This window comes from Numenius arquata, chromosome 2 (assembly GCF_964106895.1).
Source record: "Numenius arquata chromosome 2, bNumArq3.hap1.1, whole genome shotgun sequence".
In the NCBI taxonomy this organism is placed as follows: domain Eukaryota; kingdom Metazoa; phylum Chordata; class Aves; order Charadriiformes; family Scolopacidae; genus Numenius; species Numenius arquata.
Window position 1 is genome coordinate 65,863,246 of NC_133577.1, and position 104,598 is coordinate 65,967,843.

The 104,598-nt window shown below is 47.1% G+C and overlaps 3 protein-coding genes across 3 annotated transcripts; 1 reads left to right on the forward strand and 2 right to left on the reverse strand.

Moving 5' to 3' along the window:
- Window positions 1-4,680: 4,680 nt before the first annotated feature.
- Window positions 4,681-6,421, forward strand: NINJ2 (ninjurin 2). Its single transcript, XM_074169001.1, has 2 exons — window positions 4,681-4,906; window positions 6,258-6,421. Exons 1-2 carry the CDS (start codon window positions 4,708-4,710, stop codon window positions 6,419-6,421), a joined length of 363 nt encoding a protein of 120 aa, XP_074025102.1. The 5' UTR covers window positions 4,681-4,707.
- Window positions 6,422-12,985: 6,564 nt separating this feature from the next.
- On the reverse strand, window positions 12,986-78,746 carry B4GALNT3 (beta-1,4-N-acetyl-galactosaminyltransferase 3). The gene is made up of 20 exons (XM_074167440.1): window positions 78,599-78,746; window positions 36,957-37,060; window positions 36,206-36,283; window positions 28,730-28,825; window positions 28,127-28,217; window positions 27,146-27,246; window positions 26,727-26,794; window positions 26,100-26,178; window positions 25,623-25,689; window positions 24,002-24,145; window positions 23,470-23,579; window positions 22,443-22,543; window positions 20,517-20,593; window positions 18,951-19,962; window positions 17,149-17,447; window positions 16,603-16,756; window positions 15,811-15,883; window positions 15,167-15,320; window positions 14,306-14,432; window positions 12,986-13,500 (listed from the first exon to the last, which is right to left on the reverse strand). The coding sequence occupies exons 1-20, from the start codon at window positions 78,744-78,746 to the stop codon at window positions 13,392-13,394; spliced, it is 3,192 nt and encodes a 1,063-aa protein (XP_074023541.1). The 3' UTR covers window positions 12,986-13,391.
- Window positions 78,747-89,431: 10,685 nt separating this feature from the next.
- CCDC77 (coiled-coil domain containing 77) lies at window positions 89,432-102,167 on the reverse strand. The gene is made up of 11 exons (XM_074169084.1): window positions 102,121-102,167; window positions 100,572-100,788; window positions 99,144-99,286; window positions 96,986-97,082; window positions 95,581-95,647; window positions 94,725-94,819; window positions 93,260-93,408; window positions 92,668-92,911; window positions 91,617-91,742; window positions 91,379-91,531; window positions 89,432-89,578 (listed from the first exon to the last, which is right to left on the reverse strand). Exons 1-11 carry the CDS (start codon window positions 102,165-102,167, stop codon window positions 89,432-89,434), a joined length of 1,485 nt encoding a protein of 494 aa, XP_074025185.1.
- Between the last annotated feature and the right edge of the window lie 2,431 nt (window positions 102,168-104,598).

Consider the following 104,598-nt stretch of genomic DNA (forward strand, 5'->3'; position numbering starts at 1 on the left):
AATTGGCTGCCTTCATCCCAGGTGAAGTGGTCAGGAGCTGCAGGGAGCGAGCTCCTCTGGAAAAGCAGAGTAGCTAGTAACCGTGCACTTAAAAGTGGAAGTATCGATTGAGAGCAGGGCCTTTAATCTCTCCACTTCCCGCCCGTAGAAAGGGAACTATGATCCCCTCCTACCTTGCAAGATGATGACTCTGTGTGCTTTAACCTTCATCAACTGATGTTTTCAAAGTACTTCTAAAGCTGCCAACTGGCAAATACCGTGGAAAAATACCCTGGATTTTCCCTGGTGTCTGATGCTGTGCGTATGTGCGTGCCTGCATGTGCTCTCCTGTGTGGGGCTGGCTGTTTATCAGCCGGAATCCCCGTGGAGGGCATCTCTGCACCTACCCCTCCGAGTGCATGGCCTGCATTCATGTCTCTGCTTTCTTTGGCATCCTCCAGCATTTCCCTCGGAACTAATGGCCAATAATATAGTTTCTCCTCAGACATCCCCCCCTCTGCCAGAGCGCTCCCACGAAGAGGATTATCGTTCTCATACTTGTGAGCCTCATGCTGCCCCACTGTCTCTTTCAGGCTCTTCTCCCCTGGGGATAGGGTCACAAAGCCCACAGATTTGCAATTAGATCTGCTCTGTAATTTATTTTTTTTTTTCCCTGTCCTGAAAGATACGACAAGAGAAACTGTAGGTTTTGTAGAAATTGTCCAAGTAGCTTTATGAAAGCTCTGTGCTGCCCTCAGCCCAAAACCTGCAAGCTTTGGAAAGAAACATTTAGATGAACCCCCTCCAAAAGTTTTCAGAAGAAAGTAGATATTTCTTGTAAAAATAAGTGCATAGTAAAAAGCAAAGAATTTCCCTTGAAAACTAATTTTCAGTGGAAATTTTTCAGGTAGCTTCAGTGAGCCGTGGAGCTCAGCATGCCCTCTGGTGCCAGAGCCAGGTTTCACAGGCCCTGGGACCTGCCAGCTCCCCACAGCAAAACCAGAGATCAAGCTTAAAGAGAGGAGCAAAAAGAAAATATCCCACACTTAACGGTGATATTCATACTTCTTTCTATAAGAATTCATACAGAATTTTAAAATAACGATAGAGGTGATAGTTAAATATTTGGGAGTGGGGTTGTGTGTGCTTATTTCAGAACAAAGCTTCTGACTTCTGAAGTGTAGACGGGTGCCTCACTCAGCCCCTGTAGTGATCTGTGCCGCTGTGCCATGTTTACGCAAAAGGAAGCAGAAAGGGGATTTGCCCAAGGTCAGACTGAAGCCAACAGAGTCTTTGCGGGGAAAGAGGCTGTCTCATACGCAAAGCCAAAACATCCGGAAATGGGACGCTGGAGCCGAGCTCCAGCACCAGTTCAGCCAGGGCTGTTGTGCGACTGGGCTGTACTTTTTCCAAGTCCTAATTTCCCTACCCTTCATAAGTGGGCAATAGTGATACATCCCCACCTTGGGAAAGCGCTGCATACCGGTAGGAGCTGTATTCCAGCAGGCATGCTGGCCCTGCAACAGAGCTTGAAAGATGAATTTGGTGTCTGCCAGATCCAGGTTTCCTCTCTTTGACACAATATGGAGAAGAAAAGGCAGCGAATCTGTCTCGGAAGGGGAACACTTTCAAAGTGACTAGAAAGACATCAGCTCTAGCCTGATGACACAAATCACTTTGATGAGCCTTCAGGTATGTCCTGTACTTGACTCAGGGCTCTGTTTGCCAAAACGGAACTATTTAATCTCCCCACGTAACCCCCCACAGCTGTGTGGGCAATCCTGATGCAGGGAAAGCAGAGTTGCTTGTAAATCAGCTCCCAAGACGCTGCAGTTTACACAATGCAACTTTAAGACAAAGCAAAACCAGAAATGGTCTCGTTTTGAAAACCTGTGCATGCATTGTGGCAGCTCAAAAAAACAAGTCACAGCCATGTGTTCACGCTCCACAGATGTAGTGGTTAGCTGGTGACACCTACGGCACCAGACATCCTAAGCTAAGCCATCCTGCATTAATCAAAATACCAGATCCCTGAAGACTGCTGGTTTGTTTAAGCCTCGTGTTATTTGAGGTTTTAGGCTTGCATTCATAGCTGCTGGACTAGGCAGAAAACTCTAAGGGCCAAATCAATAGAGGAGCTGGATTTCTCTAACTTCAGCTGGCATCACAGGGACTCCTACAGTTTGATTTTTTATTTTTTTTTAGCTGCCTACATGAAAGCTTGGTGTCCAGCTTTCAACATTCAGTAACATTTTGGCTACCTTTGTGGATCTACTAAGCCTGTGCTGACAGAACTTTGAAACAAGAATCACAGTTTTTCATTGCTGAAAAAATTCATTTCATTTTTCATTGCAATTTTCATTGCAAGGTTTTCCCAGATCCTGTGACTCCTCATTGGAGAGTGGTGGCCATCCCTGCCTATGGTATCACATCCCAGACAGGGGAACATGCCATTGCACTCATTCACACGAGAAAAGCCCATGTGAAATTGCCTGATCATCTGGTACGCAGAGCTGAGTAAATCGCAGCTCTGCCCTCCAGGTAAAGGAGCATTCACGCTCCTGGTGGAGGAGGTTGTGTTGTCATTCAACAGGAGGTCCTGACTTGCCTTGTTTGTCTTGTATCAGCAACTGGGAACAGATGTCTCAACCTCCTTGTACCAGTCACTCATTCAATAAAAGCTCTGTCTTGTTTGTACAGCGCCCTTGTTCTGGCACCCTTAACTCATCATTACGCACAGATAAACAATCAATGCCCAGCTTTGTGACGCTGCAGGGAGGAGGGCTGACTCTTTAGGAATAAGGACATAAACACTTGAAAGGGGTCAAATCTCAGACCTTGCACCACTTGGTATGGGTACCACTCTGCTGCAACAGGATCACATGCTTTTAAACCAGCTAAGAAGGAACAGTACCTAAATCTAGGTTGTAAGATATGTTCCCAGAATCAGACCTTTTGCTGGCCTCCTTTCCCAGAGATGCAAGATACCTCTATTCTGCCCCAGACAGTAACATTTAAGAAGTCCTGAACCCCTACGCACTGCCTTAGAGTCCTTACCAGCTCTCTAGTCTTCTACTTTTATCTCTTTCCAGTATCTCTTAATTTCTACCTTCCACAGCAAGAAACACAGGCTTTTTAAAGGAGCCTCTTAACCACAGTGACTTTACTGTTAAAAACCCCAAGAATTACATGCTTTAAGCCTTCTTAGGGATCACAATTCACAATAGTTCAAACTGGACACAGTCCTTCCTGCCTGCTTTTCGCTAGGCATCTTTCTCATATAAGAGTGATTGCTGGCATAGGCCACAACCCCCTTCTGAAATTCAGCCCCAATTTTGGTATCAGGCACACAACCACACGCAGCCAGGATGACTGGCTTTGCTCACTCTCCCACCTCAGCACAGAGAAAGCCACTCTTGCCCAAGGATGCACAAACAGACCAGATACAGCAGAATGAAGCAGTAGCCACAACCCTTCACCTGTGTCATGCCATGCCTGGAGAAAAGGTTACATTTCGTACCTCATCTGGTAAAAAAAAGGACCAAAAATAGGACTTACCCGTTGATGTAGGCACAGTCCTACTTCCCGTATGCGGTATGAAGAAAACTCTTTCACCACTCCGAACAAAGGAAACTACCTCAGGCCCACAGCTGGCCCTTATGTCCAGATTTAAAGGGTTATCCATCAGACAGCGCTAAGGAGAAGGCTGCTGGTCATCACTGCAGCTGACAGGAGGCTGATTACCCAGAGCTGAAGCCTATCTGCTATGTGGAAGTGTTGTTTTTCTTCCTTTTTTAGGAAGAAGATCATAGCTTGCTGCAGATATGTCTGAGTCTTTTGTAATTGTTGCCTTTGGTGGTGGTTTATTACCAGCTGATGACACTCTGAGTGAATTGAGCACTGTCTTTTCTATCTTTCTTTTTTTTCATTATTTGGGTCAAGACAGCTAACAGGGGAACTCACTTACCAAGAAAGATAGAGAAAAGGTGGATGGCTAAAAGCAGCCAAATGACCCACAGCTTGTAATTAGATTAAGGACAACCAGGTGATTTACCTCTTGTAAATACCTCTTTTTTTTTTTTCCCATTGACAAGAACTGTGCCTGAATGATTAGTTAAAGTTAGGTGTGATAGATCCCACCCCTTGTCTTGGGGCATTTCACGTTTTGAAGAAATAGCGCCCCTGGTTTCAGAAACAAAAATGTGGATTGTCCCATCTGCTCTAGCATCTTGTCTAAGACAGTAGACAGCAAAAAGTGTTCAGAGGAGTTACAAAGCCTAGCCACTGACAGTCCTTTGAACACCCGACCCAAAGAGAAGATTTTGCTCTGATGCCCCTTAAGTTTGAGGCTTGTCTGTGCCCTGAAGGAAGAGAATTTAATATTTCTTTCAAAATCCCTAGCTCTGGGTAATCTATATTATCATAACTCTGGACAAGCTTGTTTTTCACAAAAATACCCAGTATTTTTCTAACCTTGCTGAGCTCTTGATCGCTGCAAACATCTCGTGCCTATTAATATCATGAGGTGACCCTGAGGGGAAACTGGGAGCTCTCAACACCTTAAAAACAGGCAACTTTGACTCTTTCCCAGGCTTTCGAGATAAACCCCATGGGGAGGCAGCAGCCCGTTCGACACGGATGGGTCTGTTGGCTTAGCGACTGTACCAGTTCATGTGGTTTCCCCTGTCTCCCCAGGGCGTGAATCCTCATCTCCGGATTAACGGGCCGATGAACATCAACCACTATGCGACGAAGAAGAGCGTTGCGGAGAGCATGCTGGACGTGGCGCTCTTCATGGCGAATGTCACGCAGCTCAAAGCGGTGCTGGAGCAGGGGACTTCCTTCCAGTACTACACCACCCTCATCGTGCTCATCAGCATCTCCCTCTTCTTCCAGGTGATGATTGGGATTCTCCTCATCATCACTGGTAAGGCGGCCGCTGAGGCACGTGCACCCTTGTAGGGTGCTGTTTGGCTGGCACGGGGCTGGGAGGGAGAAACCTCTTCCCCTGAATCATTTCCCTTGGCTCCAACCAGGGCTGTAGGATGGTTGAAGAGAGCTTGACGTGGGCGGTGGAGAGGTGTGTGTTACTGCTTTTCAAAGTGAGGAGTGGGTGTTTTTTTTTCTCGTGCACAAAAGCTCTGACCACCACTCTTCCTTCATTTCCCCACTGCTGAGTCCCTGTTGTAGGGAGAGCTGGGTTTCAGGCCTCTTGCTACCCATCCTGTAACATGCCCCTTCATGCAGCTCCTGCAGATACGACATTTTAGCTGGATCTTTTGCCTCACTCAAGCTGGGGCCTAACAGAACAATTTAGGCAAAGGTATTCCCTGTATTAACCTCACATTCAACCAATCCCACGGTTCTCCTAGTGCCTTACTGACAGTACATTAAGACCAGCATTTCAGACAGGCTTGCCCAGTGCTCCATCTGATACAGGAGCTGCTGTATTTCAGCCTCCAACACATGCCCAGTACTAAAAGTCTGCAGAATGCTGCCTTTTCCTGTATATCCTACCAGGTTTTTTATGTTTGACATGGGATCAGAGGCTACAGGAAATCCTGTGATGTGTTCCTTCCCCTTCCCCACATGGCACGGCCTTTCCCGGTGGCAGCTATGGTGGTTGGAGCCAGCTGTGAGGAGAAGGGGGACAAGGGACCACAGCTGAGGGCAGAGAGCCAAAAGGCTACCATTTGCACAGCTTATTGGCCAGATGGGCCCAGTAACTGGGGCATTCCCATGTCCGAACTGATCAACGCCCATCAGCTAGGGCTGATCCCACTCATATACCCAGATACCTCTTGGTCTGGAGGCAAGGAGGGTGTTGACAGCTTTGTCAGCACATACGTGAGAACTAGGTGTCAAGGAGGAACTGGCCTCCCAACCCGAGTACAACGTTGCTGACTTTGTCCCCCATATCACCTAACCTTCCCTTGCCATGTCCCATGGTCATGCAGTTAGGGGCTCACATGGGACGTGTCTGGCTAGCATGCAGCAGTCATTTGTCTATTTAGGGTTGGTCTGTTGGAGGGCCATGGCACCTCCATGGCAAAACAAAGACATGACAAAAAAGAGATGTTTTTCATCTGCTCTGACCTCCTATGTTGTCCTGGGGCAAGCTGTGGCTCCTGCAAAGTTCCTGGGACTATTCCCCCAGCTCTGTGACCACATCGCCCAGGGGCATCATGGACATTCGCCAGGCAGAGAAGGCTTGCAAGGGCTGGGGGACTTGGGGTCAAGCTACAAACCTCCCCTTCTTTTTGTACTGTATCGCACAGCTCGTTTGAACCTGAATGATGTTGCAAAGCAACCCCGCCTGAATATACTCAACAACGCTGCCACAGCTCTCATCTTCATCACGGTCATCCTCAACATCTTCATCACAGCCTTTGGGGTGCAAAAGACTGGCCTCTACCCTACCAGGAATTTTCGACCTTATTAAGTCATGGGGCAATGGAGTCAGGTAAGAAAGGGGTGAGTTCCCCTCATTGCCAGTGCCTGGAAGGGCTCTCAGCCTCAGAAAACATCATTGCAAGGTGGAGAAGGAGAAGGCAAAGCCGAACAAATTAACAAAGCCTTTCCAGAGGCATGTTGCTGTCCCATGAGCATCTAGGGCCATTGAACAAATTCCCTCAGAGGAAGATGACTTCTCCTTGCTTGGTCTTTGAAGCAAGAACACCAAACATCCCAACTGCTGGGATTTATCAACAGCAAGTGGTTTTCAGAAGGCTGCAGACCTCACGCTAGATGTGGATGGGAGATAAATTTTGGGAATCAAAACTAGGTGCTTTCTGGGAGGTATCCAAAGGTGGCAGCATTATCTGAGCAGAAGAAAAGGAGGGTGCTGGTGAGGCAGGGGTGAAGAAGCTCTTCACAACAGCCAGTGTGGTTTGGCAGGGGCTGTTTTAAGAATCTAACTCATTTTCAAGAAAGAATTTTGTGAGTAAGAGTCCAACCAAATGCTTGGGTTCCCATGTCAGGTCAACAAGGGAATGACATATTCTTAGGTCAAAAGTGCTTTAGGTCAAGAAACAAAGTTCACATCTCTTGCTTACATGACCTACAACATGTAAACATAGTTTAAATGCAATATACTGGGGCAACAGCCAGCAAAAAAGCTCGACAGACACATGATATGATGAGGGAGGATGCAAAGGCCAAAAGCTTCTATAAAAACACTGCTGTCTAGGGATCCAGAAGGGTGTGAGCGTTGAAGAGCAGCACCCCACACCTGTAGGGGTGGCCATGGTGCCGAGTGACCCAGTGACTGCTCCTCTTTGCCCATGCAGCACGGAGGAGCAACCTTACCGGCGTTTCTTGTCTTCCCTGCAGGACCTGAGAAGCACGGCTGGCGGGGAAAGCTCTCCTCCTCTACGTTTTCACTGACCTCAGCAGGAGCCCACCGATGAATCCAGAGAACTGGGTTAAACTTTCAAAACTGTGTGCATGTCATGGTATACCAGCCCCTTACCATAATGCTTTTGCAGTTCTGAAAGGGTGAAAACCTTGCCTTTCAAAGCTAGAGCAAACTTTGCTAGAGAAAGCTGCAGGAACAAGCAGCAGGTACACAATTTCAAAGCACAGTTCTGTAAATCTCATCTCTTCTTTTAGTTGCCTGCTGCACATATTCAATATTGGCTCATTTTGTAGAGAAGCCTGAACGATTTATTTTGTAGGCTAAATAAACAAGAAAAGTCCAGCTTCTTTTGTCTCAAGCACAAGTTTCTATACTTAAAGCAATGCTATGTAATAGTTTACCTCCCGAATGTTGGAATGGATTTGTCAAACCGAAAAAAAAAGTTCTCATGGGAGGATTGGAAAGTGTGTGTATGTCAACGTAGCTAAAACCAGTTCAAATGTTTTCCTAGTTGTTTAAAAACAAAATTAAAGGCGACACAGTTAAGAAAACAATCAGATATTTCCAGCACTGGAAAATTAACAATGACAGAAAATAGATATTTTGGTCTGATGTCATTGCCAGGGACCTATCAGGAATGATGTTAGAATAGCCTGACAATATTTAGTAGAAAATGAAGAAACATTATACATAAGGAAACAGTCAAGGCTTATTGCCACAATGAGAAATGACAGGTGCGTAGTGTATGACTTTATTAAAAAAATCACCATTATAATTTAAGGTCTTTTCACTAACATAAATGTTTTTAAATATATCATTTTTATATTGAAAATTCTGGGAATTCTCTTGTACTAAACAATTTGTTTCCTTAAAAAAAAGTCTTTGAATTAATGATTTTTTGGTTTTTGAAAGAGTAAAATTTTTTTATTCTAAATTTTTCAACTCTGTAGTCATGCTAAAAAAATTGTATTTTAATAGTCTGGTGTAAGCCTATTTAAATAATGACACGCTTTTCTGATTATTAAATGATTTTTTCATTATACGGCAGAATCAGAGTTCAATGTGGATTTCTCATTTTGCCTACTCTTGCCACCGCTGAGAAGCAAATGTCACGAAAGTGTCCACATACTGGTCTTCAGGAGCCACTGGGAGTTTCTGACACCTAAAATACCAGATATGGACAGATTTCATTTGCACTCTATCTTTGACTTTACAGAACTAGATTTCTGCTTAAGTTACAGGTGGTGCTTTTTCCTGGAGAGGGTTTGAATGATCTTGCCCATAAAGGTGGGTGAGGCTATGGGCCAGCATCAGCTAATACTTGCAAATGACAGTGGTGGGTTTTTTTTTCAGCTGAAGGGGAGTTGCATAGAAAAAGTAGGGTGGAAAATGCCAGTTATGTATTTACCAGAATTTAAATCAGCAGAGCTGAGCGCAGCCTGGGATCTGCTTGGTGAAGCGGGTAAAGACTCGTCCTCCACTTTGTCTGGGGGGACACTGAGTTTGCTGCTTATTTTGGTCCTCAGTCTCCGCTGAGACCGACAGCCAACAGGGGTGACTGCTTCTGGGAAGCCTCCGTTATCCTGCTCTCCTCTAGAAAAAGGTTTCACTGTAGAGGCAGCAAACCTAGTTCTAGCCAATGCAAAACCACCAGCAAAGGGCTTTCAGCCACTGCTGGCCAGCTGGGTTCATGAAAAGGTAAAAAATTATGCATCCCGTGTGCAGATCCCAAATCCTGTGACTCATTGCTTCACAGAGCAGGAGGCAAAGCAATTAGCATTGATGACTGAATGTAAAGAGAGGGAAAAAAAAAAAAAAAAAAGGAAAGGAAAGGTTCAGCTAGGGAAAGAAGCAGTGAAGGGAATTTCATTACCAGATCTTAACTTCAACATCATTGTCTCAGAGAGCTGCCAGGTCAGGTACGGCGGTGTGCAAGACCTGCTCGAGCAGGGAGAGCCTCCTGTCACCCAGCCCAGGTGAGCAGGAGACCAGCAGCATGTTGGAATGCTTTTCCCCTCATCACCTTTAATAATCATTTCTCATTACAATGGAATCAGACTCATTAGCAACCTTGGCTGCCTTTTTCCCTCTCCATGTCTTACTCCCATTCCTGCCAAGCTCTTTATACTCAAAGGACGCACAGTTGAAGTGAAAAGGGGTCAAATCTGAACCCAAATAAGCGGTTGCCATGAAAGGGGGTGACCTCCCATTTGTGTAGGCTGTGCCAAGTACTGGGACCAGGTCTAGTCTCTCACCTGTGGTTTTCTCCAGGAATTGTCCCCTGCTTGTAAGAGGGACCACTTCGATCTCCGCATTCTCTCTCTATGATCACACTGCACTTCTGCTTTGCTGGGATGTGTATTTTTCCAGTGGTTCTACCTTGTTTCACATGACAAAGGAGGAAAAACTGTTTTATTGCCATCCCACCTTCTACAGTCCCAGAGGGGACTGAAAGAGGTCTCACTCACGGCTAACTTTGCTCGCTGCATCTCCCACCTGGCTGCAGAGCTCTCGCCGGCTTGGGCAGAGTGACCTGTCTCTCTGGAATTGCCCATGCCTTCAGTTATAAGAAGCCAGAGGAGCAACACCTGGTTTCTAACCCCGGCTGCGCGGTGATGCAGGTGTAAGTAACACACAGACAGAACTGAGCTCTTGTAGAAAGACAAGGTATTTATAAAACGTGAGGGAGAATCAGTATATCCCCCCCAGCTCTAACAGAAAGGTGGCCCAGGAGTCGTCTTGAAGGCACAGAGCCACTTTAAGGCAGATAATTCAAAGGTACAATTCAGATTTTTAACACAAGGCATCAGTATCTAAAAAAAACAATCAACTTCAGACATTTGTAGGCAACGAGAAGAGGCAAGATGTTCATACCAAGCAAACGTTAAAGACAATGACAAAACAAGTCACATTATAATTTTCACACAATACATTTCTCTCAGAATAATAGCCGCAAGTTTTGCTGCTGGCTGGCAAGCCGAGGTGTGTATAGCCCCATCTCTCCCTCTCAGCCCACAGCGGTCTCTGAGCACGTGGGATGCGACACAGCTTTTGTCCCCATGGGCTCTCTCCAAGCTCCTCCAACTTGTGCCAACTAGTATTAATCACGTCTACTGTCGCAAGGCTTAAATACCAACTAAAAATCCCCACTGCGCTAGAAAGGTAAGAACATTTGCAATGGCAACTTTGCCAGTGGGGATACTGGCCATCAGGAAACTGGACTGAAACCCACTAACTCCTTACATCTCCACCAAGGAGTCCTCACGAGATAAAGAGCTCTGCTTGCCACTGGCCCGGGTTACAAGGCATGAAGGAAGGAGAACAGTCACAGCTAAAGCATGGGGGCAAAATCCTCAAATTCTGCTGGCAGTGTTGCGGTGAGGGCTGCACCCTACTTTGCTGTCCACTCTTTGCTGACTGTCCTCTCTGGTGAAGAAGAGGGACTACTAGTATCATTGAAGCCAAGTTACCTTCTGGATGCTCCTAATTTTTGGCAGTGCCTGCAGATGAACGCCAGCTGCCAACTTTAGGTGCTGCAGACCACACCTCAGCCAGATGTGAAAGCACTCGTCCTCCCTGCACACGACATAAGGGCTGCCACCAAATCCATCAGCTCTCCATCTGCAAAATGGGCATCATGCTGTTCTCTGCCTGACGGGCCCAAACAGCCGGGTCCTGCTAATGCCTCGCCGCGTCCCGGCGCTCACCCTCCCCGTCAGCCTCTCCCCATTCCACAGGGATTGCGTGACAGAGCCAGCCCGGACAGGCTGCGGCGGTGCAGCCCTGGAGCTTGGAGAGCAGCTCACCTGCACACTCGTGGGGCTGTGCCTGCGTTTGAGTGAAGCACAGGCTCCGACACGCACCGGGGGCATGACTGACGCTGCACATTCCAGGCAGAAACAGAGCTTATTGCCACATTGCATCACAGGGCTCTGGCCTCCTAAACTCCTACAATATTTTTTTTTTTTTAAAATAGTAACTGTTGACTGTTGCCAGCCTCTTCCCTCTCGCCCCAACGGCAGCGTTTCATTTCTTGGTCTCTACATGGGTAAAGTACCTTCCCTCAATAAAAAGGCTGCTCTGGCTTGGGCAGAAGGCTAAGGCTGCCTCTTCTGAGATACTCAGTGTCTGCATTCTGGCAAAGGCTCCATGGACTCAGAGACACAGCCATCACTCCTCCACTTCTCACCATCGCTGCACACTCCACAGCCAAACTTTCTGAAATCTGGTTGACTTTTTTTGACTCCACCAGTCACAAAACCCAGACTCGGGCAAACAGATGATGTGACAAGATTTTTATCTCACGTGCCAGGACTTGCATGTTCAGTTTTTTTACTGCAATAGCGGAACTTGATGGACTTGTCAAGCAGCACAGAATTAATAATAAATTAATGCCTACTCTGAATTGGCATCCACTCTATCAGTGTAAAAAGCAAAAGAACTCTAGAACCGTGTCAGCATTGCTTGTGTCCCGGATACCTCTGTTACTTACTTTTCAACAACTCCCCCCAGAGCTGGGCGCCACGAGCTGCATCCTATGGCACGCTCTCCCCTGAAGCTTGAGACCAGTAGCAGCCTTTCCAGCATGGAACGAGGACACTGAAGCCCCAGTGCAAAGCCACTGACTGTGCTGGGGTCTCTATATTCCTGTAAAATGGTTAAAGGGGTAAAAAAATCTTGCCTTACATCAAATGGGATTTTTAGGGGCTGAGAATTCCCTGTAGCATCAGGCTAGCTGTGGACAGGGCCTCTTTCCACAGTTCTTGGATCAACGCTGGCATGGGTCTGCCCATCATCCTTTTATTCACTCAACCGTCTTCTCTCCTCGCTGTTCCCTGTGCTCAGTGCAAGTGCCAAGGCCTGAGGCCACCTCCTCCGTACCGGGCTGGAGGTCCTAGGGCTGTTCCAGAGATGAAGCACCAACAGCTGTGCTGGGTCTTCAACCAAGAAGCCTGCTCTTTACATAAAAGTCAAACATATGACAAGACATAACTGTGAGGCCATAACTTATTAAATTAACCTTTAGATGCTGCATAAATGTACAGGATTTAGAGAGCAGAATACTCTGTCTCCTCTTTTTCTGAAAAAATCACAATATTTCAACTAATAAAATATTGCCACTTCTTCCCTGTTAGGGTTTCCCTGATATCGTTAGGACAAACACACATGTCTGTCAGATAAGGCTGCAAAGTTCCTCCTGAGATGCCCTCCTAGCTTCTCTATATAACGCCTCCACTATCCCCAGGCAGTGGATCAATAATGTAAGTGGAGCTGTAACATCAACCCCGGCCACCTTGCCCAGTTGCAGGCAAATGTGGCTCTCATAAGGGAAGAGTCCTCGAGTCTCCAACCATGGCCCATGATTTGCTGAATATGAACATGGTTTTTCATAATGACTAAAGTGAAAAGCACAGAGAAACGTCTAAGCACCAGCAGCCTAAAGTGCCTATCAGCTCCTCCACATCCAGATTTCCTTGGGTCAGCACATGGGCATGTGAACACAATACAGTTCAGAGAACTTATTTTGGTCCCCTGTCCAAAAGCATGGATATCGGAGAGATGAGGAAGGAGGGGAAATGGGGAGGGTTGGTTGTTTTTTTCTTTTTTTTTTTTTCTTTTCTTTTCTTTTTTTTTTTTCTTTTTTTTTTTCCCCTTCAAGTATTGAAAGAAAAGCTGTGTTACTGTAAATAAACCATTCTGGGATTAGCTGGGATTTGTTTGTTTGGTTTGCACCACGCAAGACTCAACGGGAAATATGGCACCTGTCCCACTGTACCATCCGCCAGACTGCATGGCAGGAAATACGAGTCCTTCACTTGTCAACATCTCCCCCGCACGCCTTCCCAGCAAGACACGGATCCCACGTCTTGGATACAACAGCTCACAAGAGAAGCTCCCGCTCCCCCAGTCTGATCGTCCCTTCCTCGGCTGTGCCATCCCATCAGAGGGCTCTGGAGGCGGAGGAAGAGTTTGTGCACTCGGCTGTGTGCCTTGATAAAGTGCACGTCGAGACGAGACAATGGACGGCGCTGCCAGGCAGCTTTGGGGTTGAAGGCTACAGTGTCTTCAGCTGGCGGCGGTTCCACATGCCCCTCTTTGAGTGAAACCAGTGGAAAAAGTTTCTCAGGGAGAGACGCTCCACTTCCAGCCCAGCCTGCAAAATCCTGGCAGAAAGGAGAAGGGGAAACTTGATGACAAAGACATCGGGGGGCTCAGCCCTAGGAAATTTCTTTTAAAAGTTGTCCTGTTATGAAGAGACTGCAATCAAGCTGAAGAGTCCAGAATAGCTCAGAGGTATCTCATATCCATCAGCAGGTGTCTAATGACACTCGCTGAGTGTCTGTGCACCCCTGAGAGCAGGACTGGTCAGGAGTGGGCTGCACATGCCAGGCTAGGAGGAAAGACAGCTGGCGACATGGGATTGCTCAGGATGTCATCTGACATCTGACAGAAAAGACAGGAGAGGCCCCAAAACCTAGAACTACAAACCCAGAGGCCTAGGATTTGTACAGCAGGCACCCCTCATTATAAACTTCTCAGAAATTGTAACTGTACCCCATGATATTTAAATGTCTCTCTAACAGTTGCTTGTCTGAGCAATTGCTATGCATAGCATGGGAAGCCTGAGGGTCCCAAACCAGCCCCACTGTGCACTGCACTGCTTGAAGAGGACAAAGTCTTCACAGTCACCAGTGCCTGATCTGCTCGGGCCCAACCAGCAGTGTGGCTGGAAGGCATCAGGACATGGTGCCTCTATTCTTTTATCAGTGGCTATGGTAGTGTATTTTGGGTCCGTTCACCTACTAGGTTTGAGGTCAGAACATGCTCAAAGATTCTCCCTCACCAACCAAGCTTATGGTGACATTAGTCGCTTAGTCTCCTCAGGTCCCCACTCCCATGGTTCTTGGTCCTCCAGGATCTAATGGGTCTCCCCTCCTGAGCACATGAATGATGACAACGAATGCCTACCTGTCCAGGAGTTCCCAGTCCTCTCCTCCCCAGCGGTCCCGAAACTCTTTTGTGTTCATGCCTCCAATCTTGTCCAGGTCAGACTTGTATATGCCCAGGAGACCAAACCCATTCACCTCCCAGTAACCTGAGGACAGCATAAAAGAAGCACAGGCATGTTGGTGCTTTGAACCATTGATGACTCCAGTAGGGCTGCTGGAGCGAGACTCAAGCTACTTCTAGCATGACGTTGACATCAGAGAGCCAACTCAGAACTAAGGCAGAGCCAACCATATTTAAGCTTCGGGAAGCATGAAAGGCTGGTAGACAGATGGCATGGGCTGCACTGTGAACTTGCCAGCAGAGACTCTAACATCTGTCTGGCAGCATAGTACCTAATGTACATGGACTGTCCCAGCTTCAAGGGGTTGTCCCTGTTCCTGCATGGCTCAGGATGGCCACCTTTGTCTAAAGGAAATCCTACGCTCAGATGATCTGTGTTACTTTTCTCCCTCTGACTTGGGTTGGTTTCCCTCACCCCTAGGCTACCAGCTCTCCCCAGGACAGGCTTGCCCTCTAAGCAAAGAGAGAAACGGACAGAAAGGAGTAAAGGAGGGGTTTTCCAAGGTCCTCAGATCCATAGAGACCCCTAGGAGACAACCAGGAGAAACGTCATATAAAGGGCTCTGCTGGCTCTTTGATCTCAAATTCCAAGTACCTGACACCATCAAACCCCATCCTATGTCTAATGCAATCTCACCTAGGGGCCCTGGTAAGCTCCAGACTTTGATAGCACTGGAGAACAAATCTAGAGGTGGCAAGCACCCTTCTCCTTTTCCCACTCCCCGAGGTCTAAGCCACGGAGATTCCACTCCCTCTTACCGTCAGGCCACTGTGGGGACATGCCACAGTGCAGCCTCATGACCATGGGTGCAAAGGCCATCTTGCCTTCCACACAGTGCTTCCGGATAGAATCAATGACTCCAGCTGGGAAGTGGATGTGGAGGTCACACAGGAAAATGATGCTATGCGGGTCCTGGCACCGGTTGGGGAAAAAAATACATTAACTTTAAGTAAGTCCTGAAAGGCAGGAAAACAAAAGATATGGGAGTGAATTAAAGAGCCATCTGTTGCTAAATCAGAAATGGAAGTCCTAGGGGATGCCAAAACAGCCTTGTTCATTGAACTTGCTGTTCAATGGTGGGTATGAAATACTATGACTAAAAATGACTATGGCACGAAATACTATGACCTGGCAAAGCCAGTGTCATAAAGCTGCTACTGCTGATTTCCCTCCTCTCTGATAGTCCCAGCAGGTGGGCCAAGAAATGAATGGACCACAGGCTTTGTAGAGTAAGGGAAGAAGAGACCCTTACTCTGAAGGGACAGGAAACACATCTATGTTTGATCTGGTTTGCTAGGCTATTTCCTTCCCTAAAACCCAGCGTGTTCAGTATGAACAGCAAGAAGTAGCACTGGCAGCATACTAGAAACTTTCCTGTTGACCCCACAGCCCCCAGGCTTACCGTCACGAGGTCTATCCCCGCCTGCAGCCCAGCAGAACGCTCAAAATTCCCCGTCAGCTTCAAGTACCGATAGCTGTGGGTCAGATGGGAAGGAGAAATTCAGTGTGTGCATGCTGGTGGGTGGGTGGGCATCACACTGCGGAGCCGCCCCCCACCCTCACACACCCTCGCAATAAGGAGGAAAGCCTTTGCTGTATGACTGTGCAAGCTCAGTGCTGCTCTAGGGCCCAGTGTGCCCTGAGGGCCTTCGCACTTATGCAGCAAGGACATGGCACTCCCTAGCAAAAGTCTTTTCAGCTCTAGTCCAGCTCTGTCCTAGGACTAGACCTATTATTGGGAACCCCTGGACATAAAGAAAAGGATCAGCCAAGGCTGGTTCAGGTCAGACTAAGGTAAGCCAGAGAGCTGTTCCATCAACTGGAATCCCCAGAGGTCTCCACACTCTGTGTCCCATTTCTCTTGTCTTCTCTGTCCTCCCTGTCCCATCACTTCAAGACTTGCTTTCTGTCCTCTCTTGCAAACTTGAACAAAAGCTAGGAGAAAAGAGATGCATCTGGATGGATGACTACAACAGGTATTGCCTTACAGTTTTGTAACACTATTATATGCAGTATTCATGCATGTACATTATAACAAAAATACATGCACATGTATATGCAAGGTCTGGATGGATGTAGTTTTTGGGTTTCCAGCTGCGGAAGGCTGTGGGAGTTCAACACATAGAGACGGGCAAATGTGCTGTTTGCCGGCGCACGCATGTGAGCAGGTTTTTTGTGACCAAGCAGTACTCACCTGTGCAAGTTAGACCTTTTCAGAGCCTTCTCTACGTCCATGTCATCGCTGCTGTAGTCCGTAATGATGACGTTGAAGTATGGATCCTTAGTGACTCGGAACAGCTCTTCCATGTCAGAGATGAACTGCAGCACCCAGCGTGCCTGGTTTTTCACTGGTTGTATTGCAAAAGGGAGAGAATCAAAGCAAAATTGATTTCACAGATGGCATGGCTTCTCCACAAACAAGGCTTCTTGCCTCCCCTCAAACCCTCCTAACCTTGCAGGGATGCTGAAATAGGCTCAGGCTGAAAACCTGGACCAAAGAGCCCAGGAATGAGTGTGGGTTCTTTCCCAGAGTGCGGCAAGAGTTTTCTCCAAGCTTACAAGCCATGGGAGTTTGAGCCCTCTTATAATTCTGAGGGGGTTTAACTTGGAGAGAACAGAAATTGGAAGTGACCCAAATAAGACAGCTGAGGCTGGCCCAGACCCGCTGTTCAGGACTGCCATCATGGGAACCACCCATCGTGCCTTTCCCTGATGTCCCGGGGAGGCAGGTCCCCCTTACCTGGCACCACGAAGTGAACCATGGCCCGGTGGTTCCAGGAAAAGCCCTGGGGCCAGCACAGCTCTGGCTCGTTTGCCGCAGCCATCAGGTGCCGCCGGCGACCCCACGCCAGGTTCCTCATCTTCCGCTCCTCCTCCTCATCGCCACCAACGCCCTGCCAGCCCCGCGCAAAGACATACTCGGAGAAGCGGACGAGCCGCTGTCCCTGCTCCAGCAGCTCCAGCTCCAGCAGGTAGCGGCTGCCCCGCATGCGGTCCTGGCGCTTCTCCACATTCACGATACGCTGCAGCTGAAACCGCCTGCAGGAGATACAGCTGGGGTGGCCACGGCCCCTGTACCCCAGCCCCTCTCCCACCTCCAGCCCACTCAGCTCTGCCAGGCGCTCTTTCCTCCTGGCTAGCCCAAGCCTTTTTGTCCCCAGCCTCCCCCCGCTTTGCTGCGTCGCTTCCAAAGTCCCATGGGAAGGTTTAGCACCTGTTTCCTACATCCACAAGCGTGTGGGATTAGATCTGGGATTCCAGCCAAGAGAAAATAGTTGGCAAGGGAAACGAAATAAAGGTGACACAGAAAATAACAAATGTGTCTGAATGATTGTAGGGCTGGTAACAGTGAGTGTATTCAACACCTCCTACAACGGTCTTGGCACAAGGAGTATGTTTGGGCTAGTGAAATTGGCTGATGACAGCTTATCAGCCAATAACATGGAGTAGGAGTGAGCAATCATACAGTAAAAACTGGGGTGAGCTGTAGGTTCAGAATGGTCAAAACAGGATGAAATGCCAGGATCCTTTCAGATCATAACAAGAGTTTCTGCTGTAAAATGGAAACTCGTAAGTAAAAAATGCTGAGAAAAACTTGCGGGTACTCATCAATTACACCATGACTGTGACTGATGTGGCCCTGAAAAAACAAGAGATCTTAAGATGCAGAATGAGAGTTACTTCCAGCAGAGATTGGGAACTAGTAACAGCCATTCTATAAAAAAACCAGGATACTAGTCACTTATGTACAGGAATATTATGGAAATAGAGGCTAACTCAACGAAAAGGTCATGCGCTGGATTGTACATCTGTTTGTCATAAAGGCAATCAAGATGGTAAGTCTTGAGAAGAAAAAGAACCATATCAAGACCATGTAGAAACAGAGTACCATCAAGAGCTGATCTCCAGTGGGTCACCAAAGAGGCGAGGAGCAGAAACACCTTCCCAAATCAGTACTAGGATCTAGAAATCTAGCTAGTTTTAAGATGGAGGTGCACACATTCAGATGATTAGTGTAGGGTACTTGGTTGTCTCTGAGGTCAGTGTAGTGATCCACGTTATCTGATAGGTCTCCCTTCTGGTCCTATGTCCTAAGTGATTGACAAGCTGAGACATGGCAGACATCAAACCACAAGCACAAGGAGCTCCAGTCCCACTTCATATCAGCAGAGTTTCTTAATCTTCAGCTGGTAAAATGCTCTTATGTGCTCTCAATACCCACGCTGCTCAAGGAGGAAGCCAGCAAAAGGCCAGCAATGCCAGCTGGATGGAAACCTCCAATCTTTCATGTTTACTGCCACCAGCTCTTGGAGGATGATATTCAGCCCCTAGACAAGGTCTGGCGTCCAACAATTCCCATTTCTCAGCCAAAAGAGGTCTTTAAAACCTAGGTTTTTATGCAGATTCCTTGCCTGAAGTCTTATTTCTCGTATCTAGTTTATCCCCTGATTTCCACTAGCTCCTCACATGACATGTATTCCCTGTGCAGTGTGGTACACCAGCTCTGGGACACTGCCCCTTAGTTTTTACACAGTGCCTTACCCTTTACTCCTCTGGTTGAGCTTCTTCAGGAAGACACGTGTGACTTCCAGGGCCTCCCTTTCTCTTAGCAGCAAGTTTCCTGACGTGTTGCATTTCAGGTCAATCCAGTCTGTGCGCAGCATATGGAAGTCCAGGTTGCTCATGCTGAAGGTCTGCTCCCAGTTCACCGCCTGGTCGAACACTGGTACGTAATCAAAGTCCTCCTCATCTTCTTCCTCTAGCTCCCCATCCACCTCTTCCTCTTCTTCTTCTGCCGCTGCAGGTCCAGACTTGTCCTTTACAGGAGATACCATCTGCGCCTCTCCCTCACCCATGTCCCCTCCATTGGCCGCCTTCTGCTCAGCAATGTAGGTCTCCACTTGATTCAGCCACTGCGGCAGCCCAGGCTGCTGACTGGGGCTGGCAGCGCTCACAGCATGTCTGCCGGCTTTGCTAGAGACTCGGCCTCCTCTCCTGGCTGGCATGGCACTGGCTGGCTGCAGCCCATCTTCACTGGTACTGAGGTCTCTTTGAGGTCTCAACCCTTTGGGAATTGTGACCCCTGAGTTCCTGGGGTTGCTGAGAGGCTGCTGCCTTTGAGACACGGTCCTAGAAGGAGGGTTTGCCTTTTTGACAGGTGCTCTCCCCTGGATGGCCCTGGCGTGCTGTGGAGGGCTCCTGGAGTTGTCTTTGACGCCAGTTTTTAAATGGGATCTCTTCATTATTGGGTTCCCCTCTAGGCCAGCCTGGCTGAGGCTTTGGTTGGCAGAGGCCAGCGTGGCTGATTTGACACCAGACCTCTTCATCCTTCTTCTCTGTAGCCCCTCTCCTGTGTCACCACCCGTCACTGAGAGAAGGAGTCGACGACGCTCCTGGATGGAATAGTCCTTGTGAACTTTATCACTGACCACTACACTGCTGGGAGCGTTGCCTGCCGGCTCTGCCCTCCCCGTGCCAGAGCGTCTGGGAGGGCTGGTAGTCCCTGCGTCCTGCTCCATGTACTGCAGGTCATCCAGGTTCTCCTCCTGGGAGCCTGCAGGAGTAATCACAGTTACACGTCTGGCATCCTCCCGCTGCTTTCCCTGTCCTGACCCAGTCACCCGCTACTTCTCGCCTCATCTCAGCGTTGTCTCTCCTGCTTAGAGGGACAGGGATGCTCTTGCAGATAGGAGCCATGCTCTTGCTGGTACCAACCTCCTCAGCAATTAGCCAGCATTTGGAGGGGTCTGGCTTTGCCTTTAGCTGTCGGTCTGGCCACAGCTTTGCAGGGCAGGCGCGAGCATCGGCTGCCACGCTGCACACCTTTGGCTCTGTCACTTCTGCCCACATTTTGCAACTCAGCTAAGCTGCGGGCCCGAGAGGTAATTGTCACATTGTCAGTTACAGCCCACTGTTTGGTGACCTCCCAACCTGCCTTTAAGAGAAGTGAAAGTGGCAGCAAAAATCTCCCAGCCACGGCAATCTGGCAGGGAAGGACTGTGACTTCCTTGGTACAGAAAGTCAACAGCTTCTTTCAGCTGGTGCTGGAAGATCCCACACAAAAGTGACAGATAAAGGGATCCTCTGGGCTGAAATAAGAGCCCCTACCTGGCAGCTCAGTCTTTTCTCCAGAGTCCAGGCTCTTCTCCGGCCGATCCATTGTCATGTACTTGTAGAACCCAAATCTGCAGAGGGAAGGGCAAAATTCAAGTTTGATGAAAGTTACTTTGCCCTCTCCAAATAAATTATGGCCACTGCTCCAGGGGTGATGGTCCATTACTCTGATTACATCCACCCAGCATCTCTAGATCCTCCTTTCCCAGCAAGTCATAGGCTATCATCATCTCTATCTTTCAAATCTTTGGGCAATCAGATCTTACTCTGCACTGTCAAAGACATCAGCTTTCCTTGCTTATCCTTGTCTCTCAGACACTTTCTCATAAGCACAGGAGGAAATCTCAGTATAAGTACCCTGAAACACTTCTTTAGTCTCCCTTAAGCTGCTCCTTAAAGCTCACTAATGATGTAGTGCTCACAAATGCAAGTCATCATGCTGCAAAAGCAGCTCAGGCAGGTAATTGCAATGATCTCCCTCTCTCTTCTCTCTTACCACCACTGTCTGTGTCCTGTCCTCGTGTCTCATGAGGTCGCGGGAAGCGATTCTACCCCTCTACTCTGCGCTCGTGAGACCCCACCTGGAATACTGTGTCCAGCTTTGGAGTCCTCAACACAGGAAGGACATGGACCTGTTAGAACGGGTCCAGCGGAGGGCCACGAAGATGATCAGAGGGATGGAGCACCTCCCCTATGAAGACAGGCTGAGAGAGCTGGGGTTGTTCAGCCTGGAGAAGAGAAGGCTCCGGGGAGACCTCATAGCAGCCTTCCAATATCTGAAGGGAGCCTACAGGAGAGCCGGAGAGGGACTCTTTGTCAGGAGATGTAGTGACAGGACAAGGGGGTATGGTTTTAAATTGGAAGAGGGGAGATTTAGGTTAGATATTAGGAGGAAATTCTTTCCTGTAAGGGTAGTGAAGCACTGGAACAGGTTGACCCATCCCTGGAAGTGTTTAAGGCCAGGCTGGATGGGGCTTTGAGCAACCTGGTCTAGTGGGAGGTGTCCCTGCCCATGGCAGGGGGGTTGGAACTCAATGATCTTTAAGGTCCCTTCCAACTCTAACCATTCTATGATTCTATGATTCTATCAGGCTTTTGGGAGGGATTTCCAGGACTGTTTCCCTCCATGCATACTTGATGCCAAGCAAAATGGACCCCCAGTTCCCAAATCCTGTCACAATACAAATGATTTGTCAAAGCAATAAACCTGGGTGGCACCTTCCAGCCCATGGCAGCCACCTTCTCTATCTTTCACTATGAACCCCAGTTCCAGGAGTGCCCTCCCAAACCTACAATATGATCTGTTGTTCCAGCCCTCAAAATAGTCCTGTAGGGAGGAAGAAGATGCTGAGCACAGGGAGGCAGGTCAGTTATCTCACTGGGAAAGTGACTCTCCTTATCCTGCAAAAAGAGTCCTCCTGAATGGACGGGGGGGTCCTCACACAAGGTGTCTGCGTGTGGCAGGGGGGATCATGCAAATGGCAGATCCCTCGCAGGGCCACTGCCAGACTCCAGTGAAGATGAACAACATGCATTTCTTCCCCCAGAGAGATGCCTGGTGGTGAGCGTGGTTTGGCTGTCACAGCGAAAGCCATCAGAAGGCTCCAGCTGCTGGCAGGCAAAGCTTGCTGGAAATGCACTCCCTGATGTAGTGGAACAAACACGCTTTGACCCAGCTACTGGGTTAATAGAGCAAGAAAAGCAGCAGCAGTTTCCCCTTGAGACCTAAACATATTTTCACTTAAAGGGAGCATTAAGTTATCGAAAGAAACTAGAAAAGCTTTAATGTTTCACAAGGCTTAGGGGTTCTTTAAGAATTCGGAAAGTCCTACAGAATTGATTATGAAATTCTCCCCCAACTCTAGCCTTCAAACCATCTCCTCCCTCCCTGCTAGTAAACCCATATTTGCAGCATCCTACCTTTCCAAGTAATAAGGGTTTTCCTGATAGAAGCATTTGTTGTCTTTCTCCATGTGGCTCAGGCGGCTGTAATCATTCGGGTAAACAAAGGATAAATGAACCTGGGAAAAGGGAGGAAAATAAAGTAAAACCCTCATAAATGCTTGGTATCAGTCACAAGGTGACCTGGACACCGTTGCAGGGTGACCAGCCCTTTTGAGAACGAGCAATGGCTGCTCACTAACTATTTGCCGCTCCAAGGCACCTGGTAGCAGGCTGTGAGAATGGAAAACAGAGGGAAGCGTGCTGGGATATGTGCATGGGTATGCCTCTTTTTCTCTCTGTCTTGGCATCTGTCTGTCCATCTCTGTAACTGTGCATTTAAGTCCTATAACAGAACGAGAACTAGCTGGGAGAGAGGTGGGCAAGTCCTCCTGAAAAGATGCAGGGGATCACAGGAGCCCAGAAAGCTTGAGGGGAGACCCCCAGGCAAGGCTGAGGGAGCTGGGGCTGCTCAGGATGTGAGTCCCCGGGGGAGTGCAGGTTTGCCCTGGCATCCAGGGAGGGCAAACTGTGCTGGTAACCTGTCTCCAGCAGACCTCAGAGTCTGCTCTGCTATGCAGGGGATTAATCCCTGATATGTTGCCTGCCCCACAAATGTGAGCTCCCCCTCAAGACCAGTTTTAAGCTTGTCAGGGGCTTTAGTAGTCCATACAGACTACAGTTCATCCCATGGAGAATAAAATCCTTGGCCACTGTGAGGTTCCGGGTGAAGGCAAGCTCAGCTCTTTGGTTTGAGGTCTGAGGGGCTCTGTAAGACACACACATACGTGTACCCCAGTGAAATCTGTGAGCAGAGCACAGCACCCATCTCCCTTTTCTTGGTGTTGCCCTTTGGCACGTCCTGGGATACAGAGACCTGAACAGCAGACGGTCAAATCTGCCCCAGAGCTTCAGATCGGTGGAGAAGCCCTCATGGTTAATGGGGTCTCCCTCCTTTCTCCTTGTTTGCCGCTGGGCAAGTACCTGCTTAAGGAGTAAAACTTACAAACTGGAGTCCCTGGTAGCGCTGCAGAGGAAATCCATTCACCAGGTAGCTGGGCTTGTACGGGCAGTCTGGCAAGGCTCGGCGCACACGAGACTTGCTGAGCAGGGGCACTGAGAAGAAGAAACACGGAGGCAAGCGTTGCTGGAGAAGCCCTGCTGTAAACGATGTACCAGCTTAGCTACTGCAGTGCCTGGTTTCTATTTAGCCATGTGAAATACTAACAGATACATGAAGCAAACTATCTTTCACAGCTCATCTCTTTACATTGCTCTACGCTTTACATTGCACCTACACCAAAATATTACGCCCAGAGATGTCGCGTGAGCTGGATGCCAAGAAGAGGAGCTGGGTTTAGTCTGTGCTGTGTCTCCTACAGAGACTGATGCTGGATACTGCCCCTCTCCTCCGCACTGGGAAGAAAAAAGTGTGGCCTTTGATACCTGTAGCGTAGGAGGACAATCTTTCTTGGCTGTGGTACTGCACGTGCTGTGACAGGCTGCAGCTACTTCCCCAAGTGCTTTGCAAGTCTTACCTTTGTAAAGAGTGTCCCGGGGGTCAGGCTTCAACATGTCAGCTGGGTGTGCCTTGCTGCCTGCGTTGTCAGCGGGACGGCTCGTGTGACTGGCCAACGTCTGCGGGATATGCCCAACCTCATCCATCTTTAAGAGCGTCTCGTCTAGAAACCAGAGAGAGAACGGAAGGGGGAGGAAGGGCTAATTTCATCCCTTGTCCCAAAAAATACCCTTCCCCAGTGTCAGCCCTTTCCAAATGGCATTATTAGCATTAAGTTTATTTTAAAAGGAGATAGAAAAGATGAAAGGGAAGAGAAGCTCGAGGAGCGGAGCTTTCTCCTGTGCTGGAAAAGGAGCAAGACCCTCGGGTGAGGCCTTTAGTGGCTGAGGAGGATGATGCTCCAGCTGGAGAATGGAGGTCAGGAGCAATAGGAAGCTTAAATTCAAGACTGGGTATTGGTTATGTTTTTTCTTTGGTGCTGCTGCCAGTGGACGTCATGTCTCCGTGGATCTTACTCTGAGATGAGGGGAACCGAATAAATATCCAGGAGGGAAACGCAACACGCTGCCAAGGGCACTGGGATTACTGCTAGCAACTTTTGGGTATTAAACAACATGGGAACCCAGAAGGAATGGGATGACGTGATACAGCCAAAGGCTGATACGGTAGAGGGAAACACTGTATGGGCAGAAGGTGACAGATAAAGATGAGACTGCAGCACCGTGCCCAGAGATCTTTCAGGATGTGAGTCCTCCCTTCTACAGGGAGTTAATAAGGAGAAAAGACCAGAAGGAAGAAGGATGGGGACAGAATGGAAAGCCTAGTCCTGGCCAAATGGCAGGTTTCAGAAAATACAGAAGCAGGTTGCAATCCAAGACACAACAAACAGATGTCTTGATTACATCAGGGAGTCTTCCATGGGCAAAAGTGTTGGCATGGAAAAATGCTCAGAGACGTTGGAAAGCAACAGTGGTAGATATGGAAAGGGGGAAGCTGGCAGACGAAAGCAATACTGTCAAAGCTAGATAAGAGTAAACAGGACTAAGGAGCTCCTTAACTGATAAAGGCATCACTTGATGTGCTAAGAAGGGTTTACAAAACAGGAGGAACTGGGCTGATGTGCTTGCTGCAATCCAGCAGCAACTTGAAGAGACTTGAGGCTGACATAGAAGAAAGCAGCATCCCCCAATATCGCTAGTGTATCCCATTGTGTTCAGCACACAGAGTGAAATCTCCTGGAAGCACTACAGTGGCCCCTTCTCCCTGGTCAAGTCCAGCTGCCAGCACACTCCCACAGCTCCCATGTTATGAGCCTCATGTTCCTCTGAGCTCTCTGCAGGCAACCTCCATCCCGTGTTACTTCCACATCTGGAGCAGTTCTCACCCTCGCAGACTCTCCTCTCTGCCCCTCCTCACCGCCTCTAGATTTCCCTGAAACAATGTTCCAATCCTACTTCCAACTCTCCTGTATTTAATAATGAGTCCAGAGATCTCTCTCCTGACCTGTCTCCACTTCTTTCTTGTAGTGATCTGTACACATGGTATTTGCCTGGCTAGACTATGATTCACGGTGAAACTCCACTGATATGTTTTGGAAGAATGGGGAGGTGCTCAGGGAAATCTGCGGTGAAGATACTTACTAGCAAAAAGGGAGAGGTACTGGGAGTCAATGACTTTGAACTTCGCTTCTGGGTCATTCAGTCTCCACTGGAACAGAGAAGTGGATTAAAATTAAGTGCTTATGGAGTTAATCAAGCCTGAACAAAAGGAACCGGCACAAGATGTTTTTTTCACCAGATGGGCTCGCAGCTTCCTCTTTCTCCTTACTATGACCGAGTTTATCTAGCAGCAAAAGACTGGGAATGAGCTGAGATCCCCCAGGACACATCCAAAGCACAGACCGGAGAGGGCAGAACTATCCCAAGCAAGCAGAGGAAAGGGTCCTGACATGTGGCCAGGACTATCCCACATAGAAGTAGGTAAGGGCTCTGGAAGGGATTAGATAAATCTCATGCAAAGAGGAGCTGGGGCCTGGGAAAGGAGGGAAATTGTTAACAAACATCATTCCTGAGCACTACGGGGATGCATATACAGCACGGCCATTTGCACAGACTCACTGCTACTTCCACATGGTCTGTTCCTCTGTCATCCTGCTTGTGCAGCACCTCAAAATAGTACCTGCCTGCAGCTGACAACCTGTGAAGAACAACGTGTCTGTCACCAAGAGCATTAAGGAACATTTCTTAGCTTGTCAGCAGACAATGAGTGGAGAGCAACCACACCCATGAAACAACCTAATTCTCAGCTTGAGCAGGGTTAGGACTGCCAAGAAAATCCAGATGCTGACAGCGAGATAGGTAGCTTCCCTTGTGCACCTGGAGCACTCCAGACCCTTCTCAGTTAATTCTGAATAACTCCCTTTCAGTCTTGCCTGCTGGCTTTTGGCCTCTGGAAATCCTGGCCAGTTCCACGGCAGGAAGCTCGGGATACAGTTCATACAGTGGAGTCTGGATCTGCTGGTGGCTGCTTCCTCCAGGGAAGAAAAATTCAGTGTTGCATTCCTGCAGTAAATCAGCAAAGCAACTGGCACAGGTGTGGATGTGTCACTTCAGCTTTGGCGATATCCCAGAGTAATCCCTTTCTCTATATTGCTAAATTCTTCAGAACAAGCCTGGGTTCCTTGTCTTTGTGATTTCCTGGCCATGTGCAGAAGTGGCTGGGAGCGAGGGGCTCTGCTCACTCACCTCACCATCTTTGACTGCTGGCTGTGAAATTTCCCAAACTCCCCTGGTGCGGTCCATTCCTTCCCTGTCTGTGAAGAGACAGAAAATGCTCTAGTTAAGTTGAGTTTCTGCCCGGGTTATTGCGCTGGGAATGATGAAAATTGAGCTACTCCTCCTGGTAAGTTGTCTGTGAGATCCACAACCTGTGGACAGATTTAAGTCCCTTTATCATGAACATGAGGCTCCCAACAGCACTGCCAACATGTAACTGGCTTAAGGTATGTCATATCATACCCATCTGACATCTGTGGTGGAGGTGTCTGCAGTTGGTCAGGAAAAGAACCTTGTGTAGTCCAAGGAAGTATGTGAGACAGGAAGGTCTTCATCCCCACAGAAACATTAAAGCCTTGATGGAAGAAGCCATGCAGCATGCACTGTACCTTGCCTACACTGGCCAGCAGCTGGAGACCAGAGGTTTTTTCATCTGGACTCAGCCAGAACTCAGCATTGTCATCCGCAGCAATGGCAAACTGAAACTCCCCTGTCGAGAGATGGAGGGAGTAAGTAGGGCTCTGGGGTGAGGGATTGTGTACAAAATGGATTCTGCTCCTCTAAAATGCTGTCTTCACCCTTTTTCCTGGTGAGACTATACCTTCACTTTTGATATTACCACCCCCACCCCTTTGACCCTCTCTGAATTCTCTAGCTCTGCTGTGATCGAAAACTTTACAGATGCAACTATCCCTCCCGCATTGGCTTCACCTGACATCTAACCTGGAAAGCTTAGAAGTCAATGCAAAGTCTCCCTGCCTCCCCTTTTGTTTCCAGAGCAAATTCTTGCATGAGAAGCTGCGTTTGGATGGAGGAATGTGCACATGGAGCCACGAAGAGAGACAGAGGTGCTTGACTCTCACTGTTCTGGCTGGGGTTATAGGGATGGCAGTTGAGAGCCAGGGGGACCAGGAAACACGGGTGAGTGCTAGCAGGCTGCTCTGGGCAAAAGCATGCAGCTGGGCGATACAGATGTCAGCTGCTGTCATATGGTATTCATGCACCCAGGGAGCAACAGGAACACAAATGACATCATGTACAGTCCTGCGCATGCGAAGGAGAGAGGAAAAGCTCAGGGAATGCTCGTGCCCACGTACACGCCATGGGGCTGTGTATTCATGACAGCATGGTTTTTCAGCTAGCACTTCCCATCTGTTTTCTTCTGTGCTTTTCATTCCCACCCTACAGGGGAGGCAGATGTATTTCACCCATGCCAAGGCCACAGCCTGTCACACACAGCTAGCTGGGCCCATAAGGGACCCGGTGTCGGGCTTGCTGGGGTGAAGGTACCAGTGTTCATTACCAGGAGGGGAGGGAGGGGCAGGTGAGAAGAGACACGAGTGACGGCAGAGCAGCCTCAGAGCCCTCACCATCAGTGAAAGGATGCAGGTAGCCAAATATCCGGAGACCATAGTTGGTCCATTTTGGGGACACAGCCAGCTTCTTCAGTGTAGTTCGTGTCTGAAGGGGAAGAAGAAAAAAATAATAAAAATAATTAGATGCGACAGGAACAAGAGGGAATGGAAAAATTCCTAGGACAGGTGGGTAGAGGGAAGTATGAGGTTTGCTCTGGGAGGAGGATGGGGCCCAGTGTGTGGGAAAGGCAGCGGGAAAGAGCAGGCCGGGTGAGAGACAAACTGGAGCAAGTGCTGCTGTGGAAGGGACAGCTGTATGGGGGATGCTGGTGAGATGGTGGGGACAGGATGTCGTGTTCACTAACCAGTTGGAGGGACAGCACCAAATACAGGACTCCTTCACCCTCTGTCTGAGGCCTGGCAGACCAGCATGGGTAAAACGAGTCTCCCTCGTGCAGCAGAAGAGCTGCCACCATGGAACCTTTGTGAAAGCTTCCTGCTCCCTCAGCAGGAGGACAGAGGAGGTGATGGAGAGGGACAGGGACAGGATGTGAAGGGAGAAGGGGCAATCCAGCTGGGAAACAGAGCTGTGAGAGATGGTGTCGCGGTCTTACTCACGTGGGGGAAGAGAGGGAAGTGGAGGTTTTTCCTGAGCTGCTCAGTGGAGCTGCCGCACCAGTCCTCGAACACATGCAGATTGGCCTGGCCCTGGAACTGGGGGGCAGAAGTGGGGCACCATGAATTGCTGTGTCCCTCCCCTGCACCCCTCCCCTGTTGTGCTAATCTCAGCCCCAGCTCTGGGATTAGAGCACTTCTGAGAGCAAAGGAAGATGCCACTGCTGCAATGGGTTGGTCTGCAGGAGACACGGGTCCAGACCCCTGTTTCTCATCTGCTGAGGGTTTGGAGTTGGCACAGGTGATAGTCTGAACGGTACCAGGGAACTGCAATAATGCCTGGGACATCTCAGTTAAGTGGCCGGGGTTCACTGCATTTTGCTCCATCAAGAAGGTGTTTAACCAGAGGCTGTGCTCTGAGGCCATGGTGTGGGACATGCTGTATGGTGGCTATAGCTCTCCATGATCCAGCAAAAGAGAGTGTAGGTCTTATGTCCTCCAAGAAGGTGTTTTGGACTCTCTCACCATTTCAGGGCTATTTTTCTGATCCTGTCCTGAGGAAGAGGGGACACCCTAGGAAGGGAAGATGGCAGATGCCCTTCTCAAAGCATGTCTGCGAGTTAAAGCTCATGGAGGATGGTGGGGACAGGGAGAGGGTGGCTCAGCAGGGTGGGGAGCAGCAGTGCAGGCGGGTCAGTGGACAGCATGGCCTCTGTGTGCCCGCAGACCCACAGAAATGCTGGGAGGAGTGGGGGTCCCCTCCTGGACAGTGTGGAAGGGTGTGCAGTGTGGGTACGGGTGGCTGTCCCCGTTACCCAGCCGGCCCTGCCAGGAGAGGCTGTTGGTGCCCAACGGAGACCTGGAGCACAGCTTTGCTGGGAAAAGCTTGCTGGCCACTGTGGGATTTCAGCGACACGCTCCTCAAGGGACAGACTTTCTTTTTGTCAGAGCCGTTCAGAAGGGAGGAGCTGGCTGCCCCCCAGCAAAGTCCAAGCTCTCTGTCTGCAACCACTGGAGCTGGATGCTGAAACTCTCCTCGCAGGATCAGCATCCAACAGCGGAGAATAAATAAGCTCTGGAGACTGCAGAAGTTACCTTAGATGGGGAAACGCTGAAGAAAGGAATAGGTTGCCTTGGGACTGGGGAGGTTTTGCTGTGGCTGCCTTGCCTATATAAGGGCTGTGCGAGCAGAGCTGGGGAAACTGCCTGAACAGCACCCAGATGTCTACAGATGGCAGCAAATTCTTAGTTTTTGCTGGGGAGTGTCTAGTTGGGCTGAAGCTGCATGGTGAAAGAGGCCCAACCCCTCCGTGCACTCCTGGCAGAGAAACTGCTTCATGGAGTTAATTTTCCCAGGATAGTGGGTTGGGGTTTCGTTTTGTTATAAACCGTGGCTCGAAGGAAGGACGCGGAGCAGACTTGGCCTGGCACCAGCTCGTGCAGTAATGCTCCTTGCGAGCTGTGGGCTTTAGTCATGCACGTGAAAACCATCTCTGTGTGCCAGGCAAAACACATTCACAACCACTGCTGTTCTTGAGTGGTCTCTCGTCAGCCCTCTCTCACTGGTGTCTGTGCTGCCAGAACTTGACTGATGTCTGCAAGCCCGTGTCATTCCCCGCTACTACCTCCTCTTCTTTTTTCCTCTGCTGGCATTCCTCAGCCTGGATTCTGCCCATCAGGCAAGAGGAAAAGCAGCAAGACAAAGTGGATGAAATTCCCCAGGGTGATGCTGCACAAAATCAGGGAGGAACTACACAGAGGGCTCGGGGCGATGGATGCAGCCAAGAGAAACCTGGGACTCTGCAAGGAGTTGCAATACAAATAAATCACTGCAAGTGTGACAAACACTGAATTGGAACATAATTGCTGGGCAGTCCCATGCCCCTTGGCCAAATCCAGGTTCACACCCAAGGGTCTTACACTGCTTTTCTCAGCCAAATCAAATAATGACAATTGCTGTTTCTTGTGGAACGTGAAGTGAGGTGAATCCACAGCGAGTCACTGCCAGAAACTGAGTCTTATGGCAGTCTGCTGTATCCACCAGCGATGCCGGTTTTTTGTCTCAGATAATTGTTTGCACACTGCAGACAGCAGGCTCAGATCTCTATCAAATGTAGAACAACACTCCCACACTGTGGAGAGGCTGGTGCTGCAGTCCCCTCCTGGCAAAGACAGACCCAGTGGATGTTCCTGAGGCTCAGGACTGCAATGGAGCTAGGCTGGCTTTGACATGGAGTAGCCCAAATGCCAAACCAGGTCTTTATGGGGGAAGTCCCAAAAGAGTGACTAGACTTGCTCAAATGTTTGCAGAGGAAACTTGGACCAGTCCCATTCTAATACAATACTTTACTGCGGAGTTTGGCAGTATTAGGGAGAGGGCAGCCTAGGAAAAAATATGGCAGACACCACTGTATTAGGTGCTCCATCAGTACTCTAAGAGATGGTCCCTGAGATTTCTAGCCTGACATCTCTCTCTCCAAAGTCTTTACAAAGCCACCTGAGAGAAGATTCTGGAAGGAGCTAATGAGATCGCTTCACTTTCCTGCACTCACAGCTATTAGAAATAATTAACTGGTAAATAATAAGCATTTCTTGCATGTGGTTTCAGAGTCTTTTCTAAAGCAACACATTTTCTTCTGCGCTACAGCAGCCTAAGTTACTCTCTGCCTCCTCTGAAAGGGAAAAGAAGAACATTATTGACAGATAGGTGCTGGCTGCCCAAAAGCGCTACTCTGGGACTGAAAACTGAGCTAGGCTTTAATTTTAGGCCCCCACAAGTCATCGGTGCAGCAGCTGTTTTGAAACCCTATCACCTCTGTCCCTCCGACTCAACTCATGGCTGCCCATCGCAAGCAGCTGAGAAATTCCTCTGTTTCCTATTTGGGCCTCCTCTGGAACATGCAGCAAAAAAACCTTGCTTGGGGCTTTTGCAGATTGCAGCAATGGATAAATGGCACCATCGTTCCCAATTCATGCACACAGCTGAGAAATGTCGACAGACTTTGTAAAACATGGCTACTGAGTTTGACTACCCCTCTTGGAACTACCTGGCCCTGATTTTCAAAGGGCTGCAAACTTAGGACCCAGTATGCAACAAGTTAAGTTCCCCTTCTCCCCTTGGAAACATCTGCTCTTAGAATTTTGGATAGACTGATTTGGCCAGAACCAGGAATAGAAGCCAAGAGTCTGGGCTTTCAGTGGGAGCTGGTATTACGCGGTCTGAGCCTTCCCATTTAGAGGGCTCCTCCTGCCCCTTGGCTTCCTCCCCATCCCAACCCCACCCCCCAGTTGCTTCTCTCCACCCTGCTGAAATAGTAGCACTGCAAGAACCCAGCTCGGATCCAAAATGGGCACAGGTCGTGCACCAAGGGCATGGTCAGCACGGCACGAGCACGAGCTGCTCTTCCCACGGTGCTCTGGGCAGGCTGATACCCTCCTGAGCACACCGCCATGGGCACAAAGCCACAGCGCTGCGAGGGGAGAGCCGAACCCTAACAAGTGCAGGGAGGTGAGGGCTGGGATGGGCCCTTGCTTTGGTGTTGATGCAGCAGCCTCCGTGGCTTCGGAGCCCCAGCACCGACCCTTCCCGCTGAGCGTGTTGAATTAGCACCCGCCTGCAGCCCTGGCTTTGGATTAAGAGACTTTGGTATTTCAGCTTCCTTCTAGCGAGGAATTTTAGATTATCAGCCCCTCCTAGGAAAACGGACCGTAAAGGTGGATCAGACACACAGAGAGCACAGACCTCTCTCCCTAGACCAAACCCCACCACGTCAAAACCGTCCCAGAGGGGTGTCACCACACACCCAGAAGCTCCTGGTGAGAAGGGACCCCCAAGGAAAAAAAGCAAAGCAAGAGGAGAGGCTGGGGCAAAGCAGCAAAGCTGGGAGGATTGCAGCAGCGGAGACACGACCTGCTGCACTGGAACTGGAGCAGGATGGAGAAAAGAGGTCTTTCCTAGTTTAATCCCGGGTGGCTTTGGCATCACGGAGGCAAATCAGCTGCGTAGCTGCGCACAGCCCAGGGAATGCACAGCGCCGGGTATGATAAACAGGGCACAGAGAGGGCCTGAGCCAGGGAAGAAAGGCGACATTGTGCTGCCGACTGGAAACTCCTGAGTTCATAAGACTCTTCTGTCTCCGCAGAGCGGTCGCGGCCCCTCCTCCTGCCTGGCCCAGCTCCCCTGACTGGGTGACATTCAGCAGCTGGGCTTCGCTGCAAGCTCTGCCGCGCCGGGCACTTGTGGGAATCCCTCAAGACAAGTTAGCAACAAAGCCCCCCTGTCCCACCGAGCCTTGACACTTGGTGGGCGCGAGCGGGCGAGGAAGGTACGTGGGCAGGGACACAGCAAGCAGCTGTGCTTTGTCTTTTAGTCCTCTAAGGGAAGGATGCTTCCTCCAAGGGCAGGCTTGGTAGGAGGAGGATGCCCTAGCACAACGCTCTGGTTTCGTGCAGCACCTATGCATCTATACAGGCGCTGCCTGCAAGGGGCTGTGCTCCTGGACGTCCCTCACACCTCCTTCCAGCAAGAAGGAAGTCCTGAGGCTGCGCAGACATGAAGAGGGGGAACACGTTTTATATGCCCCCCAGCGCTGCCCAGACCTTTGTCCTGTCAGAGCTGAGCAGAGGGTTTTGCAGAGGTAAATGAGAACGATCAGCCTAACCAGGCGCATTTCAGGAAATCCTCCCCCCATACCTATGGCAGTGCCAAATGGTGTCACTCACAGTCCCACAGCACAGGTTCAGCCCGGCAATAGCCAAGCACCTTTCTGAACTAATGAAACAAAATGCCTCACATGTCTCCAGCCTGAGGAGGCAGCGGGTGATGCCGGGAGCTGGAAGACTTTGCCCTGATGCCTGGAAGGGACAGTGGTGGTAGGGATCATGTACACGGGCACCTTGAGGAACTCAGGAGTAAGGCTGAACCCTGCCTTCCCCTATATGCATGGTATAACTTCATTAGGGATTTCCTACACACACACTTTTCCACCACATTTATCCAAGGTTGAAGACTTAAACTGCCGATTTCATCTGAAACTGGAAGAGGAAAATTGAAACCTGTCCTTTTTTGGCCGTGTTGGCTGCCAGCTAACCCTGCAACCTTTTCAATTATTTATGTTTGTCAGGTATATACCTCTCTATTCAAACAAAGCCCAGCTCCCTGACCTGTGGGAGCCAACCTGCCGCCTCTCGCCCCAGGAATCAGGCTGCAATTAAGTTCTTAGAGATGCTGCAGGGAGGGCACAATGGGATCATAGACCCTGGGTAATTAATTTGGGCAGAGTTACAGAAAAACTTAATCCCTAGGCCAGGAGAAATTTCAGCTGGTGATTAAGAGGACAGCAAACAGCTCTATACAGAGCTGTGCTCGTGGATCCCTCTCCATCTCCTGCAGCTGGCACTGGTGAACCGCTGGCCTTTGTTTGCAGTCAGGGTAGCTCTGCTGACCCTCTGGGTAAAGACAGTGATGCAGTAAGGGCAGGAAACTTTGCTTTATAGAGGCAAAGAGAAAACTGGTGACGGAATTGGGTGCTTCACAGGAGCATTAGAGAGCACAGCTGATGGGCGAGAATGGCAGGGCATATGAGTGGGGCTCCCCACTGTATCCACACTGTACAGGTATCTGTACGCCCTGGGACTCAAAGTCTTCTCATGGTGCATCTGCCACACATCACGTAACAGAGGGCACGGTGGGGAACTCCGGCACCCACAAACTCCCAACGTAGCCTGTCTGAGGCAACAGCACTCCTACCTGGCAGAGCTCTCCTCCCCAACAGGGAGCAGTGCAGGACAAGGCAGCACTTTGCCAGGTGTGGGGCCATCCCAAAACGCACATCTCAAGTCCTACCCCTTCCCCTTGGCCAGAATACCTCTCCATTCACTCCCCCCTTGGCAGCACCACACTGGGGCAGCAGGTTTGCAGGCTGGTGGGTGCTCTGACCAATGCCAGGGTATGCAAGGGTGAGAAGTCACCCCACCAGCCAAGCAGAGGGCTTTGCAGATCAGCCCTGTGCTAAAGACATACCTTCACCCAAGCCACAGTGCATACCGCCGAGTTGCATTGCTAACCTAGTAAAGGCTCATAGAATCATAGAACAGTTTGGGTTGGACGGGACCTTAAAGATCATCTTGTTCCAACCCCCCTGCCATGGGCAGGGACACCTCTCACTAGACCAGGTTGCTCAAAGCCCCATCCAACCTGGCTTTGAACACTTCCAGGGAAGGAGCATCCGCAACTTCTCTGGGCTTGTTACCCACACAGCAGGTCTCAAAACTAACATGCTTTTCAGAAATCACCAGGGAGGTGATCAGAGACATCGGGCAAAGCCTCAGAGAAGCTGGGGGATGCCATGCAGGGCCTGTATCACCTGGTGCTGTGGGAGAGGGGAGCAGTAAGAGCTCCCTGTGATCCCTGTGCACTGCAGCAGTCCTGGCTCTGATACCCCACTGGCCCTTTGCCAGCAGCTGCTCATCCGGGAGGCAGCCCTGCCTGCCCGCTGCCTGCAAGGCCCTGCAGCCGGAGGAAGCCCCCAGGCTCCAGCTGGGACCGGCACTCGCCAGAGCCGATGCAGCAGAACAGATCAATGGTCTGGTCTGGTTCTGGGCACTGGAAAGCAGCCAGCACCAGGAAAGCTTTAGCTCATGCCGCGGGGACTTGGACCATTCAGTGTGATGGCTGGAGGCACTTTTCCTCCACGGGCAGGTGATCATCTCCTGCCCTGAGCACAGGTGGGCAGGTGATCATCTCCTGCCCTGAGCACAGGTACAGCAGCCTGCTCCCTCCCCAGGGGAGCCACAGAGGCCTTTCTAATTTGTGCAGGTCTCTAATCACCTTGAGGAATTTAGTGAGCTGACTCCATTAGCTAAATGCCCCCTGGCTGGTGTCCCTCTCATTATCAGCAGGCTACATTGCTCCCTTATCTGAAAAGGAATGGTGAGATAAGGGAACAGGGGAGGAAAGAATAAACGAGGCATGAAGGAAACAAAGGGAATGTTTACCCTAGTCTTCAAGGGTCACCAGAGAAGGTCTCTGTTCATCAGAAGTGTCACTGAAGTGGAGAAATCTCTACGTATGACACACAGGGGCTGGATAGCAAGCAAATGCCAGAGCAAGAGTAGAGCATGACACTTCTGCATGCCACAGTCATGTATTTGCTTGTTGAATGCTTGGTCCTACGCGCTCCCAGCCCTGAATAAACTTCACCTTTTGGGAAGGTAGTGGGCTCCTGCTCTCAGGGAACTATGGGTGCATGCTTGGTGCCTTGATGGCTGGTGGAGACAAATTATCAGGAATCTGGACACTCCTGTCTTTCCAGATGATTACCCAGGTCTGTAAGTGTCATTAAGCCAGGAGGAGGTGATAAGGAACGGATTTCCAGTGAAGCAAATGAATTTCCAGGCAGAGGTCCCTGCCTTCCCTTCTCACTGCACAGGTCTCTAGCTACAGCTCCCTCATGCAAAACAATGGAGAAAGGCACTCACCTCTGGCATCCATGGGACAGGGTTGTCCACAGCTGCATAATTTGATTTATTCCTCCCACCTCTTTGCAGCTCTTGGTTCTGAAAAAAAGTAGAGGAAAAGTCAAAATAACCTGATAAATGACCCAGCACTGACACTTACACAAGAGAGCTCAAACCTGGTCACTAGAACATGTGAGAATAAAGCAAGTTGTTTTTTTTCCCAAGCTCCTTTTCAGAAAGACAGGACAATTATCATGGCCATACTGGGGGAAAAATGCTCCCTGGCTTTTCCGACAGGAAATCAGGTGAGCTACTGAGGGGAAAGGATACCAGCACTTTATAACTGTTTGCTAGCACAGAGTTAAAACTTAGGTCATTCTCCCTCTTTATTTTTTTTCCCATCCTTGTTTCAAAAAGGTCCAAGCAATAGTTCTTCCAACACTTCCTTCAGGCAACAGTACTGAGATGTGCTTCACTAGAGAGCTACAGACTCTCTCGTGACCTTTCATTTCTGCTTCCATCTTGCTTAATGCTACCTTCCTGTGCCACATACGCAGCCAGCTTCAGCCCACTGCTGCGGATTAGTACACCTAAAATAACTTAATTGACTACAGTGGAGTCATTGTACATTCATATTGCTGTGAGTCAGCTCAGATTTTGCCCTGTGGCATGCTCTCTTTCCTGCGTGAAGAGAGAGCTGTCTCTTGGGACCAGCATCAGAGGGGAACGTCTGCCCTTCTAAACGTTCAGAATTCATCCTAAGACTCCTCACCTTGTGTCCCAGCTTCTGTGGATAGTGAAACTGAAGGCTTGGGTCCCCACCTGGGACATTTGTGTCTGCCAGAGCCTTAGCCAGCTCCCTCCAGCTTTCATATCCTGTGCAGAGGAAACAGAAAGAGATGTCAGAGTACAGGCTAAAAAAAGAAGCCGCAGCAGTTACCAGAACAAACTGGTCCTTTACAAGGCTGAGAGACCTCTAACACTCTGGAACGGTCCATCAGAGACCAGGAGTTGTTTACGTTACTCGGAGTTGGCAGACTGACACAGAGGGAGAAATTGCCTTTGTCTTCCTTAAAAGCTCTTCCCTCCTCCTTATTAATTTGCTATATTAAAGATTCATCATAGTTCTAAAACACGTCAGAGATTTCATTAATCACCACAGTACTGGGAACCTCTTTGTAGATCCCTCAGATAATCCCATTGGTCAGACTAAAGAACATCAATTTTTTTTTTAATTAGCAATCCCAAAGACAAATAAGACAATAATCAGATTACTAATTAGTTTAGCCATCGAAAGAATATTATCCTGAATATGCACCTATTTGCACAATAAAGCTTTCAATCTTCTTTTCTTGAAGGAAATGATGGCAAAGAATGCATCTGATGGGACATATTAGCCATGATGTGGTTGAGGATGTCACTATTTAAGTGAAATCAGCTTCCAGGTTCAAAGCAACTTCAAGACCCCACCCCTCCCAGTCTGCTCGATCCAGGAGCCAGGATCAATTTTGGTTTCCTTCTACAATTCCGTTGGCCTCCTGGGCTTAGGAGGGACAAAGATGAGCAGATGCAGCATAACCTTGTAGCTCCGCATAACTGCAGTCTGTATCACTAACGAGACAGTGCTGATGAGCAGAGCTCACGCCTCCCAGCAGTGTTACGGTGGCTCACACTATGCGGTTTTCAGATCTGCTAAACATTTTGGGATTGAGTCAGCAACTAACCAAGTCGCCAGCAGCCCAGCGCTGTGCCCACACTGCACGATAGCTTAATTGTGAAGAGTGCAAATGCCAAAATCTCCGCAAGCCACTTGCTTCTCCCAGGCTGGTGGCAGATTAGCTTAATATTCATGGCAGCGGAGCCAGGCTCTCTGCCCATTTTCTTTAACAATGTAAATCATCCCCAAAGCTCTAGGAGGTCCAGAGGAGTTGGCTGCCTTGGTATAAAAAGGGAACCATCCTGCCAGCTTCAAGTCTGAGCATTAAGACAAACCCTCTGCACTGCTCCTGCAGCCAGAATTGGCAGGGATGTGCTCTGAGGGGGAAGCACAGCCCACTGCTGGGAAAACCTCTACTGTTTTGGAGCCAGCACACCCATCCTCACCCTACCCACCCATCTTTACCCTGCCCACCCAACCCAGCAGCATGGTGGGTTGGCATTAAGTAGGAACATGCTCCATCAGTTTGCTTTGGAGGGGGAATTTACAAGCCAAGTGACTCAGATCAGCTCCAAAACATCTCTGAACTACGTAGAGGCCAAGGCAAATCCTAAACAACCCCAAGAACTAGAATTCACAAAAGACCCTTTGACAGATCCCCCGCCCTGGCCATGCTAAGCTCTTGTCCTGTTATTGCACCTACAAACAGGGTTGCAAAACTCTGTCTCTACTTGCTCCTGAATCTGGGTGCTGCAAGGTCTGGCAGAGGTAAGTAGAAAGCGAAGATGTTGAAGCTGCCTCCTATGACGTGGTGAAAGAGGAGGACAATTGATGAAAAAAAAGTGCAAGAAATGTGGAAAATGTGAAAGTAAGTAGTTGGAGATGCAACTGAGAGACAAGACTGAGAGGCAACTAGGGTGTTCTGCTTTCCTGACATGAGTGTTGGCTTAGATGTGTGGGTTTTGTTCAGGCTCTGTTAGATGCTGAACAGCCACAAATTTCCAATCTAGGTCTTCCCACCCCCAGATTCTGATCTGAAGCTACAGGTTTAAGTCTATGGCTAAAAATATCAACATCAATATTTATCTTCTGCAGCAGATTTTTCAGTCAGACACTCTGGGTGAGTAATCTACTGATTAATGCAGCTAAGCACATCTCGTGCTTCAGGGACTGACTGTCATGAGAAAGAAGGAGAAATTCCTGTGTCTTCACATAATATAATGTATAACTGGTGAGCTTCCACCTCATTCAGAGCAATGAGGCAGGAACCACTGCTTCTGAGTGTCCTGCAGCTGGGCACGTGGCCCCACTCCCAATTGGACTTTGTAGTTTGCTTGAAATTCAGCACTCACTGCTTCGAGGGCTCACTGTACTACTGGGAGAGGGGAGCACACTTTTTCAGAGAAGAGATCCAGAAGAGCGGGACTGGCTAAATTAGAGAGGAACCAAATAAAATGGGAATAAAATAAAAAAGCAGCAACAAAAGTTGGTTCACCCATGGAGATTCACCGAGCGAGGACACCAAGAGAAGCAGGTTTTTTTCTTTTACGCAGAGGGGAGAGATTATTTGGTTTCACTGCTCTGTGGAATAAACTCAGGGCGAAGTGTCAGGAACCAGCCTCTCCTGGGAAGAGGATGCTGGCCACCACAGCCGGCTGTTCCACGGCAGTGACTGCCGGGCTCGTCTGCACCTCGGTTCCTGCACATGGTTGGCATGGAGCCCACCTCCCAGCAAAGACAGAAGCCCGGCTGCACACCAGTGCTAACAGCTGACATTTCTCTGACCCTTGGAAAAGAGAAGAAAGCGGGCAATTCTCTGTGTTGTACAAATATTTACCTAACACTTACATCAGCCAAACACGGAAGAGACAAAGCAGCTAGGAATTAATCTGGAGAGTGTGATTTCCTTGCTGGGTAATTTGTACTCTGGCAGGCTAATTCCCCAATGTGGTACGAAATGATTTTCAGAAAATAATGGGATAAACACTCCCCTCAGAGAAAGTTCTTGGTGCTCCAGTTCCTCTCCAAAAGACTGGCTTTTCCCTGGGGACCTTCATGGGGCACCCCTGGAGAAGAACCTGGCTTTGCCCATGCGTTCTTCTCTAGGAGGGAAGGAACTATAGCAAAGAGACAGAGCTCCTCCAGCTTCCTGTAGCCAGAAGACGTGTTGAGGCCAACTGCTGATTGAGGACACAGTGAAGGTTTTCTCCCCAGTACATGCTACAGGATTCAAGACATCTTGCAGTTATCCTCTCCTGCGTGAGAGCCGGAGAAGCAGAGCCCTGTGGCTATGTCCGCTGCTCTGTCTCAAGAGCATAAGAATGAGATGGTCCACCACAGGTTTGATCCATCCTTGAGGTTTCCATCAGCTCTGCACAGCAGCCCTGCTGTTGGAGCACTTTCTTAATGGCTATTTAAAGTCAACAAGAACACGCCTGGAAAAAAGGAGTAGGCAGGAACTAAAATACCTCAGCAAACACTTCAGTATTACTAAGAGGGAATGCCAGAACTATTAGCTTTGATGGTTTTGCTCCAGCCCCTCTACAAACCCGGTTCTGGACAGGATGGGAAAAGCCAAAAAACCGTTAAGGCAGAAATCAAAGGCTTGAGAAGAGCCTGTCCCATAGCCAGTTGAATAGCTGAAGATGTTGCGCCAGGGTTTGTTGCCATTAGTGTGTCAGACAGACGTACCACCCAATGCCTGGCCTTTCTCTCTTCTGGGCATTTACCTCCCATCACTTCCCGAAACATAACAGTTGTTTTCCAAGGCTATATTTTTCATCCCAAACACCTCCAAGGGAGGCAACCCTGGTGCAGGCACAGCTTGCCAGAAGCAGCAGCCAGCCCTGCTGCCACACAGTCCCCCTCCTTGGCATCAGGACCAGCCTCCCCATGGCTGAAACGGGCAGTTCAGGGCTGTGATTCACCCAAAATCCAGCCCAGAGAAAGAAAGGCACATGGCTTTCTGGTGGGCCAGCTTGCCCAACTGAGCTGGCTGGTGGCCACACAAGCACCAGAGCAGATCCCAGTAGCCAGGGTGGAGCAGCACGCATGCTTCCAGTAGCCCATGGTTACATCACACACGGTCCGACATCAAACGCCCTTCACCAACCCTGACTGCAATGGTGTGGCTGGTGCCAGAGCACCGTGGATGAGGTGATTTCTATGATTTTGTGCCAAGAGGGACCTGACGAGCAAGGAGATGTTCTCAAAGGTACTGTGAAGGGGCAGAAGAGCAGCCAGATTCATGGCAATGATTCTCTTTTCTACAAGCAGAGATCAGGAAGATGAGGACGGTTCTTTGGAGAAAAAGGGTCCTTTTTCTCCCTGTTCTCATCAGGCAGGCTGGCAGCTGCCTGCTGAGGACCCAAATGCCCACTGGGGCTAAGCCTTAGCTGCCTTTCTGGATTTTAGACAGGAAGCCCTCACGACTTGAGTTCACTTCTGGAAATAGAGGCAGGAGGACACAAAGAAAAGGAAAAGAGGCTAAAGAGGAGGCCAAGACAGACTCTGCATCCTACAGCACAAACCCTTGTAAGAGGCAGCTGGTCTGAGGCCAGTTGCCCGCAGAGCCAGCAGACCCACCGTTAAGGGGCAGAAAAGCTGTAAGAAGGGGAAATAAGATGAAGATATTTCTTGCCTTGGGTCCAGTGAGGGCCCAGGGGCATGTCTGCTATATCTTTTACTGCTCTCAAGTTAGAAGTCAGCAAAAGAAGCTGCAGGAACAGCAAGTGGCAATGGGGAGATCTCATCCGGCAGTTATGACTCTGCCAGAGCAATGTACTTGAAGCCCAGCTCACGAGAAAAAAAAACAACTAAAAATAAAAATTACAAAAGCAGAAAACCGCAGCCAGAGATAACAGACAGCAGTACCCGGGGAGCTATCAGGCCTTGGGGCAGGAGTGTGACCAGAGCTGCTCTGTGGGTTTGGAGATTAGATCCATCAAGCCACTGCCATGCCCCTGGCCCCAACCGGCACCCGACATTTCAATTAGTCTGTGAAGGTACCTGGCCCTTGTGCAGGGGGGAAATCCCAGACGCGCTCAGGTGATCAGCTTCCCCTCTGAAGGATGAGATTTGATTACTCTGCTGTTGTTACTGCTGCTTACATCGCTGCAAATGCTATTAACGCCCATATGCTATCCAGCCCTTTTGTAACCCTGCTAAATGATCCCACTCAGCAGCCTCAGGAAACAGCAGGTCCACAGGCTGGTTTGCACGAAAAGCATTTTCCTTCTAATCCAACCCCGTCCTCCTCTTTCGTTGTAGGGACAGGGCAAGGAAAAACTGGCAGGCACGAAGCAGAGCTTTGCTCATTACCCGCAGCGTCCACAGACCCCTCAGCATGGCGTGACGTTTGGACAGTCTCATTTCTCCTGTCATCCGGGTTGATTTTTTTCCACTTGCTCTCATCCCAAGGAACTTAAATGGGATTTGAGGTTTCTCCCGATATTATTATTCCTGGCTGAACAGGTATGCAGGTATAGTACCCAATACCCCCAAATATTACCATTAGTTGCCTCGAAAACATACTAGTCCAAAAGATCTTGGGGAAGGTTACTTGAAACTGAACATGACCTAGGAGCAAAACTCAGGGAGCCATGCAGTCTCTTACATGCATACGCATCAAGCCTCCTGCCCTAAACATGCACCTCACCTCTACCTCCTGCCTCAGTTAATCTCATTTAAATTATACGCCACTCACAGAGGCAATGCACTGGGAGTGCCTTCACCCCACCATATGATGTTGGGTGTGCCAGGCAGGGAGGTTGTGGTCCATCAACCAAATATGTGAGATATGGCCAGTGAGATGATGGGGACAAGCTGCACTCCAGGCAGCGTGGTTTTGTGGCTGCAGTCTGGTAGCAGCCATCTCCTTATCACTCAGCCAAGGCATTGCTGCATCATGCTCTGAGGAAAAGGGTAATTAGAGAGTTTGAATTGTCTTTCACACACCCTCACCAGTGCAATCCCCTAGTGTTAAGTGCCACACTGTAGGGGAAGCAACATCCACCACCTGGTCTACCACACACACGTGTATGTAGCCCCACAACACCGAGTGCACAGAGCATAAAGATGAGGTGTAAACTAACCTGAAAACAGAGATGTGGGGGAAGGATAAAGTGAAAAAGAACAGCCAATGGTTTCTGGCCATAGGGGTGAGTGAAGGTTAGGTCAAGCCATGAATCACAGACAAGGGGCCAGAGAAACTACCAAAAAAAAATAAATCGTTCAAGGGTACAGCCAGGCCAAGAGAGTCTCTCTGGTTACTTATTTAAGTCAATAAAAGGCATAGGCAGAAAAGAGTGAACTCCTTGCCCTCAGATCAAGATCAGAACAACACTCTTGGAGTTAAAAGGATTAAAGAAGTTATGAAACTTGGTGTTACAGAGGGGGCCCTGCAAACCTTTCCATTTCTGGTTAGTGCAGAACCCTGCAAATATGATTGCTGACTTTCTCCAGGGATAAATCACAAGTTAGAGACTGTGTGTGCAGACATAAAAGACTCCATTCTTCCTCCAGTTACAACTCTGATTCACTGCTTTGTGAAACTGCATGGCTCTGCTGTCTGTGAGTTTGCAGATGACAATAAGCTGCAGATCATTAAAAGTACACGAAGTATAACAGAAGAAAAGGCGGAGCACTGCACTCGGGACCGAGAAGAAAATGAGCAGATATAACTACCCAGGGCACTCATGCAGTCTGACTTCCAGACTCAGCCACCAAATAAATACTTTGCTGCTGTTGCCCTCTAGGTATAGAAAATTTATTTCATACAGGAAAGGAGGAACTGATAAGCAACGGCTGGGGCATAAACCTGCTTTGTGGAAGATAAAATTCAAATCTTGCTTCTGCCACTAAAATTTTCCATTGCCCTAGTTAAATCAAGAAATCCACCTATGCCAGAAGATTATTTGGCAAATACTGCCTGCCTCCTGAAAGCTCACGGAGATGCACTGCTGGATTTGAGAGAGAAAGCCCATGATGTTGCTGCCAGTTGCACTATGCTTCAAAATTATGGGGCTGAGCTTGTAAGTCAGCTCCAGAAATGCCTTTGTTTCAACCTAGTGTGTGCTAGAGTAAAAAAATTGCCAACTATTGCTTATCTGAACTTGCCAAGCTGAAGGCAGAGGAGGTTCAGGAGCTGATGCCAGTGTAGAAGGGTGGCTATGACCTGCAGCCAGCTGAGGTGCCCAGCCACAGAGACCCAGCTTTGGCTGCACAGCTGGAATCCCCTTCCCCGGGGTGATTGCAGCCAAGAGGGGCCCTGAGCAATGGAGACATGTCCTCTCCTGCCCACCCTCACCTCTCCGACCATGCAACTTATCAATCTCTCCTCACCTTCCTCTCTTCTGCCTCTGCAAAGCTGGCGCTAAGGAGCCCTGAAGGATTAAACTGGGGAAGGGGAAAGAGCAGGGTACTCTGTTTTTCAGGAGATGGAGGCAACATCAACTCAAATAAAGCCTGAGAAGAAGAGCACCTACTGCTCCTTTTAGAAACATAAGATAGAGACCATGATTTCGGCACTGCTAAATTCCACAGCAAAGGGGGCCACAAATGCTTTCTATCCTGCTTCTCTTTCACAGTAGTCCACGGGTCATCTTAACCACACAAAACACATGTAGAAGCTTTTAAATAATAAAGTATGTTTTCAACATTACAGCCATAATAGCTGTGCAGTTAAAGTCATTAACTGCTGGCAAGTTCAACTCTTTTAATTTGCAGAACGTGTGGCAGTTGTCCTGCAATTACGGTGTGTTTGTCTCCGTGACGCTGTGCTGCACACTCGCAGGCGGACTCTGTATCTGCCTCCTTGTAAGATACGGCCATCAAAAGCAAACGGTCTCTTCACTTTTTACATTCTTGATGCACAGCAATGGATTTCTCAGGGCAGCCACAGACGGTGTTAAAAAGAGCTGCTTCCAATCATACCAAGATTAAGGGTATTTGAGTAGTTCACATCACAGATCACACTTACCAAGGCAGGCTTTTGCCAGTCATTGTCTTTAAAACATGGGATTTGCATCAAACCATTTACTGATGGGAGATCAAGATGTTTGGCTTGCTTGAACTACAATACTTGCAGCGTTTGGAACAATTGGCAGGTTGACAGAAGACCACTGAATCAGGTGTCTTGATACAAGTCTAAGTTTTGATTCTTATTCCTGCTTTTAAGATCAAAATAATTTGCTACTTCATGGACTCCAGTTTCATGTTTTTCTTTCCCCCCCCCTTCTTTTTTTCAGTAAACGGTAACATCTGGCATTATTGTTGGAGCAAAAATACCTTTAATCCTGGAACATCTACATGGGTTTCTACTAATTGACTCCCAGTGACCACAACTGCTGACTCACACTCTGCACCTCTGCATACAGCCTGCCTTTTTTTTTTTTTTTTTAATAAAAATAATAATAACAACTTAAAAAAATTCCTATCTGGCCCTTAAGGTGACTAGCATAAAAAGCAGATGTTCCACCTGGCTACGATCACTGAAAGTGGTATTCCTGGCACCCTCCCCTTCGCCTGGAGGCACGGGTGAAGCCATGCCCTTAAAGACACGAGAGGCAATAAAGGCCTGTTCTACTGCAGTAACAAGTTAATTAAAGCTTAAGTTTGCCTCCGTATATCACCAGCTCAGTGTGGTAAATCATACACAGAGACAGACCTGGGAGGCTTCCCGCCCACTTTTATTCATATGTACAGCATCATCACTAACAGCAGTAAGGACCTCTTGCACAAAGAAGCATGTTTCTAAATCCTTTCAACCATGAACCAATCTGTTGCTTTGATGTCCATGGTATCTGAATAAACACAATGACTAAAAAGCAACATATGTATGCGGGTTCCCTCCACTGAGAGCAGGGAGGTACCTGCAAAAATAAATAAAGAAAGAAAATGGCAATTCTATACTCAGCAGTCTTTGCCATCTGTTTTTCTTTTTGCAACAAGACTGTGCCCAAGAAAGTTCAATAAGGTCATACATGCAGCTTTCGGAAAACTTTGGTAAGTGCATTTTTCTCAACTGATCCAAACAGCACATAGACTGCTCAAAGAACTTTCCAAGAGATTTTTTTTTTTTCAGACAGGAGCTGTCTAGGATGTGAAGCTGAACATCAGCTGTGCAATAGACCTCCAAGTCAGGATTTGTTATTGCTTTACCTAACATAGCTAATGCATTATGTCTTTTATCTTGGATGGAGATTTTCCTGAAGACTCAACAGCTTGCCACCTCCATGGAGAAGCAGCATTCCCAAAATATCTGCTTGCAGCTTGATTTTCAGTCAAGTTCTGTGGCACTTTGTGCTGCAGAAAATGTCATCCACTGCCTCCATGAAAAAAAACCCACACCTTATTTATTTCTCTACCTGCTATTTGTCATTCTGCTGCAAGCTGCTGTAGCCATTTTCTTCCCCTGAATTCACCTCAAAAGCAGTAACCCACTCCTGCTGAAATGTATTGTTTCCATAGTCTCTGTGAGCACTGAGACAAAATTATTACCCTATGCTATCAGTTTCAGTGACTGGCGGCAGTCTAGGGATGAGACTAAAGGAAGAGAGGAATTAAGATAAAGAACAGGCTGGACAAACATCTGCCAGAAATGGCGGAGGTAGGGTTGACCTGACCTCGAGGCAAGGAAGCAAGCTAAACCGACACTCTTGAATGCCACTCCAGAAATATCTTACGATTTGTTTAAATTATTTTCATTTGCCTATGTTCTTGAGGGTAGCAGAACAACTGGTCTTCCCAGGGCTCTGCATGGGACGCCCAGCTCTTACACCAAACAAAGCCCTGAAGACAGAAACACCCCTAAATGCGGGACAACACAACAGTTACCTGATACCTATGATGAGGAGGAAACAAATGCAGTCATACTTATGATTATCAAAACCAGAGACATATAACAAGTCTTCTAAATAACAAAGAGGAACTCAGAGTGCAGTGATTGAAGTACTCCTTGGGTATTGCTTTCTAGGTACATCAGATTAGAAACAATTTGATGACTGAATTTTGAGTCAGATGAAGTCCTTCTACTAATGTTAATGGATTTTGGATGAGGCTTTAAAACTACTCCAAGAATTTCAGGAACTTGGATGCAATCCCTGTGTACAAGTTTACTTCCACAATTCTGATTCAAAATTAAAAACTACAGCTTCTGTTTCAGGTTTACATACGATCAGATGTTGATTAAAATGGCAGCAAAAAGCAAAATGGAATTTCAGGATATTCTTCCAGAATGTCTGAAATTTCTCATCAGATGCTAACAAGACAAAATCTAAACTCAAAGCTTCATTCGGCCTCTAGCACTAAATGCCAGCCTTCATCTCTCTTTGACTGTGAGTGTGCCTCTCAACCCAACACCACCATCTCTATTTAGCAAAGCTGTGATTTCTAACACTGATTTCCTCTGAATCATCATCAAATACCCACTGCTAGTCAGGGCAGACAAACATGCAAGATGGACTAACAGCTTGATAGGGAGACAGTTAGGGAAAATCCTATATGCCTTTATCTTACAAAATATATCAAGCCTCGTAGTAGTAAGGGGGCAGGAGTACACTTGAGCTCTTCCACGACATAGGCTCAAAATTGATGTGGACAAAACAGGCCACCGGTCCTCCCTTCGGGCATCCTGCCTCCAAGCAAATGGACACTGTGCAACGGGAAGGGCTGCAAGGCAGAGACGATTCTGGGCTGGCTTTATTTACACAACATGGGTTGCTATGGGGAAGAATCAGGGTTGTGCAAACTCTCTTTACAGAGCTCTTACCCAATGACATAATTCCAAAATACCAACTTCTGAAATATTGTTTCTCCGCTTTCTTGACCAAATCCCATGTCAATGTCCTGCTCTGGGTCTCAAACCAGCCTGCGCAACGCACTTGACAAAAATCACTAAGAAAGTGGGAACCAAGGAGGAATTCACAGAAACCACTCTTTGTCCCAGAGAGAACAAACCTGGAGCCATTCACAAGCTGAGACGCAGCTGAATTTTTCAGAGCCCAGACTGCAGGGGCCAGCCAAACACTGCTGCGGGGCCCCCGTTCTCCGCAAGCAATCCCTGCCACCAGCAGGCATTCCTGAGGGCTTCCAGGAGGTGATCCTTCACCCAGAAGGAGACGGCCGGGTTAGTCGCCTTGGAGCTGGGCCAGCATGCCTTACAGAGCTATCCTGTTTCAGTGGAATATTTAACCCTGCTACAGCTTTTACCAGAGCGTTAAAACCGCCCTGCCAACTGCTTAAGGTGGCTTGCGAGGACTAATCGCAAAATTATTGTTTTCTTTCCACCTCGTTGGAAATTTCCATAAGTCAAGGAAGAGGGGTTCTTATTGCCCAGCACTCGTCCAGCAAGTGCTTAATGAACTTAACGACAACTGAAACCCTAACGACTGTCCAATCCGCCTCTTGTGTAATTCAGTACAGGAAACTCACACAGTAATTCCTGCACTACCTCCAGAATAAATATCCAATGAAAATGACATCTGACGTTGGTTATTTACATGCTGACCTGAGATTTCATCCAAAGTCTGTTCTCAGCCTCTTTGCTAAGTTTTACTGACCTTTTCCACAGGCTCCTGGTGTGATTCCTACTGAGCTCCACTGACTCTGTTCCATTTCATTCCCTTTCCATGATGGTATGAGTGTACCGTCTTATACAATTTAACCACATATGTCAAAATACCCATTTCTAGCATGTTCTGCCAAAACTGAAGGCGAGTGAAAGCAGCTGGCCTCTCTACTGCATTTTGCCAAAGGACTAGTTGTTCATCGTCTGCCCTTTGTGTGCCTCTGACCCCAGTAACTCACAAAGCTCCAGTTTTTACGCAGCTGGGAGAGCATCGGACCTCAGCTCTGGTGCCCTGAAACACTACAGTACAGTTTACATGCTACACACTGTTTTACGGGAAGACCTCTTAACATGGTGTCTCCTGGGATGGAGAGGAGGACTGTGTGTGCCTCTGACTTCCCAGGCTCCTTAAATAGCCCAGGGCAGTCCATTCTCGATTACTCTTTTAATCTGTTTTTTCTGCACGCTAATACAAAATGACAGAATCGCTGAGGTTGGAAGGCACCTCTGGAAATCATCTAGTCTAAACCCCTGCTCAGAGCAGGGTCATTGTCACCTACAGCAGGGCCACATCCAGTCAGGTGTTGAGTATCTCCAAGGACAGCGACTCCACAACTTCTTTGGGCAACCTGTTCCAATGTTTGACCACCCTTACAGTAAAAAAAAAAAAAAAAAAAAAAAAAAAAGTTCTCTTATGTTTAAAAGGAATTTCTTCTGGCTTTCTTTGTGCCCATTGCCTCCTGTCCTTTCCCTAGATGCCACTGAGAAAAGTCTGTCTCCTTATTCCTTACTCCCACCCATCAGGTATTTATACGCATGGATAAGATCTCCCTGAGCCTTCTCCTCTGCAGGATGAACAGCCCCAGCTCTCTCAGCCTCTCCTTTTTTGTCAGATGTTCCAGTCCTGTAATCATCTTCGTGGCACTTGGCAGGACTAACTCCAGCGTATCCATGTCTCTCATCTGGGGAGCCCAGAGCTGGACACAGCACTAGAGATGTCTCATGTGGGCCAAACAGAGTGGAAGGCTTATCTCCCTCAACCTGACCTAATGGAGTTCAGAAGGTTGTCAGTCTTTGCTGCAAGGGCATGTTGGTGGCTCATGTTGAACTTGTTGTCCAACAGGATCCCAAGGTCATTTCCTGCAAAGCTGCCTGTACGGGACACGAGGTTATTTTTCTGCTCCCTAAGACTGTCTGTCTCCCATGCGATTCTTTGAAGCAGGCTCCTGAACATGGCAAAATCCGCATTCCAGAAGACCAGGGCTGTTATTTGCCTTGCTCCAAGCTAACTCCAGTCTGTTCACCACCCAAGGCAAAATAATCTGTGAAAGTAGTTTTAAACCAGACAGTCATCTAAATACATTGATAACTCTGAACGCCAAAAGTTTACAACTCCACTGCTTTTGAAAAATCTGCCTGTAAGTACCTTAGAAGCTGAAGTCCCAAGGGAAAGTGCTGGGATTTAAGCCAAGCCACACGTGTGCCTTTTTAGAGCCCAACCTAAAATGGCAATACAACTAACTACTTTAGAGTTTGCAAAATCACTGTGAGCCTTCCTCGGTCTTTCTGTGTTCTCCACCTCCCCATGAGAAATCCACCTTCTCCACAGTGAGTTTCAAGTCTGCGATCAAACATCTACGTGATCCTGAAAAATGAGAATGGAGGGACAAAAGAGAAGAGAGTGAATGCTACAAGGAACAATGAGAGGTCTTGTAAGCTAAGTTTATTATTCATGTCTCTAATATATTAATGAAATACTGATTTTTTTTTTTCATTCAAATAAAGCAACCATGGAATAATACCCATGCTACCACATCAGCATTTCACAGGATTCAGAAAACTTGAAGCAGAATGTAAATCCTGTTTGCTGCAGGATGTTAGGGCTTTGTCTATTATATTTTATAATACACGTAACTGCCACTGTTATATATGTTGTTCTGCTCGGAGAATTGATGCCAAAATGATGCAATGGGATTGTCAGCAGCCTATTGTCTGGGAACTTATCCATCCAAAAAAGTCCTGCTGTGATGCAATATGCTAACTGGCAAACAAACAAAATGCCAGGTTCATTTCTTTGCTGCTCTGTCCTGGGTCTCGGCAACAGTTAAGGCAGGAGGAAGACCTGCTGCAGTGCATGAAATGGAGACAGCACCAGTTCAGAACAGCCCAAAAAGGCTCTCTTACACTCTCCCTCTTTTAGCAGACACCAAGAGTGACACTCACACAACATATATCACACAGTCGATTTCTACCTGCTTTTAAGGATCTGGGCTGCTTGACTGAATTTTATCATGCCTTTTTCGCAGTGCTGACCGAAATACTAGTGTTCGTTCAGCACTGGTTTTGACATCTCATCACTACGAAGATGGGGCTTTCACCCTATCTGAAAAGCAGCTGTGTTGATGTTTGAAAATGCAGTAATCCTAACAGCAGCACAGATGAATTAACAGGACAAACATTGTGAAGAGTAAATTCGGAATGAATACAAGCCATTACTGCACCAGTGTCAATAGGAACGCAGTAGCCCACTAATGTGACAGCATTCACACGGTGAAATTCGGGCATGTCTTGGATACCTGCATGCTCTCCTTGACTGTTTTTCAGTCACCATTTGATGGTGAGAATAACACAAATCTATTTGCTTCCCAGGAGTACTGGGGGGGGCCTTAATTATCTCACTTTCTAAAGCACCAAAAATGATAAGGATGGAGAGTCTGATTCACAGGGTCTGTGCATTCAGGCTCACATGGACTTGTTAGAGATGCTGCTGGTGCTATCGGCAAAATCAGGCCCCTGGGCACTCTGATCCTCATTAGAAATAAGAAAAAACGCTTTCTAGTGAAAGAAAAAAAATTGTCTCATCTAGGAATCTCTGCATCTCTCCAGTTCTGAAGCTGGCAAAGTAAGCCTCACTGGATTTAACTTTGCATAATTGGGAAATGTCAGAGTAACATTTTTTATGCATCCTTGCATATGATCAAAAGCATGACTGTCACAAAACCAGATGAGACACACAGCGTGTCCCAAACCCTTGGTGAAATCTGGTCGCTAAAGCATCCAGCTGCTCTAAGTGACCCTTGCGGAGGGACGCTTTTTATGAACATCTCTAACTATTTTGGGCAGTCTCAAACGCAGGAAGAGTTTAATTAGCAAGTTTACCCCTGCTACAGACTGTCAAAGAAAGTTACAAAAAACATGCAAAGCATGCATAATTTTCCACCAAATTCTACAGAAATTTTTAGGATGCTTCTAAATTTGAGCTACACAGCTAACCCTAGAAACTCCTACAGGTCTTCATAAAACCTGAGTTCTCTCATACTAGCAATGTGGTAGGGTCTCTGTATAAATAAGCTCTCACCCAGCAACAGCTCAAATGACAAGAAAGACATCCCAAGTATAACACTACCTTAAAATTATTAGCAAACAGGAAACATACAGAAAACAACAAAAAAAATCATGTTTTTTCTACCAACTCTGCAATAACAGGATGACTATCCAGTTTCTCCCATGCCTTCTCAGTTGGCCTCCCCATGCTTTTTATTTAATTTTTCCCCCCCCCGTCATTCCCTTGCCTTCTCAGACCCTTCCAGCCTCTGAGTGTTTTTGGGGAGCACCTAGACCTTCTGATCTCCTGGTGACCCTCCTGAGGCTCCTCCTTCAAGTTCTCTCGTGTTTCCTGGTGAGCTCAGTCTCCTCTTTCATCAGCTGCCTCCAAGTCCTGCCCCAGTAGGACTTAACAGTACTGGAAAGAAATGCAACCCGATAGCATTAATAAATGATAGCTAGTCCTTCCTCTCCCTTTCATCTCCTCTTCTCCAGCCACAAGGAATCTGCCTGCTGAAGAGGCAATGAGCAAGCACCCACCCGGGCCAGGCTGTGGTGCTGCCACGTCAAGCCCCAGGGCTGACTCCAGGCCAGGTCGCCATCTGAGCAGGTTGGTGAGCGAGCCAAGATGTTGCTCTCCTCAGCTACCCCAGCCTCCTGCAGCACCTTGAGTGGAGAAAACCTGATGGGTCCAGCTTGAAGCACAACAAGGACTCCCCATCCAGCCCAGCATCCCCTGGGGGGACAACTCCACCCAGGGGGCTTCCCCAGCAGCCTCCCGCGCCAGCTGAGCTTGAGGCACCACCATATTTCATCTGGAGGCCGTGGACAGGTCGTGCCTCCACCATAGCCCCTGAGAAATCAGATGCCACTCCCTGGTCCTTCCCTGCTCAGTGCCCAAGGCTCTTCTCATGAAAACCCATGAGATTTTGTGACTCATCCCTCACTCCAGGGTAAAGCTAAGAAAACAACCAGTGATGAGATAGAGAAAAGAATAATTGTTGTATGAGAAATGTTTATAAGTTCTTCTTCCCACCCAGGACTTCCCCATCTCAGACATGAGAAAAGCACCAATTAAACCATTCCAGCAAAATCCCAGAGCCCCAGCAAGGGCTGGGTGCAATGGACACCAAACAGACCTGCTGACTCCTGACCTGCGGAAAGGGACCGAGGGAACCGTTAGTGCTAATGTCCTTATGGTCTAGGGTCACATTTCTTACAGCAAAGGAAGTCCTTTCCCCTCCCCGGTCTGACAAGACGTAAGCACTGAACTCAAATGGACTGATAGGAGCAGGAGGACCCAGGTCCTTGTGAATCTGAGATGGAAGACTAAATGCCCAGTGAAATCCCGACTGTTTCAACACCACGAGCATGGGAGGAGCCGCAGCGGAGCACCCGATGTGCAGGCTTTAATCAGGACCCATGAGACACCAAAATGCAGTTACAGGCCAAGAGGTGATACAGGACAGCATCTCGGTATCCCGTATTTTCTCTCTTTTAGTGGCTTGCTCCAGTTCGTTCAGTTGTTAAATCAAAAGGATGTTTTCTAACCGATGGCGCTGCAAACCACAAGCTGAAAAAACAAGCCAGGTTATTTTTTGCTCTTTAAAAAAAAAACACCACCCACCAGGGATCTTGCCCAATGGTCAAAACTGCCCAGCTGCTCATTTGTGTGCACAGCTGTATACAATTTGTACAGAGCTGTAGGGCTACGGGAGCGAAAGGAACAGAGCAAAACCAAGTTGCCACAACCAGCAACATTAAAAAGATTCTTTTTACCACTCATCTTCCCAGTAATTAAGGTAGCTTTTTCCCAGTTTTCTGGGCAATTGAACCACCCTGGAAGAATCAACCCCAACATATTTTCAACCCATGTTTTTGTTTACTCAGAGAGGGCCAATTTTTAGTTCACTTCTTACAAGCATTCACAACAGGCCTCAATTATCAAAGAGCTGGCCTGAACCAAATCAAGAGGGGAAAAAAAAAAAAAGCAATGTCCATGTAATGAACTGTTGCTAAACAACATCAAATACATGTGGGGAGATTTTGATCTGCTCCTGCAAGTTCCACGAGCAAACACACAAAGCGAAATAAATATGGTAGATTATTTATTGCAATTTCTTCACTCAACTCTTAAGAGCTTCTGCCAGAAATACAGTTCCCGTCTATGGAGCAGAAACCGCAGAGGCCCACCTAGGGCTACTTAGCACGCAGATGCGGTCCAATCTTACTGAATACTGCTGGTTTCAATTAGGGACCTGAGCTGGTGCTTTAATTCCGTCTTACAAAAAAAGGTCTCTCTGAAAAGGCACAGCGTATGCACAGTACCTCCCTGTGCAGGAAATAAAGCCTTACGTAGAAATTTAGTAATTAGCAAATCAGACCATTGGTTCATCCCATCAGATAATCTACCTTTGACCAGTGGCCAACATCTAATGTTTAAAAGGCAGAAGAAAACAACCTTCAAAAGTACCTTTAGCTGTATTTACAGAGGAGAAAAAAAAGTCCGCATGACCTATGCAAACAGTCAGCTTATGCCCTGCAGCACAAATTGCGATTACTCTTCTCTTACCATGCATAGTTGCAAGTGTTACTATTAGTCATAAAATCATCCAACCTTTAAAAAAAAAAAAAATTAAAAAAAAATCCAGCCACACCACTTGCATCTTTGGCTCCTGCAGCACGGAATTAACTATGCTGAAATTACCCAGTACACACATGAAAATAATGCTTTTTAATTTAATAGTGTAACTCCCTTATGCTATGGGGCTGAAGGAAACCAAGAGATTTCTAGAGCCACTTTGAATTCTGTTGTAGGACCAGCTTTAACTCTTCTCTCTTCATGGGAAAAAAATAAAAAAGAGGTAGATATAGATACCTTTCACAAGTAAATCCTGTCACAAGTAAATCTCTTCTGCCTTGGCCACCTTTGCTGTTCCTGCACCTTGGTCCTTTTTTTCAGACCTCATGATATCCCTGAGCACTGAAGCACACAGAGCTAGCTGCTTTGCTCCAGACGGAGATGTATCCGGGTTCAAGGGAACGTCAGAGATCAGTCATGCCTCGTTACATTCTCTTCCACTTTTAAAACAAAGCTGCTCTGGACCACACTGGCTGCAACCCAGTGGGAGCCCTTCCACTGGTTTCTGTGGGCTTAGATCCAGCCCTTGGCCCTTACTGTACTAACGTTTTGATTAGCTGCAGCAAGCGAGGCAGACAGCTTTGTTGCTTAGCCAATTTTTACCATGCAGCCCAGTGAGCAACTCCTGGGTCGCTCACCCTCCTGAGCAGCCCCCTGCATGACCATTTTTGAAAGAGGTTTGCTTGGATTTTTCAGTTCTATGTAAATGGTGTCTGGTTTCATGGTGGCCTTTCCAGACAACTCCAGGAACTCAGAGGGATCCAGTTATGCAGATGAAGGATGTATTGGTTTGACCATATCGAATCTCATACTAGCCTGACTTTAATTAGCTCCTTATGGCCTGGTTTTGATCTCAGAAATGCTGTGATAAATCTGGAGTAACTCCCCTGAGAAGCAGAGTTTTGAGAACAGCGTTTGGCCCCTGTGGTGAAGTTCTGACCTTCTTTATGCTCCTGCAAGGGTTGATCAGTCAACAGCCATGAGAGCAGCTTTGGGAAAAAACAGACTTCCAGGGTCCGGCTTTCAAACCCAAGTGCCCCAAAACCAGCGGGGCACTTATGGCAGTTGGGACCTTGCCACAACATCCTGCACTCCCTGCTTCTAAGAACTCTTGGGGATGAGACGGGCTTGCCCAAAGCCAACCTCTTGGGAAACCCATGTACTTCAGCCCAGTTTGACAACAGGGCAAAGGGCAGGAGGGTAACTGATGTCCCCGCTGCAGAGTAGATGAAGCTGAGTGCAGACAAGGGGTGTTACCCCTCCTGGGTTCAGTTCAGTGCTAGTATGTACACGAGGATCCCAGTGGAGGTTCACCTGCTCTCATCAGAGCTGTGCTTGGCCCACAGCCTTGCAGGACACGTGAGCAGCAACCTGCACCTTCTTGCCCTTGCAGCCCACGAGGCTGCCAAATGCTGCCGCAACGCGGACCTCTTCCCACCACTCCAGTGCTGTTTTCATACAGACATCCAAAGAGCGTGGGCTCCTTGACTGGTACCGTGTCCTTGTGCACCACAAATAGCCTGGCTGAGGTACAGGCCTGCTGAAGGTCTGGAAACTACATGAGGTTCTTGGAAGCAACCGATGGCATTTGGCCACTCATATAGGAAATACACTTGTACAAACATGCTTGCAGACAGCTCCTCACCAGCTCCCCATCCCAAAAGGGGTGCCAGGGGTTAGTTCACGCATCTCGGGGACGGCGCTGACCTGCTGCCTCTGACTATCCCCACCCAGCTGCCCCAGTCCCAGTCTTTTCCATTACCCACTAATCCTGACTGGTCTGTGGTTGTTTCCTTGGATGCTTATCTGTAACTCCAACCCTAGCTCGTGTTCTGGCTATTTGCCATTGATCCCTGGCTTCCCTGTGTCTAGCTCCCTTCGCAACCCTTCCAGGAGACCCAGTCCAAGCATGACAGCCTTCTCCTCAGTGCCTTCCCTATCAATGCTGCGAGTGATTTCGCTTTTTTGAGACCTGTATCACCTATAGCTTTTTCCTCCAAACCATGCAACTCCAACAACATCAGACTGAAGCATCTGGATACAGGTCTCATTCAAATTAACCAGCACTGAAAGGTTCCTACTAGGCCTGCACGGTGGACAGTCATGATTTTTGCAGGTTCGATGGCCTGTGCTAGCAGTAGTCAAGCGTACCCTGGGGGAAGGAAAGAGCTCCATTTTGCTTTACCAGCCACCCCTCCTTCACACAAGGCACTGAAGAATCAGCTGCAGTAAGCTGCATCTTGTTCTGCTTGAGGTCAGTAGGATTTTTGCCACCGAGCTCCAGAGGAAAACCATTTGGCTCACGCCTTTTTGCTGAAAGGTAAGCCTAGGTGCCTGGAAATACATAAATATTATGGTTTATGCTGGCACCCAGTCCAGCTGTAACCCTTCCTCATATCACAGTTTAGCTTCTAACTATACTGAGTACTTCTTGATTACCCAATTTCTTACTCCACCGTTACCAGATCCCCAAGAAAAGCATTCAGGATTGTTACCTGAGTCCCTGCAGACCTTTTCCCAGCAACGTTGTGGTACAGGTCACATTTACACAGGCCAGGTACGTGACGGGGTACCTCAGAGCTGCTGCTGCTGACTACCGGCAGCCTGTGGCCACATGAGTAGTTTTCCAGGAGCCACCCACAAAGCAAAGAAGCCCAGATGACCTGATAGAGCTGGCACCAGCTCTTGGACTGAGTAGATGGATAAAAACAACCACGTGCATATCGCCAGGAGGAAGTATCCTAAATTGTGGCACTGCCCGTGGCATTGTTATTTGCAACAGGAGTAGCTCAACTCCACATGCAGCTGGCCTGAGAGCCAGCTCCGTCCAAAACAAGTTGAGTGGGAACAGTGGCAGAACTGAACTGGGGACTGGATAAGAGCAGATGACAGTGGTCTTGTAGGAACAAGGTCTGTCATTCACTTGCACTTCTGTCTTGGTCATTATGAGACCTAGGTAGGACCCCAGAGACCAGCAGCAACCCACTCTGGGACAAAGGGGTGGCTGGGATCTGGATTCAGCCCCCTAATTTCTCCATTTCCACCTATCCTCAGCCAGTATCACCCACTTCACATCCCTTGGCCATGACCTCTCTGCAGCACCTCTAGTACCACAACAAAAGGCAGAGGGGTTCTGACATCGTGCATTTTCATAGATTGACAATCGCCCCTGCTTCTTTTTATCCGCAATTCCTAAAGCTAAATTTCTCAAGCAAGGCAGGGAAGGTCTGTGAGCTACAGCTGGGAGAAGGCAGAAAGGCTCCCTGTGACACCCTGCTCTTGGGAGCCAGTACAGCCTTCCCCAGTGAGTGGAGAGGCAGCACGCAATAGCTGACACCACCTCCCCACACAGACCTTCCCATCAAAGCCTTCCTGCTGGGACAGGAAATCTGGCAAACGCTACAGAGCATGGGGGCTGACAAGGAGGTCCTCTGCATGGGTTCCCTTCAGATGCGGACAAGGCTGACCTTGCCCTCTCACGTGCGTCAATGAGGCAGAAGGACACAATTCAGTTGTGAAGGTTTATATAGAAAAATGGGGAGAGTTTGTTACTGGGTTGAAATTTCAAGATCCCCACAGACTGCCTCGGTGCTGTTTGTGTGCTGCTGTGCCCTGGTAACCTCTACGAAGGTCCTGCAGTGACTGGACAACTAGTAATAATATCTGTTATCTTGGCTAATGGGAACAAAAAGAAGATTTTCAGAAATTAAGAGTGATTTCTCAGAATTTTTAACTTTTTTTTTTCCCAGCAACAATATTCTTTTCATCGTAGTGAGCTAGAAGTGACAACTCTTTGCTCTAAGATCTCTGCTGGCTGAGATATAATAGTTCCTTTGTGTTTTCTTTATGAAGGTGCCCAACACCTTCAGGTACTTGCATACCTGCCAGCATTTGAAAACTAAAGAAACATCTGGGGTGAGAAATAGGAAGATCTTGCAGCTTTGATTAAGCAAGACAAGATTAAGAAAGCCTTTGTAAAACATCTGAGGAACAGGATGCTAAAAAAGAACATGGGTACACTCCCTGATTGACTGCAGGCTCTAAATATACAGGTGTCTCTGGGTATAGTTCTGGTCTGCAGAGATGCATATGTGGTACAGAAACCCCAGGGTGGGAAAAGCAAGGAATGCTGCAGGCCAAGGAGAGGAAAAGCCCCGGGAAAGCCCTGAGCGAGCTGTACCGAGTAGCTGAGGGGGCCATAAAGAAAATGGTAAATGACTGTTTAATGCCAATATGTTGCCCGTGTTCTGCTGTGCTCTCCTCAGGGACAGAGAAGCTCCTGCCCTCTTTGAGTTCCACTACTTCAGCCAAATTAGCTCACTGCAGCCGAAAAACATGGAATCACGGAACTGTTGGAGTTGGAAGGGACCTTCTAGAGATCATCTAGTCCAACTCCCCTGCCGAAGCAGAATTGCCTGGAGCACATTACCCAGGACTGCAGCCAGGCGGGTCTTGAAAACCTCCAGAGAAGGGGACTCCACAACCTCCCTGGGCAGCCTGTTCCAGGGCTCTGTGACCCTCACCATAAAGAAGTTCTTCCTCATATTTGAGTGGAACTTCCTATGTTCCAGCTTGTGCCCGTTGCCCCTCGTCCTGTCACTGGGAACCACTGAAAAGAGTCCGGCTCCATCCTCCCTCAAACCGCCCTTTAGATACTTATAAGCATTAATAAGGTCTCCCCTCAGCCCTCTCTTCTCCAGACTAAAGAGTCCCAGCTCTCTCAGCCTTTCCTCGTAAGTGAGATGCTCCAATCCCTCAATCATCTTTGTTGCCCTATGCTGGACTCTTTCCAGTAGTTCCCTGTCTCTCTTGAACTGGGGGGCCCAGAACTGGACGCAGTATTCCAGTTGTGGCCTCACCAGTGCAGAGTAGAGGGGGAGAATGACCTCCCTCGACTTACTGGTCACGCTCTTCCATATGCAGCCCAGGATCCCACTGGCCCTCTTGGCAACAAGGGCACATTGCTGGCTCATGGATAGTTTACTATCCACCAGGACCCCCAGGTCACACGTTGAGGTGCAAACAGGCACACATGTTGGCAGCCACGGGCAGGAGTAGAGAGAGTGGCCTGAGCAGAGGAGGAGGAGGAGAGGGGGAAGAAAGGGGACGGCTGGTCTGTGTTCAGAGGCAGCGGCAGAACAGGGCTGGGGGAGACTGCGATTCCCCTCTGTGGTGCACGGACCAAGTCGGTGAGGAGCTGGTGTGGGATGGTGTCAGAATTTGAAATGCAAATACAGGGTTGCAACCCTAGAAAGGAAACTGGCAAGGGCCACAGCCATGTCATGTCTTATTTATTCCAGGATCTGACCTACCACATTCGCAAGTATGGCTCTCCACCTTAAAGGACCCCAGAAGGGAAAAACACTGTAATATATAGCAAGCTGTGCAGTCCCAGGAGCTTGGCAGGAGAGAGCAAGGCTTTCACAAGGCCACAAAAACATGCAGGGGAACAGTATGAAAGAGCATTAAGTAGGCGAGGTCATCAACATGCAGGTACTCGCATGCTGGGGTGGACAGGTATGTATGGAGTGAATGGATGGGGAGCACATCTACACGCCCAGAGAGCACAAAGAGGATCGTGAAGCTGTGAGATGAGGAGGGTTGACAGCCTCAGAGATGAAGGGATGGAGCGTTTTGGCAGGAGAGATGTTTTGCAGGGAGAAGCAGAGCGATGCGAGGCTTTGGGCGTTCCTCCACGCTGGTGCGGGTGGGGAAGCCGGGAGGTGAGGAAAACTGGTGCGGCAGCATATAGGATCGAGCATGTGCTGCAAGGATTGACACACATGCTGGGGTGCTGCTGCTTCTCCCGGGCAGGGAGCGGGAACAGAAATTACAGCATACATCTGTGAAGTGCCTACATATGTACAATGACTCCTCAGGACACTTATGTGGGAGACAGCAGCACCTATTAGATAAATATTATTTACTACGCCTCTGGTGCTTTCATTGTGTGAGTATCATAGAATCTGTGAGGACACCTCCCACTAGACCAGGTTGCTCAAAGCCCCATCCAGCCTGGCCTTGAACACTTCCAGGGATGGGGCATCCACAACTTCCCTGGGCAACCTGTTCCAGTGTCTCACCACCCTCACAGTAAAGAATTTCTTCCTGGTATCTAATCTAAATCTCCCCTTTTCAGTTTAAAACCATTACCCCTCCTTCTATCGCTACACTCCCTGATAAACACTCCCTCCCCTAAAGATCCTTGGCTATCACCATGCATGAGGGAAGACGACAAGGGAGACCTTATGTCAACAAGGGACCAACACTATAGAGGAAGCTCATGTAACAGTGCCTGAAACCACTTGCTTCTCTGGCTGGTGTGCAGAATGCAGCCAGTGTCACTCAGGGTGTTTAAATACAGAATCCAAGTCTGTGATCTCATGAACCCCAAGCTGGGTCTTAACATTAATCCTAATGTTAAAACATTAGGATAGAGTGTAATGAAGTGTCCCACACCCTGGCTCTACAGAAAGGAAACGACTGCAGCCTGCAAGGCTTTTATGCAGAATAGTAAAGCTGGTGTGGAAGACATGCCTCAGGTCTATAAAACAATGCACCGAGCATTGTCAGCAGGTCGTTTAAGAGCAGCAGCACACAGCTTAGCTGCTGAAACCCTCACCTCATCTCACCTCCACTTCATGCCGTTGCCTCGTCAGGCTCGGAGTGAAGAGCCGCAACTACGTGTTCATTACAGATCGGCTCCACGCAGGCCACCTTGGGTCAACAAAGTGCATGTCAAATTGCCCTAGCACTAGCCCAGCTGTCTGCCATGCAGCAGAGCTCAGCATCAAATTCCCTGGCCACCTGAAACAACACAAAGTGAAGTGCAGGTGGTGCAGTTCTTCTGCTGGGAAATAATCATTCTTAACCCAGAGCAAACAGGTTTGGTTAGATGAGCTCAGCAACCATGAGGAGCACAGGTGTCTTCAGAGCACAGGACACTTAAAAGGTGCCATCATGAGACTATCTGAGCACACGATGCAAAATTAGGTTAGACCTTTGTTTTCTGGGAGATTCAACTGGTACCTTCTGGACTCTGGGCTGACTTGGTAGTACTTGGAGCACACAGAGACCCTCTATATGTGGAAAATGTTACACGTGGAAATGCCTTGAGAACCTGAAATACACACACCTGCAAAGAGTAAAGTTACAACCATTTCTTTACAAAGCTACAGATCCACACAGTACTATCACATGTATTTTAAATAATAATAATTTAAAATATCAGCATTATTTACAAAGGAATGGAAAGAAATGCACACAGGCATTTGTAGTGTTTCATTTAAGCCATACAGTGAGATGACTAATCCCAAGCACCCACAACAGCCATAGCTGGTAAAAGCTGAAAGCGTGAAAGAAGAATCATAGCCTAGGTTGTACAGTTGCAGGCACGTATCTACTACATTCATGAGAAAAAGCACCAATGCCACATGCCTCTGCCTTGTCCGTGGAGCAGAGCAGCTCTGCTGGAACTGCCAAGGTGGCCAGGGCTGGACAAGGACTGTCCTAAGTGTTTGCTACCAGCACTAGAGGTGGCTCAAATCCTTTCCTTCCTGCATCACCATTTTCGCTTTTTTTTTTTTCTTTTTTTTTTTCTTTTTTTTTTTCCCCACTTGAATATGCCTGCTCTGGGAGACGCCTCTGAGCGCTGCCCAGTTCTAGAACCAGCCCAGTATCGTTCACCCGACCTGTCCTCCCCTCAGGGGCCTCAACCCTGGCCAAGCAATGTGAGAAGCCCTACTCTCCTGGAAAAAAAGCTTTCAAGAATCTAAAGCCTTAAGCTGCCTTTGCACCGTGTCACCCAGCAGTAGAGAAATACACCCAGGTCCAATACCACAGGATATGGGGGTCCTGCTCAGCCATCCTGGGGAAATAGTGGCAGGTCACACCTCACTTGAACCATTCCAGTTTCAGGGTCTGAGACAAGGATTATAAGCAGTCTTCAGACCTGCAGAGCCCAAGAAAGACATCTCTGTGGATTTTAGCAGCTTGACTTTGAGAAGAGATCTCAGCGGATCTTGCAAATGCCCAGCTCTGCAGAGGGGAGGCAGCAGAATATTGCAACGGTGGATTTTAAAGAGACTGGTTGCAGAAGTAAGTAAGTTTAGCACAGGGACATTGGGGCACCCTCCAAGTCATACTCCAGCCCTCCTTCCTTTGCCAAAGTGCTGGCAATGCATGCTGTCCCAGCTTCAGGGGAGCACTAGCCCCTTCCCAATGCCTTCTCTAGGGCGGTGGGAAAAGCTGCATGGCACCTAAAGCACTTACTGTCACGCAGCATCTTCCCAGCATCTCTGGGACCAGGCAGGGATGCTGACAGCCTGCCTAGCATGGACAGAGGAGCCCAGAGCTGCAGCTGGAAAACAGACTCTTCCTGGATAGCCTCAGACAGTGAAGGCAGGCCATTTCAAGTGGCTGTCTGGTTAGAAATTAGTATTTTTGCCAGTAGTCAATGCCAGAACAGAGTTCAGTGACGGGAAGAGAACACGGAGGAACAATTTCCCCCTCTCCTCAGTAAATGATGATTATTAAGAGCAAGGAGGTCCCTCTCATCATTACCAGCAAGTGCAGGAAAAGGCCACTTTTCCATCACAGAACAGCATTCAGCTGGGAAAAGACAAGTCCATCTTCTCAGGCTGGTGAGCTGGAGTGACACAACTGGCTTAAGGCAGTGCCAGTGACCCACAGGGTCACTCCAGCCCCAGCCCTCGTGCGTTCCCAATGCCAGCACAGAGAGCCAGGAGCACGGGGTGCCAGCATCAGGAAGAAATCTTGTACTAGAGGACTTGCCAGATTTGCACGAAGGGGAAATAGCAGGACATGGCTGCCTTCTCCCCCAGCTTCCCAGTAAGTCTGCAGCTGGTGATGCTTTCTTCACCTTGCTGGGTTTCAGGCAAACAAATCCTTCCCAGCAAAAACAGTAGCCCTGAGCTTGTATGATACAGACTGCAATTCCTCTTGCACTACAGGAAGTGTATTTTCCCATATATTTTTTATTTTGCCTTTCTTTCCCGCACTAAAAATACCTTGATGTCCTTCACATAGACACTCCTCATTCCACCTCCGGCAGGGAATAGGAAAGGGAAGCCGGGGACTCACTTGAAAGTTTCATTTCCTTTACTTTACCGGGATGAAAACTGTGGAGCGGTGCTCGCAGGAGGGAGGCACCTATGCCTGGAGCTGAGATGGGAGCAAGGACGGACCCTGCCAGTGCCACATCCCTTCTGGTTCCTGGAGCTCTCTCCTCCCCATATACCTAACGTAATGGAGGCCTGGCAGAGGGCTGGCAAGCATCCTCCCTACACACCTCCACACGCAACCGGAGAGGCCGCTTTCTGAATTAGCTGGTCAAATGCATAAGACACAGCTAGGGCAGCCATCCCAGCTGCCCCTCTGCTGTTTGTAGGAAAAGGGGAATTTCACCTCCCTTTCAGCGCAAACAGTTATCAGGCAGACCATGAACGTGCCGTCCCGGTTTTTTCCTTCTTCCTGCAGTTGGCCCAGCTTTCCCCATGAGCAGTGCCCAACACCCTTGCTGAAAAAAACAAAGATCTTACCGCAAACCTTGTTTATGTTTATTCTGAGCCTCATTAGGCTGCTGGGGGGCAGGGTGTGTGTGTGTGTGCTTGTTCTGCTTCCTGACACCCATGGTGTCCCTCAGACTGCCTCCTCCTGAGCTGTCAGGACCGGTAACGTGCACAAGTCTGCAATTCCCCCTGCAATAGTCATGGTTTGTCATTGTGCTGCTCTTGCACATACTGCAGATGGGTCTTTCCAAAGGACATGGATAAAAGGCAGAATAGGGTTTAGGGACCAAGTCCCCTCCTCTGGTGCTTCCTTCCACCCATTTCTTGCCCTGGGCTGTGCAATTCAGTTGAGTGCAACGAATGGGGAAGGTCAGAGGTGGGACCTCTACGCTGGGGGCCCAGGCGAGTTCCTGCCGCTGCAGTACACACGCTAGCAAAGCAGATTCTCAGGAGACAAGGTAGCGGCATGCCTGGGGCAGCCAAACCAGCAGGACTGTACCAGCAGGGCAGGCTGGGTCTGGCAGAATAGTCAATAATGAAACAACATGCTTTCCCCTTGCACTGAAGTCATTTGGAGCCCAATTAATGCTTTTCCATTCAGGGACATTAAGTATTTCCACAGGATAAATAACAATTATCATCGACATCTTTGCTGTAGAGGCTAATTGAGGCACGGGCTGCCGAAGCAGCTCATTCTGAAGCCTGGGCTGCTCAGCAGCAGGGACAGGGATGGCGTGCATCCCTGTTCCCCCAAATTTGTGCTGTAACCACCAGACCACAGCCCCTCCTGGAGCCCGCCCTTCTGGGAGACCACTCTGTAATAGAGAGCAAACAAGCTTTCTTATGGCAGCCAAACCCCACATCTGCCCAGAAAACCTCCCTAAGCAGGGAGATGCCTGTGGTTCTGAAGACATCCAGGAGCAAAAATTGCCCCCCCGACTGTTTATATGATATTCAAAGGGAGACTGAGCTCTGAGAATCAGGATTTCCTACTGTGTCCCGCAACTGTCCTGGCAATGACCTACTCTCCCCACTGCATCAGCATCCTCACAAGCAACACCCTGGAGGGCATCCCCACCCCTCACAACGAGACCCCCGAGAAGCTGGCAGGAACACGCCGGGTGCTGTGTGTGGAGGGATTTAAGACCGTTTTCTTCTCCTTCTTGCCAGGCTCGGCTGGGTCAGACACTCCATTTGGCAAGAGAAGAGCTCCCTGCTAATTTTAGCCTTCGGCTCTCCACCCAGGCAGCAGCAGCAGCTTAACCGCTATGGAAAGCTGGGCAGCACGGAGGTGAGGGCTGGGAGATGCTGCCTTCAAACAGCCCACATGCTGCCAGCTAAATATAAATGGGTGGCAGGCAGGGGGGAGCCATGCTGGTTCGGGCTGAAACAAATCCTTCTCCCATTGCCCACAGATGGAGCAGGGACAAACTGTGGCTCCTGAGGGGATCTGCTCCTGGACCCGGACAGTGCTTGCAGGACTCACTTTTTACCCAAAGCGATAACTTAGGCTGCAAACTCACAAAAGGATCCTAAGTATTTTACATATTTTTGGACAGATCTGGAGCTGGTGCACCTCAGAGCCCAGCGCGCCATGCTGAGCAAGCACCACTTCGCAAACACCGCTCATACGAGAGTCTGGTCTGGCTCCTTCCCACAATGGTCCCTGCTCTGGTCCCTTCTCCACCATGCTGCCTACTTCAAAATGGTTACCTGGGGGTGGGATGCCCTTGCTGCTGAGGCTGATAGCTGTAGCGCCGCATTCTCTGCCATGGGAAACAGCGTTTGGGGTGGGAGTCAAGTGAGGTGAGTTTTTGTCTATGCCTGGATGTGAACTTGCACTAGTCCCAGCAAACAACATTTGTGCCTCTGTGTAAGGGAAAAACCCCAAAAGAGCACAGAAAGAAAGACAGTAAGGGAGCCCCGAGGATTATGAAAGGAGCAGAGGTAGCATGAACCTCAGAAAATCCAGAGAGTTTCTGGATTAAATCCTGCCTGACCATGGACTATAGGACCATGTACACACCAAGTATCTTTTTTTTGCTTTTCACTGTACCTAGAGAAACAGGACTTTACATCCTTCATAAACAAAGAGGGACACGTGAAAAAATCCTGACTACATCAGCAAATCCTTTTTCTACAGAAACGACTGGCAAAGGGCTGGGCGTTTGCTAGACACCCAGGACAAAACAGGTAATCGCACTTTGCAAATCAAGCGGGAGCAGCTGCAGCACTGAGCACAATGCTCTACACAGGGAAACCAGATGTCTTGGCAGACACTGACTACAGTAAAAGCCACCATGGTACTAATTTTCAAGGCACCAAACAAGCTTATGACACCAAATACATTCTTAACCATCTCAGCAGAGCTGCTTATGGTCCCCACCAGCTTCTGTAATTATTATCCCTGCGTTTTCCTCCACCCCTTTTAAAACTCTGAGTCAGTGGTTTACTCTCTGCCCTCCGACTTCTTTCTACATCTCCTTTATTTTTGATCTCTGCATCTGGGACTGTCGATTCCAGCCTCTCTGCTCCACTGAAATCTCAAGTACTTACTTCTAATTTAGCCTTCAGTTCCTTCCCCCTTACAACTTTTCAGGAGTCACTGGCATTTTCTGAGCACTCTGCTCCGACATTCATCTCACTATGCCCCATTTTTGTCTGTTTCTTACTTCTGTTAAATGATCCCTGTCTGTATTGATCTGTATTCCCAAATGCCGCCTCTTCTCTCCTGCTTATCTTGTCTTTCACTTTTCTTTTTTCTTCTACTTCTGCATTACCTGCAAGGCTTGATAAAATATTTCTTTCCCCTCCTTGATATGCCTATGTCAGATACCTAATTCAAACACAGAGTTACAAGAAAAAGGTGAAAACAGAATTTACAAAAGATCAAAGTTTAGGAAAAAACCCAACTAATCATGCCTTTTGGGAAGCATGGGGTTTTGGGATAAAGCACTCAAGACAGAGTACTGGAAGACCCAGAGTTAATTGGCAAAGCAATTATAATTTGCAAAGCAAAGGAAATCAGCCGCATGGCTAGAGTGGATGGAATGCAGACAGCGATCAGACAGTACAGACAAACTGAAATAATACTAGTCAGACCGAGGCAGGGGGACAGTAGGAGTTGAAAGAGGGAGTGCATCCTCCCCTGCCCCACCAGCATACAGAAAAGACCCTCTTCCCCACTGCAGCAAGCGGTACGAATCAGTGAGACGCACCTGGAAACACCTTGCAAGACCTGCAAGGAACCGCAGCATGTTCAGAGGAATTGCAAGTGCAGAGCATGACTATGGGGTGGCGGCAGCATTGGCATCATCTAGACTTCTTCAGAGGAGTAGCAGGGATGAAGACACCGGCTCAGCAGGAGGCAAAAGGAACATGAAAGGCGGATGCCTTTATTAAGCTGCAGGTGAGCAGCACCATGCCCGCAACAGAGAAACTGCCAGTGAAAGAAAGGCGCTGGCAGGAAAAGCAAATTAAATTCAGGTTGAATGCTGGCGATCTTAGCACCACTACTGGAGCAGGTGAACAACATGGACAAGTAAATACACATGACTGGCTACAACCAGTAACTACGGGGGAAAGGAAAACACTCATTACCAAGGTTAAAGTGTGTCAAACCCTGGTCTCAGAAAGTGCATCCAATTCCCTGAAGAGGCCAGAAACCAAAACAGCAGAGACAGAATTAGAATACATCTATCCAAGGATAAATAAGCTCCCAACATAGCACAGCCCGGAGCAGTACAACTGTCCTTCAACTCACATGCCTTACAAAGCTCTTCCTGCCCTGAGGAAGCGGTTGCAGAAGAGCTGGACTGGGAACAGCCTGAGGAATTTGTGACGGAGCTGGAGCATCCCAGATGCCTCGGCAAAAAGAGGTGATGAAGCAACACCTCCCCATGTTTCTCCCCCCATAAACATGCTTGCTTTGGCTCTGAAGAATTAAACACCTTTATAAAGAGAGTTTTTCCCCTACCTGCGAGGGGAGGGGAGAACAATGGCCAATACCAAACCACTTCTGGTGCTTGAGGTGCTTGCAGCTGGTGGTCTGGCCAGTGCACGGAGACAAACCAAGCGCCAACTTGGTAAAATCTTTCTCCACAGACCACCATTTGGGCTGTGTTTGGCAATGAAGCTCTTTCTAGGACCCATGTGAACTTAGATCCATGCAGATGTTTACTTAGGGCAGAGGGACAGTCCTAGAGGATCATCACCTGGGGCCCAGGAAAAGCTAGACCTGCTGGTTTAAGCAAAAGAGTCTATATAACCTACGTGGCAAAAAGAAAAATAACAATTTAAAGGTGAAGCGGTTGGCAACAGTAAGGCCGAGGTTGCTGTCAGGGTGCCTGTCTCAAAATCAGTGGGAAGGGACTCAATGATTTTTGGAATTGTGAATTTTATCAGACACATTACAGATGCTTGAGAAAATGTCCTTCAGAGCTAAAGTATCCCACAGGCACAGGGCTTGAGTTTCAGACAAGAAACTGAAAAAGATACAAAGCGGGCTTAGTATTTTGAGAATAAGCAGTAATTCAGCGATCCACAGCTGACATTGGTTGGTTTTGCTGTACAAACTGACTATAAGCCATAGAGAGAGATGGTGATTGCAGGCCTTTGCTAGCACAAGCCACAAAAATGCAGGGGAACCAAGTGCAGTGCAGCAGCACATTATACTATTGCCTGTCTCACAGAATGGTTTGGGTTGGAAGGGACCTTTAAAGATCACCTAGTCCAACCCCCCTGCCATGGATGGGGACATCTTTCACTAGATGGTTGCTTAAAGCCCCATCCGGCCTCACCTTGGACACTACCAAGGATGGGGCATCCACAACTTCTCTGGGCAGCCTGTTCCTGCATCTCACCACCCTCATGACCAGAGGCAGCTCCCTCAGCCTGCCCTCGTGTGCTCCAGCCCCTCATCATCCTGAAGGCCCTGGGCTGGGCCCACACCCCAGTGTCCTTCCTGGACTGGGGAGACCAGAAGGGGACAGAGGAGTCCAGATGCAGTCGCCAAAGTACCAAATAAGAGAGGAAGAAAGCATTTTTATTGTTCCTTTTCTTGTGTTATTGTTGGGTTTTTTTAATTGCTTATTGCCCAATCTTGAAAAGAGCTGCATCAGTTGAAGCAGCTAGAAGGGACCTTAATGCAGTACCCTGCTTCTCCACAGAACAGCCATCCCTCTAACTTATTTGCTTGACCTGTTATTCTTTGAGCACTGCCATGGAGGGTCTGGCTTCATCTTCAACCACCCATTGGGCAGCCTTCTCATCCTCTGACTGAAGAAAGCCCACCTCTAGGCCTCAGGGACCTTGGTGGCTCTCTGAGGAATTCCTCCTGTGCCCCTGGCACAATCTAGGTCATCTCATCCCCTTTTCTTGGGACTCAGAGCAGAAAAGATAGCAACCCTTCAGGAGGGATGAGGTGGCAGATGGATGGGAAAGAAGGGCTCACACCACCTATGGCAATCAACAAAATAATTATTAATGCCGGGAGATGGTACAGGTGAGCCCACAGGATGGCCAGATGCAGAGGCTGGGCCGATGGTAGGGCACTGGCTGGATGTTCCTGCAACGCCGCTGCCACAGCATCATGGAGGGGAGCCCTGGCACGGTGTAGTGGTGCCAGGTGAGTCATGCTGGAGGTGAATCCACTTCCATCGGCTCTTCTTGATCTTCGGGTATATCCACCTCCATTGGCTCCTCACCATCAGCCATGTGAGCGATGGCCATCACTACCATGCAGCTGATGGTGCCTCCCCTCCGATGCTGCTTCCTCTTCCTCCACATCTCCTGCAACCGCCTATCTGCCTTCCCATGCAAAAGTGGACAGCCACTCGCCTTGCTGCTGTGGGACCTCTTTTTTCCAATCATCCTTGGAACCCGAGAGCCTCAAAGCTCAGCGAGTTGTGGGCCAGCAGCCAGGGTCCCTGTATTTACAGGGCCCAGAACAGAAGGCAGTGAGGTCGCTTGTGACAGTGATGCACGCGGCCCAAGATGGATGTTCTGGGAGTTGGGAGGCCTGTGGCCTGAAAGATGCCCTACTGTGGGAGAAGGAGGAGGGTCAGGGGAACTAAGGGCCCCTTTCCTAGGGATCGCTCCCCTGCACCATTCTGCTGCCCCTTGGGCACAGGGACTGCCCTCCACCTACCCTGTTGGAGGACACCGAGGGAGGTCCTTGGGGCCTGGAGGCGGCAGGGTTTTTTTCCACTCCAAGGCTCACCCTTGCGCTATTCTCTAGATTTAAGGACAAGTCTTCTCACTACTTCCCCCCCAGTAAGAAAGGGGCAACATATGTATGGGAAAGACTTCTTTAGCATCTTGGCTTGGGTGTTATTTTGGCTTTTTTAATAGATGCAACTACTCCCTTCCATTGGTATGAGAGTACAGACTAGGGGTCATAATTGCCGTTCACAAAATTTCCTCTGAAATAGACATGGATTGATGTCTTCAAGACAAAGCAATTGCAAAATATTTCCTCCTTATGTAAGGCAAACAATTTATTTTCAAGGTATACCTCTGTGGAAATCATAGGAAAACTTGGCTTTGACAGATTATTGGTTTATTTTGCATTTTTGATTGAAAACAAATAAACCCCTCCCAACTGGCCTGCTTAAAACAAAATACAGACTGTGGCAGATAATGTTGAGAGCGAGCTGCCGCAGCAGGTAATTGAGACTATTAGTACAGGGTGGTCTGGACAGGATATTCTCAGCCCATTATAAATTTTGTTCTGCAGCTTAGATGGGGTTAATAGCACCCAGACATGACTACTGCAATTTTATAGAAAATAACATTACAAGATATAAATAAAACTAATTTAGGAAGTGAAGTATTTATGAGAAGGGCTGGAGATATCTTAACTAGACTCAAATGAACAGCAGCGCTGAGGAAGCTGTCGGAGTTGCCAACACCAAATATCACGGGCCAAGTCAAACAGCCCACGCTAATGACATGGAAATAAGTGGCCTCTTGAAGCAAGGCAGAAACAGATTTATTTTGAATGGCAGGAAAAAATACACATAACATTAATGTAGATTATCCTCACTTCAAGAGAGCTCTACTAGGCAATTCTGCAGCCTAACAGGTGATGATGCAGATCAGATATTTTTACTGGTAAATGGGATATAATAGTATCTGACAAAGAACTACTCTTTAGCATGCGTGAATTTACACAATTTCAGTGAAATACAGGCTTCCATATAAGCCTACTAGTTCCTAATACTCACAGTCCAGAGGGCTAGCAGAAAAGAAAGTTAAAAAGATAAAACATGCCTGTTATGGAAAGCCCCACAATCAAGTGTCTGATCTGAATTCAGTGTTTTTACATTACTGAGTAACACTGGCTGTTAATTGCTCATATTTGGCTCAACTGGAAAAACGCCCCTCAAGAATATTTAGACTGTCTGAAATCAACATCAAGGTTACCAAGATGGAAACTAGGAAGGAGGAAAACCCCCATGGATGATGCAAAGGCCTGGGACTTACCATTTGCATCTCTGATGGAAAACAGTGACACAGAAAAGCAAGAATAGCACAAGATGCAATATTTTTGCCACAACGGGGTATCAGATACAGTTTAAAATAATAGGTGACAGCTTTTCCAAATTCTAAAAACAAAGGGGATAAGAAACCACATTGACTTCTTTTGCCCTCAAAAAAATCTCAAATGGGAAATAGTCACAGAAAGTTGAAATAAATAAGCCTTAGGAAATGATAAAATTAGAATTAGTGACCTTTTGAGAAGGGCACTGATGCTTCAGGGGAACTCACAGGTCCACTCGACAATCTTTGGATTGTCTGAAATGATCCAACATCTCAAAGACTAATTGAATCTCATTATTCTGTGCAGTTGATTTAAACTCTTTATTATGCCAACATAAATTATTGTTCTGAGGTGTCTTTGGAGAAAGCTAATTAACCTAACAGCAATGCTGTCCCAGACCATCTTAGCATCTTAAAGTGTAGGGGACTCTCTCCACAACAGGAGTATCAAAGCCTTTGTGCTTTGGCATGGGAAAGTCTTCCCGGGAAAACGTAAGTACAGAGGAGCTCTGGTCAAATCCCAGTGTATTTTGGTTTGGCTGATTATGCACACGACTATGAATTTCTAACATCATGAAAAGACTAAATATCTAAGGACCAAATTCACATCTGTTTCCACCCAAGGCATTACATGGATTTTTTTAAATCTCACACCACATCTAAATAAGACTGGCTTTCCAGAGAAGGAAATAAGCTCTCAGCTATTACTGCAAGCCTGAAAAAAAGCAATTGGATTGGGAAGTGACTGGAAAAGGGAACATCAATGCACAGCAAGAACAAATAGGAAAGGTAAGCGCAAAGTACAACAAAATTTATAGCCCCATGAATTCTTGAAGCTATTGTAAATGCTGGAGGAAGAACCCCATCATCACTTCGGTCCTCAGTGTCACCACCTAGAAGGCAACCTCTGTCTTCAGGAAAACATCCTGCCTTTTACCATATTGCAGACATCAGTAATGTCAAGCTGCCAGATGAAAGACAATGTCCATCATCTCTCCCAGCGACACTCTGTTCGCATCTGCCTGAACCTGCAGGCAAGAGAAGACAGAGCCTTCACATACTACACGCAGAAACACACCTCCAGAAGACAATACCATTCCTCTGCCAACCCCACAGCATGGAGGAGATGCACAGGAGGGCACCGCTCCGTGACATCTGAGTCATCCTAATCCAGCCTGACTCAGGACAGGAAGGTGTGGCGCGGGAATACATGCTGTGCCGGCACACCACGACACAAATCTACCACAGGTAATGTGTACACAAAGGGACGGTGCAAGAGTTTATTTATAATGATAATATGTAATCTTTGCAAACACTTTGGTCTTCTGGGGCCAGACAAATTGCAGGTCAGGTTCCAAGAAAACAAATACTCGCAACTCTCACTCAGTGCACAGGGACCCAGGTACTTGGTGCCGCTCCACAAAAAAAGGTTATTTAAGAGTCAAATCCCTACCAGACTTCAAGTCAAGAGGTGGAAAAAGCCAAGTTCAAAAATTACTTGCTGTACATGCCCCAGCAGCAGTGAAAGGATACACTGGCCCAGGCCAAGTATAGCATAGCTAGCACGAGGTCCAGGCATCCCCTGGCTGCTGTCACTGAACCTCACAAACAAGCTAGAGTATGGTCCAAATACCTCTTTTAGTGGCCCTGGCTTCTCCTCTGGGTCTGTGATAGTGGTCTGTGCTGTGAATATGGGCCTGGGGACATTGACTCACTTTATATACACCAGTGCAGAGCCAGATGTGACAGCATTTTTCATCATACTCCAGGGAGACCCAACTGATCACCTGGAAGTGAAAAATCTGCCCCACCTGCTGTGTCCCTCCTCCCAATGGCTACAGCAGCCCACGATGTGCTTTGGGGAATGGTGTTACTTGGCACAGGTCCCTGTGAATGAAGGTCTCGCTGATGTCTTCAAAAGGACAGAAATGTCACATGCATACTTCATGGTATGGATGTTCCACTTTTCTTCAGTCAGGATGAGGTGCTTTGAGGGTGATATCTAGTTGAACTTTTCCTCTGGGTTAACAGTTTCCACAGAGTGGAAACAGAGATACTTCAGCCACCACTGGAGAGCTACACAGTCCCATCTCTCACCACGGGCACTCGCTAACCTTTGGTGCAATTAGCTATGCAAAAGAGCGATACTGTGCATGTACAGGCAAGTAACCTTGCGTGTGAGCGATTGCAAAAGTCAGCCCGCCCGCACGCGAGTGGAACTGCCTATCTCAGAGTGGCTCACCCTTATGTATCGGTGCTTCTGAGAGAGTCCGGGCAGGAAGGCTGGAGAAGGAAGTTGATGCATTAAATTAAATGAGCAGGTTCAGCTTTCTGCCAGCTCCTTTTCTCATACAGACACACACACGCCTGCCCGTTCATGCCAACACTCAGGTCAGGTTTTAAGCAACTCACGCTGCTTTGTAGTAGCCCGGATGCCTGAAGATCAGAGAGTTCACCATGGTGGGTAAGAAACCAGTTTTCTGGGGGAGGAAAGGGACACTACAGGTGTACGTACTGGGGAGGTGGAAGTCTTGCCATAAGAACTTTTTCATTCGCAACTCTCCATGGTTTCTTCTGGACCCCTTCTATTTCCCCCTTCACAGAGTGGAGCTACACGCTACTGAGTTAGACAAGCAGCAGCCTGTGACACTAGAAGTGAGACAGAAACTGCTCGTCACAACCCGAGACGGGAAGATAACACACTCCAAGTGTTATTTACAAGCAACAATAAATGTGGAGGAATGGAGGTAGGTTGAAGCAGCCAGGAAATGCGGGCTAAAGGGCCCCTGATACCTTGTTCCTACAAGCTGCACCTCCAACAATCTAATCTAATCCTGCACACCCTGCTTGCGCCTGGCTCACTGTGACGCTCACACCTGCAATAAAGGAAATTACTGCAAGTGATTTATAGACTCCTGAGATACCATGGTCTTTGCAGCAGAAAAAAAACAAACCAGAGTCTGCACAGCAAAGGCTGGGAGTTACCTCACCTCCAACTTTCTTCAAGGACCAGGATTCGCTTTTACTATGTTGACACAAGGTTTTAAAGCAAAGGGTGATTGTTGCACATCTTCCTTAACGGCTCGCTGATGCCAGCCTTGCTCCCTCAGAGTCATACCTTTCTGCATTGGGTGGGTGAGATGGGGCACTGCTGGGCACAGATGACAAAAACAGAGGTAGCACGAGGTCCCCAACCCACCAGCCTTTCCATCCAAACAGAGCATTGCAGCAGCTCTGGGAAGAGGCAGTGTCTTGGGGTGGGGGTCTTCCCTGCGGATGGCCTGTCCCTGCCCTTGCCCCTTCCAGCCATGCTGCCAAGCCAAGGACACTAAAGCAGTAAAGACAAGGTAGAGGACTCACTCTCCAGACCTGGCTGCTCTGTGCTTTACTGGTATTTTCTCCCTCCCCAACACCTCATTCACCCTTGCAACAGGAAAATTTCCCTGTCCCCAGCAGTCACTTGTGGGAGCAAAGTGTGCTGTGCAGCAGCTAGCAGAGACGAGAAAAACATTTCAACTGGAGAGCCCACTCCACAGAGGTTAGTGCCTGTCAGCAGCGGGAGTAAACAGACTGTCTCCAGCTCCTTGGGTTTCTTGGCAGGGAGGCAGCCTCCTGCCTGTTACAACTTGTTTTGGATGACAACAGGCCACATTTCATGTGAGGAGAGTTGTACCCATCTTCAGCTCACATCAGCCTGCTTGTTTTTCTTCACTCAGCTGTAAACATATTTAAGATTCCTATAAATACCTATTGGGCAGGAGACTAGCCAAAAATGCTCAATTAAAAAAAAAAAAGAGGAAAAAAAAAAAAGAAAAATACAAGCCCCTCAACAACAACAGGAACAGAAACACCCTCTTGCCCATGAGACAATAGTCCTGCCAATAAGGCTTCCTGATAGGAATACCTTGATTTAGTCACATCACAAGAAAAAAAAATAAAATGTGGTGGGTTTTTTTTTGTTTGTTTGTTTTTTAAACCAGATTGACAGTCAATTTCAGCATCACCTTCAAAGGAAACCTATCACTCACAAGAGCCCATACTATCATCCATCCCTGCCCAGCCCATCCCAAACCTCCCCGTCAGCTAGAAAAGGCCCCAGATCAGCTTAGGCACGCGTGAATCCCACAGCACCCACAGGGTATATCGAGCATGAATTCTGCACCTCAGGCTGGTCCCTCAGCCTTTGACTTTAACGTTACAGCAAAATGAACCTCACGGCCAGAACCTCTCCCAGCATACGGTGACACAGCGCCATGGAAGCCAGTGGGTACTGATGATTACAGTATATTCTCCTAGGCCCTTTATTTGCTTTCATCCAAACTTATTTATATGCTTAACTTTGTTGCATAGCAGAGCTACATATACATCAAGGGAGGACAGTCAGGGCCTCAATTTTTAAGCATCACTTATGCAAATGCCCACACTCAGGCCATGTGACTTTTGCTTCTTCCACCACACACTGGTCTGGCGGGGAAGAGGAGGAGAGGAACATAAAGCTGGGGAGGAACCACCATGCTTGAAGACTTGCTCTAAGGTCCTGACCTGGGAGCAGAGGTGGCATGGAAGCATCACAGCGGCTTATGCTCCATCCTGCGTGTGGCTGAGAGGAAAAGGAATATTTTCTGTGACGCCTTTCAAAAGAAGGACTCACCTCTCTGGAAAGAGAAAACATACTTGGCTTTCCATACACAGGCTGTTCTGCAGTGCCTTTTAGGGAGGTAAGAATAAAGCTCTGTTATGGACATAGGAGAGGGAAACAGTGATCTCCTGTAGGTATCCTTCCAAGCAGAGCAGCTCTTCAGCTTTCTGGCCCTACTGGAGGGAGCCTCTTACCCTTTGCCCAGAAAAGTTACCCCATAAACAGCCTTTGTATTTTATCAGCAATAACTGAGGAGGCTGTTGCATCAGATAAGTTGAGGTGATAGCTCTTGGTTGGTCCCAGGTGTGACTTACAGTAGGGTTCCCACCTGGGACACGCGACAGAAAACAATGCAGAAACAAGAGGGGAAAAGTATTAATTGCTCTGAGAATCGTTCCCTCCTTCGCCAGCTCCACAGGATCTCTGGAAAGAGTCACCACGTGGAGATACAAATGCAGCTGCCCCAGTCCCAAGAGAAGAAAACATTACTTAGTTTTAACAGCCAAAAGAAAACACATACTGTTTGTCTTTCACTCTGGCTTCTGATTTCTCTTAAAACAAAACAGGCTTTTAGCGGTCCTGGGGCCAAGAGGAAGGGTGGGGTGGGTCAAAACTTAACCTTTCTCCTGTTAGCAGGTTCCAGGATCCTGGCCATGAGGCCAGGAAAACATGATGCCAAGTGCCCAGCACGCCTGCAGAGCCTCGGCTCTCCAGGCACAGCTGCTCTCCCTCCGTGATGCTCCAGAGCCCTTGAGGAGCTGCCTGCCGGGGGGTTTCACCCTCCCACTCCTTCCAGCCGCGTTTAAATGCCTTCCACATGCAACGAGCAGCAAGGTCTCTGGTGGATGTGGGAGAATCTGGACTTTAATATAATTGAACTTTAATATAACGTAATGATTTGCCTCATCTTCTGTTTTAGTTGGTAGTGACTGTAGCCATGTCACTGTTTCCAGTTTCAGTCTTAAAACAGAATGACTTCTATATATAAAAGATATAAAGATAACCCTGTCTAAAGGCAAAGAGGAAGAACCCAATTAATAAGAAAAGTTGTTGGCTCCTGCGCATCTCTTCTGTCCTCACACTCTCTGCCCTTTTCTCCCATCCCCTCCCTCTTCCTTTGCATTGCTGGCAGCGAAATGACCGTCAGCTGTATGGCTCCAAACACCTGACTCGGCCCCTCTCTCCTTATAACCACTATTTTAAATACCTCTGAGTGGTTTGGTTTTGCCCTCACTGCAGAAGTTGTCTACGTATCTCCACAGCCTTCTCTAAGGATATTTGGGGGGTATTGGCAAAGCAGTGCACAGTAAGAAGCTTAGGTAGATTTGCATTAAAGATGTAACGCGAAGCAGACTTGAAGTGCAACCCATCTTCTCATGTCCCAGCTAATCCCACCAGGCATAAAAAGTAGATTATAACTAGAGGATTTATCCTGGCCAAAGAAATCAGATCTCTTACGCTGTTGGAACAATAAATATGTGTTTTTAGCCTTAACGTCACATATAATAAGGAACAAATGGACAAGCTGAAGTCCTGTAATGGACTTTGTGGGAGTAGACGTCCAGTGGAGCTCTTTGCACAGCCACAGTCTAAAGCTTTAAGTCTGAAACCAAGCTCGACTTGTGGGAGTGAGAAGCAGGGGATCTATAGTGTGTAATGACGGGACTACAAAGCACGTATGAATAAGTATGTCAGAAGAGTAAGAATAGTTAAATGCTCACATGTATTTGAAAAACTGCTATCAAATTAGATTGGCACCCATCACTAATAATACTTAAAAAACAGCAGCAGCAGCAACAACATAGGCTTTTACAAAACACTTGGGCCGCTCAAAACTTTCTTGTAACTGTAGAAGAGAAACATAAAAACCCACACAACTGTGATAGAAATAACTGTTTTCCTCCACTTTAAAGAAAAAAAAAAGAAAAAAGAAAAAAAAAAGGAGACTAACTACACGTAGTATCCACCCAAAGTGGATAAAAAGTTTGCAGAAAATGAACCCGTTAGGAGGCGAGTGGCGCGCATCTCCAGGGTATGCATTCCCTCCTCCTTTGCATGCCCTTCTTCTCTCATCACAGCGCTATTCAAAGGATCTTTGCTGCCTTCCAGGCTCGCAGCAGAGCACGGGAGAACAAGAGCCACCTCCGAGCCGCGACTCCGGGCTCTGCCGTTCCCAGCAAGGTCACATTTTGACAGGTCTCCTAACAGAGAGGAGGAGGGCGAGGGCCGACAGGCCAAAGGCGGAAAAGCCAAAACCCCCCAACACCCCTCCTCCTTCCCGGGGGACAGGACCCACCTCCGTCCCCCAGGGCTCCTCAGGGAGCACCCCCACGTCCCCGCCCGGCCTGGAAAGGGGGGCTCTACGCCGGGATCCCGAGCGGGACGGGGGCTGCGAGGGGACGGGACGGGACGGGACGGGACGGGACGGGACGGGACGGGACGGGACGGGACGGGACGGGACCCCCCCTCCCCGCCCTGCCTTCCCCTCCCCTGGCGCCCCGCGGGGTAACTCACTGCGGTCCAGGGGAGCCCCGCCGCCACCGCCGGCCGCCGCCACCAGCTCCAGGTAAGCGGCCCAGAGCCCCAGGGCCAGCGCGCCCAGGGCTAGCAGTAGCCGCCGCAGCCGCCGCCGCCGCAGCCGCGCCAGCAGCCGGCCCCGCATGGCGCCGGCTCAGGGCGCCCGGCCCCCGCCGCCGCCCCGGGGCATGCTCCCGCCGCCACACCGCACCGGCACGGCACGGCACGGCACGGCACGGCACGGCGCCGCCGCCTCAGACACCCCCCCCCCCCCCCGCCTTCCTCCGCGGGGCGGGCCCAGGTGCGGGGCGGCGCCGCGCCCCCGCGGGGGCAGCTCCCGGGCGGGCTCTGCCGCCGCCTCCCGCACCTGCCTCTGCCCCGCCGGGGGCTCCGCGGCGGCGGGGCTGCCCCCGTCCACCGTTCCCCCTCGGCCGCTCTAGGGGCTGGCTGGCGGGCGCCGGCACCGGAGCCCGGAGCTACTCCTGCCCGGGGCGCGGGGTCAGCGCTGCCGGAGGTCCCGCTCCTGCCAAGGCGACAGGAGCGTCCGGCTTTGGAGTCCTCAGCACAAGAAGGAACGCGGACCTGTTGGAGCGGGTCCAGCGGAGGGCCACGAAGATGATCAGAGGGCTGGAGCACCTCTCCTGTGAGGACAGGCTGAGAGAGTTGGGGTTGTTCTGCCTGGAGAAGGGAAGGCTCTGAGGAGACCTTACAGCCCCTTCCAGTACCTAGAGGGGGCCTCCAGGAAAGATGGGGAGGGACTCTTTATCAAGGAGTGGAGCGATAGGATGAAGGGTAACGGTTTTAAACTGAAAGAGGGGAGATTTAGATATCAGGAAGAAATTTTTCACTATGAGGGTCGTGAAGCATTAGAACAGGTTGTCCAGGGAAGTTGTGGATGTCCCATCCCTGGAAGTGTTCAAGGCCAGGCTGGATGGGGCTTTAAGCAACCTGGTCTAGTGGGAGGTGTCCCTGCCCATGGCAGGGGATCGAACTAGGTGATCTTTCAGGTCCTTTCCAACCTAAGCCATTCTATGAAAATTGCTTCAGTGGTGGAGGAGGTGGACACCCTCCCCCAGCCCCAAATCCTCCTCAAAGCCAGTTTTTGTGCCAGTAGGAGTGTTGGTGGATCCATCTGGTGAGAGAACAGGAGGCGATAACTCCTCTATACCGAAGGAAGCAGGACAAGAGCAGGGTGATTCAAATTCCCAGTTACACACAGCTGATTCCGTTTTAAAGTGCCTTTCACCTGGTGCGACAAGTGTATTTACTTTCAAGTGCTTTGCTCAGGCAGGACGAACGGGGTTCGCGAAGTCTCCAAATCTGCTTTCTGAAGCAGCCGGCTAGATGGCATGTTACACCGTTCAGACGCACAAGAGGGAGGAAGTTGGAGGCCCGCATGAAGACCAGGACCTTCCTTAGGTGTGCTTAGTGTTTGAAGTGACTCTCCCTGCTGTCCCACCCCCCCCCCCCCCCCCCGTGCTGTTGGTTCAGTTCACATCACCAGGTGGTCTCAGAGGATGCAAACTGAATTCCTCCTGGGTGAAACTGAACTGGGAGACGCTCTCTGGGATGCACCTCCAGCTGGGGAGCTGGTCCAGAATAACCCTTCCCAAATATGTATTGTGTGGGTGTTGGGTCATTGCACCGTTTCCCTTCACAGCTCTGCTCCTGCACAAATATGTGCAACCATGAAGAGAAACCCTTGGGCTGAAGTTAATTTTTTAAAAAGCATGGAATGATGATAGACCTTTTTTTGAGGATCCAGCTTCCTTTCACAGCAGCCTTCTGAAGTGGGAGGCTGTGCAAAAGGACGCTTGCCATTAGTCAGCCTTGGAAAACGTGCCAAGGTCCTTTTAAATGGCACAGAGGGCTGCGAAAGAGTGGTGTGAGTCCCAGCAGGGACAGGGAGAGTGCTGGCACCCCAAGCATTGTGCCAGTTGGGGGCAGGAGCAGCATCTGCAGTCCCTGACATTAGGTGTCCAGGGAGCACCTACAGACCCTGCTGTTACCTGTCACGCATTGAGATGGACAGAGGGACAATAGGTTTCCTTTTTCTGAACATCTCGCAAAGGTTTCAGAGCCATCCCCCTTCAGCTCTGTGTTGGAGAGATTTCTCTTGCTTCGGGAAAGCGCATCCAGAGAATTTTATACCGCATTGTGGAGGTGGAAAGACATGATGTTTCCCCAAGATGGAAACAGATCCTGCAGTGGGGAAGGCTGGTGAGCAGCTCTGCCCTTGGGCTCCCCTGCCACCCCGGGGACAAAGGTCCATCCTGCAGCTTTTGAGAACGCGGTGCTTGTGCTACTCCTTCCTACTTTGCTGGAGGCTGGGGACACGTGCGGCTCTTCCATGAATCATGGCGTTACTTCCTCTGGCACAAACCTAAAGGGCTGCCAATGCCCAGCCACCACCAGTACTCATACTGGTGGTGAAATCTTGAAGCTTTGTGCCAGTTCAATCACGGCAAGGCAGAAGTCTCATCAAAAGGGTACCACACTCACTGTTGAGGTTTTTTGGTGGTATGGTGGTTTGGGGTTTTTTCCTGGCATGAGAGAAATAAAACAAGTTTTTCATCTTCGTTCAAAAAAAGAGAGAGAAAATACTAAGAAAAATGTGTAATAACTAAGGATCTAGATCAAACTTTATTTACTATTTAAAGAATGAGACTTGAATGATGTGTTCTTAGCAGGAAGTTGTCTGCCTTAAGTTTGAAAAAATGACAACTGCACTTCCTTGAGAGTGCATATTAAGCTATAACTTTGTTGCATAGTAAAACATTAAAATAAGTATGCATCTTTTTCTCCTGTGACCACGGTACTAAAATAGAGGGGAGGGGAAAGTGCAGCTATAGGCTAACAGTAGCACTGTCAACTTGTAAAGAAACAAAATCTTTGTTGCGATAGACCTATGCTATAATGAAGACAGAGAAAAGCTCTTGTCTCTGGAGAAAAAGCATAAGGAAATAAGTGTGGCACGTGGATGTCCATCTGTTACAATATAGTTACAATAGAACAATATTAAGGAACAAATTTAATCTGGATGTGTAATAAATAGTGAAATAAGGAATTTGAATAGCCCTACACTTAAAGTAACTTATTTTGGACCACTTACTCATTGCAGAAAGAACTGATGCCCAGGAGTAAGATTATTGATTACAGTAACGTTGTTAATGCGAGGTCTTTTGAAGTTTTTATCCCACATCTCCCAGCAGTCCCATATTCCCAATTTCTCAAGCATCCCAACTCACACAAGTGCGTGCCCAGACCTCCACATCTCTCACCTTCACTGGGCACGCTACGGGAGCGGTGGAGACTACAGCTTACGACAACCTTACATGTAGGTGTCAACAAGACATAAAAGCAGCGAGTGAGCTGGCAGCAGGTGGTGCGGGACTCGGGGCTGTCTCATACCGAGATGGTTCAGACCAGGGATCTGCTGCTGCTGCCAGTTGCGCCGATGGGCCATCCTCAAGCATCGGACAGACCACTGCTCCCTTCGGGATACCTCTTCTCCTAGCCTACCCTGAATACCCGCTTCCAACAAACTATTTGCCAGATGAGCCAATTGGAGTATTTTGGTTTTTTTTTTTCTTTGTTTGGGTTTTTGATTGTTTTCTATTTTGGCTGTGTTTCCTCACCATAAAAGCAGCCTTTGATACGAGTGCAGCACTTAACGACACACATCGCCTGTTCCTCCCGGCTCTTCTCTCTAGCTCTGTCTCTGCATCCCTGCCTCTTCTTGTTATGTTTTTGCTTCTAGTTATCTAACAACTGTTTCTCTGTTCTGTAAATTACTCCTAGCTTTGTGCCAACGTCTTTTCTCTGTAGCCTCCCCAAAGGTTCAATTAGCTGCCGCTTGCTCCTTCCCTTCTTTCTTCTTGTGTAATTTTCATTTTAACACTAATTACCAGCTCCACACCAAAGATACCCAACTGTCCCTGGCTTTCACCACCCTGGTGGCTCCACACCCCTCTTCCTGACCTCAGCCATGCTCTGAATCACAAACAATTACTTCATCTCAACTTTCATAATCGAAACAGCTCAAAGGCAGGAGTGTTTCTAAGAGGAAAAGAGAGTCTCTGAAGATACAGTTCCCCATTATTTCCCTTTTTTTGGCTCCTTAGGAACAAACTGGGCTCTAAAAGGTGGAGCTATCACAGAAAAAGCCCTGTTGACGCTGCAGTTCAACAGCATAGTAAGGGAATCGGCGTGCTCTCACAATTAAACTCTTGACAAAAAGGACTTTCTTGCTCAGTTAAGTATATTGATATGCTGGGTTTTGCTAACACAGTTCTATTAATCAGCAATATGATTCTTACCTGTACAGCTACGCTGCCAACATTTGCGTGAGCTGGCCTGAGCAGGGGTTTGAGACTTCCTCTCGCTTTCCCTGTTCACATGGCTGCGCTCCTTCAGTTCTGACGCTGACAGCAGCGTCAGGGTCACACCTCCTACAAGTTACCTGTCTGGGTGGAAAGCCTCATTCATGCTTCCGTCTCGTCACCCCGTAATTCTTCATAGGTCTCAAGCCCTAGGCTGTCCAGATAAAATGACACAGAAATGGCCTGCCCTTCATTTTCAGCTCTACAGAGGACACATTTTTTTTTTGTGAACTTCACCCAGTACCTCTAGGAGCACCTCTTCACTGCAGGTCCTGCACCATGAATTGGCCCAAATTGCTTTCTGCGCACCAGGACAATCTCACGATATCTAGAGCCGCATGTTTGCACTTCCAGGAAAAAAAAAAAAAAAAAAGTTTTTCTATACTTTAAGCTGAGAACTTTCCAAAGACTTTTCAGGGTTTAGACGTTTACCATAATGAGAGATATATCTACATCTTTGATCAATTTGTAAATCCACCTCTTTTCAAATCTGACTGAAGTCTTGCCTAAATTTCCTCCTTCCCTTGGCTTAAAAGTACCAGCACTCATTTTATATTTTAAGCGACTGTGCTCATCATCCTTATGTTTCAAGAAGTTCCAAAGATGTATCACAGTTGTTTTATTAGGGACACTACAGAACGCAAAGCTGAGCAGCTCTCCCCGTGATGACACCCAAGCTAGCACTGAAGAGGAAAAAATACTGTTTCACTGGATGCTTCAGAGTGACTCACTACCGAGATAAATATTTACAGTAACAGAAAGGCAATTTGCTCTTTGAATGAATACAGGAGAATCCAGCACATTCTGGACATGCTTCACCAGGGTAAATCCTGGACTTTTTATTCAAATTGAACCCATTTCAACAATGAAACCCTTCATGCCTCCGTAGTTAATCATTGTCTTGCTTTAACGTTGAAAGAATTCTGTGTTGAAAGCATCTCTGGGTTTTCTGAATAAAAAAAACTCCAAACCCCATATTTGCACATTTGTAATCTGTCCGCAATCCAACAGCATCGTAATTCTTGAAACATGCAATTTAGTCAGTGTAAGTGAATAGTCAAGCCCATTGAGTGTTTGTTTATAAAGCTATATTTTTTGGAGCTTACTTGGAAGGGCAGCCACTCTAACTCATAATCAAAGATGCCCTTTCTCCAAACAGTTCATTTGGTGCTAAATGGGAAATACCAGAATTCCACCCAATTCTTCTCAAATACTTCAGTCATAGCAGAAATGCTTCCCGCTAGTGAGTTAAATTCCAGATACCCCTAATGGCCTATTTCAGACAGAAAGTCTAAAACTTTTGATGCAATGTAAGAATTGAAACAGACTGTTCTCTGTGCCTAAGCCCTAGGAATAGAGCAGCCAAAAGGAATCATTGCAGCTTTCACCTCTCGCGCCTTCTACACTTCATCCAAGTTTGTTTTGGTACACAATCCCAGTCCATGTGCTAAAAAATGCATATACTTCTACAGCTGACTTGTGAATTTAAGAATAACTACTTAGGGGGTAAAGAGGATATTTTTTACAATTCAAAGCAACTTGGGAATATAAAAGCAGAATATTGTGGAAAAATTAGAAAGAATAGAATATTTCAGTTGGAAGGGACCTACAATGATCATCTAGTCCAACTGCCTGACCACTTCAGGGCTGACCAAGTTAAAGCATCTTTTCAAGGGCATTGTCCAAAAGCCTCTTAAACACTGACAGGCTTGGGGCATTGACCACCTCTCTAGGAAGCCTGTTCCAGTGTTGGAACATCCTCTCAATAAAGAAAGGCTTCCTCGTGTCCAGTCTGATCCTCCTCTGTTGCAACTTTGAACCATCACTGGGTACCAGGGAGAAGAGATCAGCACCTCCCTCTCCACCTCTCCTCAGGAAGCTGTAGGGAGCAATGAGGTCACCCCTCAGCCTTTTCTCCAAACTTGGTAACTCCAAAATCCTCAGCCGCTCCTCATAGGAAAATCCTTCCAGCCCACCCTCAGCCCGGTTGCCCTCATCTGGACACATTCAAGGACCTTCACATCCTTCTTAAATTGTGGGGCCCAGGACCACACACTACTGCAGGTGAGGCCACACCAACGCTGAACACAGCAGGATAATCACCTCTCTTGACCATCTGGTGATGCTGTGTTTAATGCACCCCAGGATGCGGTTTGCCCTCCTGGCTGCAGGGCACGCTGCTGGCTCCTGTCGAGCCTGTTGCCCACCAGCAGCCCCAGACCCCATTCTGCAGGGCTGCTCTCCAGCCACTCCTCTCCCAGTTTATACTTACGCCCAGTGTTACTCTGTCCTGGGTGTAGAATCCATCATTTGAAAAAAAATCTTAAAGTGTTCCTTATATAAAATTTGAGCTGTGATGCAACTTTGAATGGGGGCAAATGAGACATCTTTATTACTGTTTTACTGAGCAGGCACAAATACATTTAAGTACAGCAGAATTAAATGTGTTTGTGAGCTGTAATTAAAAGTCTGAACGACATCCCTTTTCACAACTATGAACAGATCTACCAGAACAAAGTATACAAGGATGTTGCTCCCAGCTAGTCTCAAAAATCTGATTATCAAAATTCCTGGCCTACATACAGACATTACAATTCCAGAATATTAGGCTGCCCACAGAGTGCACTCATACCAGTAAAATGTGTGTTTCTGTATTAGTACTACTACTTACATAAGCAAATTTAAGTACAGCCATTGCATACAAGTATATACTGTACTATTATTTAGATTTATTCTGACAGCTATCAGATCTGGGGCTGCTGTTGATCTGCTGCCTTTTTAAGCACAGTCACAGCATCAATTAATTTGGGAATTACTGCAAGTTGTGGTATAGGAAGATTATGAGGGATTTTTTTAATTTTGTTTTGGCTTTTTTACCTTGTGTAACTTTGCTGTGTAGGGTGAGCTGACACAGCATATATTCTTATAATTAAGGCAACTGCATGGGTGCTGAAAAACCCCCTACAAATATTGCATATAAATAAATCATAAGTTTAAAGCCAGAAGGGACCATTAAATGATTTCCTGTTAGTTCACGTCATTAGGTTTCATTAAGTTCTAATGTGTCAAACCCAGTAACTTATTAAAACAAGCTACCTTCTCCAGAGGTGCAATCATTCTTTCATTTGAAGACAGAGATGGAGAATTCGTTACCTCCACAAAGAGTTTGCTGTAATGAGGGAAAAAAGTGCAATCTTCCTCTTAATAAAAAAACCAAACTACACTATTTTAAATTCAGGTTCAGGCTAATGGTTCTTGTTCTGCCTTTCTGTGCTAGGCCAGCGAGGCCTTTGATAGTTTTTCATCTTTGAGATACATGTATATTAATCAGTCTTCTTAATGTAATACAATATGAGCTCTTGCACAACCTTTTCTGCTGAATCATCTGTGGTTCTGTGCCTTACCCAATATTTCAATGTCCTTTCTGAAACGGACACACTCCTTCCTTACCTAAAACGGCTACACAACAATAAACTTTTCCTCTACTGCTCACTTTTCTCCTATTTATGCAAGAAACATTTTAGTGTCTTGGCTCACGCTAAGAATATTTGTCCAGTTCTAACTTTTAATCCTCTGTAGGATAGTTTCCATATTCCAAGAATCAGCCATTTTGGAGAGCTTTCAAATTATGTGCTCCTACATACATAACCTGGAATTTAATTATATTGAAATGATACAAGTCACACATTATAAACTTAAAATAGCAAAAAAAAAAAATCTAATCATTCTTCGGAGTAAGTGCCATTTTTTGTTTTCTACCCAAGATTTGTTAAAGAAAAGTGACTAATATGGGTCTTAGAAACTTTTTCAGGAAACCCTCTTGGAAATACCAATAATTCTTTACTGACATCTTAAAGGGTAGTTGTCAATGGTAGAAAGCACTTGGTTTTTTAAAGCAATTCTTGGCTTGAAGGTCCTCATCTGTTTTGGCAACATAAAGCAACATTTCACATGATCACATGATGTCACACAGAAAGAGCATGTACAATACTTTACACATCCTGCCCTTGGACAAAAATTCAAGCTTCCAAATAAAATGGATTTGCAGATCAGCACTACCATGATTTTCCCCACCATGCCCCTCTCCAAATAGGAAGGTTTTATAGCCTAGTGAAAAATTAAGAATAAAGGTCAGGCTGCACTTTGATTTTGACACACCAGCAGAAATATGAGGAACGTTGTCATTTTATTCTGTTCAGTCTTCCAAGTAATAAGGAATACTGGTAAGGAAGGCAGGAAATTAAACATTTACATCCTTCTTCCTCCAATATTTCCTCCCAGTCTTACAAACCTGAACACTAAAGCTTACAGTTTTTATCCAGACACTCTTCATGGCTTTCAAGTGAGGAAAATATAATTTCATAGACAATTCTTTAGCTTGAAAGAGTTGAAAATAAACAGAAACCCATTTATTTCGATAGGTTCAAGAGATGTTTTGCTAGTTACCCACCAGCTGAATTTAAGTAGATGGATCCTGCTGAATAAGTGGCTAATACTTCATTACGTGGCAATTTTCAAAAGCAGCCTTCCAAGATCTGTGATAACTTTGATAGTTTATCTTCAAGCCAGTAGCATGTTATTTCACATACAAACTCACTTTAATTAGCTAGACTTATCTGAGAAAGTACTAGTCAACAAAGAGTGAGACTAATTGACTGTTAGTGTTATTTAATAACCTTCAACTGTCCACATAGCATCAACACCCAAGTTGTTCATGAATTGCTTTCTGAACCAGTTCAGCATTTTCAGCTAAACTAATTATTGCAACATACTTTAGAACAGCCTCTTGTAAACCATAGTAGTAGTTCAGCATCTAGATACGGACTGTCAGCCACCCACACTAAAGTCTGTTTGTGACGAATTTGACCCCAAGAACACATACAAAACAAAAAGCACAGGACCATAAAGCACAGCAAGCTTGTCACAAAAAAAAAAATCCACAATTGAAGTGAGCCCCAACTTCTCAAGGGAATTTCCCCTCCCGCATTGATTTAGAATTATTTTTATTTTTTTTTATAGCACCGGCTTTCTCCAAATCTTGACAGCACAAAACTATCTTTTGCATATCTGCCTCTCCCAAACACTGAATGGGGACCTCCATGACCACAACCACATTCAAAAGAAACCGCCTGCTTTCACACACCAAGTTCTTTTCAACATGAAAGGAAGTGCTTGTAGCCTATACGTGTATACTTCAGAAAGACATTATTCTGCTTCTGTCACGTTTAATGAGGTAGGAAAGGTACTCAGGGTAGGAACAGAGGCACTGAAATCCCTTTTCCAACACAGATCTGCTGTCTGTCTACAAGGTGGACAAGATGTGCTGATGCTACAGTAAAAGCATGAATACCTGCAATTATAAACTGGGCTGAAGCCATGTTGTAACCCTTTTCATGATTTCATCTGTTTCCTAGAATTGCCAAGTCCTGATGTCTGGTACAAAGATAATCATCATATAGCTAGAGCTATATTCATCATGTAGCAACTACGCACCTGCTCTTCCACCCCAATTTCAGTTACAGTTCAGTAGTAACAACTGCTGTAGCAAAAGTTGACTACAATTTGTTGGTACATAACCATGATCCCGTTTAAAGCTACCAAGATAGATAATATGGTGGTTAAGAAAGATACTAGATGCCTTTTATTATGGACTTCCTCTGTGTGTCAAGATAAACTTGGAGGAACGGGATGAGAAGATGACACTCCATAGTGTAGCATTTGCCTCCCCCCCAACATTCAAAGCAAGTGTTGATGTTGCTAGTTCTTGCAAATGAGTTCCATAACAAGTTATATTTTTCCACCATATTAAATCAGTCAGGTTTGCCCCAATTAGGTTAAAATGAAGCAAAGGGAAGCCATTTAAAAACAGTTATACTGTCAAGGGGAGAGTATGTAGATGTAAGAGATGTAATAAACTTTAGTACGTATTTTCTATATGTGGTCTTTTTCAAAGAAAATTTCCAGTTACATCCTGAAGTGCCTAAGAACTAAATCGGTAATCATTTAAACCATTTTAAAAGCTGCTTCTCACATAGAAAAAAGTCAGTCAAGCAATTCCAATCTTGAACTAGATCCTTCCATGATTATTAATTTCATTATAACCATATGTGGTTTATAACAAGCTCCACATAAAAGTGAAGGCCAGTATACACTGACCCCTACCAGATATGAAGGTAAGGTGAAGTCATAAGCATATTCCTGTTGTTATCAGTCATCATGTACTTCTGTGTCAGTCTTATCAGGTGCCATTTCTCAGCTGAAACAGTGATATAATCTGGCATGTTAGGAATGGCTTATGTACAATATTATGATATTAACTGCAGATTTCCTCAAGCCTTCTGTCACTGGATGCCAGGAAACGGATAGGCAGGAGCTCCTCTCACATACAACTATTCCAGTCTAGCAATGTCCCATTCCTAAAACTAGGATGCCAGCTAATACCTCAGCTTCAGCAGACTCGTAGTTCATTCTCTAAGCCATAGATTTTTGCTTTTAAATTTTTTAGTTCTCCTTGAATTTTACGGGTTAGTCTGTTTCCTTGGTGGACCTCACGTAGAATTGCAAGATCCTGGTCTGGTCCAATATTCAGAGTCACCTAAAAAGGAAAAGAAAAACAGATATAAAAAACAAAGCTATACAGAATACAATTTAAAGAGTATTATGACGAGGATATGAGTGAGGCACCTCTAAAGGAGACCCTTTGTTGCTAGCCAAGAGGATGCTTAAGCTAGTATCACTAGCCTAATGTGTATCACCAATAGAAAGGTGCTCCAGAACCAAAATGAAAGAACAAAGCTTCTATACATTATGGTGTTATATTACTTGTGAGGAAGAAATCTGGATAGAATACAATCAAGTTTACCACCCATAACCTGCTGACTCCTTTCCAATTCCTGTATTACATAGAGACCCACAAAAAGAGACAAGTTAAAATATTTATCAACTAACTTTTATCTAGTTCTAAGTACCTCACCTGATATGATGACATTTTGTCATCTTCTGGTGCTGGATAGAACTAGAGGTGGTTTAACTGCTGTGGCCAACCTGCTGCCTTCCAAACTGCATATGATTCAAGAGGAGTTCAAGTACACCGCCTGGTCTCAGGCCATGCCATATGGCCCATACTGAACTGAACAAAGTCCACTTGATAATCAGAATTGCTGATGGCAAGTTAGCCACGGCTGCCATTTCCTGTCACCATGGAACTGGATAGGATGCCAGCCCAGTCACTTTAAACAGCAGAGCAGCACAGCCTTGAAAGCTGCTCTCAAAGCCATCTCTTCTCTCAACCCTTTAGGGTGTCTCATTGTCATCAGGTAGTTCTTGGTCAAAGATTTTAATATGCAAATCAGGAAATTTAGTCATCTGTAGTCAGTTTGACCTCAAGCGGTAAGAAGGATTTAAAGATCACTCTGGAGACTCCTAGCAAGTATTCTGTTCCTCTGCCCTCTTGTGGTTGAAAGTGATGAAGAAATTAAGAATACAATGAAGAGCACACTCACAGTTACAAAACATACAGGTCTTAGTAAAGGTATAATGGGCAGTTTTTCTGCCTTTCACATATGCTGTTTAGTCCTTAAAGAGTAAAGTTTAACACGCACCCCCCCAATAAAATAATCAAAGCCTTTAGTGAAGACAAATGTGTTAGTCTAAGTAAACTGAACTGTGTGCTAAAAGTACAGAAAACAAGTGAATTGGTGGCACCACTAGGCTCCGGAGAGTCAGCTGGACAAAAGCTATGCCTAGACCATCCTCTCAAGCATATCTTAGATAAATATCTCATCCTAAACTCCAAGCAGCAACAGGGCTGTGGCTTCCCATCTAATATGTTCCGATGTTAATCTACACATCTGGAACCTACTACAGAGTACACAGCTTCAACTTCCAGCCATTGTTTCTGCAATGATTTCTGAAGAGTTACAAATATGATATTAACAAAGGAATAAATAGAATATTCACAATATCTAGTAGTCAATGATCTACCTCTTACCGGAACAAAACCAAACAGTATAGCCCACAGAAAGAAAACCAATCATCATTTTCTTTGCAGGATATAGTTCTGAAACAAACTACTTTACTACCTTGCAATTTTAAGACAGCTAAGTGGGCTGCAGGCACCAGATAAGAACTTTTCAGAGTTGCAACAAAAATATACAGCTAATGTATAATCAGGACAGTTCCTGGCAAGCTTGATGCCTGACTAACAAAGACAAATCTTTTTTGCTTTATAAAATACATTAAGAGGGGAAGTTTTGTGAAATATTAATACCTAAAGGACCACTTAGGAAAAAAATTGTTTCCTAAACTCTAGGGAAATACTGCATTTAAATACTGACTATACACCTCTATAGGGTAAAACCCGTAATAGTCTGCCTCAGAAATGCTTAGTTATTACCTTAAAAAGCTGGTTCTCTACATCCTTCAGCTTCTGCCGAAGCTGTTTAATGTCATTCTTGAAGCCTTCCACTTCCATATTACGACGTTTTTGCAAGGCCTCATATCGCTGAGTCATCAGCTTGAGGCGCTTCCCCATCTTTTCTGAGCGTTCCTATGGAGATGAAAACTCAATAGGGTATACAAAGTAAAGGCTGCAAGATCATCACATAGCTAGGAGATGATTACAGACTAATTACCTTAAAAAGTTCTCTGCCAGCATCTCCTTCCTCACGAATCCTAGCCAGCTCATCTTCCAGGGTGACACACTGCTCTCTATACATGTTTGATAGGCGCTGTTCCTGCATTAGCTGTTCTTGCAGTGACTAGGACATAGTAGGAACAGAAAGAATCAACTCAAAAACCAGCGCTCACAAAATTTGCCCTGCTCTGGAAAAGCAAGTGTGTTAGACTGACAAAATGACAGGCAAATAAGAATTAACAGCTGGAGCTAATGAAGTAATTAGGTAAGGACAATATTCTAACACCACTTCCATTACCAAAACCTTTTAATTAGGTTATCAGTTCTGCATGATTGCTCATCATCAGTTGATGAACGCTCTCCCTTTCCCCTTAAAAATAATATTCAACTAATGCTGTAATTCCCCTTTTCATAGCTGCTTGCCCAGTACTGTATTTCAGAAGCATCTGCATTCAGCAGTAGGCAAAAACCCAATTCCCTATTGCCTGTTTACTTTCCAAGTCCTTTTTGCCTGCTTACCTACTTCAGATCTCCCAACTTCTCACTGCAAGTACACTAGAAGTGGAAGAAAAATCCTGACTAGTGTAGAAGAGCTGGGGGACATCAACTGAAAGGACTTATTCTCTCCTGACAGCAGCAAGGAAGATACAGGCACTGCATTCTAAGCCCATTAGCTGAGAGCACTTACACTGAAAAACAGGCACGTGCAACAAGCAGGTTAAGAACTGTTGGCCCATATATCACATGGCTTGCAGAAGCAGGGATTTGTTCTGGGCATAAAAGAAGCCAACAGTAAAGTGCTACCATAAATCCTAACTAAACATTTTACCTGAAATTTGCAAGCAATGCTGATTTTGAGGCAGGAGAGGTGTTTTGGTTTTGTTTTTTTTTTTTTTTTTTTACATTATTGCCAACAACAACATGACTTATGGCAAGCCAGTACAGCTTTGAAACACCTGCAAGCTACTGCCTATCTTGGCAAATCCCAGATGCTTGCAATTCTCATCAACAGCTGTTAAAGAGCCTCTACCTAGGACAAAAAAAATCACCTTTATTTCTCTGCTGTGGAGTTTCCAAGCCCCATCATCTGCTTGAAGCCTCTTCTTGGTATCTCTCTGCTTCTTCTCTCTTCCTGGTTCCTTGCTGATGATAAGCTGATCCAGATCTTTGTCAAGTTTCCTCAAGAGACTGTCCTTCTCTGCCATCCATGCTTTCTCATTGGCTCGGGCATCAAACTTGAGCTGGAGAAAGTCACGGGTACTCTCATATAAGAGATTTTGGGTCTTATGGAGTCTGTAAAAAGGGATCCCAGTGGAGTTAATTAACTTCTCTCCTTGTTCCTCCCTTAATTTCCTCAGTCAAGGAAGTTGAAAGAAGCATTGAAGACAGAGATAGGTGCTTTCCTAATGAGTTTAGATCCTCTCATCTAATGAAAGAAGTCATGTTCTTCCAATGTAAAATAGGATTTTTAATATGTAGATTACTCCATTCATCTCCTTCCACACACACAACCAAACAGATGGCTGCATAATTTGCTTTTCTGCCTGCTGCAGAAAGCAACATACTGAAACCCAAAATATTTCTATTGTTCCCCTCTCTTCTCATCTCATGACTACCTCATGGTCACTCTCTCGCACTCACTTATCTGTTATAGTTTTGATCTTGGCCTGGTCCCTCTGATGCTGGACCTCAGCTTCCTCCATGTGAATCCGCCTGTCCTCTAGTAGTGCCTCAACCTGTTCCTTGGATAATCGTGTCTGTTCTTCTATCTGAGCTTGCAGGGCCTCCACCTGAATCGGCATATAAAGACATTACTGAATAAAACCTCACAGCAGCTCTGCTCTTGTCCTTGCAAGTCTCTTTTAAATTCCAAGACTCACATCAAAGGCTCTACCCGATATTACCTTTGAGACTTCTAATTTCTAAAAATTTTTGTTTGAATGCTAAGTATTTCAAATAACTAAAACATTTTAAGAAAAAAGAAATCATGCTATAGGCAAGACTGGCATACTATAAGCAGCAAAAATAGATGGAAGATATTGGAAAGATTTGAACTGCACATAGGATGTGACAAATCCTGTGGAATATGCAGATACACTTCTGTCCCTATGCTACTATCTTCCAATGAAATGGTGATGTAAAAACACCCAAATACTAGGAAGGCAGCAATTCCACCTATCTTGAACAAAAGAAATTACTTAATCAGAATGAGTCACTAAATGTAAACAAGATAATGAGCGAAGAAGAGGGATACAAAGAATCTTGAGCTAGGGCACATAGGGAGACAAATTGGAACAAGTGATTGGAAAATGTGCATCTGGTCTACATGTAAGAAACTATCTGAAAAATCTTGGTGTGTATTTAGGTGGCTTATTTTTATGACAGTTTTGTATGATGCTTTTACTCCAGAATAAATAGCTGTTAGACAGCTAACTGGCCACTAGGTCAGCCACCACTGCCCTTAACCAAAAACATAAAAATAAAATTAAAAATAAAAATAAATCTATCTGCTGTACAAGTGTGCTCTTTAATTTGTTTTTATTGACTCATCCTTCCTCTTGCTCTCCATACAGCTTCTGGTATCATCCCCAGTCCATGATGCTGTACGTTTTATCTTTCATTCTGTCATGCTATCCACACCCTACCTTTCACTGAAGTCTAGCAAAAGAAACATTTCGTTATACCAGTGCATCTTATCAGGGCTGCCTAATTCTGTCTCAGACACATTACTTTTGTCAGACTTCCACAAAATACCCAGCCCTGCAGATCTCCTGGGGGTTTAATGTAAATTGATTGCCACAATCATATTATGGGAGATAACATCAATTACACATTCTATATTTAAGGGTAACACATTCCAGCTGACATTACTGGAATATCTGCTTATGTAAAGCTTCCCAAATCAGACCCAAATTCTTATATCTAAGCCTACATTCACTACAAAGGAACAGCTAAGTAAGCCAATAGAAAGTGGGAACCCATAGTAAGATGTGGGGACTGATGAAATTGGTATGTCTACATCTTATGTAAGCAGACAGCATATTTGTCTATCATAATTTCCTGGACAGTCAGGAATTATGTCCATCAGTTACCAAATGTGTTTTACCTGAAGTAGGAGTGTTTGATTGTCTCTCTGATACCTCTCAGGACTTTCTGGTTTCTCTCCTTTTGCTGCTGTTTTTGAAGTGCTTCTCTTGGCGCCTATTGCAGAAATTTAACAGAAGTAGAAAAGGGTTTTCCAAACCACCTGCAGTACCTTTCCAAGGATGAAATACTGTATGCGCTGGCTGGCCTATAAGAACAGGAAAAAACTTGCCTGTGCTACAGCCACAAGGAATTCCAAAAGGACTAGCTGGATGAAAAGTTTCAGAACTTATAGTGGTTGCATAAGTTATCTCACACTATCACACCACAGTATTTAGGCAACCTACTCATCTTTTTTGGCATATATAGAAGGCAATCTTAAATTTTCTTAAATGAATGATGAATAGGCAGGTGACACAGGTGCACGAGCATCAAGCCTGGAATGAGTTTTGAGCTTGTTAGCTAACTTCAATTGGAAGTTTCAATTTGGAGGAGGCAGTTCTTTCAAAAGAGAAGACTGGTAAGTAGGCATATAGACCCACACTACTGCCTACACTAGAGGCAGGCAGAACCCCACATCTTGAATGGCTATGGCTAAGGGTGCCTGTCCACTTGGTAGCTGTATAGTCCCAGAACAGCCATTCCACAGTCATACCAGCCTCTTCTCTAGTTGAGCAGATGACAGACATGAGAACCAGGTCAAGTTTTTTAAAAGATTTTGAAGGGAAGCCAAGAGCACTGCACGTGTATGTATGTACGCATGGATGCATTTAAGGAACTTACTGGAGGCATACCAAAGTATTCACAGTACAACAAAAAACACACAGAGAAACAAGTATCAATATCTGAGCTGCTGCCAGATCAGCCTGGTGTAGTACCTGTTCTAGAAGTATCATTTCGTTCATGTGGATCTCTGGATTTAGCCGGCCTTTGCAGAACAGTAACCTAAAGAAAAAAGATTAGATATCTCAGTTAAACATCTGACTTCAGCGAAGTTGCAATGGTCAAGAACAAATCCTGAAGAGTAAAATGAGATATCCAAAAGAACAGCATCACCTTACTTCTATGACAAGACAAGAAGACATTCACAAGTGTAATGTCCGTGTTGAAAAGTTTCCTTTATCATGGCTGAGTTTTGCCATTTCTGCCTCTATTTTTTTTTTTTTTCACCATAACAACTGGAAAGTAATCCTGCATTTGCTAGCTTCATTAGGATGAAAATGGATTAGGATCAGCACCCACAGCAGGAAAAGAAGCATTTTGGGAACAGAGAGGAGAAGAGGGAAGGTGAAAATGAAGATTATGTTATTTCCTTCTTACATACTCCTACTTGCCTCAGCAAGACAGAGAAACACGAAGCTTGATTTATCAGCACATTCATTCAAACTACTGAACAAGCCTGGGATAAAAGCTAACCGATAGAACTATCGAAACAACGCAACTATTGAACTGAAACCCACTTAAAAATAAGAGGCCATGAGGGAGCAGGTTATAACCCCAATGCTTATCTTGAGGTTGATGCTATATAACAGACCTAATTTTAGGGCTACTCTGCATCAGGGAATTTTAAAGCTTCTGCGAGATTTTTTAACTGCTTGAGCAGTGCAGAGTAACCACAAACAATGCAGCATACTTTAGCCTTCTTCTGCACCTTATTTCCATGATAAATCCTATATTCCACCATAGGCTCTGTATGTCCAAATCATTCATGACTTTAAGTAGATTGAACTATACTGCGCTTCATATGCACTGCCATTTAATCAATTTGACATTACTTCTGAAATATGCGATACAATATTGCCTAGAGAGGATGGCTCTTCTGCAATCTTCTGCCCAAGAAGCTGCTGCAGCAACCTTAACACTGCTTTAGTCTTTACTGAGACCATAAGAGACAGGCACTCCGAGACAGCTGATCTTCAAACACCCAATCTGGTAATTTTCTGCACTTTTTTTTCTTTTTCTCTTTGTGGTGTTCTCTCCAACTTCTCAATGACCATTTGCCAGGTGGCTTCAGGCTCCTGTCTGACACTTAGAAGCCTGATCTGGAAGCATGTTTCGAAGGTAGAAGGGGACTGATGCTAAGATAACCTACTTCCAGTGCACCTGTTCCTACTATCTGTCAGGAACTATACTAAAGCCTGATGTTGCTACAGATCCCTTCCTGCTTTGAGCTCATTTAGCAACTTTTGACTTGCAGGACAGATGTGGTCTGTGGTCAGCCTCTGGGGTACAGATCTTCATGTTACAATCAAAAGCAGAGTTCTAGAGAAAAATGGAACTTGCCTTATGTGGAGGCTCCTTGTGAAAATATGTAACTTCTCCTTTGTCTGTTCCCACTAAAGCCAGGAGATGTTGAATTTTTTTTCTATCCTCCAATTCCCTGGAATTCAAAGAAAGTGGTCAGCACATTGCTATTTTTAATTAAATCAAGACATTGTGATGCACTGTCCTTCTAGTTTACTCGTTAATGCTTACAAGTTTCCCAAACTGTCGCAGTTCTTGAAAATGCTTCTTCAAAAACAAACTCCTGAAGACATTACTGATGTTGCTGATATAATAAGAACCCCACCAATTCCGCTGGCACTGGGGAGCATTTCTCTTTTCAAATATGACAATACTACATAGGCTGATCCAGCAATAGCACACAGTGGTAAAGAATTTGCATTCCAGAGTCATGAACTACCTAAAATCCTTTGATACCCTTTATTCAACAGATTGTAAGCCTCCATTATTCTTAAAGCAAACTAGATTAAGGGCTGTATCAGGCTTTTTGACACACTCTTGAAAAGCACCAAGGAACACCAACAAACATTTTGACTTAAGTTCTTAAAACTTTAACAGAAAACTTGATATTATCACCCACAAATGTTCTGAAGAAGGTTGGGAACTCCTTTACCATTGGCAACTAGTCTGGTACAGCAGGTTATATTCCAGTTCAGGAGCACAGCTACAGGAGTAGCTGTCAACACGAACTCGTAGAGTGAGGGTAAACTATTGGCTTTGGTCTGTATTTTCTATTTGAATTTAAGTGTTTTTAGGGCTGCGGGAGGAAGTTTTGCCAGGCAGGTGCAAGGTCTGCACATTGGGTTTGTGTGGTGAGGTTTTGGTAGCGGGTGGGCTACAGTGGTTGGCTTCTGTTAAGAAGATGCCAGAAGCTTCCCCCGTGTCTGACAGCCAATACCAGCCGGCTCCAAGACTGACATGCCTCTGGCCAAGGCCATGCCAGCCAGTGACAGTAGTAGAGCTTCTGTGATAACATATTTAAAAAGGGGCAAAACTTGCTGCACAGCAGCAGCTGGAAGAGAGAAAAGCAAGAACATGTGAGAAACAGCCTTGCAGACACCAAGGTCAGTGAAGGAGGGGGAGGAGGTGCTCCAGGTGCTAGGGCAGGGATTCCCCTGCAGCCTGTGAAGACCATGGTGAGGCAGGCTGTCACCCTGCAGCCCATGGAGCACCATGTTGGGGCAGATATCAATCTGCAGCCCTTGGAGGACCCCATGCTGGAGGAAGTAGATGCACCCAAAGGAGGCTGTAGCCCCATGGAGAGTCTGCACTGGAACAGGCTCCTGGAAGGACCTGTGGACCCGTGGAGAGAGCAGCTCACACTGGAGCAGGCTTACAGGCTGGACTTGTGACCCTGGGAGGGATACGTGCTGGATCATTCTGTTCCTGAAGGACTGCTCCCCATGGAAAGGATCCATGCTGGAGTAGTTCATGAAGAACTGCAGCCTGTGGGAAATACTCACATCGGAGAAGTTCATGGAGGACTGTCTCCCATGGGTGGGACCCCATGTTGGAGCAGGGGAAGAGAGCACGGAGGAAGGAGCTGCGTCACATGTGATGACCTGACCTCAACCCCCATTCCTCATCCCCCTGCACCACCCAGGGGAAGGAGGCAGAGAAATTGGGAGTGAAGTTGAGCCTGGGAATAAGGGAGGGGTGGGGGGAAGGTGTTTTAGGATTTGTTATAATTTCTCATTATCCTACTCTGATTTTATTTTTGCTGAGTAATCTCCCTGTCTTTATCTCAACCCATGAGCCTTTCATCACATTTTTCTCTTCTCCTGTCCAGTTGAGGAGGGGGAATGATAAAGCACCTAGGCGGGCACTTGGCATCCAGTCAAGGTCAGCCCACCACAGCCTACTTAAATCAGAACTTCCACATTCCAACTGGCAACTCACAATCAAATCTGAATGTATGTTTAACTTCTGCTCTTCCGTCTACTACCTGAATAGGAGGAATAATAGTAAGTAGAAACATATTTAGCAGCCCGACAGATTGCATTCCACCTCCAAGATTGGTATGATTTCATAGGAGCCCTCCCCCTAGGAAGTGTGGCATAATTGCTTCTCTGAAGACTCCAGATCTGGATGAGAACTAGAACATAACACAGGCAATTGCTACTGCCTGTGACCCAGCCCACCATCTAAGACAGCACACCTGATTTTCAGCCGGTCATTCTCTGAGTAAAGACGAAGGACATGTTCCCTCTCCTGGAAGAGGTAGACTTGCATATCACTCAAAGCCTTTTGCAACTCTGCAATCTCCTCTTCCTGCTGATGCACTTCCTGCTGCAATTTGTGCTAGGTAGAGAGAATGAGGTACTTGAAATGATACAGAGCATCGCGCAACACTTACAAACTTCAAACTGCTTGCGCCCTGAGCTTGTAACTTAACTGTAATTATTTTAATCACTTACAAAATTTGACCAGATGAGGGCAGTATTGGAAAAATTATTAAAAAATGTTTCAACAGGATGTTCAGAGCCCTGAGAATCATTCTCATTATACAACAGTGAAATAAGGCCTAAGCTAGGATCTTCAGTTTCCAGTGGTTGCACTTCTGCACTGGCAGTCAGAGTGGCACAGATATGGCAAGTCTGACATCAACAAACACCTAGCAAAGCCTCTGTAATAGTACTGACTCTTAAAAGAAATTACTGAAAAATAAACATGAAAATTCCTGTATGGTTTAGTAGTAAGAAATCTGTCTAGTTACTAAGTTTCATTAATGACTTTCTACCTAGTGTGGAAAACTAACAAACCATTCAGAAAACCATTGCCGTAGGAGAGAAGGCAGTATTTTGGAATCTGTCCCTCTTTTTCCTCATATGTTGAATGAGAATAACTTTTATACCACATTTCCTGAGAGCTTTCAGGCTGCCTCAAGCATGGCCAGTACTTTAGGAGGCACCTCAACCACTTCAGAAATGATCATTCTATTCCCAAAGGGTCATTCACAATTATAGAAATGACTGCTAGACAGACATGTGCTGCAAGGCATATCAGAGCACTGAAGTTACAGACGTTCTGTAAGATTTCTTCCTCTTAAAAGGCAAAGATTTTTAGGTTTTGCAGTTTCTTTTAAATTCACATTTATTGGCTGTGTAGTACTACTGCTTAATAGCCCATGGCCAAGCTTATGAATTCCATTGCAGCAAATACAAATTATATCTGTATCTCAAAGCTCATTAAATTTAGACAAAAGGGTACTCATTCTTCACTATGAGAAACAAGGGAAAGAAGCTGGACATTAGAACTGAACATCTAAACTCAGGCTTTAATTTAAAAAAAAAACAAAAACAAAAACAAACAAACCAAAAACCAGAAACAAACAACCCACTGTGAAGATATAATCAAACTATAATAAGAATAGAAGAATATCCTCCAGGCACATTTCTCTTTGCCTTTACAGATGACAGCTAGATTTTACAATCAAACCCTGATATCTACTTATTTCCTTTTAGGCTGAGTTCTACCACATTACTGGTAAAACTTTAGACCATCATCTGTGCTGAGTTTTCAACTGAAGAAAAACATTAAATTTAAGTTTGTGTAAGGATCATAATTCAAAAACTCTTTTCCTAACCTGCTCATCATATGTTTCTTTGTATCTCTCCAGCCTTTTTACCAAATCTTCATGTTCCTCATCAAAGTCAGCAATCTTCTTGCGGTAGTATTCCAGCAGCTCCCGGGAAGGACGGAGAAAGGCCAAACGCTCATTGATTGAAGGGAGAGGAGTAAAGTCCTCCTGACTTGGAGATTGAGAACTAGCATATCTGGAGGAGACATGGGGGGTTGCCAGCCTGGACAGAAACAGTTTCTAATGACACGCAAGCCTCAAACAATAAAGTAAAAAAACCTTATAAAATAGTTACAAATAGATTTTCAATTTTAACACAGATTCAGTCTGAAGCATCAATTAGCTTTCCTGTGCTCCAGGTATTAACAGGAGACCACGGCATTTAGGAGAACCAAAAGCTTTGATGTAAAACAGCTTGCAGGGTTACTGTACTGTGGAGATGGAGCAAACTGATGGAAAAGGGAGAAAGAAAAATGTCTCAGAAATTATTTGGGAAGAGTGAATGCAAAAGGAAGACAAGGAAAAGAAAGAAGGAGAGAACAAAGGGGACAAAAAGTCCATTGTTGTGCAATTAGAAGCAGCAGCCACTGCAAGATAAACAGGAAGACAATCTCTGACAGAATCACTAGCTGATACCCAGAGAGAAAAACACTTTCTAAAGAAAGACTGTTGAATAAAGCCAGTAATTCAGACAAGCTGATTCACCAGCCACTAAATTAAGGTGTAGGTCTAGGAATCTACATGCTTTCCTTTCTTGTGCACTTGATGTTCTTATCCACACAGCTTGTCCACCCTTGATAGTGAAATAGAAGCTTCCAAGTTCTTGAATCTTAAATTGAGGTACTAGAGGGAAAGCATGTCAATACTACGTAAATCAAGAATATGTAAGTGTAATTACATGTCTGATTTTTATTTTAAGCAATGTTTACTACAATCAAACATTTAATCTGCTCAAGTAAGCACCAAACTCTTGGAAAGTATTCTTTTTGTTATTTATGTTGATTTGACACTTTTTTTTTAATGATACCAGGAGTAACAGAATTAAAGCAAAGAAGCCTCTCTATTAAAGATCTGCTTAACAAAAACACAGTCCAGAAGCTGATTCTGGAGTCAGTGCCAGAACTTTGATCATAAACTGACCTGGCAGGTGACACTGAGACAGTAGTGACCTTTATGGACAGCTTACCAAAGCTGCTTTGATAGAGCCTCAGCATGCTACATCCATGAAAACGTGCCAAGCTCTTTAACTCCTGGCACCACAGGAAAATATTAAATATTATGCAATAATATGATCATTTCATATAGGAACTTTCTCACCAGAAATGCCTTAAACAACAGAACAGCTAACATAGGCACAAGGGGAATACTTTATTACTGAACTAAAGAACAGTAAGAAATGGAAAGCAGTTAAGTGTAAGGAAGCACAGCAGGTACAAAAGCGGACAAAAGGGTGCCTTAACACCTTGGCTACCGGACAGAAAGGGAAGAGCTGCGGGGCCAGAGCCGTCAGAGCAGTTTGGGCACGGGGTGACCGGGGAGGCAGCCTCCACACTACCTTCTGGAGCGAGCGGGGGTCCCCGCAGAGCGGTCCGTCGCGCTCATGGCTCCCCTGTTGAAGGGCCGGGCTCCCGGCGGGCAGCGAACAGAATCTCCGAGGCGGGGTTCAGCCGGGCCGCCTGCGGCCCCGGGTACGCCAGGGAGGCTGGCGGAGGCGCCCGGCAGAGACGCGGGCTAGGGCGCGTTGCAGGCCCCACCGGGAACGGCCATCAACAGGGCGGGAAATCCCCTCACCAAACGAGCCAGGAGAGGCAGCGCGGCAGAGGATCGGCACCGCTCGCACACAGCCACAGCCGCCGCCGCCACCTCACGGGCCTCTCCTGTAGGAGGGGGTCCTAACGGCAAAACAACGGCCGCAACTGACCCACCGCAACTTAAACGGCGAGCCACCATGCCGCCCCGCCAGCTCCTCCAATCACAGGCAGCCTTCCACGCGGCGCCGACCGTCTCTACCAATCAGCGCTCCCGACACGGGCTGGCAGGGCTCCGGCGCCGGCGCGTCTGGGAGTTGTAGTCGGGGAGGGAGTGGGCACTGCGCGTGCGCGGCCGGTGGAGCGGGCGGCGCGGTGGGTCCGCGCGCCGGTGGCAGCGCCGCCGACACTCGGTGGGCGAGGAGCGAGGGTTATTTTGGGGAGAAACGTGGGGTTTGGAGTTAGAAAATCCTGGTTTTATGCTGGCAGGGCTTAGAGCTCCAGGGACTGTTTACATCAGCAGCGGCGCAAAAACCCACCCAAACGTCCTTTTTTTTTTTTTTTTTTTTTTTACCAGTTTTCTCAATAAAGTGGAGAAAAACGGAGGGTACATCAGTAAAAGGCTGGTCCTCAAAACGCAGCTTTTGCATGGATTAGGTGCTTTCCAGCATGGAGTTTTTTCTCCTCCTGGCTAAATCCCTGCTGCTCTTGGAAGTGGGGTGTCCTGGAGGTCCCGCTGGTGGGAGCAGAACACGCTGTCCTGGTTTGAGGGACACAGGACTTAATTCCTCCCTCAGTAATTTTACTTTTCAGTAAGGTCTCCACTCACGCTTGGGAAAACTGCATTTTTAGAAGGCCCTGGTGTCTGAATTCGGGAAAATATTCACTTTATAGCCAGCTACGGCATGGGGGTTTCAAGGTTTCACTGTTTTGGAGCCAGCTCGGGTTTCAAGGTCTCCAGTTTTCCAGGTGCAGGGATGAGGAGGAGCAAGACCTGGGCACTCGACCCAAGCTGTCCAACAGGATTATTTCATACCATGAACGTCACATTCGATAAAAATTAGAAAATTTGTTGAGAAATTCTTTTTCTTCTATGACGGCAGCGGTCCAGAGAACTTCGTGCCGGACCCCTGAGCCCTTCCCCCTGAGGTTTAGACTGAACATTAGGAAAGAATTTTTCACAGAAAGAGTGGTCGGGCATTGGAATAGGCTGCCCAGGGAGGTGGTTGAGTCACCATCCCTGGATGTGTTTAAGAGACATTTAGATGTGGTGTTGGGGGATATAATATAGGGGAAAACTTTGTAGTGTAGGGTAGATGGTCGGACTCGATCCCAAGGGTCTCTTCCAACCTGGACGATTCTATGATTCTAAGCCGTAGTGCTCGCAGTGTCCCACGTTTGCTGTCCCCTGCCAGGAGTGCACAGCTTCCTGCTGGTAGAATGGGCAGAGCATGTATTATATATGTATATATTTTATATTGGTATTGGGATCAGTACTGGTTCTATATCTGGTATCTATATATAGTAGATCTATCCAATATCTGGTCTTATTCTATTAAATACGTTTATATTTCAACCCTCGAGTTTCCTTGTTTTTTCCTGATTGACCTTCCTGGGTCAGGAGGGGTCACTGGGTGAGAGAATGCCCTGGTTTGAGGTAAAAGAGAACCAACTTTCTGTTCAATTAATTTTACATCTCAGCTAGGCCTCTTCTAACTCTCTGAAATTAACGGTATATTGTGGAGAAAACTGCTCGTTCTCAGAGTGATAAGACCAATGTTTGTGCTCCATGCCAAGGAATGGTATGCAGAGAGGCCCTTGCTTATACTTAGTGCTGTAACAACCAAGGTCGGCCAATTTCATTATTTGCCCCGTTGGAGGGTCAGAAATGGAAAAAGCATAGAGGGGTCCCACCTGCAGGGAGGAGCGGACAGGACAGGTGACCCAAACCTGACCAACAGGGGTATTCCATCCCATCTGCCCCATGCTTGGTATAAAAGCTGAGGGATCAAAGGGTCAGTGCTCTTTCTTCGATGGCTGATGTCCGAAGAGGACTCTGTTCATCTGGCTTTGATCCCAATCCGTGTGTTCCTGACTCCAGAGCTGGAATCTGGTTCCCATCTGTCGCTGAGTCCAGTCTGGGACTTCCCCAGTGCCTGCTGGTGACGTCATCCTGGGAGCTTGACACAGTTCTATATATATTTTATGTATTTTATTACCTCATTTTTTTATATTTTAATATTAATACTTCATTACTTTGTTTTTTCTAAACTCATAAATCTCTT

What these genes read in the sequence shown, in the direction of transcription:
- NINJ2 (XM_074169001.1), top strand. Translation starts at nt 4,708, where the DNA reads ATGAACATCAACCACTATGCGACGAAGAAGAGCGTTGCGGAGAGCATG. An exon ending in GATTCTCCTCATCATCACTG is followed by an intron (nt 4,907 to 6,257) that starts GTAAGGCGGCCG and finishes TGTATCGCACAG; the next exon opens with CTCGTTTGAACCTGAATGAT.
- B4GALNT3 (XM_074167440.1), bottom strand. Translation starts at nt 78,746, where the DNA reads ATGCGGGGCCGGCTGCTGGCGCGGCTGCGGCGGCGGCGGCTGCGGCGG. An exon ending in CACAGAAGCTGGGACACAAG is followed by an intron (nt 36,284 to 36,956) that starts GTGAGGAGTCTT and finishes ACTTTTTTTCAG; the next exon opens with AACCAAGAGCTGCAAAGAGG. An exon ending in CCGGGACACTCTTTACAAAG is followed by an intron (nt 23,580 to 24,001) that starts GTAAGACTTGCA and finishes TCTTCTTCTCAG; the next exon opens with TGCCCCTGCTCAGCAAGTCT.
- CCDC77 (XM_074169084.1), bottom strand. Translation starts at nt 102,167, where the DNA reads ATGAGCGCGACGGACCGCTCTGCGGGGACCCCCGCTCGCTCCAGAAG. An exon ending in ACCCCCGCTCGCTCCAGAAG is followed by an intron (nt 100,789 to 102,120) that starts GTAGTGTGGAGG and finishes GTTTCTGTCCAG; the next exon opens with GCTGGCAACCCCCCATGTCT. An exon ending in ATCAAACACTCCTACTTCAG is followed by an intron (nt 93,409 to 94,724) that starts GTAAAACACATT and finishes ATGCCGATTCAG; the next exon opens with GTGGAGGCCCTGCAAGCTCA.